Source organism: Podarcis melisellensis (genome assembly GCF_964234715.1).
Source record: "Podarcis melisellensis genome assembly, chromosome: 13".
Lineage (NCBI taxonomy): Eukaryota > Metazoa > Chordata > Lepidosauria > Squamata > Lacertidae > Podarcis > Podarcis melisellensis.
This window is the reverse complement of record NC_138545.1, coordinates 27435247-27555432: the sequence shown is the minus strand read 5'-3', so window position 1 is coordinate 27555432 and position 120186 is coordinate 27435247. Positions and strand designations below refer to the sequence as shown.

The 120186-nt window shown below is 45.7% G+C and overlaps 7 protein-coding genes and 1 long non-coding RNA gene across 17 annotated transcripts; 4 read left to right on the top strand and 4 right to left on the bottom strand.

Annotated features, from left to right (window-relative positions):
- The first annotated feature begins 5556 nt into the window (after positions 1-5556).
- On the top strand, positions 5557-6594 carry LOC309355616. Its single transcript, XR_014162565.1, has 2 exons — positions 5557-5798; positions 6174-6594. It is a non-coding gene; the product is annotated as an uncharacterized lncRNA (long non-coding RNA).
- A 1133-nt stretch (positions 6595-7727) lies between these two features.
- LOC309355568 (uncharacterized protein) lies at positions 7728-10133 on the bottom strand. Of its 3 annotated transcripts, XM_081886524.1 has the most exons (3): positions 9880-10133; positions 9009-9233; positions 7728-8700 (listed from the first exon to the last, which is right to left on the bottom strand). In XM_081886524.1, the coding sequence occupies exon 3, from the start codon at positions 8596-8598 to the stop codon at positions 7987-7989; it is 612 nt and encodes a 203-aa protein (XP_081742650.1). In that variant the 5' UTR covers positions 8599-8700; positions 9009-9233; positions 9880-10133; the 3' UTR covers positions 7728-7986. The 3 variants fall into 3 exon arrangements, with proteins under 3 accessions (XP_081742650.1, XP_081742649.1, XP_081742651.1); XM_081886523.1 differs by lacking the exon at positions 9009-9233; XM_081886525.1 differs by lacking the exons at positions 9009-9233; positions 9880-10133 and adding an exon at positions 9297-9660.
- Positions 10134-13318: 3185 nt separating this feature from the next.
- LOC309355530 (uncharacterized protein) lies at positions 13319-19768 on the bottom strand. 3 transcript variants are annotated; one of them, XM_081886469.1, is made up of 3 exons: positions 19305-19768; positions 18509-18636; positions 13319-17691 (listed from the first exon to the last, which is right to left on the bottom strand). In XM_081886469.1, exons 2-3 carry the CDS (start codon positions 18606-18608, stop codon positions 16853-16855), a joined length of 939 nt encoding a protein of 312 aa, XP_081742595.1. In that variant the 5' UTR covers positions 18609-18636; positions 19305-19768; the 3' UTR covers positions 13319-16852. The 3 variants fall into 3 exon arrangements, with proteins under 3 accessions (XP_081742595.1, XP_081742596.1, XP_081742597.1); XM_081886470.1 differs by lacking the exon at positions 19305-19768 and adding an exon at positions 19049-19194; XM_081886471.1 differs by lacking the exon at positions 18509-18636 and having other exon boundaries at positions 19305-19767.
- A 3362-nt stretch (positions 19769-23130) lies between these two features.
- Positions 23131-31861, bottom strand: LOC309355584 (uncharacterized protein). Of its 3 annotated transcripts, none has more exons than XM_081886545.1 (2): positions 31797-31861; positions 23131-30318 (listed from the first exon to the last, which is right to left on the bottom strand). In XM_081886545.1, exon 2 carries the CDS (start codon positions 30016-30018, stop codon positions 29371-29373), a length of 648 nt encoding a protein of 215 aa, XP_081742671.1. In that variant the 5' UTR covers positions 30019-30318; positions 31797-31861; the 3' UTR covers positions 23131-29370. The 3 variants fall into 3 exon arrangements, with proteins under 3 accessions (XP_081742671.1, XP_081742670.1, XP_081742672.1); XM_081886544.1 differs by lacking the exon at positions 31797-31861 and adding an exon at positions 31618-31787; XM_081886546.1 differs by lacking the exon at positions 31797-31861 and adding an exon at positions 31374-31483.
- Positions 31862-37530: 5669 nt separating this feature from the next.
- On the top strand, positions 37531-71992 carry TRIM28 (tripartite motif containing 28). 3 transcript variants are annotated; one of them, XM_081886245.1, is made up of 18 exons: positions 37531-38139; positions 56700-56812; positions 56980-57112; positions 57868-58003; positions 58768-58884; positions 59086-59200; positions 59644-59790; positions 61319-61433; positions 62577-62707; positions 63029-63166; positions 63429-63459; positions 63828-63870; positions 64857-64965; positions 66174-66481; positions 67247-67367; positions 68468-68542; positions 69278-69412; positions 70709-71992. In XM_081886245.1, exons 1-18 carry the CDS (start codon positions 37854-37856, stop codon positions 70934-70936), a joined length of 2481 nt encoding a protein of 826 aa, XP_081742371.1. In that variant the 5' UTR covers positions 37531-37853; the 3' UTR covers positions 70937-71992. The 3 variants fall into 3 exon arrangements, with proteins under 3 accessions (XP_081742371.1, XP_081742370.1, XP_081742372.1); XM_081886244.1 differs by having other exon boundaries at positions 64857-65076; XM_081886246.1 differs by lacking the exon at positions 63029-63166 and having other exon boundaries at positions 37532-38139; positions 64857-65076.
- A 2333-nt stretch (positions 71993-74325) lies between these two features.
- UBE2M (ubiquitin conjugating enzyme E2 M) lies at positions 74326-87546 on the top strand. The gene is made up of 6 exons (XM_081886553.1): positions 74326-74594; positions 75816-75910; positions 78645-78683; positions 81963-82066; positions 82744-82807; positions 86476-87546. The coding sequence occupies exons 1-6, from the start codon at positions 74486-74488 to the stop codon at positions 86614-86616; spliced, it is 552 nt and encodes a 183-aa protein (XP_081742679.1). The 5' UTR covers positions 74326-74485; the 3' UTR covers positions 86617-87546.
- Positions 87547-92382: 4836 nt separating this feature from the next.
- Positions 92383-101181, top strand: CHMP2A (charged multivesicular body protein 2A). Of its 2 annotated transcripts, none has more exons than XM_081886542.1 (6): positions 92383-92537; positions 96521-96709; positions 96785-96964; positions 97775-97905; positions 98973-99034; positions 100448-101181. In XM_081886542.1, exons 2-6 carry the CDS (start codon positions 96542-96544, stop codon positions 100570-100572), a joined length of 666 nt encoding a protein of 221 aa, XP_081742668.1. In that variant the 5' UTR covers positions 92383-92537; positions 96521-96541; the 3' UTR covers positions 100573-101181. The 2 variants fall into 2 exon arrangements, with proteins under 2 accessions (XP_081742668.1, XP_081742669.1); XM_081886543.1 differs by lacking the exon at positions 92383-92537 and adding an exon at positions 95381-95495.
- A 1827-nt stretch (positions 101182-103008) lies between these two features.
- Positions 103009-119422, bottom strand: LOC309355595 (uncharacterized protein). Its single transcript, XM_081886564.1, has 3 exons — positions 119179-119422; positions 104220-104325; positions 103009-103179 (listed from the first exon to the last, which is right to left on the bottom strand). Exons 1-3 carry the CDS (start codon positions 119280-119282, stop codon positions 103165-103167), a joined length of 225 nt encoding a protein of 74 aa, XP_081742690.1. The 5' UTR covers positions 119283-119422; the 3' UTR covers positions 103009-103164.
- Positions 119423-120186: the final 764 nt, after the last annotated feature.

The window sequence follows — 120186 nt, the reverse complement described above, 5'->3', positions numbered from 1 at the left end:
GACCATTATCAGCTGTTGGTCAGGCAGGACACTCTTGTCTGTTGTCATTTCTGTTGTAGACCGCCTCTTTGTATGATGCTTTGGGGTGGTCTTTGGCTAAGGGGTGGGGCAATTTCTAAAGTCTTTAAAAGCTCTGGCACACCTCCTTGCAAGGGTAGAGGAGGACTCTGTTGCAACAGAATAATAAAGACCATCCATGCTTTCACTAGATCCTGCCTCCACTCAATTTTCTCTGACAGAAAACAGACTCGTGGGGGGACGGGGACAGGACACTGAATTCCTTGGAGAGTTGGGCTGTAAAAGCCAAGCCCAATTTTTTACTATAACAATGTGCAACCTCTGGATAGCAAGTGGATTAACTAACTTGCCATTCTTCCAGAGGAAGAATGCTGTGCAATATAAAAATGTAGCACACACTTACATCTACAAAAATATGTGGGGGTTCTTTTGTGGCTTTGCATTTCCTGGGGTCACCACCATGACAAGAAGTTCATTCAGCCCTGGTTGCAATAGGTCTGGAAGCATGGGCTGTAGTGAGATGGTGACCAACAAGCTATGGCTCCCCCTGGTGGGGGATGAAAGGAACTTTTACAAAGCCGCCTTGATGGTAATTCTAGACTGGAGCAGAGCTGGCAAAACCCTTTTAGGCCTGTGACTCCTTTTGCAAACCAGATAAACTATTATGGGCATCACACAAGCCCAGCCACCAAGCCTAATCTCAGCAGGGGTAGGGGACCCTGGGCAAAACCTCTGGAGGCACATATGCATGCCGGTGACCCCTACACTGAAGGCAAGAATTTCCCTTAAATGACTTCTGTCCATCCCTGATTAAAAGAATAAAGGTAAAGGGACCCCTGACTTTTCGGTCCAGTTGCAGAAGACTCTGAGGTTGCGGCGCTCATCTCGCTTTACTGGCCAAGGGAGCCGGCATTCAGCTTCCGAGTCACGTGGCCAGCATGACTAACCTGCTTCTGGCGAACCAGAGCAGCACACGGAAACGCCGTTTACCTTCCCGCTGGAGCAGTACCTATTTATCTACTTGCGCTGTGACATGCTTTCGAACAGCTAGGTTGGCAGGAGCAGGGACTGAGCAACAGAATCTCACCCCGTCGTGGGGATTTGAACCGCCGACCTTCTGATCGACTACCCCTAGGCTCTGTGGTTTAGACCACAGCGCCACCCGCGTTCAGATTGAAATAATAGGTTGTACCTAAACTGGTAATGAACTGAGCATAGCCCATAGTATTAAGAGGAAAAGAAACACAACACAAGTACTGGAGAGCACCATCACACATTGGACGAGCTATGGGTTAATAGAGCTGTCCCTTGCCAGGTGAGGATTGGATTTACTGGGACCCAGTATCAGGAATTACTGGCTACTGGGGCAAAATACCTCCTGAGATGTGTGGAAATCTGGTACCCACCTACAAGAAACGTCTGACCTCTGTAATTGCCCACAGGGGTTTTGCCACCAAGTACTAAGTCATCTTTTGCAAAGGGATCAAATACTTATTTCACTCATTATAATGGACATCAATCTCTGACTTTTGTCTTCTGGGTTTCTGGGGGTTTTCCTGTTGTTATTCTGTCTCTCACAGCTACAATAAACCTACCATTAAAATTATGGACTCGTCATTTCTTCGTCAGAGGGCAAATGGGCAAATTTAGCAGGGGATCAAATACTTTCCCCCTCCCCTCACTGTATGGTCCTGACATGTGTCTCCCAGAAGGTTGCCTAACCCTGTCCTAAACGGTGCCACAAAACTTACCTTACATCATAGTAGAACCGCCTCCTAACTTCTGGAACTTTTTTTGGCAATGACTGGCAGTGACAGAATACAAAGTTGCCCCTTAACACTTCAGGACCACATGGGCAGCAATGGAAAATGTAGAAGGATGCCGGGAAGAGGGCAAGATAAAGGCCATGCCAAATGGCTGTGGTTTGATAAAGGTGGCATGTAGATCAGCTCAAAGGCTGGCCTTTATATGCCACACCGTTCACCTGTTCAGTGGCCCCATGGCCTCCGTTGAGTTACCTGAGCCACATCTCCACTGTGGGGCCTTTGCAGAGCCACTGCTTCCTTCAGCCTTTGGCCGGAATCCTCTCCCACTAAAGCCAAGAGTTGCAAGTGACACCACTCCCCTCTTTGACATCACACAATGAGGCTATTGTGATGTGGTGGCTTTGCCTGAGACACAGAGAGGGAGGGAGGAGAGCTGTGATTGTGAGGCAACCCTTAGCTTCCCCACTCAAAGCTCACCTTTGAAAATTCCCCCCTCTGCCTACATCCCAGGCCAAGCCTCCTCTTCCAATTATCTTTCTTCCCAAATATTTCAGCGCATACCCCAGATTTCACGATGTGACTCCAAAAGCTATTTTCCATCTTGCCTATTGCCTGTAACTCATGGGTAGGCAAACCAAGGCCTTGGGGTCAGATCCGGCCCAATCGCCTTCAATAATAATAATAATAATAATAATAATAATAATAATAATATTTTTTATACCCTGCCCATCTGGCTGAGTTTCCCCAGCCACTCTGGGCGGCTTCCAATCAAGTGTTAAAAACAATACAGTATTAAGTATTAAAAACTTCCCTAAACAGGGCTGCCTTCAGATGTCTTTTAAAGATAAGATAGCTGCTTATTTCCTTCACATCTGAAGGGAGGGCGTTCCACAGGGCAGGCGCCACTACTGAGAAGGCCCTCTGTCTGGTTCCCTGTAACCTCACTTCTCGCAATGAGGGAACTGCCAGAAGGCCCTCGGCACTGGATCTCAGGCTGAATGATGGGGGACCCGTGGACGGTTCGGGAATCAGCGTGTTTTTACATGAGTAGAAGGTATGCTTTTATTTAAAATACATCTCTGGGTTGTCTGTGGGGCAAAGGAATTCATTCACCCCCCCCTCCAATTTAGTCTGGCCCCCCACAAGGTCTGAAGGACAGTGGACAGGTTTGCTGACCCCTGCTGTAATTTGTGTCTCTTCTATCACAGAGTGGAACTCCCCAGTTGTGTGTGTATGTGTGGAGCAAGGCTACCACACGATGAAGTACTGGCCCACAGACTTGGATGGCTTTCAAAGTGGGTTAGAAAAATTCATGTTGGGAATTACCAATGGGAAGCTGGCTTATGTGAGAACAGGATGCTGTACTAGATGGGCCATTGGCCTGATCCAACAGGTCTCTTCTTTGGTTGATGGAAATGAGGACTCCTGAGATTGAATTGGACTGGGATTGCCTGATTTCATGTTCCTCCTTGGGGGCTTCCCAAAGGCATCTTCTTGATCATTGTGAGTACTAAAAATGTGCTTATAAATCTCTGAAAGTCACAAACTGTTTCATAGAATTCTTCTTAAAGTTATGACCACTGCTCCATAGATATTGTTGTACAATTCCATCCACCATATAGATGGGTTTATGAAGCATTTCTGTATCCTTCTGCTGTGCTGAAGAAGAATTCTACGAAACAGGGGGTATATGCGGAATCACTGTTCCCTACGTCTGTTTGTGGACCACTTTGGCAGCGTTGGATGTCATAAAACAAAGCTTTGCGGCTTGTTTTCATCAGATAAGAATCTGACCCATTGCTTCTTTCAGAGACTTGCATAGTCTACAAAGACTTTCAGAGACTTATAAGACTTACGTTTATTTCATTCTGTTTTCAAGAGAATCCATCAAGAGTGCACATTTTGTGACTTTCAGAGATTTATAAGATTTTTGTTTATTTGGTTTTTCATATTGTTTCATGTTCTGTATAGATTATATAAAGAGTTTATATTGATATTGCATTGTTGTACTTGGTCATCGTGTTGCTTTGGATATTACTGATAATTGTTTGCAACACAGGGGTTTAATTGTTTGATCATTATGAGAACAGGATGGTGGAATAGATGGGACTTTGGTTTGGCCTAATGGTGCTGGGCTCTTTTTATGTTCCTAAAACCCTGATGGTGAGAGTAATATAGACTTTAACACTTAATTTCAAATTCCCTCCCTGCTCCCCATCGTTTTCTCCCCAGCTTCTTTTCACAAGCAAGGTAAAGAGGCCTTCATTATATACAACCACATGGGATGTGCAGTAAAGCCGGCAGCAGAGCTTTCCAAACTTTTCATGTTGGTGACACACTTTTTAGACATGCATCATTTCGTGATACACTAATTCAGTTTTGCATCGTTTCACGACACAGTAATTTAGTTTTACTAGCATACCGGAGGTTAAACTAACCCCTTTCCAGCCCTGGGAGGAACATGGGGAGCATTCGTGCGACACACCTACACATTGCAGCCGACACACTGATGTGTTTCAACACACAGTTTGGAAATCTCTGGCCTACAGGGAGCAGCTATCAGTGAAGGAAGGTGAGGACAGGTGACCCCACCTAGGCCCGAAGTCACACACCCCCCACTCAATAATCACACCAGGCCTCTAAACTGTCCAAAATTCCTTTTGTCTTCTAAAAATCCACAGCTACAGCTTTTCTGTGGATTCTCACAAGAAAAACCGTTACTTTTATCAGCACAAGAAGGCTTCAAAAAGCTAATGAATAGACTCTATCAGAGCAGAACTGAATCTTACCTCATTCGGTTGCAACATCTTGGACATGCTGAACCACCAGGGCTCCTCGACCCCTTGGCTCTCACTCCCCTTTCCTGGGAAGGGTGCCAAGAGTCCAAGAGTCCCAAGACAGCTTTCTGTTCATGCTCAGGGGAACTCAAGGCAGGACTCCTGAGGGAGGAGAAAGGGGAGGGAACTAGAAGGGGAATATATACTCTGTGCACATGACTGTGAACTCGTACATGCTTTTTGTGAGTTATCACACTTGCTCCTTCTACCAGTTCATGGATGGTAGAAATAAAGCTTTTTCTCCGAAACTATTCCTTGAGTGTCTGTTGACTCCCATCTCCCTTTCCCAGGCGCAATATTTTTCCCACCCGAGGGCAAGGCCTCATAAGGCTACATCAGGATGTCAGAAACAATTTTCCATCCCAAAGTAGCAGCCTTGCACAATCCAAGCAGTGTTCCCTTGCACCTTCTATGACATCACAGAGGGTGGCACCACACCTCTCCGCTTTGCTGTGGTGTCCCTTCTAAAACATTCCTATCTCACCATTCCTGAAAGTTAACTACAAATGTATCAGCATAAAGTACCGTACTTTTCCATGTATAAGACTAGGGGTTTTTTTATTAAAAAATTATCTTCAAAATTGTGGGTCGTCCTATACATGGATACAATCTCCCCCCTTTTTGCTGCCTGGGGAAAAATTTGTAAAAAAGTTTTTGTTCCCCTCCCAGGTCTTAATATAGGCTGACTGTAGCGCAACTGAATTATCAAGAGTCAACTGGGATGCTTTTATTCTTATTTTTAATATCCATCACTTCTTTACGTTCCCCTTTTTACAGCTGTGTCCTGGGTGGTTAGATGAGCTCAGATGGCTCCCAGTTTTGTCCCTTAGGACAGTGTCCAATTTTTTTTCAAAGGGGGCCAGATTTGATGAAGTGAAGGGCCGTGAGGGGCCAACCCAAGGGCTGACCAAAGTCATTGACCTTTTTAGGATTGAAGATGTTGACCTTTTTTAAGGGTTGAAGTTGTTGAGGAAATAAACTGTCACGGGGGCCGAATTTAACTGACAGGCAGGCTGGATTAGGCCCCCAAAACGGACTTTGGACATGCCTGTCTTAGGAGAAGGATCAACCCAGGTGATGATCTGCTAATCGTTCTCCAAACGTACAGATGGCAGCTCCACCCACCCACCCAAGGCAGTTAACCATATTTCTGGATATCTAAGCACCATGTTCAGTTGTTGTTATGTACTGAGTGAATAGGATCCAAAATGCAGCAGTCTGATTGGTCCTAGAACAATAGGATCCAAAATGCAGCAGTCTGATTGGTCCTAGAACAATAGGATTCAGAATGCAGCAGTCTGATTGGTCCTAGAACAATGCAGCAGTATGATTGGTCTGCAGGAGCAACCCAATCTGGCTCCAGATGGAAGTGAATCCACAACCTGATTGGCCTATAGGAGAGTTCCGGAATTAGCCAATCAGGTGCAGCACATTGTGTAAATAATGTATATAAGCAGATACTTTGAGGGGACATTCATTCCTCCTCACCACTATGAGCTGAATAAAGAGCATGAAATCACGTTGCGACTCTGAGTATATTTCAGTTGTCTAGCTGCCTGTAGATGTGGAACAACCCTGCTCACAGCAACTGCTGCAGCATTTGCTACAAGGGGTTTGTGTTTCTTTTTTTTCTGCTGCAGATTTCCTGGAGTGCAACAACTGCCTGCAGTGCCTCCTCCCAGCATAGTGTCACAGTGTGCAACGTCGCAGCACCGAGAATTATTTTTTGGTTATGGGTTGTTGTGTTATGTCCTGCACAACCCCAGATGCTCTCCTGATGAAGCTCAGAGGTGGGGAACCTGCGGCCCTTCAGATGTTCATAGACTGCAACTCCCATCAGCCACTGCTGCATGGCCGATGGTAGGGGCCGGATTTAGGTTTGATGAGGCCCTAAGCTACTGAAGGTAATGGGGCCCTTTATATGACCAGCTGTCCTTTGTCAACAGCAAATTGTCACTGTTTTTTGTGTTGAATATATGCTATATGGTAATTTATGGTCCTAATAGGTATCTAAAGCCATTTGCGCATGCAGAATGTAGGCACCCTATATATAGAAATGAGCAAACCAGGGAGCGGGCTAGCAGGCGGGGCCCATTACTTACATCATGGGAGCCTACACAACACAAAACACTGTTGCTGTATGTAGGTTTTATTTTATTTTATTTGTTTTTTATCTTATATTTTGGAAATGTACATCCAGTTTTTTTCCCTTTAGATTTTTTGGGGGCCCCCAAGAGCGTGGAGCCCTAGGCTATAGCTTGTTTAGCTTATAGGTAAATCTGGCACTGCCGATGGTTGCCAAGGAGTTGGGAGTCCAGCATGGGCTTAGCCGGGGGGCAGCTGCTTAACTAAAAGTAGAAACAATCAGAACATTCGAAGTTGAAATGCTCGCTGAGGTCACTTGGATGATGTTGTGGCGTATTCTAGTAATGCAACTGTAATGCAACTGGCAACCCAACCAAGTGATAAGCGTGGCTCCTGTGAACTCGGCAAAGAGCAGTTAAAAGATTCCAGGTTAAAAGAGCTAAACATAGCAGACCTAGTAAAAGAGGTGCAAATCTTTCCCCGCCACAAAAAGGGCTCTGCTCACCTCCCTTGCTCAGCTATGCACCACTTGTGCCACTTGTGCCATACAGCAGTCATTCAGTATCTTGCAGAGAGTAAAGATAATGGCCCACAATTGCAGGGGAGCGACTCAATGGGCTATGCTTACAGAGTGTGCACAGAAAAACCGATTTGGAAAAAAGGAGAAATTTGAGAAGTGCTGAAAAGTGCTTTTAATGCGGCAACCCAGTCAGATGCGCAGCATATTATTATTATTATTATTATTATTATTATTATTATTATTATGGCTTTCAGCAAATCCAAGGAAACTTGTTTTAGTTTGGATTTTTTAAAAAAATAAGATGAAAAAAGGCATGTTCTTTGTAATTTTGCAAAATATACCGGTACTTGAAAGGTACTCCCTGATGTTATTCTTTTCTTTAACGTCATCTTTTTCAAATGACCAAAGATTCTGATGGATTTTTCTGAGCACTTGGGGTCAAAAGAAAGTAATTTAAAACCATGGCTGTTAAGACACTTCATTCCGAATCTGCTAGACAGGTGGGTGGCCTGCCCCCCGACCCCAATAACATAAACCCTGGCTATACCCATGGAGTCCAGCAAGCGTTGCAAGGCCACAAGTTTCCCATTCCTGTTCTAGATTCTCCGAAGCCTAGAAAGATCTGAGCTCCCATTGCAGCCCATGCAGCTAAGCAGGAAGCTGTGCTTGAGGTCATCTCCAGGCCCCTGCTGGGATCCAGAGCTAAAGGCCAACGAGGAATATCCTTCAATGCTGCCACAGTGTTCCAGCACCATATGTTCTAGTTGTGGTGGGCACGATGGTGGCGTCGGAGGAGCGCAGCGCCCTGGCTGCAAGGGAAAGGCTCCTCCTCTGTGCATGAGACAGATGCATGGAGATGCTGGTGGCGGGCAAGGTGGGAGCTGCGGCTGAAGCGTTTGTGGCACTGTGAGCAGGCGTAGGGGCGCTCGCCCGTGTGGGTGCGCTGGTGCTCCAGGAGCCGGGCGCTCTCGCAGAAACGCTTGCCGCACTGGGCGCAAGCGTAGGGCTTCTGGCCGGTGTGGAGGCGCCGGTGCTGCGCCAGGTTGGAGCTCCAGGAGAAGCACTTCCCGCAGCAGTCGCAGGCGTAGGGGCGCTCCCCAGTGTGCATGCGCCGGTGCTGCCGCAGGTTCGACAGCTGCGTGAAGGCCTTGGGGCAGTCCGCGCACCGGTATGGCTTCTCCCCCGAGTGCGTGCCCAGGTGGCGCATAAGGTGCGAGCTTTGGCCGAAGCCTTTCCCGCACTCAGTACACATGTAGGGTTTCTGGCCCTCGCTGGAGGAGATGGGGGCAGGTTTGGTGGGAAGTGCTAGGACAAAGTCTCCCACAGCCAGTCTCCCACGACTTAGTTCCAGGCCAGGCCTCTGGGGCTCCATCCCTCCAGGGATGTCTTCTCTCGACAATGTGCTTTTGGCGACACAGGTTTCCTGCTCACGTCCCCTCCTGGCATCTGCTGGGACAACATCAATGGATCTCAACTTCAAGAAAAAGTAACAAGACGTAAAATTAGATGCAGAGAAACATGGGAAGACTGGTTCACTTAAGTACATGAGAGCCCTGCTGGATCAGGCCCAAGGCCCATCTAGTCCACCATCCTGTTCTCATAGGGGCCAACCAGATGTCTGTAGGGAGCCCACATGCAGGATATGAGAGCAACAGCACTCTCCAGTCTTGCAGTGCCCAGCAAGTAGAATTCAGTGCCACACTGCCTCTTATCTCCCATTTTATTTTACTTTTTTCCCCTGAAATTGCTCCTTGGTGCACAATGACAGCAATACAGTCATACGTCGGGTTACAGACACTTTGAGTTGTGTGATTTCGGGTTGAGCACCACGCCGAACCCGGAAGTACCGGAACGGGTTACTTCTGGGTTTCAGCACTTGTGCATGTGCAGAATCGCCAAATCGCGACCTGCACGTGTGCAGATGCGCCACTGCAGGTTGCAATCGCTGCAGGTTGTGGACGTGTTTCCTGCACGGATCACATTCGCAACCTGAGCATCCACTGTAATCTAGTGCATTAATAAAAGCAAAATAAAAGCCATAAGAGCGCGCGCGCACACACACACCCCTACCTTCAAAAAAAACTAAAAGACAACTGCTAAACACCAAACACAGCTCCTTCAAAATGGCAGGGCAAGCAAGGAAGTCTTAACCTGATATCCAAAAGACTGTAATATGCAAGTCATGTTCCAAAACCAGGGAACTGTTTCAAAAAATGCCCCCTCCTTTGCACAAGCACAAAACACTTAAAGTGATGTTTTATGTTGTGGGGTGGGGGTGGCCAGGACAGCCACTGGTCATCATCTTCTGGCTCTGTCTAGCAGATTCCGAACGAGATGTTTCAACAACCGTTGTTTCAAATCACTTTCTTTTGACCCCAAGTGCTTAGAAAGATCTCAAAATCTTTCTACAATTTCTGCTTTTAGTTCAGTATTTTTATTTTCCCCCTGGCTATGTTCAGTATTTTTATTTTCCCCCTGGCTATGCCCATGCCCCCTACCCCTGCCACATCCTCCCTGAGAGTGCCCAAGCAGCCCCTCGCCCCCAGCCATCTGCAGAAGGGGACGTCTTCCCTTTCCCCGTGTGCCATCAATCCCTCCCTTGGCACTCGCAGCGGGCACCGCTCTCCCCCAGCTTCGCACAGTCCCTGCTGACCTCGCTGCTCAAAGCTGGGCTTGAGCTGGCGCCTCCGTGTTGCAGCAGCAGGGGGAGGCAGGGGGCAGCCCAACCTGCATCTTGCTTGGGGGGGGGGAAGGGGGGCATTGGGGATGACGGCGGGCAGGGAAGCGGAGAAAGGAATTGGACCATCTGCAGCCTAGGACTCAACAGAGGCAGCCGCTCTGGTCACAGGCAGGGATGGCGCCTGCATTGCTCCATGGTTTTAACCCCTGGTTTTCTCCCTAAGTAAGTCTAGGCATGCTATTGGGATTTTTTTTTGGGGGGGGGGAAGGATTTTGAAAGAGGTGCTGCGCTTTAAGCAGCTCAACGACAGCCAGACATTCAACAGGTGTTGTGTGCCTTTCCTGCCCTCCCCCCTTTCCCTCCTGCCCCCAATCAGAGAATTGTAGACTTGGAAGGAACCCCAAGGATCATCTAGTCCACCCCCCGGCAATGCAGGAATTTCAGCTAAAGCATCCATGACAGATGGCCATCCAACCTCTGCTTAAAAGCCTACAAGGAAGGAAAGTCTACTACCACCACCAGAGGGAGACTGTTCCGCTGTTGAACAGCTTACTGTCAGAAAGTTTTTCCGTATGTTCAGTCAAAATCTCCTTCCTTATAACTTGAAGTCGTTGGTTCGAGTCCTACCCTTCAGAGGAGGAGAAAATGAGCTTATTCATTCTTCCATGTGACAGCCCTTGAGATATTTAAAGATGGATGTCCTGTCTCCTCTTCTCCAGGCTAAACATACCCATTCATCATAAGGCTTGGTTTGCATATTGGTTTCCCATATTAATGAAGTATGAGAGCTGTGTTGAATATATGTCAGGCAGGCAGGAACCCTACTAGGGCATAAAAACAAAGGCACTATTTATTTAATTAATAAATAGCCACTATTTATTTAGTAAATAAACACAGCATCCGTGTATGCACCGTACATTTAAAGCACACCACCCTCAAAGAATCACAGAATGGTAAGGTTGGAAGGGACAGCAAATGTCATCTAGTCCAACCCCCTGCAATGCAGGAATCTTTTTGCCCAACATGGTACTCGAACCCACAACCCTGAGATCAAGTCTCATGCTCTACAGACTGAGCTATCCTGGAAGCTGTACCGTAGGGTTTTTTTAATTATTATTTAAGGGCGATGGGAATTGTAGCTTCTGTAGAGGGGGTAAACCATGGTTTTCATTACTTTTTTCCTCTGGGCAGGATGTGTTTTTAATGGGCTTGAAATGTATGACTTGTATGCAGCCACACACACACACAACAGATAGCTCTGTTGGAGGGTATGAGAACAGAATTATATCACAAACCATTCATCTGTCAGAGGAATGCAAATATATTTGCAAGGATTCCATTTTTAAAAGACAAGCTTTTTTTTAAAAAGAACATCTCTTTCCGTTCTTCTAATTTAGATTGGTTAGTTCATGGGTAAGCAAATTAAGTCCCGGGGGCCAGATCCGGCCCAATCAGCACCTAAATCTGGCCCGTGGACAGTCCGGGAATCAGCGTTTTTACATGAGTAGTATGTGTCCTTTTATTTAAAATGCATTTCTGAGTTATTTCTGGGGCATAGGAATTTGTTATTTCCCCCCCCCCCCAAAAAAAAATCTAGTCCGGTCCCCCACAAGGTCTGAGGGACAGTGGACCGACCGGCCCCCTCCTGAAAATGTTTGTTGGCCCCTGAAAATAGTCTCTTCCCCACCCCAAGTGGTGGAGCTTCAGATTCTACCTGTGTGACTCATCCTGGGTTACCCACCCAAAACTCTCCCCGCCTGGGGATAGGTTTCTCCAGGATCAACATTACCCTTGCTGCTTAAGCAAACCTGGACCTCCAGCTGCTTTTCCTGTTTAATGGAGAGAGAAGGGGCAACTAACTTGCAGTCCAATGCTATATATGCCCACTGAGCAGTAGGCCCAAGTTCAATAAGACTTCTTCTTAGCCGAGTATAGAATTGCAGCCTTAGGAAAGTAGTTTATTTAAGGAAGTTACTTACTAATTATAAGTGGGTAAAATATCTGAGCTTAAAATAACTGTTCTTATTCAGTTTGTGCATTTCTAAATGCTAACAAGTCATAGGCCCTAAACAACACACAGGCATTTATTATATGGCTATAGAATGAAGGAAATTGCTGGTCGTTATGAGGAAATCACAGGTTTTCCATTAATCTCCTGGGAGCCTTCTTCCTGGTAAGTGAGGAAGATTGGCTTCTCCCACGTCCACAGTCCTGGATTCAAATTGTCAGCCCACATTATTCTCCAACCTGCCGCTGCTTATAAACTGCAACTATTTTCCCTGCAACTTGTATCATGCAAACTGCAGTTCTGAAACCACCTCTGGTATTGCGTTCTGCCAACAACCTAGAGCCAAGATAGCACCTAGCCTTAGCTTTGCTGATGGCTTTCTTAATGGTCATCACCCTTCCCTTTGCCCTCTTATAATGGCCCATCCCTACAATTTCTTGAACACCGAAAAACTGGTTTGGCCTGTATTTTGATGCTGCTAAATTCTACTGTCTGGCACCCAGGAATTACAATGAAAGGAAATCTCACTGTCACACATAAACCTGCCTGTCTCCATTAGCAGAAGCAGGAAGTGGCTGTTAACTTTTGAAACAAAGGAGCTAATGAGAAGTACCAATCTTTGGAGTGGCGTGAATTCCAAGATATTCCCTGTGGAAAGATGGGAGTATGAAGAATAACTGTACAAAGCCCTAGCCCCCCCCTTTTTTTAAAAAAAAAAATAGATAGCCTCCACGAATGCGTTTGCCTTCCGTTTATCTTGAACAGGTTTATTACAGCCTTTATTACACCCTCTTCACCCCTTGCTTTTTCCTGTAAGACATATTGCAGTCGTTAAGAGTCGTCAACAGGCTCATCACAGCTATCTGCCAATCACCCATTCCCACCACCCTTCTGAGTAATACCCCTCCCCACCTTCTCACTATATAGAAGGGTCTGGTGACTTCTGTTTCAGTGTATCTGAAGAAGTGTGCATGCACACGAAAGCTCATACCAAGAACTAACTTAGTTGGTCTTTAAGGTGCTACTGGAAGGATTTTTTTTTGTTTTGACTATGGCAGACCAACACGGCTACCTATCTGTAACTAGGTTTATTACAGTCAGTGGGCTCGTCCACATTTCCTATAAAGCCTAGGCCCGAGTGGTTTTCTGCTTGCCCCATGCTTTCTAGGAATGAGTCCAAGTGCTTTTGTCCTCGCCCCACCACGTTCCCCTGGAAAATCCGTGGTTTAGCGCTAAATCGGAACCAATGGCAATATGCAGAAAACCCAACTGCTGCTTGTTCCGATTCAGAGCTAAACAGCGGGTTTTCCCTGGGGGCGGAGGAAGTGTGGCTGGACCCTGTGTTAAGTAAAGCAAGACCTTCACCAGCTGATGGGTTAAAAATAACCACACAAAACACTCCTGCAAAATTCTCCGAACTTTTAATATGCCTTGAATGAAGCCATGGAGATTACAGGGTGAGATGTTAGTGAGAGATTTGTGGGTGAAGAAATATAAACGACTGTTGATAATAAGGGGAAGCTACAGATGGAAAGGAAGAGCACCTAAAACGGTTAAAATTCCTGTTAATTGAAGTGTTTTGACTATCTAACAACATCCAGACAATTAGAAATGAAACAAAAACGGGTGTTCTCCTTAGTGCTGTCGCTCTGCTTGCCCCAATCCAGGGACAGAGGCACCAACATGCTGACCCCCACAGAATGAAGGGAGATGATCTGGGCTTTCCAGATCTAGGCTAGAGATTGTGTACGAACTGAAGAGGAGCTCTGCTAGATCCACCCAAAGTCCCATCATAGTCCAGCATCCTGATCTCAGTGCCCAGCCAGATACCTATGAGAAACCGAGTGCAACAGCCTTGCGATTTTCTGCAAGTGGTGTTCAGAGGCCTAATACCTCCAACAGCGTCCCTTTAAAAGCTAAGGAGAGTTGGATCAAACCAAAGACCGATCTAGTCAGGAGTCTTCTTTCAAGCAGCCCTGGCCAGATGCTTCAGGAAAGACCACAAGCACAGAGGCACGAGCATCTCCCCGCTGTCGTCTCCCAGAGACTGGTACTCATGAGCCATGAATGCTGCTTTGGAACATGGATGTTCAAGGCGTCCACTGATAGGCTCTTCCTCCATGTATTTGTCCAATCCCCCTTGAGAGCCCGTGGCAACTGGCATCATGCAACAATGAATTCTGTATGTTAAATGTGAAAGTTATTATTTAAGTCCTGTGTTTCTTCTGCTTTGCATCTTCTACCAATCAGTTTCACCGGATGACCTCAGGTCCTAATGCCGCCAAAAGAGAAATAAAAACCTATCTGCCCACTTTATTTACACCATGCATAATCTTGTAAATATCTACCGGGCCCGCTCTCTTAAGTCTGCTGTAGCATCTTTCCTGTTCTGAAATCTCCCCCATATGAGAGCAGCAACTTGCAAATGATCTCAGAGCCCTCAAACTTCCTATTTCCTTCAGGACGTTCTTGGTGAATCACTGAGATCTCCTGGGGTTACTGGGCAAATTTCCTTCTCTCTTCCCTCCTCCTTCAATACTTCATCCTGTAAATAGTCCTGGCTCACCACCAAATTGTGATCCAGAGTTTCTTCGCTGTTGCTGCTGAATCTTCCACATGGACGTGATACAGTGGTACCTCGGGTTAAGTACTTAATTTGTTCCGGAGGTCCGTTCTTAACTTGAAACTGTTCTTAAGCTGAAGCACCACTTTAGCTAATGGGGCCTCCCGCTGCTGCTGCACCGCCGCTGCATGATTTCTGTTCTCATCCTGAAGCAAAGTTCTTAACCTGAAGTACTATTTCTGGGTTAGCGGAGTCTGTAACCTGAAGCGTATGTAACCTGAAGCGGATGTAACCAGAGGTACCACTGTACTTCCTTTTCTATCTATCTCTGTTCCTTCCAAATTGATGCTGCTCCTGTGGCTGCTCCCCCAACCTTTGACCCTGAACTCCATCTCCCATCAGTCCTAGCAACAATGACCAATAGCCAGGGATGATGGGAATTGTAGTATGGAGGGCTGAACGTTCCCTGCACCTACTTTATATAGAATGCCAAGGAGGAACAGCACATCCCACACAGCTGTGAGGCTCCGTGGAGACAAGGTTCAGTTGCAGCCAGCCTTCACCAGCCATCTTTCTTTCCTGACAGAGCTACATGTGCGATTCCATTCTGTGTATCTGCTAAGGACCCCCTCTGTCTACCCCACTGTTCTCTCCCACTTTCTGCTGGAGTAAAAATAGCATTGCAGTTGCTGAATTGGCTGCAGAAGTTGAAAGAGACTCTGGCAAAGAGACCAAAGGAGTGATGGGATGGGAAGTGATGGTTCTGGCAGTGGTGCAGTCTGGTCATTTTAGCCTTTGGGCTTAATGGTCTCTTGGGAACTCCTCTCTTTAGATATTATAAGGGTAACCAAGTGTTCTTCAGATGTTCCTGGACTCCAACTCCCATCAGCCTCAGCCAGCACAGTCAATGGCCAGGGATGATGGGAGTTGCTGTCCAACATCTGGAGGCCACCACATGGGCTGTCCCATGTGTATTACTTCACTGACTCAAAACTGTGGGAGGAACATCAGAAGTGCCATGCTAGGTCAGACCAAAGGCCTTAATCCCCCACTGTGTTTTCACATAGGAAGCCCATAAGCAAGAAATGACCACAGCAGCACTCTCCTCATTTGAGATTCCGAAAAGCTGGTATTCAGAGGCAGACTGCAATCCTGGAGGTAGCACACAGCCACCATGGTCAAGAAACCACTGTCTGCCCTCTCCTCCATTAATTTGTTTAATCCCCTTTTAAACCACCAAGTGGGCAGCCATCTATACTTCTTCTAGCAAGCCAGCTCTCCTGCTCTATCTGCTGAGAAAAGCTAAGGACTCCTACCCAACACCACTGGCTTTAGGACTTTTAAAAGGACAGAGCAGGGCTCTGTACACACTGTATATTTAAAGCACCTGACCTATCCCCCAAAAATCGTGGGAACTGTAGTTTAAGGGTCCTGGAAATTGTAGTTCTGTGAGGGCTAAAGTACAGTTTCCAGGATTCTTAAGGCAGAAGCCCTGTGCTTCAAACATATTATGTGTACACAGCCTGGATCTCTACGTTGCAACCAGGCAGCCTTGCTGTGCTGGGATATTCTGTTCTTATTCTCATTACTGTCTTTTTAAAACACACAAACACGCACAGGAAATGTGTGCTCTGGTTCTAGCTCTGGACCGCAGGGAAGACACACCTTTCATCAACATCCCATTTGTGACTGATTATGCTCTATGCCACTCCCCAGCCAAAGCCCCCTAAGAAAGCTCACAATTGTACAACATATAAAACCACCACCAATCACTGTATATAAACCATTGAAAACAACAAGCTAGAAAGGAGCAACTAAGCAAAAGAAAACGTTTACAAAAATGGCAGAGCGTTGCTGTGGAGAAGAGAAGTCTACCCAACTCCCTTAACCTCCTCCTTTCCTTTTAAATTGTTACTGGAACATTTTCACACTTGAGGACCACTCAGGGGGAGAAAACCGATCTAAGTTGGCATTGGCGATGTCACGGGAAATATCCGGTTAGTGTCTGTGACAGTTGACACAAATTGCATTTCAGACAGCCCTCCAAATTGCTGGCTTGGGAAAGAAAGCCACGTTCTCCGTACGTAACACTGTGTTGTGGTTTGAAAGAAATATCACTCAAAGCAGAAGTGCTTTTTGGAAGGAACATGTTGGGATCTCATGAATGGCCCTAACTCAACTGTGGCAGGAGGGTGGCACCCCTGAAGTACCTTTTGCATTAACAGTGCCCCCCAGCCCCCCAACGAAGCTCATAAAATGCGGGGTGCCTGCCAACTCTCCCCTCCTTCTATCTGTCTGCAGCCACAGTCTCTTCACTGAGCAAAGCGTCGGGCAAGAAAGGCTGGTGGTTTGCGACCCAAAGCTTGGTTCCCTCTTCAAGGCGGGCACTTGTAAGGTCTCACGAGGACCATGTGGGTTTTCTGGTGTGTGCTGAGGCCGGACCTTTGCCGGAAACTCTTCCCACATTCCGTGCAGTGATAGGGTTTCTCCCCTGTGTGGATTCTCTGGTGGATGGTGAGGTGGGAGCTGACGCTGAAGGTCTTCCCGCACTCGTCGCATTTGTAAGGCCGCTCCCCGGTGTGGATCCGCTGGTGAAGGATGAGGGTGGAGCTCTGGCTGAACCTTTTCCCGCACGCTTGGCATTCGTACGGCTTCTCCCCCGTGTGGACCCTCTGGTGCTTGGTCAGGTGAGAGCTCACAGAGAAGCACTTCCCGCAATCCACACATTTGTAAGGCTTCTCTCCGGTGTGGATGCGGCGGTGGAGAACGAGGGTGGAGCTCTGGCTGAACCTCTTCCCACATTCGTTGCACTCGTAAGGCTTCTCGCCCGTGTGGATCCTCCGGTGGATGGTGAGGTGGGAGCTCACGCCAAAGCTTTTCCCGCAATCGGAGCACGGGTAGAACTTATCGGCAGGGTGGGCGGCTCTCTGGGGCTGGGCGACACTGTGCCGAGTTTGGGCAAGGCTCTCCCCACACTGGACGCACAGGCTTGGGCCAGGCCCCATATAGACCCGGGGCGGGAGACTGGGGTTGCCTTTCGGCAATGGAGGAGGAAGAGGCGGCTTGGCCCATCCTTTCCCCGGATCCTCGCTTTGCTGCCCAGCCTGGTTCTGGCCTGGGTAAAGGGAGCCTTCAGGGCGTCCTGGAACCTGCTTCTGTGTCAGGGCAGCCTCTGCACCTCCAGGCTGGGGATTTGGGTTCATGGTTCCTCCATCTATCAAAGGAAAGAGAGTGAAGCAAGCATGGGAATATTTCCACACCCCTTTTTGCTTTGTTTCAACATTTTATATCTGAATGGTTACCTTACCTTGTTGGTTTGATCATTTGCTGTTTTAAGTGGTTTTACCAACCTGAGATATTTGGACAAGTGGAGGGGGGGCAAGGGGCGGGTCAGGAGTCAAAATATCTAAATAAAACCCATTTGCTGGTGCCGCGGCTTAAAAGCATCGTTCCATACAATAGGTGAACTAGACCAACCCAGACCCAAGAGGCAGTGCTGGCTGACACTAATATTAGCTTCTAATTCCTGACATTCCATAGCTAACCAGCAGAATTCTATGGGAATTCCACCAGAGTTATTGGGTTTGGCCTCCACAACTATCAAAGGCTCCAAATATTTCTGTGATGTAGGACTGCTGACTATACAGGGACAGGAAATTTTCTCATAACTTTCTATCTTCTCTCCATCTACCACAAGATGGAGTAATCCTAATCTTCTGAGGCTTTTCTGTGAGCTTACTAAGGAAGTGTCCTGACATATTTTCATTGGAGAGAGTTTTGCTGGCTTAGCAACACGCAGCCTTCTAGATTCCAAAGAAACTCTCCTGGCCTGGTCAAGAGTTCCCTGTAATTCAAAAGGCTGCATATTCTTAAACCAGCAGAAGTCAATGTCAATGTCGCCATACGTTTTTGGACCTCTGGGATCTCAGGTTTGCAATAGCCATCTTTACTACTTAAAGCTGATTTTATTTGAATTTTTTTTAATATAAAAAAGAAGTAAAAAAGAAAGAAATAAAAAGAAAAGTCCTTACCTAGTGAGAGTAGAGTCCCATAATTGTCCTGCACAATGTCCCTGTAGACAGGTCTCTGGCATGGGTCCAGAAGGGCCCACTGAATCTCAGCAAAATACATCAGTCACTTCTGCAGAAGGCTGTGGCCTCTGAAAAAATAAGTTTCCCCTGCTCAGAATCCATCACCAACCCTGCGGCTTTGGGCCTGTAACGTGGCCTTTGCTGGACAGCATTAGCCCCCCTGAACTCAAAGCTACAGGATTCCTGCGGCCCTCCTCTCTGTCTCTCTCTCTCTCTCCCCCCTGCAATATCAATCCTGCTGCGCCTCCCGTCTCCCTGGCAAGGCTGGTGCACTTTTAACAACTTTGGGCGACGTGCAGAAATTCAACAGGTGAAGAAGACTTTCCTGGGCCGATTTCTGCACGGCGTGCACGGTTCTTAAGAGGCACACGAGTCCTGCCAGGAAGGCGACGGCGGCGGGTGGAGGAGGACGAGGAGGAGGAGGAGGCAAGCTTTCCTACTTCCTCTACCAACCCAGCCCAAGGTCTACGTCATTCTCACGTCTTGAAAGCTCTCTTCTTGTTTATATACGCGTAGGGAAGATCCGGGTGTGTGCCCCCCCACACCTTGTTTGGGGGGGGAGAGCAGTTCGTTCGGAGAGCAGAGGCGCTGATGGAACGGCGGTGCGTTGGCTCCCCGCTGTTTGTGATAGGCTCCCCCTCCCCTCCCCGCCCCCCCCCGTTTTTAATGAGGAAGTTGCCTGGCTACGTTGCTGGACTTTTGGCTGGCTGCCCAAACCCCAGTCGGCGGGAGTTACCTGGAAGTCTCTGGCTTCAGGATCGGGTCCCTGAGAAGCTGCAGAGTTCGCGATCTCTCCTTTAAATGATAATATTAAAAAGGGTGGGGGGGGGGAGAGAGAAAAGAAAGAAGTGGGGGCGGGGGAGAGAAAAGCAACCGAGGCTGATAAAGGTCCCTCTCTCCCTTGAGGATGCGGCTGGAGAACGAGGAGATTTCTTAAAACTGGAGGCTCCCGCAGCCCCGTCGGGGTGGCGCCGGGTCTGGGGCTGCCGCTGCCGCTGCTACGCAAGCAGGAGGAGGAGAAGCAGCAACAACAAGGCTCTCCGGCGCTGACCTGGGAAGTTCAGCCCCCAAAATCGTCAGCGGGAGCAGCAGCAGCAGCGAGAGAGAAAATGAGAACAGTCGCCTCTTTCTCTGCCTCTCCTTTTTTTGACAATGGCCAGAGCCCTCTAGCGGCATCGCTTCTGTTTTGCAACGCGGAGCAGCCGCCCCAAAGAAGAGGCCGGCGCGGAGCCCCCCTTGCCAAGCGCCGCGGCGGGGGCCTAGGACCGAAGCGGAGCCCGGCCGACGCGCAGCGCGGACGGGGGCGCTGGGCGAAGCCGAGGTGGTTTTCCAAGGGCTGAGCGGGATGCAGTGGGAGGGAGGGCCGATTCCAGCGGGACCTTCCAGGTTCACAGAGGGGACATGTCGCCGAGTACAAAATACCTGTGCCTGGACAACGACGAGCGAGCTTCCTGGCCCTCCGGATGCACGTGCCTCTGGGGAGCAGGGTGCAGCACTAGTTAGACGGGCCTCTAGTCTAACTGGCAGTGCATACATTTAATAAATAAAATAAGTAATAAATAATCCAGGCTAAAACGTCATTAGGCCAGAGGGGCATTGTGCACCCAAGACTGGCATGGCATCAGAAGAAGAGAATCCCACTAGCATCTTCTTCAGGGCAGTACCCCCCAATAATAATAAAAATAAGGTATTCCATATTTAACTTCACTCCTATACAGTGATACCTCTGGTTAAGAACCTAATTTGTTCAGGAGGTCCGTTCTTAACCTGAAACTGTTCTTAACCTGAGGCACCACTTTAGCTAATGGGGCCTCAGGCTGCTGCCACACAATTTCTGTTCTCATCCTGAGGTAAAGTTCTTAACCCAAGGTACTATTTCTGGGTTAGCAGAGTCTGTAACCTGAAGCGTCTGTAACTTGAGGTACCACTGTATATCCCTGCCCTGCAGCTGTGCTATCCAGGTGCATTTAATGCTTTTAAAAAAATTTATTTATTAAATTTATGTACCACCCTTTATCCGAAGATCGCAGAGTGATTCGCAGCATTATTTTTTTTAAATGAGAACACAAAATATATAGCATAGCAACAAACCAGAACCTCCGTCTAGTTTAAAAGGCAAGGTATTTTTAATTAGCCAAAGGCCTGTGAAAAGAGGAATGTTTTTGCCTAGTGCCTAAAGATATGTAATGAAGGCACCAGGCGAGCCTCATGTTGCTGCCCTCCACGGAGGAGGCATACAAAGAAGGGCCTCAGAGGATGATCCCAGGGTCTGGGTAGGTTCATACGAAGAGAGGCAGTCCTCGGGGTATTGCGATCCTGGGCTGTTTAAGGCTTTATAGGTCAAAACCAACACTTTGAATCTACCTGGAAATTGACTGGCAGTCAGTACAGTTGTGCCAGGATTGGCATCATATGTTCAAAGCATCTTGTCCCAGAGAGCAACCTGGCCTCTAAATTCTGCACCGGCTAAAGTTTCTGAACTGTCTTCAGAGGCAGCCCTGTGTATAAGGTATTGCAGTAATCTTAACACTGAGGTCCAGGACATCCACTGCCACACCTGCAGATGTTAAGGAGCAGAACATATTGAAGGCTCCATGGAGCCCAAGAGCACATGCCAAGCATCACCTTCTGGAAATGATCATCCAAGTAGGACCTGAACCACCGAAAAGTAGTGCCTCCCACCCCTAACTTGGACATCTGCTCCAGAAGGATACAATGCTTGATATCAGAAGCTAATGAGAGGTTGAGGAGAATTAAAAGGGACACATTTCCCCTCTCTCTCTCCCAACAGAGGTCATCAATACAGGGTGAACAAGGCAGTTTCTGTGTCCCAATCAAGCCTAAATTCTGATTGAAATGGATCTAGAAAATCAGTTTCTTCAAAGAGTGGGTAGATCTGGTCTAGCACTTACGGTAATTTCAATGTGTTGGCTTTGTCCTAGAAATGTGGCTTAGGACCCGTGTTTGCAGAACGCTCTCACCAAGGAACTTTGCCTGGTGCCATCATTATATATTTTCACCTGCCAGACCAAAACCTTCCTTTTTAACCAGGCCTCTGGCTTTTAACTAGGTGGGATGTTTTAATGGATACCCCCCTCACTTTAATGTATGCATGTATGTATTGTTTTTTGTAAGTCATTTTGAGCTTTGAATTGCCATGGCAACTAATAAATGTATTTTGTTACATTATACGTTTTCATTTTGTATTTTTATGCTGTAAACTGCCCTGTGGCCTTTGAATGAAAGATGGTATATAAATTTAATAATAATAATAATAATAATAATAATAATAATAAAATAATAAAAAAAAAACAACAACTAGGCTTTCAGTGATGCAGCTCCAGCCTTTGGGATGTTACCAGCTGAAATTAGACGAGTGTCTACTACCCTAGTACCTTGATGTTTAGGCAGCTTTTTGTTAAGTGAAATTAACTATGCAATTAAAATTATAAAATTAACTATACACTTGTAGACCTGGTTTGATTGCATTTAGTTTCTAGATTCTGTATTTTGTCTCATTCTACATAATTTCTGTAGCTTTGGTTGCAAAATAGTTTACACTGACAGCAGGCAGACACCAACGTTGTGTTCTTTCTGGCATCCGCTTAAATAATTTTTGTTTAGGCAAGTCTATCCAGACATGTAGATGTTGATGTGTTTTAATGGGTTTTTCTTTCTTTTTTTTTGCTGAACACTAGTTTTAATGCTTTCTAATCACTTGTTTTAAACTGTTCTTATTGATAATTTTAATATTTCTTGTAAGCCTAGAGATTTTGTTACAATCAAGCCATATATAAAATTTGTTGAATCAATCAGTCCACAAGTAAACACAACAAATTGTTGCCCTTTCCTGACACCCCTGAGGGTCAAATGACACACTGTGTTTAATGTGGTTCTAGAGTAGAGTCCGAAGACACAGGGGGACACCACCTTGATGAAACTAAGCAGGTCTGTGCCTGATCAGTTGGGAGGAATAGACTACCTCAGAACCACATATACACAGCCTTGGGTTCCATGGTGGAAGGCAGACAGGATTTCTTTATTTCTCTTTACTATTACATTTATAGTCCACCCTTCCTCCAAGGAGCTCCAACCATTCTCCCTCTTCCTATTTTATCCTGACAACAACACTGCGAGGTAGGTAAGGCTAAGGTTAGGCCCAAGGTTGCCCAGTGAGCTTCATGGCCAAGTGGGGATTAAACTCTGGTCTCCCAAGTTTCTAGACCAGACCTGTGGCCACTATGAAACCCTGACTCTTGTGTGGGAAGAATGCCAAGCACAAGTTGTTCTGTATGCTCCAAAGCTAAGCACTTAGGAACACTGAAGGCAAAACAGCTGGGACTCATCTTCTGCAAACCACCCAAAGATCTACCAGCACATCCCAACCTACCTTCTGCCTACCCCCTGCTCTAGCATAGGAGTGTATTTTTGCACGTTGACACAGCAATAGGCAGCTCGCTGCATTTTGCACCCACTCAAATGTCCAGGTAAGTCTCCTAGCCGTGTCAGGTTATTACACCCGAAAATAGTATCCTAGCTACTCAGGATGTCAACAAGGCATCTTGGAATCAGGAAAAGTGTTTATTTCATACAGTGAAGAGACAGACACTGTTAGTACGATAGGGAAATAGATTAAGATACCATGGGCAATACCAGGGAATGTGGGAAGTTGGTGGTGGGCATTTCATAGGGGCGGGAAACCCAGGCTTAAGTTTGGCTACGATACTGCTGCGATGGCATTTACAATTGTTTTGTTAAGGCATACCCATTGGCAGTAATAAAAATCATAGAAAGTACAGACCAAATAATCCAAAACATCCCTGCCCACAAACAATTCTAAAGCAAAGGAAACCTAAACCCCCCACCCCCAGTCCTCAAAAAGCCTAAAGCGTAGAGCTCACAAACACTGAACTGAGCCAGAGTAAAACAAATACCCCAAAACTGGCTCCATAGGTGGCACCAGAGGGGGAAGATGGGGAGAAAGCTATGCCCCCTCCTGCAAACTGATAGCTTGCTCTTTGCTGGAGCCTCCTGTGAAATGGAAAAGGCTTTGTTATTCACTAGTAAGGAGAAAAAAAACACCACATACACTTTTGCCAGACAACACCTAAACAATATAACTAAATCATAAACTAGGAATTAAAAGAAGGCCACAATTCTAATGCATGCTTACTTGAAAGTTAACTCTATCAAAACTAATAGGATTGCAATCGCGTGAGGGGGGGGGCATGGGACATTTACTCCAGGGGAAAAACAGGACGGAAGCATGAAAGTGAAATACACCATTATTTCTCTTTCACAAATCTTAGCATGTGGAGCCATGTTCCCGCCACCCAAAATGCACTTTGCCCCTTCTGCCACCCCACAGAAGTGGTGCTGATGCTCATAAACAAGTTCAGAAGACTCAGCTGCTCTCAGGAACACCCTTAAGAACACGAGAACCCAAGAAGAGCCTTCTGGATCAGGCCAATGACCCATCTAGTCCTGCACTGTTGTCACAGTGGCCAACAAGATGCCTGTGGGAAACCTGTAGGCAGGATTCAAGCACAAGAGCACTCTCCCCGGCTTTGGATTCTGGCAACTGGTTTTCAGAATTATTGCTGCCTCCAACTGTGGAGACAAAGCACAGCCTCATGGCTAGTAGTCATTGATTGCCCCCTCCTCCTCCATGAATTTGTCTAGTCCTCTTTTGAAGCAATCTAGGTTGGTGCCCATCACTGCCTCCTGTGGCGGCGAGTTCCGTAGTTTAACAATGCACTGCGTGGAGAAGTACTTTCTTTTATCTGTCCCGAATCTTCCAACATTCAGCTTCATTAGATGTCCACAAGCGGGTGGACATCTGCTCTTCTGTGGGTAAGAGTTTTAACAAATGTGAAGTAAAGGTTGACCGCACACCAACCCAAGCCCAATGACTGAACCAGCCTTCGCCAACCTGGCACCTTTTAGATGTGTTGGACTATATAGCTCTCGCCAGCAGAGCCGTAGTTTGAAACATCTGGAGGATACCAGGTTGGCAGAGGCTGTGAGTCAAGGAGTTCAAATGCACACTTTTAGGAGGCCCCAGAACCTGGCATCTAGATACTGTTCTTGAAGTACCACAGGATCATTTTCAAAACGTCTGGTTGGAAAAGCCTGATGCAAAGAATGAGACTGGGGGGCGGGTAGCTAAAGGTTCCTGGACCACTGCTATTTTCCACATGGAATTCAATCGCATGCTAACAAGTTCAGGTTGAGCAATTAATAGTGGATTTAGAGCTCTTCTTCATGACACTTAAAAAAGGAGAGCCACTTTTTAGCAGTAAGGAAAGTGATGGGAAAATGCACTGGAAGGTGTGCAATAATAACTGCTTGATGTTACATCCAAAAAGAAAAAGAAAAAAAGAATTAAAATAAATAAAGAAGAAACACTTTCCAGGTTGGGGATGGGAGAGAGAATGGTAATCCATAACATCACATCTATGGCAGCAGAGCTGGTCTGGTCACTACGAGCCATTTCTGCTTTTCTCCAAGTACCGCTACTACAGAAATGACTGATTTCACCAAAGTCCACAATTGTACAGGAGGGGAAATTAAAAGTGTACCACCAGCAATGATAGTTCTACAATACTGCTGCACAACTTGAAAAATTATCTATATACAAGCTGTTGGGAGGTTTTTGTTTTTTTTAAGAAACTGCCATTAGCAAAGTCATAGACCAGGCATAACACAACAACATTATGGGTGCAGCGCAGTGAACTTCAGGCTCTGAAGTCGCACTGAAATCAATAGGCCTTTGGCATCCTTCTATCTGGAGTGCACCCCTCACATGGGAAATGAGACCCTTTCCTGCTCCCCCAGAATCTACCAGTCATAGTTGTACATGAGTCCACAGCAGACATAGGGTATATGCATGCAAAATGTCTAATGAAAGTGACCAATCAAGTGCAAGATCAAAAATACTTTGTTCTCCAGCATAAACCCAGCAGAATCAGCATATTCCTTCCTTCCAAGATCAGGCAGAGGAGGTCTGCAAAAAGAAACACAAACCAGTTCCCTACTACCTGACTCATGGATGGCAGGATTAGAATCAGGCCCTGAGCGGATGGCTCTTCTTTAGAGACCTCTTTATGCCCTACAGGTCTTCCACAATCCAAATAATGGCTGAATTCTGCCTTCAGAATTTTCCATGCATTTGCACTTATGATAGCAAACAGAACCACAATTATTTCCCCTCTGTACACTCTTGTACAATGGATTGGCAACGAAATGACTTGTTCACTTTAGTGTTTGTGCGCTGACTTTATCGCTTAAGCAAACTCCTGCTGTTTATGAGGATAGGTGCAAATACCCATAGGTTTGTGGGGTATTATTGGCAGTGGAGAGTTGACCTCTCTGGTTGGGTTTAGCAGAATAAATCAATGGGCTGCATCCAGCTTAAATAACTTAACACTTTTCATTTTGCTGGAACCGGTGGGACTTAATACAGTCACAACCAACTTGTCTTATTGATTTCAAGGAGCCTACAGCATGACCAAGAGCACCATCCTATCAAATGCTATTCATCTATTCAATAGAACTTTCCGCAAGGTAAGAATATGGCAGACTGCAGCCCAAGAGTCTGGAGTCAACCAATATTATTCTTTTCTTTAACAGTTTGTTGTGTGGCAGAACCTCCACACTTGGGAATGGAGGCTGGTCCATTACAGTGAACAGGGCACTGCCCTACCCATCTCAAGTCTGCCCTCAGCCAGTCCTCTCTGCCTTCTTTCTTTCCATGGTGTGGGGGGAGGGGGGGTTACACCGTCTATCAGCAATCCTTAGTCTCTGTGTTGTCCTTGCCCAAGTCAGCAGGGAGAAAGATGGGAACTGGAATTACTTGGCTCTGCCTGTCATTGGCTGTGGCTCCACATTTTGTTGATCTCACAGCCCCATGGGCAACAGCTGTAACTACACACATCTAGAATGGATGTGTAGGTCCAGATTTTTAAGCCATGGGTCAGAGTTGACATATTCTTAGAAAACTGTCTTCCCCCACTCCACACATCTGAAAGCTTATTGATAGTCAGGAGGAGGACGTGTTTAAGCCTAGGTGTGAGAAGGAATCAGTTTCACTTCCAAACAGGAAAAGCTGCCTTCTGGTTGTGATGTATGACGGAGCAGACCTGAAAACTCTACCTCTGGCCCAAAGCGAACTGACTTAGCTTGTGCTCCTCCCTTGAAGCATCAAGGCTCAAATCAGACTCAGGAGCCTCAGCCCTAGTGGAAGGAACGCCACACAAACTGACCACCCAAGAGGAAGGGAAAGCTATACCAGTCTCAAGTGTGTTGTTGGCAATTACCAGAGATCTCTCCATTCAGAAAGGCAAAAGCCTGACTTTGGGGAGATAAACCCCTAAGGCAATTAAAAGGTTGCAACCATCATTTAGGGCACGGCAGAACATTCCAAGTATTTTTCTAGCAATTGCAGGGTCTTGGGAATCCCAAACAAAAAAAGCCAACCACCACGAGTCTGTATTGTGCAGACTACTGAACAAATAAAGGTTCACCATTTCAGTATTTCCACTGTTTGAGCACTCAAAGAGAAACCAATGTCAGGCTTAGTGCGGTTTCAAATTCATAGGAAGCAGAATAAAATAAGAGTTGACACAGAAGTATGAAACAGCTGCAGTTTTGACCCATCAACCTTAGTAGTCTTTCCAATGATTCTTGTGGTTTTTGTTGTGCTACATCAAGTTGGCCATTGAGATTCTGATGTACAGATGCTGTTTCTCCCATTTTGTATTTAGAAAGAGTTCAGAAAAAGCAGAGGGAAAACAAAATAGTCTCTGCCTGCATCTTGCTGGCAGTTCCCTTTGTTATGACCAACACAGCCTGTCATTAGGCAAACTAGTAAAGGTGTTATAAAGTATTTCTGCTCTTAGCCGAACAAATGGAGAGTTGGCAGGTTGCTGTCGCTCCTTGGCTCCTATTTCTTCTCTCCATTGAGTTTCAATTTATTTCTTTTGTGTGTGTTCATAAACTCAAACCTTTCTAATGAGACGTTTTGCTCCATGCTTGCTGTACTTCTGCACTGCTTCATCACCCTGGATTCCAAAGAGGCCACATCAAAAATGACACATACAGAGGCCAAAGGCCACATAACTCAAGGCAGTCGCATGGGGGAATCCATGTCTTAGGGAGGCCCTGATACAAGACCATGGCTATGCCCTTGTGCTATGCCTCTGAAGAGCCCGAGTGCCCAGTACCTTCAAAAAACCACACATCAGATTAGTTAAGAGCCACAGACAGCAAACTGGGAGACAAGCAAGACAGTATTTCCTAGGAGAACAGGCTTAAGAAGAGAAAGTTTTGGGGACTCCAGCTAAGAAATTTGCTGCCTCCGCATCTCTTTCCATATGATTCAGAGCAGCAAGATACCCAACTTCCTAAAGAATCACCAAATATCCCCTTAAATGTCTTCTATAAAGGAAAATCAGCTATTTTGTGTGGAGACAGCTGACAGTATCATTTATAACTTCCTCCTCCATTTAAAAAAGCACAAGTAGCTACATTAAAAAACCCAACTAATTTAAGGTTAGTTTTTTACCCTATCTCTCAACTACAACAGAGTTACGCTGTGAAATGTATCAGCAGAACTATAGTCTTGTCCAAGGAGAAGAAAACTGTTCCAGATAGGAGATTCAGCCTTACCAGGAGATGCCAGATTGCACCTGGGACACTATGCATACAAGGCAGATGCTCTACCACTGAGCTACAGCCCTTCTGAAGGGCGGAGGAGAAACCAACCCAAACAAACCCCAATGAGAACAGAGCATGCTCAGTGGCCACAGAACACCCAGTATCTGTCAGGTGGGGCAATGGGACAGAAAACTGGGAGATGGGGAACAGGATGGAGTACTCTGAAAAGAGGCATGGCTGGCAGGCAAAAGCACTGTAACATTTTGTTGCAGATCCCACTCGCAAGATAAAAATACTGCAAAACTAGATGCACACACTGCCAAGTGCCATGGAAGAGAAATAGACAAGTTCTGAGAATTGGTTCAGAAGCAAACCAATAGCCTTTCCCCCCAGCTGAAGGATGCTGAAATGCTCAAAACTCAGGCCCAGTGTTCCTGGTGTCATTTCCTGGGTACTGTGGGCAGATGCAAGTATGATATAAACTGCTTTTTCTTGGCCACAATGGCTGAAATGAAAGCTGAGGGAAAGGAGGGTGGAAGAGTCACTCTAACTTCATTCCAAGTGAATCACCAGACTGATGCTTTTTTTACTCCAGATTGTTTACATGCTCACACATCCGCTGAGATGCTGGAGGTGTGCAAGGGGGAGGTGTGCAAACACCTCAAGTCTAAATGTTCATTTAGAGTTTCTTACTTTTGACGCACAGCATATTTCTTGATAGCCAAGTGGAAATTTAAAAAGGGTGGCCTTCATTTGCCATACTGAAGAGAAGGAAAAACACCCACTCCCACATACAGATGGCGTCGGGAAGATTTGAGACTGTCCTTCCCGCTCTGAAAGAAGTAGCAGAACAACCTGCAGTTCCAGCATTTAAAATTATCGTCATTAGGTCTGCAAATGAACTGAGTGTGTGAAGTCTACATTGCTTCGGTCTTTGTGCAGACCAGGGACCAACCACTGCTGAATTTGCTATCCCCAGTTCTCTCTCAAATCACAGCAGCTAAACACTCAGGTTATTTTCTAGCATGGAGGAGAAAAGACGGGGGGGAGGGGGGAAGAGCCATCCTGACATAAAGACAAACGTATGTCCAATACTGGCCATTTCTCACCCCCCGTTTGGATGGATATAGGACCAACCCTGCTGACTAAACTTTATGGGTTCTCTGGTGCCTTACAAGGTGGGAGGCTGCCCCAAACCCTTTCCCGCAGCTGGCACACTTGAAAGGTTTCTCCCCTGAATGTGTGGCACGGTGGCGCTCCAGGTGGGCATTGCGGGTGAAGCCCTTCCCGCAGTCGCCGCAGGAGAAGGGCTTGTCCCCGCTGTGGATGCCTTGGTGGCGTTGGAGGTGTGCGCTGCGGGTGAAGCGCTTGCCGCAGCGTGTGCAGCGGAAAGGCCTCTCCCCGGTATGTGTGCCCTGGTGTCGGGTGACGTGTGCGCTGCGCGTGAAAGCTTTGCCGCAAACGCCGCACTCGTACGGGCGCTCCCCGGTGTGCGTGCTGTGGTGCCGGGTGAGGTGGGAGTTGCGCCCAAAGGCCTTCCCGCAGTAGGTGCACTTGTAGGGCCTCTCCCCCGAATGGGTCTCCTGGTGCCGCGCCAGGTGGGCGCTCTTGGCAAAGCTTTTCCCGCAGTAGCTGCAGCTGAATGGCCGGTCCTCTTCCTGCACCTGCTGCCCAAGGCGCTTCCCGCCCAAGGGGCGCTGGAGCCCAGAATGGGTGGCCATGTGTCGGGTCAGGTGCGAATTGCGCCGGAAGCCTTTCCCGCAGTAGGGGCACGTGTGAGATTTCTCCCCCATGCCAGCGGCTGGTGGTGGTGGTGGTAGTGGTGGTAGTGGCGGCGGTCCAGGGAAGGTTCCTCCGTAGGCAAAGGAAGCTCCTGCCTCAGCACACCTCACCTCGGCCTGGCCTGGCCAGCAGTGGTTGAACAGACCTCCTGCCAGCCCAGAGCAATAGGCCTGGCCTATCTCGGGGCTTCTCCCGCAGTAAGCCGTTTTGATAGTTAGGCTTTTTTCTTTCTTTATAAGCCTTCTTTCAACCACTTCTCACCTTCTCAGCCTTCTCTTGACTAACAGTTTTTGGACCTTTGCCCACACCACCTGCTCGAGAAACAGAGAAAAAGGAGAGAGAGAGAGAGAGAGAGAGAGAGAGAGAAGGAACATATATGAGTTGTGGCCAAAGCTGAGCAATAGGATGAGAAAGAGAGACAACGTACTGTAGGTCAACAAAGTTTATGAATACTTTTCACCTGCTGCACTCGCCACCTTCACCGCCACATGCATTTTTTAAAAAATAGTGGCTCGTGTACTTTTGGGGAAATGTAGTAGATAAAAAGTAGCATTTTACATGTTTTATTACTGCACTATTGATGTGCATTGTGCACACTGTACCTTTAGATCCAGGGCATTTTAGGCTTGCTTGTTAATAACACACTTCCAAAGAAATGGTTTTTTTTTTTTAAAAAAATGTCAAATTATACTTTTCAGGTAAGATCGGCTCCCAAACCAGCTTACATGTAGAATCAGAATTCCATCTTAAAACCATGGCCAGCTCAGACACAGTGGCTTTGACATTAATCCACAGCCACCTTTTTCTTCCCCACTCATTGTTTCGCTTACCATTCAGGCCTGGTGAAGAGTCCCGGAAAACTTGCACACTATGTTGTGAATGTGTATTTAGCTCCCTGCCCCACGTAGCTTATGCTCTATGTTAAATCTTAAATGCTAATCAGAAAAACAAAACAATGGTTCTTGAACCTGTGTGGGTGTGTAGGTGCAGGGCTTTTTTCCAAACTGAGCTCACAGGACCTCAGCTCTGGCACCTCTCAGGTGGGCGCCATTGTCATTCTAAGAGAACAAGGGAGAAGCTCACTGTGAGCTTGTACCTTTTTTCCTAGAAAATTAGCAGTGTGTGTATATTTATTTGTGTGTGTGTGTATACAAAGAGAGAACAAGCCAAACATTTCTATAACACCTCAGATACATCATTAGAAAGCCGCACCCACACAGCCTTTTTCTTTTTTTTTCATTACAAGATAAATCGCACAAATCCGATGGGGCTTCCCCCCTCCCCCCGGTAAGCAGTTACAGGATGACCGCCTTCAATCTGCAGAAAAATGAAAGAATGAAAGAATAACCCACAACGAAAATCCCACCCGAGGTTGGGCCGCGCTTACTCGCGGAAACGGAGCGAGTGGGAGGAAGACAATTAAAGGCAGAAAGCGAGGAGGGAGCAGAGAAGCTCCCTGCTGCAAAAAAAGGGGGGATAAGGAAAGAGAGGGGGGATGTGGGGCACGGAACTGGGAGGCGGGAAGCGCCCTCCGGCGCAGGGAGCGCGCGCCGCCCTCCCCGGCTCCGCATCGTGGGCTCCGCCCTCCTCTCCGTCCAAGGCGCTCTCACCAATGCAGCCCCCGCGCAGGGATCCCGGGGGGGAGAGGGGAGTTCGCGCGCCCTTCGGCAGGCGCGTCCGGACCTCGGGCCCTGGGAGGGAACCAGCCACCCTCGCAGCGTGTGTGGGTGGGTGGGCAGCGGCGGGTCCGGGCACAGGAAAGGACCCCTCGCTGCATCCTGTCCCCCACCCTTCGCTTTGCGCGGCGGCGGCAGCTCCGGCTCGATGGTTTTAACCCTCCTCCAGCCGACGAGGGAGAGAGTTCGCCCGTCTGGGTTGGGAAACAGCAGCGAGCGCAAAGGGAGCGGAGGCACTAAGGATGCGTCAGCATCATTATTAAGAAAAGGCACGACGGCAAGCTCTCGCCGCTCGTTTCCACAGACCCGAGAGGCAGATTTATTTCTTTCCGTTAAAAAAAGAAAACCCGTTCCGAATGCAGAGGTCGCATTCAGCACCGATTTACAAGATTTGCTGCCGTGCGGGTTTCACAGCAACGGCCTCCCTTGAAGGGCTGTGGTCTTGGTGGTGCGCGCACACACCGTATATTTAACGCGCATTGCCCCCTCCCCCGCAAATAATCCTGGGAAACGTAGGTCGTTCAGGGTGCTGGAAGTTACAGCTCTGTGCGGGATAAACTGCAGTTCCCGGGATTCGTGCGTGTGCTTTAAATGCACTGCGTGGTCGTCGCAGCATCCTTATGTGAAGCACTTTGAGCGTAGTAACGTGCATAGTCTTATTAAATAGTTTGATGCGCCCAGTTCGGCTTTAGCAACAGTTTTAAATATTGGCTCGGCTCCGATTTGGAAAAGGGGAAGGTGCTTGATAGCTTCCAATTTTACATTATAATACATTTACGAAAGCCTAAGCTTATCCTTTTTGGTAGCCTCCTTTGTGCCCCTTCTGCCTCCAGGCAAAACACTGCTCCTTTCCTTGATTCACCCTGCAGACTGCTCCCCCACCAAGAGATTTATGTTTGTCCTTCTCCTCCAATACTCCCTTTGTTCTGGTTTATGGCAGGGTTGATAAGACTGTGAGAAGGGAGGACGAATCTCTGTTCCTCCACTGACCAATGCACTTCAGGAGTGTTCTAAAATTGCTTTGAAGCTTCGCTCCTAGAGCTCAGGGAGTGAGCAGCAGGGCCCCAGAGATATTATCTGTAACATTGATTTAGTTCCCTTTCAGCTTCAGCAGCAAACCAGACTGGAGTAAGGGCATGGTTGGCTGCGTTTCTGGAATTTCTGAGTTATAAGTATTTACGGCCTATAAATTAAAATTTCTCCTCTGTCATAAACCCACACAGATGGAATTTGTCCTGTCCCTGAAATTGTCCTATATGTCCAGTTTTCCATTTCTCATATGACCTATGCAACTCCCCCCCACCCCTTCAGCTAGGAGCCAGGCCATTGTCTGCTTATGTTTGTGTTTTCTATCTGTTATTTCTGGTCATTTTGTGTATGATTACTTTTCAGATAACTCTGTATCTTATGGTCTGAAGGTACATGATCCAGTTTTAAACTTAAATATGGGAGAAGGGCAGTCCTCACGTTTAATTAGGATTTTGAAAACATGATATGATGAGGAGGGGGGCAAAGGAAGGAGATGCTGCATCTCCTCCCCACCCCCCGCCTCCCCACCACACTGCAGAGAGCAGAAGGGTTCAATCTGCTGGGTGTTGTTCTGTTAACATGTTCCCTGTAGTGAGCACTATGGCAAAGCAGACCCCTGCAGCCAAAAGGACTCCTGCAGCATTGGTGGGAGGCTCCTGCACTGCTGATGAGCATGCTCATACCTGCTTGCTTTCCCCTGTCTGCCCTCCCAGCCTCCACATTGTTGCCCATGTGTCCTGACATGTGGTTCAGGCCTCAGGCACACCCACTCTGATCACTACCACCACCAGCATCGCCTTCTCCAACTCCCTGGCCACTGCTTATCTGGCTGCCATCATTGCTGCTGCTACCACCACATTGTGCGAAGCATCCACCTGACCTGGACCCAGCTCACTTTTCCTCCCCATCTTCTGAAACTGACTTGTGCATTAGTCATTGCCATGGGGGCCATAACTGATGGTGAGAGACCAACTAACTGACCTGTGGTGGTGGTCCAGTGCAGTAGTCACACTGTATTAGTGACTAAGTGGTTCAGTCCTGTTCAGTTTGACTGTGTGTGTGTGTTCCTTTGCTGGGAATAGACACACACAGCCAAACTGCTGTGTGGGGCTGTTTGAAAGCCCTCTTGAAAACAGCCCCATGCTGGTAGAAGCTGCCTGCCTCACCTTTTCCCCCTATGACAGACCTGGATTACTCCAGGCAACCTGACTTAGGGTGATTTGTAGCTGTCTCAACCCAACTTGGTTGAAGCTCAGATCCAAATTTGGTGCACAGCCATTTTAGTTTACTGCCAAATTTGATTAAAATCACCCCAATTTTGAAAGGTTCAGCCCACTATCTTTATTCAAAATAGCATCCCATGATATCCAAATATAGGCCAAAATGTTACCCTCTATCTCAGGAACCATCATGCCAACTTGGGTGGTGATATCTTCAGAGGTGCAGTTTGGAATGGTTTTGTCTGCCATCTTGATTCAAACAGGGCATGGCAATTTCCAAACACAGACCAACACCCATCTCCATCTCCATCCTGGGAACCATCACAACAAATTGAGCAATGATATCTTCAAAAGTGTCCAAATCAGTAGTGTTTGTAACTGTTTGGTCTTTCGTAAACCACATCCCACTCCTCAATCTTGGGAACTGTCACAGCAAATTGGGTGACAATATCTTCAGAAGTGCCCAAATTGATGCAGTTTGGAATGGTTTGGTTCATTATTCTGATTCAGAATGGCACCTAGTTTCTAAAAGTAGGCAGAAACTAACTCCTCCATCCTGAGAACCATTGTGCCAAGTTGGGTGGGGATATATCAATAGGTGTATGAATGCATAGAGAACAGACAGACAGATGAACTAACTTGGCAAAATACTTGGTAGAGGGGAAAGAAGGAAGAAAAAGCCCTGCTGGATCAGACCAAAGCTCTATCAAGTCCAGCATCTGTTCTCACAGCTGGTATTCAGAGACATACTGCCTTCAACAGTGAACATGGTACACAGCTATCCTGACTAATAACAATTGATAGCATTATATTATATGAATTTTAAAGCCATTCAAGTTCTCTACCATTACTACCTCTTGCAGGAGCAAATTCCACAGCTTAACTATGTACTGTGCAAAGAATTATTTCCTTTTACCTGTCCTGAATCATCAAGCATTCATTGCATGACCCAGGTTCTAATCTAGTATTAGAAGACAGAAAAACCTTTCTCCAATTTTCCCACACCATGCAACTTACCAGGAAGTATTTTAAAAGAGTTTAACAATGGAGTGAAAAGGCAGGGTGACAGTGTTTCTATGGAAAAGAGAAAAGCGCAAGCTAATAATCAGTTGTTCCTGATTGCTCCAGTTTCAGTGTATTAGCATCTAAACGACCTATTATGTCCTGCCTGGAAAGTCAATGCAGGCTTATTTTAAAGGCTATCCAAAAAATGTAAAGGTTAAGTAGGATAGTTCAGGGAATAGATGTAATAAATAAAACTTGGGAAATCCTTCATTTGTTATTCACTGATGAGAGATCAATGGAGCCACTAAAGCACTGAGCTGTGAATGTCTAAGAAAGTATGTACTTGAGAGTCATTGTTCATTGGGGGGGGGGGTCACTTCAGACTCCATTGTATGTTTTCAAAATTTTGGCAGCAGAATCCAAGGCATGTCTACTCAGGAGTAAGTCACCTTTAGTTCAGTAAGGCTAATTCCTATGTAAATGGGAATAGGGTTGCAGCTTTACTGAGTAATTACTTGGGAAGAGTAATGACTGGGAAATGAAATGTAGCGGTAGTTGTATTTTATGATGTCTGAATCAGTTAAACACAAATGCTGTGATCCTCCTCAGGTTTATTCATGCCCCTCAAAACAGATAGCTCCTAAATTATTCCAGAGAGAGGCTCTAGCTTGGATTTTGACAAATCTGTGTGGGGGAAAAATGAGTAACTGTAGGGAAATTGCTGGGACTCTCATGGTGTGTGTCTTTGATAATGGAACCTGGAACAGGGTCATCATGTGAGGATGGTATTATGTTTGAAAGAATATTGGAGTCACCAGACTAGTTACAAAGTAGGACCGAGAGACTCAGATTCAAACAATGGCGCTACTTGGGGGTCAGTCATTATCTGTTAGTTTTGCATACTTTACAATAATAATAATAGTTTCATTATTTGTACTCCACCCATCTGACTGGTTTGCCCTAGCCACAACAGAGTGGCTGTGATCATAAAACGGATGCATGGAAAACCATGTGCTGTACTCTTCTTGGAGGAAAATCAGGATATACTGTAAATGTATTAAACAGGTTAGGTACTCTTAAAAAAAACAAATAACAGATAAAACAATATATTGGAATGTGCCCTTTATTTGAAAGGCTATCTGGTCCAAACCCAGTTTAAAGATTAAAAAACCCATTAAGGACAGTAAAGAGCTTGAGGTTGTCCATCAGAATTTAGCACCTGGGCAGCCAACAAAGGCACACAGGTCACTTGATCTGAGTCTGCCACTATGGTCTCTCCCCTCTCCCCCCCCCAGGTTTTTTCCATCCATGCATATAAATCAGCATAAGCAAATTCTATGCAAATCTTTTTTTTTTCCTGGCAGTGCATTTGCATATTTTTGGTGTTAGATAAGTAGCCACCTTAACGTGGAACCTAGGTGGCTCAAATTAATCATGGCAAACTACCAAAATAATAATAATATTGTGACCAAGCTTCCAGTCACCAGAGTCCCCCCCCCCATCATGAGACACACAAAGTGTTATCTTCATTTCATATATCTAATAAAGTGAGTTCTAGTCTTGAAGGCTTATGCCATTACCTACCACAATATATTTACTAGGCTTCATGGGAAGGGGGGAAGGGAGGGGCAGCTACCCCCATAATTAATAAAAATCAATAGCTAACTGAGGTTCTGCCACGCCCATGCTAGTTTTTAAGGTGCTGCAAGATTTATTTTTTAAAGAAGAACATGTTGCTTGCTTCAAGTGTACAGTATTAGGGCGAGATGTGTGTAGCAATACTTCCCAGCCTTTAGTGGTGGCAAGGGCTGGCTAGTGCTTTATGAGACATTTGTGAATCCGGAGTTACAGTACTCCCCATTATCCTTGAAAAATAAATTATCCAGTTCATTGGGCTGCGAAGGGGTTGGGGTGTGTGATATCGGTGTCACTTCGGAGTCACTCCGAAGCAGCTACTCCAGAATTACCCTGACCTGCTTGCTTCGCTTCAGCCATTTAATGCTTTAAAGGGGAGCCTCTGTTCGGGCTTCAACATGGAGGATGAAAGGGATTCGGTTAAGCAAAGGGGCGGGGAGGCGGAACAAAAAGGACTGGCTGCTCCCAGACTTTGCTTCTTCGCAACTGGCTCTTCCCATGTCAATCCAAAGCCCATCCCCGCCTCTCCCAACCAGCTCCAGAGACTTCACGGTTGCCATGGTTTCAGCCTCTTAAATCTCCCTTCGCCCGCCCCGCTCAGGGAGAGGGCGGGGCCTGAGCCGACAGCATTCCAAGCCTTGATTTATTCGTTCCAATAAAACAGCCCGGTGAAGCTGAGGTGCGCGGGGTGGAGGGGGGTGTACAGTTGTGAAGCGTACCGGATTTTGATTGGACGGCTATTTATTCCCTCCTTGTTTCTTGGAGGAGGAGGAGGCGGGAAGAGGGTGGGCAGTTTACCAGTTGGCCAGTTTTGAGCATCGATCAAAGATTCCGATTGGCCTTGGAAGATGCCTAGCTCCGCCTCCTACAAAAAGAGAAGCCTGGAAGGCGCGCGTAACGGGGCTTCTATCCCTGCCTCCCCCCCCAACTCCTGAAAACTACCCGTCGTTCACTCGGCCGAGTGGGCGGAGCTTCAGGAGGAGGAGGAAGGAGGGAGAGAGAGAGAGCGAAGGCAAGAACGAGCTGTAACGGAGCCAGGCCTCTTGTCTGTCTCTCTGTGCTCGCTGCGCGCGCCGCTCCCCTTGTCTTTTTCTCTCTCTCTCGCAGCGCGTGCGGGGAACAAGCAGGGCCCCAGCGGGTGGCGGAGCGTCTCCCTCTCGAGGCCGCCAGCGCCGCGCCCCCCCCGCCAGCCTCCCACGAGGCCCAGCTTCTTCGCGCGCGGGCGCGTGTGTGCGGCTCTTGCTGCTTCTCCTGCCTGCTGCTCCTCCTCCTCTCGGTGCAATGTCTGCTCCTGCGACGGCCCCTGCCCCTGCGGAAGCTGCTGGCGGAGGCGGCGCCGGCGCCGCTGGGGACAAGCAGCGCTCTTCCACCGCCGCCGCCGCCGCCCCGCTCAACGTGGAAGGCATCGACCTGCTGGAGAAATGCGGCGTGTGCCGGGAGAGGCTGCGCTCCGAGCGGGACCCGCGCCTCCTGCCTTGCCTCCACACCGTCTGCAAGGAGTGCATGAAGGTCGAGCCCGCCGCCGCCGCCGCGGCAGCAGCTGGCGGCAACAACAAGGATGGCCAAGGTGAGGCTGGCGGGGAAGAAGCGGGCGGCGGGTGAGAAAGAGCCCCTCCTGGCAGGGGTGGAGGCGGAGGAAGCTTGCGACGGAAGGGGAGGCGGGTGCAAAAGACGCTGGCTTCCTATCCCATCCCCTTTCTCCCTTTATCGGGGGGGGGGGCTTTGGTGTGGGAGGGAACGTCCTTGTTTTATCCTCGTGCTCGCTAGGTCGAGATATATATATATATTTTGCAAGAAGTGGCCTTGGGAGAGAGCGCGCGGGGGGGGGGGCGTCAGGCGTGCTGGTATAAATGGGAGTAAAAAATGGAGGAGGGGACGTGGGGGGAAAAGGTGCATGAGAGGAGTGCCTTGTTTTGTACACGTTCCCCGCTCAGTTTAAAAAAGAGCATATTTTGGGGTGGGGGTCGTGAGCAGGAGGAGGCGAGGGGGAGTGGAGGAAGGGACGTTGTGGAGAAGGAGGAGGATGCGTGTATGGCGGCGGCGGAGGTGCAGCGAGGGAGGCGTGGCCACGTGCATTCCGACGAGGGGGGCAGCGACGCGTATCGCGAGAAGTGCAGCTGCTGGTCTGCTCTTTTTTTTTGAGGTGGGGGGAAGCGACGAGTCCTTATCTCTCCCCTCCTCGCCATTCCCGCCTTTTCCAGGCCCGCCCTGGTTGCGTTTGAGCATTCCTATAAGGAATCTCTGCCTGCTAATCCTCAAGGATTTGTGGGAGGGAGAGGAATGGAATTGTAACAGATGTTGGAAGCGCAACTTTTTGTTTAATGCATACAGTACTTAAGGTGCCTCGTTACAAGGGGGAAGGTGCTGTTGAGCGGAATTTAATTCCCTGAGTTGAATGGGGTACGCCCACAAAAAAAGCATATGAGACTTCAGTCAAAGTTGGTGAGAAAACATATAGGAAGACATGCATAGGAGGAGTACACTGCAATGGGTTCAGAAACATCTCTAAATGGCTTAATTAAAAAAGCAGCATGTTTGCTGTTGATGTCCCTAAGAAGAGTGTTTGCAGTCCAAAAGCTTGCTACTCAACACTGTCGAGCCAGTACTGTATGGTCATTGTTCCAGAACGTAATTCATGTGATAATTGTTTATTCCACATTAGTGAAAGTAAACCGAAGTTGCATGCCAGTGAAGTAAGCTAAGATGTGCTTTTTCTTGACCCATACTTATATTCCTAGTTCTTGATAGTATCTGCATACCCCAAGTATATTTAGGTCATTTCACACTAGCACTAAATGAAGGTGTCCAGGTATTGGACATGGCTTCTCAGTTCCAAGCAGTCTTAAATGAAGTTTAGTTTCAGGCCTGGATATTGGATTGGAAACAGCCTCAGACACCTGGGAGGAGAAGGGGTGCTAGCTGTTAGTTTTCCTGGACCTATTCATACCACTGACTGGGGTATCCTTCCTGGTCATTTGTCTGAATTAGGCTGGGAGAGGCACTGTTTTACAATAGTGTTATGGTTGTTGTTGTTTTTTAAAAATGTTATAAGCTGCTTTGGGCCTCCCTGTTCCAGAAAAGTGGCACGATTTAAAAAAAATAAATATCTGGCATTGGACTTGGAGAACCTTTGAATCTGCTTTGGCCAATCTAGTCCCCTCCAGATGTTTTGGACTACATCTTGGGCTAGTGAGGACATCAGATTAGCAAAGGCTTCTTTAAAGGCTTGTCTCTGGCTTGAACTTCCTGGGACGGGGAATGTGTTTTGTATCCCTCCATCTAACCTCATTCTGTAACATCAACATAGCCAAGTGTTTATGGTAAGCTGTTTGGTTTATTATTATTTTTTGTTTCCTGTAAATTCTTCTTTTAAAAATACTTTTATTAGTTTCCAAGTACAGTTCAATAATAGCCTCATTATAACAATACCAATTTATAACACAATTATTAATACCAATTGTTCAAATATGTTTTTCTTTCCCCCAGTTGTTGCTGTTATCCATCATGCCTTGGGAGAAGCTGATATCCCATTGTTCCAGAAATTTCTCCCTTGCTCCGTCATTTTGCAACTTTAACAGCTGCAAAAATCACTGTGTCCCAATAAATAACCTGTTTTCACCATTTCCCCTCTCAGCCTGGGAAGAAGAGTGGTCTGTCGAACTGCAGATGACTCAGTAATGAACCCTATCAGTTCCTTGGCAAGTTTGCAGATTTCTTTTATCCTTCCTTTCTACTGAAGATAAATGAGCATTTATACTTCCAATTAAATTCCATGTCCTCTTAGCGTCATTTAGTTCACTCACTAAATAATAAAGGGGAAGGGCCAGCTCTAATTTTCCATCAAAAATCTTTTGCAAAATAGAGCTTTCCCTCTTTTATTAACTCACAAAGTTGTTTAATGTTATATTCCATATCTTTAGTCCTCACTTGTACAAATATAATTTGAACTAAACATTCAGGGGAAGGTTGCCGAATCATAAATGTAGAGAAGAAAACTTTAAATTAAAAAAACATATGCTCCCCTCCCCCCACATCGTCTTTTGCACCAAATGAAGTTTTATATCAAAGTCAAATCTTAAAAGTCCTTGCAGTTGTTTCCGTTCCAGAGTTTGTGATCTCATTTCTTCTAGCACGTGCCTGTACTTTAGTCCAATCAAACACTAATTAACAGGAGAACCTCTGCTTCATAATGGCGGTTTTGGAGGGGTTTTTGCACTCAGCTGCTTGGTCTATCAGGCAGCCTATGCATTCTACTCCTACCTCTTCTGGCGCAAAGAGGGGGGCTTCTGGAAGAGATTGGGGTTTCTTTGAATTGCCTTGTGATGTGGACAAGATGATGTAGGAATTTGTGGTGAAATAAGCCTAAAATGTGCCCCAGTACCTTTCTTCAGGGATCCTACTGCTTGTGAAGATGTGTGTTTCTTCATTCCACAGGAGTTCCACCTGCCAGCTGAACAAGCAAATTAAGATAATGTTAAAGTTTATTAAGTTATGATTACTACATACAAAAGAATAAGCAATATATGCAAAATTACTGGTGTTTATATGTAATGAAGTTTTAGGACAGGTGATTTCCGATAGTGTCTTGGCCCAAATCCAGGTTCACATATGGGTTCAGTTCTTTGTCTTTTCTTCATCTGCTGAAAGCTCTGCCCAATAAATCTGTTCAGATATAAGAGTGCCTTTTCTGAAAGTTTTCTTAAATCAAGTGTTCCTTTCGTGGTAACTATTCATTTCTTTGAAAAGAAAACAATGTCTCTTCCCCTCCTTTGTTCTTCTTTTTTCTTAGACATTTGTCAGACTGCGATGCTAAAAACCTCTTATTTTTTTGCGTCAGCTCTTTATTTAATGGTCTGGCCTAAGCATACTTTTAAGTATGTGCCAAGTGGCTTTTAAGCTATTTATTTGATTTCAGACTGCTTTTAGCTATGATTTTGCCTAGCCCGTAGAGTAACCCTCTGTTTACCCAAAGTTTGATCGGCCTTATTATGTGAGTATGTACATCTTATTCTGGTGCTGGAGTAAGACAAATAATGGAACCTATCTGCTTTGTTTTTTCGCCTTCTCTAGGAGTGAGGAGGATTCCTCTGCCCAGATGTCCTCTGGTGGGAACATGGGAGTGGGCTGGAGCCTTGTCTGCTTACACAAGGGAAGCACCCCCCCCTTAAGCAAACAAACCTCCCTCTGAGAAATCTCAGCCTTTCTTCCAAGTCCTCTGATGGTTCTGGAGGAAAAATGCAAAGACTTCTCTTACTCACAGAACACTTTGGATAACTTGCTTTGCCTCTTTCTTAGGTCCCTCTGGCAAACAAGAGAAACCAGAGTGAGAGGTGAGATCTTTCAGGACGCTTTGGTCAAGGAAAAGAAACATCTAGAGGTTTCTGTCCCCCAAAACTCTCAGCAAACAAAGATTTATTATTCTGGCACATTTTTACTCTGCCATCCTATCTCTGGTGCACAGTGGCAGCCAGACGAGCTTTCTTAGTGGTGGCCCTCCCTGTTGTGCATGCAAATACACGTAAGCAACTTTAGGATTTCATTCCTTCAGGACACATCTTGGAGTGGAAAAGGAAGAATTCAAATCCCCCAAAACCATAAACAACGGTGCAGTAATTTTGATGCTGGGCTTAATGGTCTTAAGGAGTCCTTCACTCATTAGTCAAGTGTATTACTTCATTCACTCTAAAATGTGGTAAGCTAGCTCAGATGCATTTTCGAGTGGGACCCACCATCCGCCCCAGAGTCCTTTCCTGACAGCAATGCTGATCCGCAACACATTTTAATACTTCATATACTTTTTTGGGAGGGGGCAGACTTTCAAAGCAGCAGCTGGATACTCCTAGGAAACTAGGCAATTGAAAATTATTTTACCTTGAGTGCTCTTCTCTTTCTTGACTTGAATGCAGCTTATCTAAATGAAGCGTGGGGGGAGTTAATTGATTTCTGTCTTTTACTGATTCACAAAAGGAAGGGTTTGATCTGCCTTTGATATGATCCTTCTGCCACCAGTGCAGCTTCAGTGAAGATGGAACTGAATTTGAGTAGAATGTTTGCCAAGTTGGCATTGAATTGTGAAAGCAGAAACCACCAGTTACTCCCTCTGATAAGATTCTGCAGACCTCTTTTCTTCTCTCCCACATAGTTACACCCCCCCCCCCCGCCAAAAGAAACCAGCTATTCAATTGCATTTGGTGAAAAATGGCGGGGAAACCTTAGCAAAAGTTAGCATTTTAACTGGTTTACCTTTGGTCTTTATACATTTGTGATCTCTATGCTAATGTTTTCTCTCTCCACATGTGTTTACAAACCTAGCAAACTGGGATAGCATTGCATACATCTAGTCCCTGAAAGCTTTTGGCATAATAAATTTGATAGTCTTTCAAGTACTACAAGTCCTTAGTTTTCTTTTTGCTACAAGAGACTAAAACAGCTACTCCAAAAGCTAGAATGGTATCAGTTTCCTGCTTCTTAATCAAAAGAAGACAAAACAGCAATTTTCAGCTTTGTTTATGAGAGTAAATAACAGTGCTTTCTCTAAATAGGGGCATGTTTATGTTGTGTGGTTAACATTTGTATGTGGCACTGTTTTCTGATTAAGGAAGGAGAGTATATTAGTACTGCTCTGTTTACTATAGAATTGGTAGTCCTTTTAAAGATGGAGAATTCTTAATTTTGTATCTATCCAGGATTCAAATAGTTCAGATGTCTTGTATGGGAGCATAACTTTACTGTTAGCTCCTAAATACCATGCTCATGTTAACAGCTGTGTGCTTCATTAACCTAAATGCTTTTTGGCTTGTATTTGAATCAGCTGTGACTGAAACCCTTTCAGCTTGCTTTGGGAGCTATTGAAAAATTGGTTATTTGGGGAAATGGAGCCAGAGAACTTCCAAATCCAATGCTCCCCATTGGGAAACGATGCTTCTGAGTGTAGTTGGGAGCATCATTCCCACACTAGCAAGATTTTTACCCTTTTGGTTAACACTTTCTGTAGGTTTCTCTCTCTTTTTTAAAAAAAATAATTTTTATTAACAGGCCAATCACATCACATTATCCAAATCACATTAGTACCAAATTATACAGCCAAATTTTAAATTTTGTTGGGGGTACCCATACATCAAGCTCCGCACGAGTCCAAACATCATTTGTATTACTGCTTTAATTAGACGGTTCTATCCAGTTCAATCCAGATAGTCCTTTATTACTTTCTTTCTCTTCTTGTTATCGTATATTCCTTTCTTTGTGATCTCTGATAATTTTCACAAGCAGATTGAAAACAGGCATCCTCTGTGTGGGTTTTGTACTCTTCAAAGATCATATCGCTCAGGGACAGCCTCTGTTCAACGCTTCCATAAAATTTTTTAATCTTCAGTCCTTTACTTTTCTCAGGCTTGCCAAATAAATCAAATGAATCAGGAGGCTCTGTCAGGTCAAGTTTGCGTTCCAACACTCCTTCTCTTTTGAACGATCCTGATTCTCCTCTCCCTGTCCTTCTTTCTCCGGAAAGCCTGTCTTGGTGAGATGCCACTTTTAAACTGCGTCATAAAAATTTTCCTCTTTCTGACCGTTCACCAATCCTCTCTCCTGTTATAATCCATCCCACACAGTTCTTGAATTCCTGCTTGTGATTAATAAAAACGCAACGATCTTATTTCTATCTGGGGTGAAGGGTTATTAATATCACATTGTGCAAAGAAAAAAAAGTTTTTTCCTCCACCCCCCCTTCATTCCAAACAACAGTCTCCTAGTGGTGATACATCAGAAGATTTATTTATCCATCCGTCACTCCCGTCACTGCTGATCCATTAATCAGCAGTCTTATCTCTCGAACATTACTTGATGTATGTGCTTCAGCTTCATTCCAATCATATGTTTCCAATTATAATTCCGAGCTGAAGCTAACCAGCACGCGCTAATTGGAATTCGGTGTCAGGAAGATCTGACTTCACCGAGGGCTCGTGCCAAGTGTTCGGCACCCCATCTCTCGGATCAGGGGGTGCATTGTGAACACCGCTGGCAAGGCAGCACCCCCCGTCTCCTGGGGGGGGGTAGGAAGACTGCATACTTCCCATAGCAGCCCCTTAATTACCTCGTATGGGTCAGAGAGATGTTATTGTCGGTCATCTTCCAACGCGCCACCTTGTGGCCCCCTCCTTCCTGTAGGTTTCTCATTCCTCTGGAAAAGATTTGTGGGGGAATCTGGCTGGGAAGGCCAGGCAGCTATTTGAGAAACAGCTACATTTTGAATTGACCTGAATTCAGAGGTGTCTAGTTCAAAATAGGCTTTTCAAACTGGTGGGACTCAATTTGTGCGCCCCCCTGGCCCCAGTTTGAAGCTAAAGCTGCAACAAACAAGTCTGTATAAGAAAGCCAAGGTTAGAGTGGTCTGTAAAATATTGTCACAGAATCCCTTTTTTGCCATCCTTTGGCCCAGATGCATGCTGGGTGCTTGCCTCTTCATCCTCCAGGCCAGGAATGGGGAACCTGTAACCCTTCATATGTTGTTTGATTCATCTCTCATTGGTCCTACTGTTTGGGGCTGAAGGGAATTGAGATCCTACAAAATTTGGAGGGGCATACGTTTGCCATCGTAGCTCTAGGAGGTAAGAGCTTCTTAAGAAAAGTCTGGACTAGGAGGTACCTTCCACTCTTCCGTCTCTCCCGGTCTCTCTTTTGCCTCCACAATTTATTGTTATAGGGTCCAGGCTTAGTTGAAGGAGAAAACCAAATTTTCCTTTCCTTGAATCCATTTTGTAGCTTAGTGTATGTGCATGAATGTTAGCTAAATGCTTTCAGGAGAAGTATGCTTGTAGACAGTAACTATATAGTAATCAGAGTTCTGATGAACTAGCAGATTTTCTGAACTAGTCCCTAGATGTTGTTGGACTACAGCTCCCACCATTCCTAGCCAGCAGGACCAGTGGTCAAGGATGATGGGGAGTTGTAGTTAAGAACACCTGGGGACCCAAGGTCAAGAAAGGTGAGCTGGAGGAATGCAAGTAATCAGCAGGGTGGAATGACTGCTAATCTCAGAAGAATGGAATCTGTTGCAGAGGAGTTAAGTTAATGAATGAGACATTAATTAAAAGTTAATTAATAAGAATACTGTCTTCTCATACAATGAGCAGTCGTGGAGACTGTGCTCATCACAATAAAGGTCTAGCTTCATTTAAATCCTGCATCTGGCTTTCCTTTGGTGACCCCAGGCAAACTGATTCCTAATCCCCCCCCAAAAAATATCATACTGTGATTTTAGTTCTAAATGGTTTTGTCTTCACAGAAATGTGTGTTTCCCCACCCTTAGAGAACAGCTAATAATTACAGAAAGGTTATTTCTGCATTGCTGCCAATGTAGTAGGATGGTTACAGCACTGGAGTGGGAAGACGTGGGCTCAAATCTCTCTACCTGCCCATGAAGATGATTGAGGGACCTTGAGATGGGTATTCTACTAACCTGCCTCTCAGGGTGGTTGTGAGGATAAAATGAGGGGTTGGCACACACGTACAATAGCATGAGCTTCTTGGAGTAAGATGGGATAAAAATGTAATTTAAGTGAAGCTTTTAAAAGGTACTTTAAAAGGTCTAGGACAGATAGGTTACAAACTTGACTTTCATCTCTCAGAAATGGGGAGCAGCCATTGCCTCTTCATCCCAGAATCCTTGATGGATAACCTGATATGCTGAACACCTGGGAGGGATTTGCTTATCCTGCAATCTTCATCTTGGAAATTAGCCTACAAGCTGACCTCATGGCTACAATAGGCAGTTTAATTTTTGTACCTTACACCCTTGTGCGAATTAATTGAAACAAAGTATGATTTCTATCCTACTCGTAATCCTGTACTCAAAACAAACACGAAAAGTCAGTTTGATCATTTTTTTATGTTTTAATGATGCAGCCATTACATCAGCAGCTACTGTATTGCATCAGGCTGTAGAATTCTGTCCAACCACTGTAGTGTATGATGCAATCATTACGTCAGCAGCTACAGTATTTCAGCTTTTAGAAACCTGACCAGATGTGATTTGACCGCTGTTCGAGATGGATGTGACACCTCGGAAACGTACAAAGATCATAACTCTGCACGAACACACAGCTAAGACGTATCGAGAGATTGCTTCAGTAGTTGGTGTGAGTTTAGCAACTGTCAGCCGTGCCATCAAGTTGAAGCAGGAAACCAGATCGGTTTCTCCTAAACGTAAAGGAAAGTGTGGTCGTAAGAAGAAAACAGCTCCTAGAGATGATGCTTGCTTGCTTTGACAAAGCAAAAAGCATCCCCACAAGACGAGTGATGCATTGAATACGGATTTGAAGGAGAAAGGAATTCAAATCAGTTCCTCTACAGTTCGCAGGTCAAACAAAAAGCCGGAAGACCAGTCAATAAACAGCTTTTTACCAAAAAAATGAAAGAAAAGCAGTATAAACGGGCAAGTAAGTACAATGAATGGATGAAAGACCAGTGGAGAAAAGTCCTCTTCACCGGCGAAAGCCATTTCTTTGTACAGGGTCGGCGAAGTCCGCATGTTCGAAGGTCACAGGGAGAGAAGCTTCATGATTGCCACATTGGACCGAGCCCCTGTCACACATCGAAAGTGGTGAAGAAATTCACAACAGAGTAGCAAATACAGGTGCTTGATTGGCCAGGGAATTCCCCGGATGTAAATCCTACTATATTCATTGTTTGTTTCAATTAATTTGCACAAGGGTATATATCACTTGTTTCTTCCCAGCTCCTGCTTTGTGTAATATTTTGCCAAATGAAGAATTCCAGACAACTCTAGCATTCTGTAGTTTTGTGACATTTTGTAAAGTACTGGTCAGCTGCAGTTTGTAAACATTTCTGAACGTTCCCTAGTGTGATAGTTCCATGAAAACAGGAAACAAGTGCATGGGGGGGGATGGCTAGGCTAGAAATTTGAGTACTAATTTTTATATTTGCAGGCTTTTGGTGTTTTTGTTTTTGCACAAGGCAACATTCAAAAGCAGTATCCCTCACCTACAACCTGAAGTGATAGTTTCTCTTCTGCCTCATTCTGCATGTTTCAGGCGCAGTAGAACATGCTTTTGGGGTTTGTAGTAAAAGTACCCTAAGTGTTCAGGACATTTAACTTTTTATTTACGCTTCATACTGGAGAAATGGAAATATTTTAATATCTTAAGTGCTTTAAGATCAACAAAGTTCTTGTGGCACCTTAATGCCTTAAGAATAGTTTATTATGACATTAAGTTTTCATGGATTTCAGTTGACTTCATCAGACACATGGAGCGTTATCCATAGTTTCTGGTATATAAATATGGTTTGGAGTGGAATTGTAACTGGTGAGTTTAGAGGGGCATTAAATGCAGAAATTCAGAAAACACTCTTTCAAATTGTATGTATAAAGCATGATGTTTCGGACACATGGTGAAATGGACTGTAATCCATAAATGCTTGTGCCACTATTAGTTCATTAATCTTTAAGCTACCAAAAGGTGGTTCTTTCATTTTGCTGCAACAGTATGGCACAGCTATCCCCCAAGGAAAATGCTTTTAGGATAGGCGTGCGGAACTTGGAGCCTTCCAAATGTTATATGGCTACAACTCCATCCCTGACTATTTGCTGAGGTTTACTGTGAGTTGAAGTTGTCCATTGGCTCCATTTAGCATCAGGAGAATGTTTAGTGGTGGTCGTCCAGAGATGATGGTGTAGTTCTGCAACATCTTGTTGGGTAACAAGGTATGTAGAACTCTCTTCAAAAATGAAACAAGACTCTTGTGTATGTCCCTTTGTTCCCTGAGCTTTCTCTGTTCCTAAAGGAAATGCCAAGGTTTTTATGTGGGGGAGTTTCCTTATCACCCAGCCATTCTTTCTCCCTGTAGCTTAAGGGCAAGTTTGTGTTTCTTTAAGTGTGTGAAGATTGATGACTCCCACCTCAACCCCATGAGTTTCCTGAGAAGTGGAGAAAAAGGAGATAAGGGCTTTCCATTAAGGATTGCTGACACCTTGCTTTGTAAAGCAAATGAAGACAAGATGGGGGATTTAGCTGAAGATGAGGATATCTTTAGCCAGGGCTCCCATTCAGCTGGAGTAAAGGATGTGCACAAAAGACTTGGGAATGGTCTTCACTAGCAAAACACAGAACCAGTTAAGTTGAAAAGCAGCCTAGAAGAGGTGTTTCCTTCTAGCAAAAGTAAAAACCAAACCAAACCCCTTCTACTCAATTAGAGAGGGTAATTTGACAAAACCCTGTGTCTTTATAAATGTGTGAACAACTTGTGCTTTAGAGAATGTATTTGGTTCTTTTTGAGTTTGTGGTGTATGGATGGTTATAACCAGCCATAGCAAAACAGAAGTACCAACCTTCTTATTTGGCAGGGCTTTGTGTACAAGACAGGGAAAAGGGGGTAATCTACCATTGGTGGGCTAACATTGTATTTTAGCACATGCCTTCTTAAATAGCTTATTTCTTGTGGGGTGGTTGTGGTGGTGTTGCACATACCATTTGAACAATATTTTTTTTGTCCTGCACTAGCTAATTGACTTACGTGCTATTTGATCACATGGTAGCACCACACAGAATTATAGTCCTGCTGTTGTCCCTTTGTGCATTTTCTGCTCTTTTCTCTCTCTTTTTTGGGGTTGCCCTCAAGCTAAAATAGAGGGCTGCTTTGTCTGCATTTCAGTAAATTAGTCCTTACTGCTTATGAGCCTGAACTAACTTTCCTATTGCCGACTTCTAAGAATATAAAATAAATGTGTAAGATTCGCTCAGCTCAGGAATACTTCCTGTGTTCCACATATTCAGAAAGCAGAATTGAAGCTCAATGTAAATACAGCCTTCTTGTTATCTCAGTGGAAGAATGATGTCATGCTTGGCCCAGGGCCATTGTTTCAAAGCGCCGTTTTTTGGTCTTGTAGTCTAGCCTTCAGAAATAACGGTGAAACAAAATTCATTGAGAGTACAGACTTGCATTTTTTAAAAAAATAATTGAAATGGAAAGATCCATCTCTGCTTACTATATCCATCAGTTGCCATGTACCATAATTTGTCCCCTTGATGCTTTTGAACCCAACTACCCTGTTAGGAAGATCAGGAGGACAGTCTACCCTGGTGGGCAATGGCATCTTCTGGGCCTTTGTGACCCTGGCTGCCGTGATGGGAAGTGCCCAGCCAGCAGATTCCATCTAGGCCCCAGATGGCCCACTGTATCCAGTATAAGTCATGCTTTGAGGAAGCTTATTGAAATGAATAGAAATAGCAATCTTAGGTCTGGGCAGAGTGGGTTTTAGATACAATCCTGATTTCGTCAAAGCTGGTTGTTATAAGGACCTTGTAAACATTTAAGAATTTGTAGCCTGGCCTTGCTTGTCTTCTTCCCTTCCCAATACATCTGTACCTTGGGTTTTGAACAACTTAGTTCTCAAACGTTTTGGCTCCCAAACATTGCAAACCTAGAAGTGAGTGTTCCAGTTTGCGAGCAATTTTTGGAAGCCGAACGTCCGATGTGGCACCCACACCTTCTGATTGAAGCTCCTGAAACCAATCAGAAGCCGTGCTTTGGTTTTGGAAGTCGAACAGACTTTTGGAACGGATTTCGTTAGACTTCCAGGATACAATTGTAACCCCCCCCCCGCTTTGTGTTCTTTTTCTGAGATTGTAAGCCTGAGGGCAGGGACTGTTGCCTTCTTTTGTTTGTCAATCACTCTGGAAACCCACTCTGGCTGAAGAGTGGGCTATAAAATGCTATAAATTATGTATTTAATCCTGAAGATTCAGGATGGGTTGGAGCACTAAATTAAAACAGACGTTTAACAGTGGTAGTCGGTAGACCTTGTGATGGTAGCGAAGGAGCCTGACCTATTCCACTTTAGGCTGTAGTCCTGGGAGCATCTCTGTGTGGATCACAAAACAGGCCAGTGCAGAGAGGTCTACTTTTGAGTAGGCATAAGCAGGATTGTGCTGTGAGGTTTACTACCCAAGGGCACTCCTGGATTATACCTTCGTTTCAAGTTTTGTGTTGCCATGGTGGCTAGGATCATTTCCAACATAGCACATTTAGGGGTGCTTTTGGTCCATCTCCACTAGGGATTGGTGCTCTTCTCCATCTCAGAAGCTATGCCTTTAGTTTTTCTCCCACTTTCCCCTCCATGTTTCCTCACCTCAGCTCTGTAGCCTCATGAATGCTTCCTCCCCTGTTCATATGGTGATTGCACAAATGCGCCTGCTGCTGATCTTTTGGTTTGCAGCAATAAAAGTGATAAATGAGGCTTCCTTTTGTTTCCTCTTGGTGGGTGACACTCAAGTGTTAGAAACTCAGGTATGCAAGCTAATCACAAAATGAAACTTTAAAGCTTGGGTACAGTTGCCACCACAGAATGCTTAGGCACATTTTTTTTGGTGAAATCTATTATGTATTAAGGGACACAGGTGGCGCTGTGGGTTAAAGCCTCAGCGCCTAGGACTTGCTGATCGAAAGGTCGGCGGTTCGAATCCCTGCTGCGGGGTGCGCTCCCGCTGCTCGGTCCCAGCGCCTGCCAACCTAGCAGTTCGAAAGCACCTCCGGGTGCAAGTAGATAAATAGGGACCGCTTACCAGCGGGAAGGTAAACGGCGTTTCCGTGTGCAGCTCTGGCTCGCCAGAGCAGCGATGTCACACTGGCCATGTGACCCGGAAGTGTCTCCGGACAGCGCTGGCCCCTGGCCTCTTAAGTGAGATGGGCGCACAACCCCAGAGTCTGTCAAGACTGGCCCATATGGGCAGGGGTACCTTTACCTTTACCTTATTATGTATTAATGGGATGTGGGTGGCACTGTGGTCTAAACCAGTGTTTCCCAACCGGCGTTCCGCGGCACACTAGTGTGCCGCAAGACGTTGTCTGGTGTGCCGTGGGCGGGAGGCGGGCGAGTCGGGTGGCGGTGGCTTAGAAAACGAGCGGAGCTGCGAGCTGCTTGTAAAACAGGGTCCCAGACGCGGTTAGCCGCGATTAACCAATATCGATCCCAGGCTCCTTAAGAACTCTCTGCAGTGCGTTTAACGCCGGACGGCTGCGGCTCATAAAAGCGCCCTGCAGCCTCCCAAGCAGCCGCGACGGGAGGCGGGTGGCCCGGGCAGGACGGACCATCTGGCAGCAGCAGCGGCGCGGGCGAGTCGGCGTCTCTTTCCTGGCTCTTGAGACGATGGGCTCGCTGGCTTTGCGCTCGCAATGTGGAGCCTGCACAAGCAGCAGCCGCAACAGCAGCCGCGTTTGGGCTCCCGGAGAGCAAACTTTCCCCCCTGGCCCTGGACCCTCCTTGGCCCCCGGCAGGTGCAGCGGGCGCCGCGCTGGGATCTCAGCTCCTGCGAAGGGGCGGCCGGGCGCGGCTCTGGGGGGCGGGGATGGGGAAGTAGATGGTCCCCCCGCCCAGTCGAGACTGAATGGTGCCCTTCCCCGAGGGGAAGAGGGAGGCGGGGAGGGGGGGCTCCTCTGGTATTATTAATTAGCCGTAATTTTCAGGCTTTCGAATGGACGGCTCCTTCCATCAGCGAAGCAGCTTTTGGCGGCTGTCTCAGTGGTCCCGCAAACTTTCCTTTGAGGAAAACCTGGGCGAGAAAAGCCGCCTTCCCCCATCCAAGTTTGTCTGAAAGTGAGCAGGGTGGGTGTCACAAAGGGGTTCTAGTGGGGTTTTTTGTTTTTATTTTTATTTTTTTAAAACCCTCCCCCACCATCAGATAACCAATTTGCAAGGAGCAAAAGGCACTGAACCTTCTTCTTCTTTTTTTTTTTCTAAAAAGGCAACTATTTTATTCACGCTTTTATAAATGGAGGATGGGGGGGTGCAGAAAGAGACGGGGCCGTGGACTAGATCCGGCGGGAAGGAGCCTTTTGGCGGCCAGGTGCTTCAGGGGGTTGGAGGAGGCGACCCTCAGGGTTCCTTCCACCTCCACTGAAAGGTAAATGAAAGAGGTCTTAAAGCTAGCTATCACGTTGCTGAACTTATAGCCAAGTCAAAAAAGTCGCACACTGTGGCAGAGACATTAATACTTCCCGCCTGCAAAGCTATTGTAGAGGAGATACTCGGACCTGAAGCAGCTAAGGAAATAGCCAAAGTCCCTCTCTCAAACAACACAATTACCAGACGTATTAATGACATGTCTGCAGACATTGAAAGTGTGGTTTTGGAAAAGCTCCATAGCAGTGAGAAATTTGCATTACAACTTGACGAGTCTACTGATATCAGTGGACATGCTCAACTCTTGGCCAATGTGCGTCATGTTGATGGTGATGCAATTAGAGAAAACTTCTTTTTCTGCAAGGCATTGCCAGAAAAAGCAACAGGAGAAGAAATTTTTCGGGTCACATCAGAATACCTTGAACAAGGAGGACTTAAGTGGGAAAACTGCACAAGTGTCTACACCGATGGAGCTGCAGCCATGGTTGGGCACACCAAAGGCTTTGTAAGCAGAGTGAAGGAAAGAAATCCAGATGTGATTGTTACGCATTGCTTTTTGCACCGTGAGGCCCTCGTAGCCAAGACTTTACCAGCAGACCTAGTTCATGTGTTGGATGATGTTGTGCGCATGGTAAACTTTGTAAAGTCACGACCCGTGAAAAGTCGCATATTTGCAGCTTTGTGTGAGGAGATGGGAGCGAAGCATAAAACCTTGCTGTTTCATACGGAGGTCCGGTGGTTGTCGCGTGGCAAGGTCTTGGTTCGTGTGTATGAGCTGCGGGAGGAACTTAAAGTGTTTCTGACAAATGAGAGGTCAGATTACGCAAAGCTGCTTGCAAGTGATGAGTGGTGTGCAAGGCTGGCATACCTGGCAGATATATTTCATCATCTGAATGAACTGAACACACGAATGCAAGGCCAAAATGAAAACCTGCTTACAAGTACAGATAAAATAAATGGATTCTGTTCAAAGGTGCAACTCTGGCATCAACACGTGGAAAGTGGCAATCTTGAAATGTTCACACTCACCAAGCAATGGCAAGGTGTTCACACTGCTGCACTGTGTGAGATAATAGGTAAACATTTAAAAACTCTCGAGGGGAAGTTGTCATTTTATTTCTCTTCAGTCTCCACTGAATGCCTTGACTGGGTTAGGGACCCTTATAGCTCAGCATCAGTTGGTGGAAAGGACATGACTTTACAGGAGCAGGAGGAACTAACTGAACAGAGACAAAATCGTGGTTTCAAGCTAAGATTTGCTGATCTACCTTTGGACAGTTTTTGGTTGGAAACTGCCAAGGAGTTCCCCCTTCTGGCAAACAAAGCTATTTTGACATTGCTCCCATTTTCCACTACATATCTCTGTGAGTTGAGCTTTTCAAGCATGATTGCTATAAAAACTAAATACAGAGAGAGACTGAGAGCTGTTGACGAAGAGCTACGTGTGTGTCTTTCTTCGATTCCAGCCAGAATATCAGCTTTGTGTTCAGCCAAACAGGCCCAGGTTGCGCACTGAATAAAGTATTTTATAATTTTTCATATTTCTGTTTACTTACTATTTCATAATAAAGTAATTATAAAATACTTTCTTTGTGTTTATTTGATTCCTATTAAAGAGAGTTACTTTATATATAGTCAATATAGGCACAGAGTTAATTTTAAACATTTTCTAATGGTGGTGTGCCTCGAGTTTTTTTTCATGAAACAAGTGTGCCTTTGCCCAAAAAAGGTTGGGAAACACTGGTCTAAACCACAGAGCCTAGGGCTTGCTGATCAGAAAGTCGGCAGTTCAAATCCCTGCGACAGGGTCTCCACTCAGTCATATAGCTCACTGGGTGACCCTGGATGGGTCACAACCTCTTAACTTACCTCACAGGGTTGTTGTAGGGATTAACTGAGAAGGGTGGGTGGGTGAACCATATACTTAATGAAGAAAAAGGTGGGATATAAATGCAGTGAATTAGCTCTTCTGCATACCTGCTTAAGAAAGCTGAAGAGGCCAGCCAGATGGAGATGTCAGTCGCCAACCTGGCATCGAGAGATCGCCACATGTTCACAATTGGACCTGTGCCATGGGTGTGGCCAAGGGTGGTGGTAGCTGCCCCCCTAAATCCATAAAAACATAGCTAACTGAGGTTCTCCCCCCCTCTAACAAAAATTCTGGCTACGCCCATGACCCGTGCCAATTGGAGAATGTACTTGGCACCTGGCTACTTTCTAAGACCGTGGCGACTTCTGTTCTTGGGCCTGTCTCCTGAACCGAGGAGGGCAGCCTTCAGCGGGGTGGTGAGAGAACGTGGGTTGAGTGGCAAACAATAGTCTGCAGGCATCCTTTCTCTGCAGAACTGAATTCATTCTTGGAATCGGATGCTTCAAAGACGCCCTGAGAAATTACAGCTGATAACTTGCAGGAGAAAGCTATATATTTATGCTCAAATGTATATAGGGCTCCTTGAGGGAGTGCTCCCCTTCATTATGGCCATACTTTTGCTTGGCGCCTCTGCCCCCTCCAGGCAACATGAGCTGCCCACGGTTTGCATCGGCCAGATAACTCTGGGAAGTTGGCCTATTGTATGTTTCTAGAATCTTTTTGGAGGTTTCATTTAAACTGGTGGCTATTGCCCATAGTTGCATCTCATGTTAATGCTAAGCTTTGCAGAACAAAGGTTTCTACAGTAGCTTTCCCTTAAAAGAGAATTGTGTTCAAGTAATATCTGCTATTATAAAACAAAGGCTGTGCTTATTGACGATCTTGTCTGTGATTGTGCTTGGAGAGTACTGAGGTGTATGGTCAGAACTAGCCAAAATATTTTTTCCTTAATATACTAGTTTGCATATTCACACTGTGAATACTTTGATGGTAAAATAAGATGTGGTAAATATATAAGTATTTATTGATTCTAAAATTTTTGCTTTAATGTCGGAATTGTGGTCTGAACTGCTCTGGAAATAACAAAAATCTACACAAATATGTTTCACATTTTTAAAAAATAAGTGCAAACTGGTGTACAGTGGTTACGAACTTAATTCGTTCTGGAGGTCTGTTCTTAATCTGAAACTGTTCTTAACCTGAGGCACGCTTTTGCTAATGGGGCCTCCTGCCACCGCTGGTGCGCGATTTCCGTTCTCATCCTGGGGCAAGGTTCATAACCCGAGGTACTACTTCCAGGTTAGGGTTAGGGTTTGTAACCCGAGGTGTTTGTAACCCCGAGGTTTCACTGTAGTTGGTTATAGGTTGTGGGCGAAGCATGGATTGTGAAATGGGCAGCTTTGGAATCTTGGGCTAGACGGAACCTTGCACACACGTATGTGTAAAATACACACACGGGGAAATGAATGGAAGACTTGACTTGCTTGTTCTAATAACTGTTTGCTTATAATTTCTATAATGTGGTCAGTGCTGTACACAAAACATGACAGTCCCTGCCTACGATGTTAGTCTAAAAGCATGAGATGAAAAGGAAAGTAGGATAGAGGGGCACCAGTTTTTAAAGTTTCTAAGTCGTTAATATGACCAGCGGGAATGGAAGCAGTTGACCTAATCTTTACACGTGAGCTGCTGGTGTGGCTCTTCCATTTCGTGCTCTGTAACCATTTGTAAAACAGGTATATTTGGTTATATCTTTCTGAGATAGAAGGAAATCAAGGCAGCAGGGGATTTGGTGTGTGTGTGTGTTTGAGAGAGAGAGAGTGTGAGTGTGTGTGTGTGTGTGCGCAAGCGAGCACCCTTCCCCCACTTTTCAGGTTGCAGTGATGGCTGCTGAGCTGGCAAGGCAGATGAGTAATGGGAGAACAGTTCAGAAGCATTGACGTGCGTCTTATCATTGCTTCTCTCTTATCTGCAAACCCACCTCGTTCTGAAATGGCTGCACAAATATGGCTAACAGGCTAGACAACGTAGAGGAGAGACTGGTTCTGCTAGGTGCTTCTGTGGGTCTTCCATTTTTATTTCCACAAGGCAGTTTACAAGCATATATCCTTTTGTTTAAAAAATGTAAAAATCATGATAAGCAGTACAAACCGCCAGCCCCCCCCCCCGCAGATAGGCTTATAAGCAATACAAAACGTAGAATCTCCAAGGCAGAGACTTTTTCATCCAGCTGGAAAAGGCTGTTGAAACGAAACAAAAAAAGTCTTAAATTGTTTCCAGAAAATACAGATAAGTGTGTTCCTGTGGGTTGTGCCTGATGTTTCTGTTGTGCTTCTCTTTGCAGTGGTTGACTGCCCAGTGTGCAAGCACCAGTGTTACCTAAAAGATATAGTGGAGAACTACTTCCTGCGGGATGGTGCAACAGAGTCTTTTGGGGATGCCAGAGAAGCTAACCAGGTAATGGGGTCACCCCCCACTTCCCACAACAAGCATCGTATTCCCATGTTTCTTTGCTCAGTCTTTGGATGTTCCTTGGCTGTTTCTGCCTCTCCAATTCGGGTGGTTGGAGGAAAAAGACTCTGTTGTTCTTAATGGTTAATTAACCATGTTCCTTTTCCCATCAGTGCTGCACCAGCTGTGAAGACAATGCCCCGGCCACCAGCTACTGTGTGGAGTGCCAAGAGCCCCTGTGCGAGACTTGCGTGGAGGCTCACCAGAGAGTGAAGTACACTAAGGAACACACTGTCCGGTCCACAGGTAAGTTGGCGGCATAGGGAGAAGGTCTTGTGGGCTGCAAAGGTTCACTGTCATGGGTGTTTGGTGGAAACGCCTGTCAGGCTTTAGGGAATCTGCTTCCTCCCTTCCTTGGCAGCAGATAAGCAGGAAAAAGGAAAAGGAGTCTTCTTACCAGTTAGAAACTTTTAATGATCACAGTGAGAGAACAAAGAACCCATTTCCTATGAATGGGGTGCTCCCAATTAAGAGTTCCACCCCATGACTCCCTAGTCACCCATGTCACTACTGCATCTTGTAACCTGAGCTCACACCCTCTGTGCTTTCTGTTCTGCCACCTTCTGAGCTCTTATTGTTCTTGGCCTGAGCGGAGGAATGCTTTCCAGAGACAGTATATCTGTTAACCCTCTCTCTCCCAGTTTTTCTTCTCCTAGCTGTTCCCCATCCAGTATTTCCCAGCTTCTCCCTTCTGAACTATGTCCCTCTGCCAATCACTGTTCCAAATCTATACTGTCTTACTGCTCCTGGGAAGATTCAGGATCCTGATCAGGAGCAGGGGGAGGCTCCCACCATTCCTCCTCCGTGCGGCCCTCCTCAGCACGGTCCCCGACAACTTCCAAGGGAGTCGAGAGAAACATTAGTTGTCTGAAACTAGTGCTGCTGGCCCTGGCATGGTCGGCGCAAATGCCATGGTTTTCTCTCTCCCACCCACATAATGCTGAATCTGTTGAGGTGTGTGCCTTGCAAGGGTAAATAGGCTGTCCTCTGCTTCTTGCTAGGCTCTTCCAAATCCCAGGAGAGAGAGAAGACAGTGTACTGCTCCGTCCACAAGCATGAGCCACTGGTGCTGTTCTGCGACACTTGCGACACCCTCACCTGCCGGGACTGCCAGCTGAATGTGCACAAGGATCACCAGTAAGCATTCCTGCTGGCTATGTAGAAACATACCTGTCAATCTAGAATGATGCCTTCTGCTGCTGCTGCCTGAGACAAACTGTGGAGTTCATCAGCCGACGCCACCCTTCTCCAACCCAGTGTCCTGCAGATGTTTTGGACTGCCACTCAAATAAGCCATGTCTATTTGGTGCACTGCCTGGGGCTGATGGGGAGTTGGTAGCCCAGAAACATCTGAGGGGCATAAGGTTAGGGAAGGCTGTCTTGGCTGTAAGAATGCCATTCTATGCCCACATGTGGAAGTTCCATCAAGAAAAATTGGCTAATCCTATCTTGAGTTAGGCTTATTTCTTCACCCCTTTCCTCCACCTGCTTCTGCTAAATTGGTCTTGACAATAAGTGGGGAAAGCCAGTGCCATATAGGTGTTGACCCCCTTCCAGCCTGAGATTTTAAGATGCAAAAGGTTTTGATGGTTAATCAGAATATAGAAACGTATAATTGCAGAGGCTCATCCAGTCCAACTCTGTGCTATGCAAGAATCTCAGTATGTTGTTTCTCCACTACTATACACTGCTTTTCCTCCCGTAGGGAGCACAGAAGGATTACTGTAAAAACAAGCAACAATTCTAAAGCAGTAATAAAACAGCTGAATGCTTTTCTTTTCTATAAGTCCTTTTAAATAAATAAAAATAAAAATTGCAAGAGAAAATGCGAGCACACCTTTTATAATAGCTTTTAGAATCCCAGTACTGTCGCCAAATGAGGGCTGTACCCTTCTCTGCAGGTACCAGTTCTTGGAGGATGCAGTTAAGAACCAACGCAAGATGCTGGCCTCATTGGTGAAGCGCCTGGGAGATAAGCATGCCAACCTCCAGAAGTCCACCAAGGAAGTGCGAACCTCGTAAGTGCCTAGTTTACAGAAGACCCAATTCTTGGATGACCACAGTTAGCATCCATTAAGCTTTCAGGGTCATCATGTGGTTTTGGGTCACAGGCTTTTCAAAGGATTATGGGAGAAGAAGCACTGGTAGCAGAATTGTACAGAACTTATTGGCTCTCTGGGGACCACAGCCTTATGCTTCTCCCTGCTTTAAATCCACAGGATCCGGCAGGTGGCAGATGTGCAGAAGCGAGTGCAGGTGGATGTGAAGATGGCCATCCTGCAAATCATGAAGGAGCTCAATAAGCGGGGCAAGGTGTTGGTTAATGATGCGCAGGTGAGAGACTGAAATGACTGCTTCTGATTGCGAATGGGCATGCCATAGCGCCGTGGTTTGGGGGAAAGACGGGAGAGTTTGGGGTGGGGGAAGAAAATTGCAAAAGAAAACTTGAATGCCACCAATCAAAGTAATCTTCATTTACTAGCTTGCAGTCATTTTTCATCTCATCAAGGAGGACCAACCATGCTTTTAAAAAAGCAGAACAAAAACTGACTCTGGGAAGAACTAACTGCTCTTGAGGGGGTGGCCTTATTGCACAGGTCGCCATCACTGCAAATATGCACAATAAAGGCCTTAGCCACAGTTTCTTCATATGTGGCAGCCAAAGCTTAACTTTGACTATTTCACTGCTAATATCTGGTATAGTAAGACTAGATAAAGCTAGTAGTGGCTATGATGATACTGAATCAAGTGTTCCCTTTTTTTCTTTCCCTTTACAGAAAGTCACTGAAGGGCAGCAGGAGAAACTGGAGAGACAACATTGGGCCATGACAAAGCTCCAGCGCCACCAGGAGCATATCCTACGCTTTGCCAATTGGGCCCTGGAGAGCGACAACAACACTGCCTTGCTGCTTTCGAAGAAACTGGTGAGATCTCTTGTGCTCCTTTCCCACATGCCCATGCAGGACTTGTTGAGAGCTTTCAAGCTGTTACTTGGCACTTCTCAAATGTTTGATATTTGCTTCATGTTTGAGGTTAATCCACCTATCGGTTTTTGCATTTTGGTTAAAGGAAAAGATGTATTAAAAAAAACAGAATTCTCTGGGTGCCTAGATCCAGGTTTGGGACAAGTACTCTTTGGTGAGAGAACCCCCAGCAGAGATTTAAAATCTCAAAAGATAAAGCAAAGCAAAGCTAAGTGTGGAATACGCCTGTTAGAGCTTTAAAATAGCCCCTTCTAAGTTACTTCCAAAGTTCCCCACTTCCCTTAGCATAGTAAAAGATGATATATTTTGTAGTTAAATAAGATATACAATGGAAACTTGGAAGCCGAACACCTTTGAACTCGAATATTTCGGCTCCCGAACAATCGAAAAACCGGAAGTGATTGTTCCGGTTTTTGAACGGTTTTCAAAAGCTGAACTTCCACTCCTGCAGCCAATTGGAAGCCGCGCCCGGAACAAATTAAATTCGAAAACCAAGGTTGACTGTAATTACAAACTCTTCAAAGGCCAGAGTCATGTGCTTTTCCACCCAGCTGTTACACAGGCAGTGAAGCTTAGGTTCCATAGTGGTAAGTGTTTCTAAATTATTTGTACAGAAACACAAAGGTGGCTTTGTAAGAAAGCCACGTGGTTTGGGCATGGAGCAACCAGCGCAGACCTCCTTCCCGGTAGGGCTCACATGTTGGAATGGTAGAACAAAGGCACGAAACCCTTCTTTCCAAGGTGAGGGGAAGTGACTTAGCTAAGCCAGGCAGGACAGCCCACTCTCTTAACGCCTTTAATGCATTAATTAAATTCAAGCTGGTTGGTTATATGAAGGTGGCTATCCCATTCAATCAGCTGGGATTAAGTTTTCTGTTTTACAATTTAAAATACTCTTACTGCATCCTTAAGATATCAATGACTTACCTTCTTCTCTTTCCATGGTTCATTTCACATATAAATCCCTCAAAACTTTTTTACCCTGTTGAATTTATCTTAATGCTGCCAGCGTTTTCAGCTGTACAGTTATTTCCCAAATAGTCAATAAATGTTTTCCAATCTTCTTTAAACATATGTTCTCCTTATTCTATATGTTAAGTCTGTGAGCTGTGCACAACACAACCCATGCTGTAAATTGAGCCCTTTTATACATAAAGTTAGGTACCTAAGCTGCTCAGTAGCACTGATAAGGAAGGAGCTCTTTCCTCACTAATGGAATTGACCCATTAACTGCATTCTTTAACAAACCTGCCAGGGTTCTCTGCGGTTTGCATTAAAATCTCTGCCCTTCTTGCCACACCATATGGGTATCCATTCTGGGTACCCAAAGGCAGTGCAGAAGGGTATTGACTGACCAGCTAGACTGTACTATATTGATGGTAGTGAATGAGCTTTTAATGGTTTCCCTTTGGTACAATTAAGCTTGCTTCTCTCTCTCACACACACTCCCCACACCCTTCTGCTTCAGATTTACTTCCAGCTGCACAGGGCTCTCAAAATGATTGTCGATCCTGTGGAGCCCCATGGAGACATGAAATTCCAGTGGGACTTAAATGCTTGGACCAAGAGCGCAGAGACATTTGGTGAGAAACTGACTACTGGAATTATTTCATTAATAAGATTGTAGTTCACGTTTTTGGACATACACTCCACCCATGAAATCAATAAAATACAGCAGAGCAGGGCAACGTGGTGAAACCCCCCCCCAAATGTTGCACCCAGCAGTTGTAGCTCAGAACATCTGGAGTAAGCCATGTTTATTACCCTGCAGTATAACATTCCAAAACTTCTGTAAAAGCAATTAAGAACATGAAAAACTGGCTTTATTTGTTTATGAAAGAACAGTGCTTCCCATTCAAGTAATTCATGCTTTTAAGAGAAGGGATGGAGGCATTAGCATGGGATCCTGCTGTCCTATGCATTCAGTGAAATCTAGGATAACAACTTCTGTTTGAAATAATTTTAGATCTCTATTTTACATTTCAAACAGAGTCTTGGATTTTATTTATGGTAAGCAGTATACAATCAAGTGACTAAAATAAATACTAAACTTCTTTCCCGTTTCAAGGGGGTGACTTGACTGGAAAAGAAAGTAACGCACCGGTTAATTAACCCCCCCCCCCGCTTCCAGGGAACCAGATTTCTGAGACCCCAAACTCGTGGGTGTAGTCAGTAAGCACCCTTTTTGTGCATGGCTTCTCTGAACTGGGACTTCCTGGACTTAGAAGAACTTGCTTCTGTTGTCTGTCCTTCTCTTTAGCTACTCCATAGACTTCCTTCACACTGATGGTACAATGGTAATGCTGGGTGATGTGCAAGAAGGCCACAAAGGAAGGTGGGAAAACCATACAAAGCACAGTGCTGTCCCAAACGTCTTGCAGATATCTGTGTTTTCAAGATAAAAATCTACTAATGAAATGTCTCTCTGTCTGTCAGAGAGACAAGAGAACAGAAAATTCTTAAGTGCCTCTTTGGCATTCAAGAGGTGGTAAGGTTTATGTGGCCTAATGTACAGTGCTACCTACCAACCTGCCCAGGGATAACAACATCTGTGGCACTCTTGAGCTGTTCTGTGCCAGCTGTCCGGCCTCTTTGCTTGCCTGAATCACTGTTCCGGCCCTACCTCATTGTGACAATTTTTACATTTTTGCATCGAGACAAGTGTAACAAATGCCAGCCCTTGAGAGATATAACCTACCTTTTCTACCCCACCGTCCCTCCCCTAGGTCAGATAGTCTCGGAGCGGAGTGGCTTGCTGGCGACCCCTAATGCCCAGACTCCCCAACAGCGGGCCAATGCTACCTCTGCTGCATCTGGAGGAGTGGCAGTCAGGCAGGGCTCTGTTCCTCCTTCTCAGGTACCGGTTCTCCTTTGTACCAGTTCTGTCTCCCCGTGATTGCGTGTCTCTGTAGATCCAGCAACCCTTGGCTGGTTGGTCCACCTGCATCCTGGGAGTGCCTGTCTCAGTGGCGGGGAGGTGCATTTTATGCATGAAGCTGTCACAGTAACAACACACCATGCGTCATCAGTCGTGTGCCTTCTACAAGTAGATAGTACGTTGCTGCATGCCTTGGGCTAGCCTGCCGGGGCCCCCATAGTGGTCGATGGTCCATGAAATGCTCCATATCCATTGGCTTAACGTGCAGTAACAGGCTTCCTGGTCCACCTTTCCATGTAGGGTGTCCAGCAGATGTCTCTGCAGACAAGCATATTGAATAAGGGAGCTCTGCTTCAGCCTGTGCTGCCTTCCAACAGCCAGCGGCAGGCAATCCCCGACTGCTATATCAATGATGCTAGTGCCTCTTCTGCTGGACAGGTGAGCAGGGAAGGATGAGGAAGAAAGGGTCTCTAGAATGGAGGAGGGCGCCTTTCCTGGCACTGCTTACAGGAGATGGAATGTGTCTTTGTGGGTGCTGATTTCCCCCAAGGTGTGCCTTTCAGTTGTAAGCCTGCAGTCGAGGGCCACTGTCTTGCACAGGACCTGTAACAAGTAATGTATCTTGATGGAAAGTGGTGAGGAAGCAGCTTAAGGCTTGTGTTGGGTCTCTCCCTTGACTTTTTGCTCTGTTCTTTTGCAGCCAATGGACATGGGTGACGGCTTTGGCGTAGGTAAGCAGCGTGAAGGGAGCTGAAGGGGTGTTCAGTGGGAGGGCAGGTAAAAGCTTTAAGGGCAGGCTGAGGAGCCTGTGGCCGTCCAGATTTTGCAACCTCCATGAGCTTTGTTCCGTTGTCTGGGATAATGGAGGTTGTGGTTTTAACAGCTTCTGGAGAGCCACAGGTTTCTGATCTCTGCGTTAAGGGGTCCTTTCACTTCTAAGATTTAGAAGGAACATCAGGGTGGGGGTGAGGGGTTAAATTAGGCATTGGGCAGTCCCATGGATTATGACAGATTTGTTCTGCATTTGGGCCAAGGAGGGCTGATGGGATCCAATTTGGGATGACTGTCTTTTGACACTTGTTTTCCCTTACTACAACAGAAGGATCATACTCTGGTGAAGCCAATGTTTCTGGAATGAAGAGGTAAGTGCATTCTTTTTTTATGTGCTGCCATGTCTTCCTGGGGCGCTTGGGCCCCATTCTGCAGTAGTTGACTTCCAAACCACACTCCCATCTTCTCTATTCTCATACACGTGCGCCATTTCAGACTCTGGTGCATTGTTGAGTGCTAAGAATCTGCCTGCTCCAAAGGAAAAAGATCTCGGCCATGGATTTGTAGATTTGTAGGCTACTTTGAAAAAGTGGAGTGGTGACTTACCTAAAATATAGAGATATTCTATTTACTACCCCTTGACAGTAAATGTATGAGATAGGTATTGAAGGGCAGCAGCATGTAGTTGCTGGGTAACTCTTTCCACCCCCCCCCCCCATCGCAAAATGCCTGGAACAAGAATTATTCCTGCATGAAAGTATAACCTTAGGAGGTCTTCAGAATAAGACCTGAATAACCTTTTGTTGTCGAACTAAAACTGAACCAGCAAGATCCTTGTCTGCAAGAGGTAATAGGTATTAAAACTGGTTGTGTTGCTGGACTGGAATTCTTGGTGCAAACGAGAATTTTATTTTGCCCATCCATGTGACACATTCCAATCAATTTTCCAAGCAGATGGAAAGCTTGAGAGTTGCCATGTTCTGGGAGCTCAGATCTGATCATTAGGAAGTGCATTTTGCCTTGAGCTGAACTAGATAGAAGGCTGCTGTCTACTCATTAAGCATATAAAACCAATTCCATCCTAGATAACACTACAACAGCTGAATGGGGTTGTACTCTTGCAGGAGTGTCATTGAATAGGTGTGTTGAAAGGGTGGTATCAGTGGGAGACTTTCTTTTCCTACCAGGTATTGCAGACTTCAGCTAGACCTTTGTAATTTCTGAGGTTTAACATACATGATTTTCAACTTTAAATCTAAGGCAAGAGGGCCTAGGACCTTAAATTTCCTAGACTTTACTGTGTATACATGAAGGCCAGGCCTGCAGTTCCTAACATGAGTTTCCTACTATGCTTCAGGTCCCGCGGCCAAGATGGAGAGGGTGGCACTGTGCGCAAGGTGCCCCGTGTCAGTCTGGAGCGGCTGGATGTGGACCTGACATCGGACAACCAGCCACCTGTCTTCAAGGTGTTTCCTGGTTCTTCCACTGAAGACTTCAATCTCATTGTGATCGAACGTGGGGTTCAGCAAGCTGCAGCTGCCGCCGCCCATTTAGCAGGGCTGCCGGCAGCAGTGAAGGTCAGCGTTGCCCCTTTGGAGTTAGCATAGATCTGGGTGGGGTGGTGAGTATTGCTAGCTGCATGTAGCGATCCTGCTCACCTGTGAATACCACCCACTTTAAAAACCACCACCATCGCCTCCTGTTCAGTCCATAAGGAGTTCCAAGTTTTGTACACAGTCAAGCAAAGTAAGTCTGTCCCGCCCACCACTGCTGAAAGTGTGGGCCAGAGCATGCTGCTGCAGTGCCCAAGGGGTTGAAGTGTGCCTGGATGAATTTGACCAGTGAAGCAGGGATGCCTGCTGCAGATTGCTCAATCTGTATTCATCCTCTCCCTCCAGCCAATATGACAAGGAAATCTACTTGGGCATCTTCAGTCTGCATTAAAGCTGAAAGACGTAGGGAGCTCCTAGAGTATCATCAGTGTCCAGAAAATAGTGCAGTCTTCTGACCCAACTAGGCAGTGGGGAGGCTGGATAATAGGGGGACAGGTTTAACTGGGCTGTCCCTGGCAGCTGCAAGGTGGATACCCGTCCATTGTTCTAGGAGCTGTTCAAGGAAAAACCAGTATGCTTTTTGAGTTGAATAATACTTGTGTGCTCCCCCCAGTTTTAATGAATTCCTGTGCGGTGTTGGTCTAGCCCAGGCATAGACATACTCCGCCCTCCAGATGTTTTGAGACTACAATTCCCATCATCCCTGACCACTGGTCCTGTTAGCTAGGGATGATGGGAGTTGTAGTCCCAAAACATCTGGAGGGCCGAGTTTGCCTATGCCTGGTCTAGCCCAATATTGACCATGTGGACATGATCTCTGGGGTGTTTCCTGCATCTAATAAAATCAGTTTTTTAAAAAAATATATAATCAGTTTCATTTTTTCCATTGTGTCAGTTATACATTTTTTTAGCGGTTCAGAAATATTTCTAAAACATGAGACTATTGCATAATATGCATCACCATAATTCACTAAATTCATCCCAGCTGGTTTGTAGGAGCAGATTTATTTCACCCTGTTCCCTAATAATGAGGGGTGCTCTTTATTCTTTGCACTGCTTTCCCTGTGCATTTTCTCCTTGTGCTTCTGTCCTGACTCCCCTCTTTGTCCTCCTTCCTCCAGGAGGAGCAGATGGAGGCAGCTATTGACCACCCAGCTTCTCTTGACGCTAAAGACACTAAGCCAGTGGTGCTGCCCCAGGATGCTTTGCTTCCAGAAGGCTCCTTAGCGCCCCGGCTCATCTCCCCCAGTGGCAGCACCAGCTCTGCTATGGAAATGCAGTCTGTTCACAGCCATGATGGCACTGCCAACGGGGACGAAGCTGCTTCCTGCAGAGTCTGCATGAAAGCTGGTGCTGTAGTCATGTGTGATGGCTGCAAGAAGTGCTACCACCTGGATTGTCACCTGCCTGCTCTCCTGGAAATCCCCAGGTATGGGCTTCCCTATTCCTGAATGTCATCTCGTGCATCTTGGTGTTCCTCCCGCTGGCTCTGGAGGAGAAGACAGGTCTTGTAAGTCAGGAATGGTGGTAGTGGCACAAGCAGCAAGCCTTATGAAGATAACTGTGCCCAATATTTCTATTCTTGTAGCGCTGCAGAAGGGAAGTCCTTCAGCAAAACACTGAAGACATGGAAATAGATGCTTCCCCCCTTGGAAATCATAAAAATGAATTTTCCTTTCTCTGTGTTATATGATCTGCAGTTAATGCAGACTTAGTGTATCTGGGAACATTCCTTTGCTGGAGGGCCACAGGTTCCCCACCACAATTCTAGGAGGTGTTTGAATAGTAGACTTCTTCCTAAGCCATCCACAGCTAATCTTTGCAAACGGTGGGGAGTGCATGAGGACGATCTAGATGATTGAATGGAACCTTAAATCTCTGCACAGAGATGCTTGTAGAAACTAAAGGGTGAAGCCTGTAGGCAGCTCTGATCTCTTAACTTCTCCACTTCAAAGGTAATGGGTCTGCAGTGACCAGCCAAATGGAAATAAATACCTAGCACCCTTTCAGGATTTAAAAAAAAAAAAAATGGGGGTGGGGAATGGAACCTTCTAAGCCATCTTAAAAGTAGCAAGAATGCAAACGAAATCACAAAATCAAAATTCCAACTGCAAGTTGTCAGGATTTCTCCCTAGCTGTACTGTAGCGGTGGCCAACCTTGGAACAATACCTCTCTCTCACTTTGCCCCTGCAGCCAGGAATGGAAGTGTCTGTTGTGTGAGCAGCCAGTGAGATCCATTGAAGAGGATGGGACCGACTTGACTCCAGTCTCCATAGATGGGGAGGTGAAGATACTGTCAGCTGCTGACCAGCAGGTACTCGTCTGCCCTGTCTAGAGAAGAAAAACAGCTTGCTCTGGCTGATGGTGATGGTATGGGCAGAGCTGACATGGGGCTTTGGAGAGCTGAATGCTTCGTTCGGGGTTGACCTGACCTTTAAAGCAGACAAGGTCTGGAGTACATATAAATTATAACAGCATCCAATCCCAGGAATGGGGTAGGATGTCCAAGTCCCATCGTCCCTGACCATTGGTTTTGCTGGCTCAGACTGGAGTTCATCATCATCTGGAGGGCGTTGCCTTGGCTAACCCTGAGTTAAACCCCTCCTTACCTGGGAGTAAGGCCCACTGAACTCAGTGCGGCTTTCTTTTGAGTAGACAGTTATTTACTAGATGCAAGTCAGCAGCACCAGGTGGCCCTGCTCGACTAGGCGCTGGGGTGGATTGCACCCTGCAGTGTCAGGCCCAGGCTGCCACCGGATCCAGAACTGGCAGCAGCAACAAGCAGCTGTGGCTCGCTCCCAGTCCTACCCAGTGCCATCCCATCACTGCACTCTCTGCTGGTCAAAGGGACCCGCCCTCTTACCCAGTTGTGATTGGCCAAGCGGATAGCCAGCTAATCAGGGTTTTTTTTTTTAATAAAAAAAACCCTTCTCATTTTCCTCTGTGGCCCCCTAAGCTCATAGTGTGCCCCGCCATTTACACATTTTTTACCCGGGAGCCCCAAGGGGGCCATATGGACCATCCTTCCCCAGTATGGCACCTTTTGGCAGCAGCCCCTGTCAGCCTGCATGACCCAATGTTCAGGGGTGATTGTAGAAATACGATCTGAAACATCAGGTTGAGGCCAGCTAGTCCTGGACCCTGCCAGGGCTAGGACTACAGTGAGCTGCATGATTCCACCAGCTGTGTAAGCTTAAAAACCCTAGCAGAAAGGGCAGGCAAAGCAGTACTAGTCTTCCAATATGGACCTGATTTAGCCAGCTGATTCCTGGATGTCACAAAGCACTGAAATGATAACGGAGAGGACTTGACACTAAACCTACACATCCGTGTATCTTGCAGGCTTCTGATTTGCAGCTTAGTCACCTTAACCGCTTTTGCCACTAACCACCTTCTCCGTTTTGTCTCCCACAGAGATGTGAGCAGGTTCTCCTTGAGTTACTGTGTTATGAGCCATGCCGGCCTCTCCACCGACTCTCCAATACCATAGTGAGTCTCATATGTGATGTAAGGGGAATGTTGAATATCTAATCACCTCAATGGTGCTTCATTTAGTTGTAAAATGTTAATACGTTTATGGCAAGTATTATCCCTTCTGCTTTTGTCCTCCCACTCCTAAAGTATTGTAGTGGTTTTATGGATTTAAATGCAAATGGTTTCCTGTTCTTTTTCAGCTCTGATCTTCCCCACACCCACCCCTTTCCTTCCATGGAGAAGGGTATTTTGTAATAGGAGGAGGAGGTCCCCTGGAAGCTGTGGACTGCAATTCCCATCACCCCCAGCCAGCATGGCTAATGATAAGGGAAGATGGGAGTTATAGTTCAGAACAACTGCCAACTTTTCAGTTTGCCTATTTCCATCCTCTTCATAGGCTAGAAGAGAGAACCAGTTAAAAAAAATCCAGAAGCGGTTACTTGCATGGTTTAAAAGGTCTACAAATGCCGTGGCTGTATTGCTTCCCAATTCAGGCAGGGAAAATACAGTATTGCTTTATCTTGGGAGTGTTTGGAGGATCCCTTTGAAAGAGGATGGGGCAGAGGAATTCCCACCTGCTCTTAGGTAGCCATTCACATTACAGCAGGAGCACTCTCCCCAAAATGCATTGCAAGCTTGCTGGATGTCTTGTGGAGTTCTAAAGCCATGTACCTGTGATAACTTGAGAGGCGCTGGAAGCACCTCGTCACGACAGCTTGGTTTTTATTCCTGTCTCCTTCTGTACTGCAGGAGGGGCAGAACACCATTGACTTGACCTTGATCAGAGCCAAGCTGCAGCGGAAGCTCTCGCCACCCTATGGCTCTCCTGATGAGTTTGCAGATGATGTCTGGAAGATGTTCAGGCAGTTTAATAAGCTGACAGAGGTAAGGCTTCCTCTCCGCTCAAAAGGGCCGAAGGACGACAGGTTTAAGGGGGCTAGAATGGTGGCCGGTGTGCGGAAACAGCTGCAACATTTCCAGCCAAACCAACCTGCTACAGGACTATCCCTAGATATGTAGAATGTCTAGATGTGCTGTGTTTGAATCTGGGGTGGTTGTTTTTTTTTTGCTTACCAATGATATTGATTACTGTTTGAATGTTTCTAAATAACTTTGTAATGGCAATTTCATTGTTTTACTATTTTGGTAAACTGCTGTAAAGTTTTTTTAAGTCAAGCAGTATATAAATATTGTGAAATATATAAACTTTGTAAATACTTGACTCTTCTTCCCCACCCCCCTTTCCCTTTTAACAGTTTATATATTTCCGTTGGAAATATATCCCTGGGTCCCCAAACATAGGGTTCCCCAAGCCAAATACAGATGGCCTGTGGTTTATCTGGATTTGTGGTTGAAGATGGGAGTTGGCACATCCACCACTTCTGAATATTTGTACCGCTACTCAGTTATATTTTTATTGCTTTTTTATTGGTTATATTGATGTAACAGCTCCATAGAATTCCAATTGTAATAACAGGCAGGGGGGAAAAAAACAATTAAGGGGTCTGCCAAGACCATCAGCAATTTTCAGGTGGTTGGGGTAGAGTGTTGAATGTTTGGGAATCATTGATATTTACTGAGTATAACAAAGACAAGGGAACCTTTGTAGTTCTCTACTTAATGTTAACACTTCCTGCAAATATTTTGGTTAATATAAAAAACCTGTTTTACAGGTTCATTAGTGCCCCTTATTTAACATAGATAGAATATTTATTAGGTTTCTTATCTGCCCTTCACTATGAGGTATCGGGTTACAGGTGACACCAATTTAATAACGCATTATTTAACACCAGTTAAAACTAACTGCAGTCATTAGAATAGGATGAGTTCTAAATGGGCTAGCTCCTTTCTGCCCGTAACGTAAGTTGAGCACTATTTCTTCTGCACACACACACAGAGGGCCATGCGTGCTTGTGTTCACAGGTTGAATAGAGCCTGTTGGCTGACAACATTGAGCATCTAAATCTGTCAGCAGCACCGAATAGTTCAGGCAACAGCACAGCTGTATGTAATCCTGGGTGGATTCCCTCATGTGGCTTGTACTTGAAGGATAATGAGCACTCTTGCCTGCTGCATTCCCCAGCTAGTGTGTCAAGTGGGCAGTAAATATCCCTGATGTCTCACTTTTGATTGCTCGCTTGCTTTTCCCACACTCTGGGGTTTCTTTTTTTGTCTCATCAGGATAAGGAGGATGTCCAGTCCATCATTGGGCTGCAGCGCTTCTTTGAGGCCAAGCTGAGCGCTGCCTTTGGCGACCGGAAGTTCTCGGCACTCCGCGACCCCATCAATGTGGATGAGCCGCAGGAAAGTGGCCTTCTCCCTGTCCGTGGCTCCCCAGCCACCGACCTTGGTGAGGCCACCTCTTCTAAGCCTGATGGGAGCGGTGAGGACGAGGGAATGGCCACCTAAAAGGAAGTGAAGAAGCTGCTCCTATCAGACGGACCAGCATTCCACGGAAGAGGGGAAATGTGTGGGGGGGGACCCTCTTGAAGCTGCCTTCATTTTGTCTCTGCCCTCCACTCTTCTGGTCTTTCTTGGGCAGCCCTTCTTTGTTCCCTTTTTCTGCACCTCTCTGCCTTTTTTTTTTTGAGAGTTATTGTAGACCTCGACTGCTTAGATAATGGTTATAAATCGTCTGACCTGTTCTCTCTTTTTTTTTTTTTTGCTTGGAAAATTTTATGCCCTTGTTCTGACAGATACACTTTGTGTTTTGTTTTTGTATTGGAATGGAAATTGATTTGGGGAAATCCAGAACCTATAACTTGCTCTCCTCTTGTATTCCTTTCTTGCTCCAAGTGGGAACAAAGTTTTAGTTCCCTTTTTATTATTTTTTAAAATTCTCCCACTCTCCCATTCCTCACCACCGCACACCAAGGAGGGAGGTTCTTGTGGCCCAGAAACAAGTTGGATCTCCTAACAGAAAATCTCTGCCCCTTATAAGATACTTGACTGCTCTTGTAGGGTGTCCAGTAGGCCCCCAACTGCAGTGAGAGTTGAGGGCACAGACTCTCCTCTTTCTTTTCTGTTTTTTAAGTCTATGAATTTTTGAACATAGTGTTTTTTCTCGATTTATATGCGGTCCTAGTGAAAATCAACCTGGACATCTAATAGATGCAACTGTTGTTGGGCCTTCATGACAGCTGTTTTCTGAGGTGGTGGTGGTTTGATTATATATTTTTTTATTCCTGTGTCCAAATAGGACTCCTTGCTTTTTCTGTTGAGTTTGTTGAAGAGGAGAGATGTCTGTTTTCATAAGTCACGGTAGTTGTAGGTTTTTAAATCCAGTTGTCCCCTCCGTGTAGCCGTACTTTTTGGCTGTACGTATCTTCAAAAGCTTTCTGTCCCGGTAGTTTATCCTCACTATCCCAAGAGCCATTCTCATGAAAATGTGCTTTTTTTTTTTGCTTATGTATATTTTAGACTTTGCTTCTTTCCATGTTCGAGAAAAATAAAAGATGTTTGCAACTGGTGTGTCTTGTCAATTTGGTGGTGGTGGGAAAGAGTTAATCTCTGCCCAGTTGGCAGAATTCACACACACATACTCTGGTGTTGTTTAATGCCTACTCTACTCTTGTCCCCATCCTTCCTTTTCAGTTCTACAGGGGTAACACTTAGGCTGAGTTGGGATCTGAAAGGTGGTTCAATCCCCTGGACTGGTGGTGGTGGCAGCCTGAATTTGGTGAGGCAGTGCCTTGCTAGCCCTAATGAGTTGGCCTCCACTGTGCATAATGCAGCTTGAAAGCTGTATTGCCTGGCTCAAAAATTGCTCGCTTCCTGCTGTCCCAAGATAGGTTTTCTAAAAGTGGGGAGTACACAAAACGAACAAAATAGGCAATTCACTTGCATGCACTAAAAGCACCAATCGTAACTAGCAAAAAAATAAGCCACAGTTTATTCCTGATGAAAAAAATGGATGGCTGTTTCTGTGATTAGTGAAAGCCCCCAGTTTCAATTGTAGAGTACCAAACAAATGAGCAGAAACCTGCGATGCGATCCAGATTTGGTCCTACAGGAGATGACTTTGATCCTGTGGAGTCTTAACTTTATATCCAGTTTCTTGGGAAACTGTGGCTTAAGTGCCAAAATGAGATTTCCTGGCAGTTAATGGGTGGTCATAAATATGATCTGAACAAATTTGCATTAAATTTAATGAATGTGGGGAGGGGTTAAGATTAGGAGGGAGTTGAATTTAGTGGGTCTCTAAACAGACTGGTGTGTGCCAGGTTGAAGGTTGAATGGTCCTGGTAAAAAAATAATAGGTCCCTAAATGCACCTTTGGAGTAAAAATGAGTTCTGGGTTTGAAAATAACCTGCTCTGGAACACATCACACTAGTGGATGATTGGTTCCCTAATTGCTTGGATTAATTTTTTGCTTGTTGAAAACAGCTGTTAATGCATACAATATCTTGTACAAACTTGGCGATGGTAATACAAGTAGTTATGTTTCAGAGTTTTGCTTCTGCAAGTCAGGATGGGATCAAAAGAGATTTTTTCATACTTTTTAAAACATATTTTAATTGTTAATATCCTCGCTCTTTTAAGAAGCAGCAGGAAGCTATTTAAAAAGGAGCGGGTCAGGTCAGGTCTCCACCCGCATTAGAAGTATTCCCTTCCCTTTTATTTGCATCAATTAAAACCAATACATGCGAACACGGAGTGGCTTTCCTCAACAATGCAACTGATGGAAAGAAGATTCCGGTTCGTAAAAGGGGGCAGAGAGGCAGCTGCGCGCTCTTAACAGAAAAAACCACCACACTAAGGTACCGATAGTGCAAAGCTGATCCACGCTTGAGTACGTGAAAATAAAGCTTGTGGGTTTCTACGAGGTTTCTTCCCATACAAGCGTGCACAGAATTGTACCCGTGGGGACAGAAGTCCGTTTACGCACAAAGGAGGCGGCGCGGCTTGCAGAGAGCAGCCGCTTTCGCACATGCGGCTCAAAGGGACAAGAACAAGGGAGTTCCACGCTATTCCCTTACTGCCGGTTCTCGTGCGGGTGCCTCCTTTTGCGGGGCAGGGTGCATAGCGCAGAACGGAGCGGGGGAGAGCTCGTTGCTTTGTCCTCGCATTCGCCTCCGGTAAGGTTAAAACCTTAAGGTTAAAAGTACAGAACGGCAGCTTGGACAGTGTCTCGAAGCGGCGGCGTTTCTTCGCACGGCGTTCAACTGGGAGCCGGACGTGTCCATCGAGCTGCCTTTCGGGCTCCAGAATCCTATTGCTCGGAGCCCGAACGCCGGCCGGAAAGCGCCGACGCCGTTTCGTCACACGCACCCCGGCTCGTTGGGATTGGGGAGGGGCCTTCTCTCCCCCCCCCCCCACTACCCTGAGCCGTGTGGTAAAGAGAAGAAGGGGAGGAGCCGGAAATCACCGAGGTCCGCTCCGGAGAGTTCCGAGAGCTTCGAGCGAGCGTCGGGAGGACCCGAGTGCTTCCGGAAAGACGGCGGGCGGAGCTGGAGGGCGTGAGGCGGAAGTTGCCGACAGTCTTCCGGGAAGGGCCGAAGGGGGCTGTCCGTTGCCGTCCGACACACTCACGCACGAACAGAACCCGCAGTAGGGAAAAGCGGCGGCGCTCTGAGGCGGGGCGGCCCCGGTTTCTTGGCCCCTTCGCTCCTTCCTTCTCTTTCTCTCCTTTCTCTTTTCTCCCCCTCGCTCTTTCTCCTTTCCCAGCCCCGCTCCCTCCCTCTCTCCCCCCTCCATCCCCGCCCCGGCCGCCCCGTCCCTCGGCCGACCCCGGCGGGCCAGACCAGGCCAGGCCTCGGGAGGCGCTTCCTCCGCCGCCGGCGCCCCCTCTTCCCCCCTCTCTCTCCTCCCCCCTGGTCCCTCCCTCCCCTCCCTCTCACCCCCCACAAGACGGGCCAGGCCGGGCCTCGGTAGCCGGGTGGGAGAGGCCCCGGCCGGAAGGGCGAGAGACCAGCCAGCCATCCCTACGCCGCCGCCAGCCAGCCAAGCCAGTCAGGATGATCAAGCTTTTCTCGTTAAAGCAGCAGAAGAAGGAAGAGGAATCGGCCGGCGGCACCAAGGGCTCCAGCAAGAAAGCCTCCGCCGCGCAGCTCCGCATCCAGAAAGGTTGGGGAGGGGGGAAAGGAAGGAAGGAAAAGGGGGGGGGAAAGTACCTTGTCCTCCCCATCACTCAAACACCCATAATAATAGGCACTCTGGACTGTAGATCAGTCCTACTACGTGGCCTCTGTGCACACAGCAAGTGAGAATAATGTTTTAAGAGGACGGTGCCCCTCTCTCCTGGGGATATGAGGGGCTTGCAATTTTGGGGGGAAAGAAGAAGAAGCTAAAATAGTTTATGCACTGCTGATAAAGAGGTGCTCACTTGCTTTATTGGTAGGGCAGTATGACTAGTGTTGCAGAACTGGGTGGGCTTTCCAAATGCCTCTTTATCGTTTTTAGAGCATCTGTACCCCCACTGTGCAAACTACGATAAATGCTGCCTAAGGGAGCGGCAGAGGTGAAACTTGGAACTGGAGAGTGCCCACTATTTTAAGTGACTGTGGATGTTGGGGTACATACTCCGGGTTGGAATTCTGAAATTCAAGCCTGAGGAAGTGTTGGATGAGCAGTGCCTCTTTGGCTGATGACAAGGTGGTCTCATGTTCGTTTGAGTCCTGGGGCCCTTGCTCAGACTATATATTTACTTATTTATTACTGCTTTCTCTTCTATCCTGTCTTTCTCCAGGGAACTCAGGGTGGCACCCATTGTGTCTTCACATTTTTACCCCTATGGCAAATCTATGACTTCAAATAGACTTCATAGAGGCCATCTTTAGGGAGCTTAATGGCTGAGCAAGAATTTGAAGCCCCATCTAACAGAGAACTAAGTATATAGTTCTTAAAATAAGCACTTTCCCCTGTTTTGTCTTAGAGTGAGAAATGAAACAAATCTTCAGGTCCCCTTCCGTGTTTGATTACTCATAGGTAGTTGCCAGCTCTTGTACATGCACACCCGTCGCTCTTTTTAATTTTTGCGTACGGTTCCATAGATCTCTATTTCCAACATGCTAGCATGGACTTGTATTCAGATGGAAGCATTTCCTTTTGTTCCTGACTTGTGACCAGGGAGCTGATGGTATGTCTGTGCCCCCTTTTTCTAATTTTTTTAAAAAAGAAATGGCACCTCATTTCAGCAAATCACAAAGCTTGCAAGGCCACTGGGAAAAATGGGATAGGAATAGATTTTGATTTAAAAAGTGGGAGGTTTATTTTGGTTTTGGCCTGATCACCAGTCTCGTGAAGTAGTCTGTCCCTGCAACTGACCACTTCTGCTTTTCCTCCCAGATATTAATGAATTGAATTTGCCGAAAACATGCGAAATAGACTTTTCAGACCAGGATGACCTCCTCAACTTCAAGCTAGTTATCTGCCCTGATGAGGTAAGTGGTAGAGAGAGGAGTCATGTAGCCAGACCACTCTGCTGGGGCTTGCCATTCTATTTGTCACCATAGAAAGGCCTGGTGGGTGTGCCAGGAAACTCCATTGCATAATAGCACAATTCTAAGGTACAGCTAAAGCAGGGAGGAGTCTTGCATCAGTTGACAGGAGATGATATCCACCATCATGAGGTTGACAGAATTCTAAGATCTGGCTGTTTTTCTTTTTATTCTGCCTGTGTAAGAAACCTGTGCAAGGAATCTATTGTTGAACTTTAGATTTCTGTGATTATTTTACTTTTAAAAAATGTTTCTAGTTGGGGCTGTGGTGGCATTTTGAATTGCTTAAGGACTGTGTCTTAAGTGACACCAGTGATCAGGGATGCTCCATCCTTCCCTCCCCCATAGAACTCTCTCATGTTTCCTATTTTTTAATCTATCTTGACCTCTTTCTTACCTATACCTTTTATCCTCATTCCGTACAATGGAGGCTGTAATCTACCTGCCCAGCCTCTGTGCCTGCCAGCTTGTTACTTCTAGGTAAAATAATTGAGATGGTCCCAAAACTTAAAATATCAGGTACAAAATGCATGCCAAGTAAGTGGGTATTTTATTTTATTTTAATTTCACTTTGACATCTTACAAATTTCAGAGGCACAAGTTAGCTTCCTTGATCCAGAATACAAAAGTCCAACAATATTACATGAAGCTACCCACACTTTAAAATATCTTTTTCAGAAGCACTGTCCAGGATCCCTAGGCTGTCTAGGATCCAGAAGAGTCTTGGCTGTGGGAATGCTCTCCAGCAGGGGTGATTAACTTATGGTTCTCCAGAGGGTGATGGATTAAAACTTCCATCATTGTGGCCAGGGATGATGGAAGTTGTAGTCTGACAAAAACTGAAAGGCCACAGGTTAACCACCTCTACCCTGTGGGAAGGTTCCTTCTCTGCCCCTTTGCTCCTCATTCTTCGATTTAAAGCCAAGATCTCTAGAACCCTGTTATATCTGCTAATGTCTGCAAGGAATTACTTAAGTTTCTACTGCTTATTTAATTTGCTGTTTGTTACCTTGTTTTTCGTGTCTTGTAGTTGATTGTGTGTTTTGATTGTTTAATTTTTCACATTGAGCCACCTTGGAGACCTGCTAGGTCAAAAAGAAAGGATAAAATGTTTTAATACATCCATATTAGTGCAATATATATTTTATCAGCAAGAGAGGTAAGATTAACCATACCTTAGCATTTTGTAGTGCTTATTCTTTATCTGCCTTGGCATGCTGTCCCTAAAGAGGAGTTCAGCATGTTTTACACACTTCATGATCAAGGTGCATCTTTATTTTCCTGTCCTAGGTCTTTGCTGCACTCAAGTGTACTCAAGTCTCCTGGTTTAGCTAATTCCATGCAACCAGAACTATCGTATTTTTTGCACCATAACACTCACTTTTTGCCTCCTAGAAACTAAGGGGAAATGTCTGTGCGTGTTATGGAGGGAATGCCTACAGGTGGCATGCCTACGGATTTTCCTCCTCTAAAAACTACGTGCGTGCTATGGTTGGGTGCGTGTTATAGAGCGAAAAATACGGTAATTGGCCATATTCCCTTCTATTCCGTAGCATGTTCATATGAGCATTTTTTTCAGGCAGTACTGCTTGCAATTTCAACTACATACACATACTCTGGCTGCAGTTCTCTCTTATCTTGGGCAGTGGTTTATTTGAGCACAGGTGTACTAAACCTTCAGACAGTGGTGTTTTTCTCTACCTGTGTGTTTGGCATTGTAACCCTCCATGTGGCGGGTTAAAGTGTGAGCTGTGAGATGAAGGAAGGAGATTAATTATGTGTAACTGACTTTGGGCCACAGACCATCAAATCTGGCATTTGATTTGCGCAGATTTCAAGTATTGGCTGATATGATAAACTAGGTACATGGAACATTTTTGGATTGATTCTTATTTTGAGATGGCTGTGGATAGCACTTCATTTCAGGAAACTTCTTTCTGAATGTACCTTTTCCTCATGGTGATATGGCAAACGAACAAGGCCCGGGGTTCCTCAGAGTGGGTGTCACATAGGCGCACATTCGGTTTTCATGCTTTTGTGAAAATTACAGGAGGAAGCTGCCTTGTGTATATTTACTGTTTCAAAAACTGGGGCCCGTGAGTCACCATTCATTGTTGCCTTCCACCATCTGAAGCAAGCACTGAAAGTTGGAGCCCTGCTGGGGTGGCACAATAAGTAGTAATCTGTGATGATTGGTGCTGGCCATTACTGAAAGCCTCAACTTAAAAACCTGAGAATCTTTGTTTGCATTTTCAGACAAAGGGGTTTTTGCAGTCAAGGATACTGATAAGTGTTGGTAGATGGTGGAAAATAGAGAAAAAGCACCTCTGCTAAACACAGTCCTTCTGCTATGGTTCAAAGTCTCTCTTCTGATCTTCTGTGCACATAAACACATTTTAGCGCATCAGAATTTCCACCCACGCCTGTTTTCCCAACTAGTTTACCATTTTGTGTTCTGGTTTGGGAAAATTAGCTGTACATCCAGAATACTGGGTTTGCAAAAGTGCAGAGATTTATGAAGCTGTACACATTCAATTTTGACTGTTTGGATGAGAGATTCTAGATTTGATTAAAATGTTTTATCATTAACCTGCCTTCCCCCACCCAAAAAGGTGAATCTTGTTCTCTTTTATATGGAGCCAAAATTGCTTAAAATGTTTAAATTTTTGCCTTGCAGGGCTTCTATAAAGGTGGGAAATTCGTTTTCAGTTTTAAAGTAAGTAACCTCCCTGTTTTCTCTTGTCCAAGCCCCAGGCTTTTAATGGGGTGGTGTGGTGGAGGTATACGTTTGGTAGTAGGAGTTTGTCTTGGCACACTTATCAAGCTGCCTGCTTTTCACTGCATTTTAGCCACCCTTTTTTACTCGGGCTAGTTATAAGAGGCTATATATTGTGTCAACAGCCATGTAGATGAGTAAAAGTACTAATAATTGGGGCAGAGGGGGCAGGAAAGGAGAGGAAGTAATAGATTGGTTCATTGTGAGGTACAATGTGACTGTGTGCTTCCTTGGGTGTATCCCCAACCCCCAAATCTGACTTTACTTCTGGGAGTACCTGAGCTTTCTTGGGCACACGCAGAACCCTGTGGTTGATTTTATGAACGTAGATCCAGGCATGACTGGGAATGGGGTGGGGCAGCAGGACAGGGTTTGTCCTTATTTTTCTGCCTCAAAGCTGCCTGGTTCAGGGAAAACCATTTGATGGGAAAGAGAGACCTTTTTTAAAATAAATAAACACCCCCCAAAAAACAACAACCAAGGGAGAATGATTGGGGAGGGATTGAAGGCATGTCCTAAATGGGCTGTTGCCTGATGTAAGACTTCCTACTTAGAGAATCTCAAACTGGGGGTTGTCTGTGCTTGAAGACATGGTTGCTGAATGATTTATAAATTGAAGAAATTCTACTTCTTTGTGTAGAATAAATTCCGCAGCTACATGCATTGCTTGGGATTTTGGGGCTGCTTGTTTGTTTTTTACTGTTGTTGCTTTTACCAAACTTAAATATATATATATATATATATATATTAGAGTTTGAAGTGACTTTAGCCAAGGAATGGGCTGGAGTGAGGAGCCCTTGTGGGAATTCTCTTGTTCTGCCTGCTGCCCATTCGAATGTTTTGGACTGCAGCTTGCATCATCCCTGACCATTGGCCATGCTGTCTGGGGCTGACGGAAGTTGCGATCTGAAAACATAGAAGAGAAAGGCTGCCCTGGTTCTGATCATCTAGTAAACATTGTTTTTTTGTTTTCAAACTTGCCAGCCCATCGAAACATGAGGTTTATAAACCAGATTTTTAAAAAAGTGATCTAGGAAGTTCTTCTCACTTTAAAACATACCTGCTTCCAAATTGGGGTATCTCATAGCACCTAGTGTTTAGCCCCATTGGTCTTGAGTTAATCTATCTGGGGTGCACATTCCATTGCTCAGAACCCGGCATCCCTGCAATCTTTGCTTTCATTTAAACTTTCCGTTTCACTTTTAAAAAACACCTAGTTCTGAGAAGATCAGTGAGCACACAGGCTACTAATGAATCAAAACAAAAGGGTAGCTGAAATGTTTCCTGTACAGCTCTGACCCTCTCTATTTATTTACTTTTTTGTTAGAAGTTTTATTTTTTTTAACCCTGCCTTTCCAGTAAAAAGTGCTCAAGGTGGATCTTCTCTCTCCATGTCAGGGCCATTTCTGTGAAAGCCCAGCAGCAGCTGGGCTAAATGATGCAAATGAAGAAAAATGTTGGGTGTGTAGCTTGGCAAGGAACCTGGCTTGTTTTGAACTTGGAGGTGAAAGAGGAAAGAAACTCGGTGCTGTTTAGGTCTCTGCGCTGTCTTGGCAATTCTTAAAATGTACTGAGAACTTGCCCAATGAGCCAGAGCTGTCAGTAGAAATTAGGAGTCTGATGAGGATGTAGAGGAGTTAGGAAAGGGGCTGCCAGCCATGGTGAAGGGTTTATCTGTTCATTATTCATCTTTCTTGACTAGAGGGGGAAAGTGACAAAAGTATGAAATGTAAACAATTAAAATTAACTTTAATCACAGCTATTTAAAGGCAGCATTAATGGGAAGAACCTTGGAAAGTTTCTAGAAATGTAGTGAGGGTGTTCGTAATTGTGAGTGGGCCCCAAGATTTCCCTTCCTTTGTCAGTTGGGCTTGATGCATAAATGTTGGCCGTATTTATATTTTTATCCCACCCTTCAGGGTGTTATGCATGGTTCTTCTTCCTCCCTCACCTGCTGTTTGATTATTGTAACAGCCATGTGGGATAGGCCTGGCTGGGTGCTGGTTACATGTCATAAGGCACCCATGGAGCTGCTTGGTTGCTTGAGGGATTGTTCCTGGGTCTCCCCAATCCATGTCCCAACAACATATTCTCTATATAGCCCATTGGTTCCTGAAGCTTAATCCACAATAAAATCTGTCACCAAGGTGGTGCCTTCTTCTATCAACCTATCAAATTTGATTTTAAAGCTGTTTCTTTCCTGAAGACATTGGAAGCATTTCTCTCAACCTAATTTAAAACAGACATAGATCCCTGTATCTTGAGAGCATGTTGGGCTTCTTTCCTTCACCTTTTCTGTTGGAGCCTCCCAGTGTCTCCACTCACAAAGATCTGGATCTCACCGTTTCAGCAACTCAAGTCACAGCAGTTTCCTTGTTTTTATTTATTTAAAAAGTGTTTATTTATATGATCCTTGAGTCATATCCCCAGGCAATTGACAAAATAAATATACACAATTACTACCTGAAAGGCATTCTGTAGAAGCACCTGTTTGCTTCTGGAACCAGCGTTTCACTGCGCACATGAATAAGAGATGCCAGAGATTTCTAAGAGAAGATGGTGCATTAAGTGCTTCAAGGAATGACTTGATTACAGTCATACCTTGGTTTTCAAACAGCTTAGTTCTCGAACGTTTTGGCTCCTGAACTCCGCAAATCCGCAAGTGAGTGTTCCAGTTGGTGAACTATTTTTGGAAGCCGAACGTCCGACGGGGCTCCCACAGAGCTTCCTGCAGCCCATCAGAAGCTGCACTTTGGTTTCCAAATGTTTTGGAAGTCGAACGGACTTCTGGAACGGATTCTGTTCGACTTCCAAGGTACAACTATATTTGCATGTCTTTGGGACAAACTTACTAGAGGAGAGGTGGGGAACCTATCACTCAGCAAATATTGCTGGACTACACTTCCTATTGTTCCTCACCATTGGGCATTCTGGCTAGGTCTGATGGGAGTTGTAGTCTTAACAAGATAAGGAGTCTAGCACGTTCTACACCCTGTGACCTAGGACAAACAGGTTGCAAAACCTAGAGTGTATGAAGATAAGATACTATGTTAGGAAATTAGTTTGTTGGTATGAGAGAAGTTGATCTGCTAGGTATGGCTTATGTGTGTCCAGGATTTTGTGACTGGTAATCTTAAGGTTTTGTTGTGCATTATGGAATCTCTTATAATGAACCCAAGGAGGCCAACAGCTCTTATTTTTCTTTTATTTCATTTACAGGTGGGACAAGGGTACCCACATGACCCACCCAAGGTGAAGTGTGAGACCATGGTGTATCATCCCAACATAGACCTAGAAGGCAATGTCTGCCTAAATATCCTCAGGTACAGAGGCTGCTCTGCTGTCCTAAGCCCTATATTCCATTCACTTCTATATATTGTTTTTCTGCAGCTGTCTGTGAACTTCTCTAAAATTATAAAGTAACCACATATGCCAAGCATCATCACTATGTCTCCCTATTGATTACCCTAACATTTTTCAATTGGATATGAAAACATTATTTTCATTTTGGTCATCAGTAACATTTCCTGCTTTTGCCTTCGTAATAATAATAATCAGTTGATTTGCTGGACTTTGATAGAACTGCATTGATGTGAACAAACAAATGAGAACCAAGGAGAGTAAAAGTTCGGAACTAGCTTGACAGTACTAAGGCCTGTTCTTGGGCTATTTTTTTATGGAGTTTAAGAATTTTATTCAAATGTGTTTCAGTAATAGAGTTCTACTATATGCCCCTTCAAGCATTAATATTTTAAACATAATGTCCTGGTCCTTAGGGAAATTGCTTCTTCAACCCGTTTGGTGCAGTGTCACACAGTGATCTTATTATTTATGACATTTGTTGTTTGCCTTATACAAAAAACATCTCAATATGACTTAAGATAAAATACAAAATAAATAAATAAATCCTGAATCCTACCCTACATTTCATTCTGCTGTTACTATTCCTTTTGGGAGGTTTTCCTTTCCCTACACTCACTTTTCTCTCTCTCACACACAGAGAGGACTGGAAGCCTGTACTAACAATAAACTCTATAATTTATGGCCTGCAGTATCTCTTCTTGGTGAGTATACGTGAAGTTGAAAGTAGAAAACGCAGAAAGAAACATGTCTTTCCTCACTTGAGCCTGAGCAGAAAGTGTGGGTGTAGGCATGGGAGACACACGGCACAGAAGGTAGAAGAAATGCAGCACTGGCTTGATGATTCTGTGGGTGTTAGTGTGAGACAGGGTGTGCATAAGGTAAAGGCAGTTTTGGCTTTATATAGTTGTGCTTGGGTAGGATGTGTGTATTGTGCTGTCTGTCAGCCTTCAAGAATAGCTTGAGATGGGGATTTGCCTTTGCACAGCAGTGTACTTGACAGATTTGGCAAAGAAGCGTTCTGACAGCCTCTGATCCAGGGTAGCTTGACCTAAACCAGTGTTCTTCATCCTTGTGTCACCACATGCCAGTGGATTGCAGCTCCCATATTCCCCAACCATTTTCGCCAATGACGAAACATAAGAGTTGTAGTTCAGTAACATCTGGGAACCTATGGTTGAAGAGTACTGACTGAAATCTTGTTTTAGCTTCCTAATACATTTATTTCCTAAACAGTTATGCATATTAGTATGTGGTTGTAACAGTGAAAACATACCTGTTTGTAATAAGATGAAGCCCCAGGAGCATAATCTGGAAACCTCTCGTCATCCACCCTCTGATGCATTTTCCACTACAAAATCTATTAGTGCAGTCATGTGCATGTTTACTAAAATGGAAGTCTTGCTATCTTAATAGGGTTTTCTCCTAGGTAAGTATACACAGAATTTCAGTCTCTCCTTAAATCAGGGACAGTTCGTAAAATTAAGTAGTTTTGTTTAGCTTTCTGTATATGTGTAAGGACACACAAATTACTTCCCTGGTGACCAAGTACCACCAACTTTCCGTATGCAGTAGGTGGTAGTTACTGGGCAGAAAGTCTATAAATACTCACTGTTCATACAATAAATACATTCCAGGAGCAGTGAGCCCTGTAATGCTGGTCTGCAAGGTACCCACATTTTTTGCTCTTGGATTATAATTTTACATAGAAAATTAAGCTTTAATTCATTGCTTTTAATCGGGGATCCAGCTTTAAAAGACCTGTTTGTATTACATCAATATTTATTCTATTGTATTCTGAAAAACCAGGTTATTTTAAAGGGGTGCTTAATATAACTTTTTAAAAACTCTGATTTAAAAAGTTTTTGCCGTTTTAAGGCATTTAAATCATTTTTTATACAGCCTGATTTGCGTGGATTTGCAATACAGCTGGTGCTGCTGTTCCTCTGGGTTGTGTCTCTCAACCCTTCTGACAACTGTAGATCTTGTTGTCGTGGTCCCTCCCAGCATAGTTGTCAGAAAGCGAAATGATATACCATAATGTCTCATAACTCCCAACTCAGACTTGCCATGCTTTTTTGTCTATTATGTGCTTTTGGAGCTGAATTGGAGTGTGGTGATCATTTTTTTCTCAAATAGGCTTGGAGCCTATTTGCTTCAGGGAATGGGGAAGCTGAAACTGACCCAGTTATTCAGTTACAACTCTCATTGGCAGGGTGAGAGGCAGAGGAACATTTGAGGTCATGTGCCCTGGTAGTTCTAAAAGCCTTGGTTGACCTTGTGTCCAAAGAGTGTAGAGGAAGAGGGTGTAGCACACTGTCTCCTAGGAGACAGATTCATGGTGAGAGACTGGCAGCTCTCAGGTGGTGTGGGCTGTTTCTAGGCAAATTCAAGCCTCTCCTGGAAACCATCCCTGCGAGTGCTTTCATGAGGTCAGGAGGCAAAGTGCCAACGTAATGGGGAAACACAGCGTGTGGCTATACATCAGTTCCTACATTTGTGATCATTGCTGAGGTTGCTAGAGGTTATTATGCTATTTCTGTAGGCTTGCTGATGTATTCCTGCCCCTCCCCCCCCCAAGTTCATTGCATGAAGCCTTTCAGAGGCTTCTGTGGACTTACTTTGCCCCACTCCTTTTGTATTTCCCTCCCTGCTAAGTGCAAGAGGTGATGCTGGAAGGCGATGCTACATTAGGATAGCCTCAAATGTTCTCTCTGTTTGATGGGGAGGGGAAGGAAAAGGAGGAGGCTTGCTATAATAACAAGAGAACCTCAGCCCCATGGAGCAATGCAAACCCAGAGGTTGGAAACCTCTTCTCATCACTGAAACTGAAGGCCACTTCATGTGATTCACTAGAGACAGAACCCGGAGGACTGTTTGTGCAGTTGGTGGGATGAAGTTGTAAATGGTGGCATGGGAAGGGATTTTGCCACTTGATTATACTGAGTTCTCTATAGGCTGCTAGAGCTGTTGCTGTGTCTTTTCTAGCTGCTTATCCAAGGCATGGTTTTAGGGAATGCCTTCATTTTCCTTTGTATTGGAGGGAAATTGCTTGAGGACATGGAATCCTTCAGGTTAAGTTGGGCATCAGCCACACTGATGAAAATGGTGTGCAGATGATGTTAATAAGATATCAATCAGGGTTTGACTTGCTGTAGGGCATGTAGTGAAACCCTGCTATTAAACTTGCATGGTTTTTCTCTGTAGGTGGGCCTACTCTTGGGTCTGGATTGATCTGCCAACCAATTGATCTTCTTGCTCCTCAATGCAGGAGTTGAATGCTACCTTTTTAGCTAGTTCCAGTTCTGTGGGAATAATTATACTAAAAGTGGCGATGCCCCCAGTTCTTGTGTTATCCCACCAATCTTAAATGTACCTTGGCTTCAATGTTTATTTTTCACTTCTCCAGCTGTCTTCCCTGAAGCCCCTCTTGTTATTCCTAGAACAGGCAAGGGGAATCTCTAGCCTCTGTGCTGGACTAGGTGCTCCAGGGTCCCTAATTCCACTTCAGAGATTGCTTTTCCTCAGCCATATCCACCTGAAGTTGAGTGGCATTAACTGTTGGGTAGTTAAAGCTTGTCTGCAAAGGAACAACCAGGAGCCTTTGATTGCGCCCCTGCTTTTCTCCATTGGCATCATGGTTTGTGCTTGGTGCCTTTTGAATTCAGCACTGAAAGTTAGCTCTGCTGAGATAAGCTCCATTTGGGAGCTCCCAGTAGGAGTTCCTAAGTGGAGCTGATCACTGCCAAGAGCGGGACTTTAGTTCAGCTCTGAATTTAAACACTGCCAAATGCAAGTTCATCTGACAAGCAACAATTGGGAGCGCATGGCTTAGAGCACACTCCCTGTTGTTTCTTTGCAATGGGACTTGGGTGCGGTTCAGATTCAGTGTTCAAGTGCAAGCCTTGCTTCTTCCTGGCAAACACTGGTCCATCTGATGTCATTTGACTGGTGACTGACAGCTGGATGGACTTGCCCACCCCTTAAAAGTGGCCCACGTAGGGATGGCTGCTTTTCCCACCCGTTAAAAGTGGCCTATGTAAGGATGGCTGCTTTTGGATTCACCCTGCCTGCTCAAAGAGATTCTCCACCCCTGCTCTAGAACATCAGCTATTCACCTTGGACCATGAGTAAGGCATCTGCACTCCAGTATGGAAATTGGGATTTGTGATGGGCGGGGGGGGGGGGCGAGTGAGCCCCAGGCAGCTCTGTGAACAGGTAACAGAACAGGAATGTGGGTTGGCATTTAATCTTGCATCTGACGAAGTGGACTCTGCTCCATGAAAGCTTGTGCCATAACAAGTCCATGTCTTTGAAGGTGCTGCAAATCTCTTTGGCATTTAATAATAGAGCTTTTCCTCCCTCCCCACAGGAGCCAAACCCTGAAGACCCCCTGAACAAAGAGGCTGCTGAAGTCCTCCAGAACAACAGACGCCTGTTTGAGCAGAACGTCCAGCGCTCCATGCGGGGCGGCTACATTGGCTCCACCTACTTTGAACGCTGCCTCAAATAGAACTGACCGGCTCCGGGCACAAACCTGCCCTCCCCATGCCCCTTCATCTCCCTTCCAGCTCTCCTAAGGGACTCTGCCAACACCGCTGCCTTCAGCCACCAAGGGGGGCACAGGAGTCAGAAATTGGCAGGAGGCCCCCTCCATCCTCCTTTCCCTGCTTCCTCGCCCCACCTGCCCGCCTTCCTCCCCCCCCAATTGCCATCCTGGGGCCCCAGCAGCTGCCGCCTCACAAAACCCTCGTACCTTTCTCGCCACTCTCCCTGTGTGCTGCTGCGGGGCGAGGGGTGAGGTTACTGCTGCTTCTCTGCCATGCCCCATCGCATTGGGGTAGCCACCTGCCCCATGGGGCTGGGTGTGCGGGACCCCATGATGGTGCCCGTTTGCCTTTCTGGGGGCTGTGGTTTTGCTGCTAAGAACAGAAGGCTCCCTCTGTGCTCTGGTACCCCCTGCCTGCAGTGTGGTATAGCTGCACTGCATGATCCGCAGGCCATTTGCCTCTCCTTTCCTCCTCCCTTGCTGGGCACCACGGCTTCCGAGCGTAACTATTTATTACACAGGGGAGGCTCTCGAGGGCTGGGTGAGTCTGGGAGGCTGAGAGGGGGTGTTGAGCCATCTCCATCCTGCCCCAGGCGCCGTGGCTCTGGGGAGGCTGGGTCAGGCCTGGAATATTCCTTTTAGAATCAACTCACTTGTGTGTCTGGTTTTTAAGGAAAAATAAAAAAACCACAACCAAAACAACCAGTGCTAATAATAATAGTAGTAGTAAAAATGTAATGGGGGGCAGCGCTGTCTCCCAACTGTGTCCACCAGGGCCTGCCCAGCAACAAACACTCTCTGCCTCTCCAGTGACTCCTGCGAGCCCCTGGCCAAAATAAAGCCACTGTACTTCTAGTGTGTCGGGTTATTAAAGGGGAATGTTAGCGCACTCAATTGGCCCCTTGCCTCTCTCTCTCTTGTGTTCTGCTTCCTTCTGCCCTGGTGAGCGTCCAGTGAAGTCCAGTGTCCATAGGAACGCCTTGCATAGGATGCAGTTTTCTTTAGCCCCCCATTTGCCATCCACTGAGACAAGCAGGTCCTGTGTGCTCAAGGAAGGAAGGAAGGGGGGGGGGGGAAGAGTTGGACGTGTGTGCCGAAGAGGGGCTAAAGAAACAATACCTTTTGTGAAAAACTTCACCTCTGAATCTCATTTTATTCCTTTGAAGACTTGGTTCAGTTCTGCGTTAGGACACCTTCAAAAATTAAAAGCAAATCAAGGGTTGGATCTCTATGAGTGAGATTCAGGGTGATGCCTAATTGTGTCAGTCTGCTCAGGCAACAGCCATTCTGCCAGCAAGAGCCTTGCTCTTGGCATAGTGTAACAGCCAAATCCAAATGTCCCACGAAAGATGTGTGATTCCTAGTGCAAACATTTCTACTCTGACAGTTAAGCTATGTGTGGTCTTGCGCTGCTGCTTGCAGAACAATGTCAGTGCTCAAAGCTCCTTGAATTGGATCTGGCTCTCAGTTGTTCCATGATACACAGCTAAGAAGTGTGTGTATGCTTTGCATTTGTCTACATAGAGCGTTGTGACCACAATTCTTTGCATATTTACACAGAAGCAAGTTTTGTATTGAGTGGGGCTTATTACATACTCAAAACTGCTTTGCTATTAACCATTTTGCACAGTGACCATAGTGTTCTCCCAACTTCCCATTTTACAGATACAAACACTTTCCTAAGTATAGGGATGAGTGTCATGAAGTCTGATTTGATTCTGCTATGAGAATTTCAGATCAGCTACTTTGGTGCAGCTATGCAAAGTTCTGTTGCAATGTAACTACTCTTCTTGGTGCTGGTTTCAGTGAAAGATTATGAAGGAATCTGCATGTAAAAAGGAGTTCTGCTCATATTTTCTGTGGAGATTCCTGGAGTAGTTATTCTGAATTCTTGGGTGCTGTTTCCTGCACTGGGATACTTGCAAGCACTACTTTTCGCTTGAACCACTCCCGTTGAAGTGTGGCTGGTATGCTTTGGACATTTTAGAAGCACACATGCTATGGTGAATACAACCAGAGATAAAAACATTTGGCAGTCTTAGGTTGATTCATTCAGAAATTGAGGACGTGAGAATTTTATTTGCAGGTAAAGGAACTGCATGTTCCATCATTCCTGTCAATCAAAAGTCTGGACAGAAATTATAAAGCACCTCCCAAGTGTTGAGACTGAATATGGCCTGAGTGTTTTGTACAGGAATTGGAAATTTGGGGCCCAAATCTCCCCCTCCAAAAGAAAGAATGACAAACAGACTCTAAGCAGTTATCTTTATACTCTTTGTATGCCTTATACTGTTAAAACATCTTGGGTGTGTTGGCAAGAGTTCTAGAATGATAAGTAGCTGTGGTATACCAGAGATGGCAACTCTGATCCCTGACCATTGACCATGCTGCCTTGGACTGATGGGGCGTGTAGCTTAGGCACCCCTTGATAAGGCTAACATTTCTGACGTGGGCAGGCTTAGCCCTCTTCCACCCCACTTGTCCTCCCCCTGAAATCCTAGTTATCAAGCCTAGTTTGTCAGCTCTGGTTTGTGATTGCTTGGATATGGGGAGAAAATAGCCCCATGCTGGCCACCGGCTTTTTGGTGTTCTGTATTTTTGCCTAGCTGATCTCAGTTTCTTACGATCTTGCTGGAGACAGTTCTGGCTGACATGCCCCCCCCATGCACTAACACATGGACAGCTGTGACAGCTGTTGTAGAAATCTCTGCATGTGTTTCTGGACATCTGCATTCACAGCATCATGACCATCTGAGCAAGCCTGACTTGGTGACCACTACTATGGGGACTGAATGAGGAGCTGAAATTTCACCCTAATTAATCCTTGTTTGGTGACATCATTCCCTTTCCACATGATCTTTCTATTTAGGAAGTTTAATTTTTCAGTTTGAGGGAGTTGCCATCTTTATGATGGTTTTAATCCAGGGTTGCTATGCTGTGAAACGTGTGCCTTCTAGGAATACATTAACGGGGTGGATGTCATCTGCTCTGCTGCAATAAGTAAACGCTGGCAGTGCAAGGTGGGTGATGCTGGTTTTTTGCATAAAAATTACAGCCTGCAACCTTGCTGGTTGATTCTAAAAAACACTGAGTTTACAGTGCCGGTAAACTGTTTAGTGGGGAGTTTGTGTATGCTCAAGACGTGTGAAGGTAGAGAAGGAATAAAAGGTGATAAATATTTGAAGAGCCTTTGCGAGTAGGAAATCTTTTCTGCAGTAGCTCTCTGCCTGACTTTCTGATCCTTGTCTTTAAATGCTGCTCTTGGAAACAACAGCAAACCACCGACCAGGTCTGACAACATGCTATTTATGGAATAGAAACTGCAACCCTCTGGGGTCTGCCTAGGTTAGATAGCACCACGAAACATCACTCATCATAGTGGTTCCTGTGCATAGAATAAGCCTGTTAGAAACTTAGTGCTTTGTGGTGCTGATTTTTGTGATTACCTGAGGTCCTCTGAATTTCTCAACTTGCCTTAGACTGTTGATGTTTTTGTTTCAATTGATATAAGTCTCATTTTTGGTGGTAGTGTAATCTTTCATCCTATTTTCTTGGCTGTTGACTGGGAGGTAGTGAGTCTTATCAGTGGAACCTGGGGTCAGCAGCTAGAATTCTTGGCTGCATCTTCTTTCCCCAGTGAGCAGTCTGTCTGAATACTTCCAAGCAGTAATCTAGCCCACAGGAACGAACTGAGACATAACCAATGCACAGCACCATGCAGACTGAAAATGTTAAGAGTTCAAAGGAGCTGAGGGGTGAGGAGAAGAGGGCTTATGAAAATTGGTTTCCCTAGGCTATAACCCTGAAAAAGGATTGTTTGAGGGCTGAAATGTATGCTCAGCTCCATCTGGCACTGAAATTTCAATAGCTACTAGGCAACGTGATAATGGAACACATCTTTTATTATCAAGCTGGCCCAAATTGCTGACATTAAAAGCAACAGTCTGTGGTTAAAATAATGCTCCATAAATTTTTAGGTGCTTTTTGCAGCTGCATCTCAAAAGGGAGTCTTTCTATTACCCTCCCTTTCCTTCCACTGTCATTGGTCCGCTATCCTTTCGTGCTGACTTTAGGACACATGGAGGGGGGTGTACCAGAAGGGAGGGCTGATGCATTTAGGTCCTGCTCTTCCAATAAGCATCTGGCTCAACACTGTGAAATGGTGTTCTCTGCTGGATGGGACCGTTTGTGTGATTTGGCAGGGCAGCTCTTAAATCATCCCTTACACCGAATATTCAGTGTTGTTAATACTATACATACCAACAAAAGCATTTGTTGTGCCTGTATGTAACCTGCCACTGCTTGTGCATATCACGAATCCCTTGAATTAATTCAGTGGCGTTTGTATGATACCAAGGTTGTGCATAGGGAGCTGCCTTCAGGTTTTTTTTGTACCTCTAAAGCACTACTGCCTACTCTGACTGACAGCGGGTCTTGAGGTGTGGTTTGCTAGGACTTTGCTTTCAGACTTCCCCAAACAAGGGCAAAAACATTTGTAGCATTTGTGAAAGCCATACTTCCTCTGGATCCCAGCACACAGTTGCATAGCATGAGTCACATTACAGAAATGACAAACATAATGTGTCGGTCTAGAAAAACAACACCAAAGGGATTCTGCTGGTTTACCTCCCCCCTTGTTGCCCAGCAGTCTCCCTGACAAAGCTGGTTTCAGGTGGTGTTGAGGGCTCCCAGACTGCTGGCTTTGGGGTGGCTCAGGACCTAGTGGCAGTGAAGGCAGCAAAGAAGATTGCATTCTCGCTATACCATCCAGAACTTGCCCAGGTAGTGCGAGGCCTCTTACTGCTTGGCCAGAAGGAGGTGGTGGATCAGCTCACTGTGACTTGTTTGCAAAGCATTATGGAGAGAAAAAATCACTTGCATCCACCAGGATCTTGACTCTGCTATTATAGCAGATTAATCTCAAGGGGTTGGCTTTGTTCTTGTTGCTCTTATTATGAATTTTTCATTTTGTATTTTTTATGTTGTGAACTGCCCTGAGATCAGTGGATGACAGGTGGTATGCACATTTGATAAATAATAATAATGCAGGGAGTTGGGGCACCCTGAGCCATGAATGCTCCATGCAGGCTAGGGCTGATGGGAACTAAAATCCAACAATATCTAGGCTGGAGGGTCTTAGACTCCTCGCCCTTGCAAAGCACGTTTCTGCACGGTAAAACATGTTCCTTTCTTAATCTCTAGAGTCTAAACGCTTGTCCCGAGCATTTCCACGAGGCAATTCCGAGGTCTCTACACGTGAGAGGGAACAATAGATCGACCTTTTTCATTATCTGAATAGGGGATTTCCGAGTAAACACAGAACCCACATTTAACTCCCCTCGCCTCGAAGCTATTCACTGATACCAATGCAGAGATTATTTTTTAAAAAACATCCCCCCCCCCCCAGTGAAAGAGAACGAATTCCAGTATGTGGCGCTATCGCCACATTGTTCCATTGTTCTGCCATATAGACAACCCTCACTTCCGGCCGCACTCCCCCTAAAAATTAGTAAATGTGGGGAATATTTAAATGTGGTTTCTCGATGGGGACCCGGAAAGCATAAAGGAAAATAGTGAGATTGCCTTCTCTACACTTTTCTAACTCTGGCGCGATAACAGGCTCTATTAGAAAACGGCCGGCTGTGTTTGACTCTCTAGCCTTTCCCTTCCCTCTGTGTCTATGGTTCCTCCGCTGTCCTGCTTCCTCTGTGTCTATGGTTCCTCCGCTGTCCGGCTTCCTCTTCCGCCCTCCCTCCGCGTGATCCTGACGTGAGAACCCCGCCCTATGACGTAAACTCGGCCAAGGCGGAAGAAGAAGGGGAAGAAATAACAAGGACTGGAAAGGAGGGGACTGAGGCTGCTGCTGCTTTTGTTGTTGCTGTTGGGTAAGGGGCTGTTTCCCTTTTTCTGGGTTATTATGGGGAGGGGGTGTCCTGTCCTTTTCCGGGAGGGGGATTGGGAAAGCCCGCAGGGGTCGGGGAGAGGGGAGCTGTGCTGATGGTGTCGGGTGTGGGGCAGCTGGTGGATTTAGGATTTAAGTGAGAAGATTGGGTACCTTATGTGGGGCTCTTCTTCCCCGCCCTCGTTTATTTCCTGTTGTATTAACATAGTATATTATAGTATAATTATATGTAATTGTGTGTGTGTGTGTGAGAGAGAGAGAGAGAGAGAGAGAGATTTACGATGGAAAAATAAAATAATAATAATATATTATTTATACCCCTGCCTATCTTGCTAGGTTTCCCCAGCCATTCTGGGCGCCTTCCAACAAAAGATTAAAAATACATTAAAACTTCAGTCATTAAAAACTTCCCTAAACAGGGCTGCCTTCAGATGACTTTTAAATGTCAGATAGTTGTTTATTTCGTTGACATCTGATGGGAGGGTATTCCACAGGGTGGGCGCCACTACCAAGAAGGCCCTTGATATAACTTTTCTGGTTGTCCCAGAGTCACACAAAGTAAAATTTAGCAAATGCCCCTCCTTTCAGGCTGGTAAATCTCACCACATTATCCTATGAGTTGACATTCAGTAATTATTTTACAGTGCTGGCATTTTCCTTTTTACTCTCCTCTCCCTCCCTCGCCAGGAGTTTATCACTTGCCTCGCAATGTAGATTTTCTAGATAACCTGTTGCCCTCTGTTGAGCTGCCTTGGCAGCTTTCTTTGTGGTGGTCAGATAGTCTAATGTAAGCCTTTTATGTATTTTTTTTGGTATTGCATTCTTTGGGTGCCATGGCAGAAGGACAACATATAAATGCAGCAAACAAACAAATAAACAAGTGTGGTATTATAGTAAAGAGTGTGTGGATCAGGGTGCAGAATCCTTTTCAGACGGGAGGGGGGCACATTCCCTTCTGTGCAATCAGTGATGGGTGAGGTCAGAGGCAAAACTGATCAGAGCAACAGAAGTAAAGTTTACCTTTGTACAGTAGGGTATTATCTACACATGCTCCTATCTGTCCTTCATTTTGGCAAGCATGAGGCATTATCAGAGATCAAGGACACATTCCAGTCAGGTAAAAACACTCAAGGGAGGTGTAAAATATGGCCAGGAAAGTTGGTATTTGTGATCTTGGGAGAGGGATGTGTGGCTATGGAGGAGCTGTGGCCTGGTGATGGTCCTTAGGGCCAGCTAGATATGCCCTGGGGGCCACATTTGGGCCTCAGACCTGAGTTCCTTCACCTCTAGTATCGACCAATCTCACTCCAGTCGACAGTATAAAATGCTGAACAGCAGAATTCTGTCAGTTTGTTGATGGTCTCAGTGGAGCTTAATGACAGGAACTCCTTGGCCAGGTTTCATGCCTGTCGGAATCATTGTCTGTTTTTCACTCCTGTTTCTATTCTGGGAGAATCCTTTCTTGGCTAGCTTTTATAAGGAGGTTTAGTTGCTTTTGATCATTGAATGGGAGACACGTTAGTGTATAAATGTACGTGAAAGTGGTAGCAGTTATAAGCTCAACATAAATACTTCAAAATGCCTTCCAGGTCTTGTTTATGGGTTTTCTTTTATATTTTTATATTAGAGGAGTCATTAATAGGGGTTAACCTTCATCCCCTTGTCCCTCTCCTTTAATAATTGAAGAATCACATTCAGAGCCAAAAATGCTTTACAGGGTAATTAATTTTTGTTACTTAAGCAGTCTATATGAATGTGATGCTAATGCAGAAGCTCTGTATGAGTATGAAAGAGATGGAGATCTCCAGGCTGGTTGCCTAGTGACACTCTTCCATGCCTGGCTTGTCTCTTTGGCAGCATCAGTCCTGTGCCCCTGTCATTCTGTTTAGGTATGTATTCATTTTGGATTTGTATCACTCTGATCTGCAGGTAACAGTAGACTGACAGAAAGAAGTCACACACAGAAAGAAGGGAGAAAGAAGTAAGGGAGGGCGTTTTGTGTGTACAGTTTGCCTCTGAGATACCTCGTTTCCATTCCTCTCCAAATCTCTACTGCCGAATTTGCCCTGGGGTTTCCCAAATTGTGGCATATGTCTGTAGATGTTAAGGAAGCCAACCTGTACCTCCCTTGCTCTACCCCTTGATTTACACCTGTTGGTCATACTAGAGAGTGGCAAAGAGACACAATGGAGGGCCATGCTGTGTTGTGTGTGGTAGCCAGTTAAAATAATAAAGTTGAATAATGCATTAAAAGGACAAACTACATTTTAACCTTGCTAAGACTCTGCTCAACTAAAGTTATTTCACAGCTTTCTGCCAAAATATACCATTATTCAGCTACCAGTAAATCTTCAGGGAACAAAATTTTGTAACTAGCTGCGGGTTACAAAAGAAACTTTTGGATAATCATGGAGGTCAGAGGTTTCTTAGATATGTTTGGTACATGAACCATGTTATGGGATTTACTGCCAATAGACTTTTTGTGTATGGCATTTCTGAACATTTGTTATAGACCAGGCTTCCTCAAACTTCCTCAAACATTTGTTATAGACCAGGCTTCCTCAAACTTGGCCCTCGAGATGTTTTTGGCCTACAATTCCTATGATCTCTAGCTAGCTGGACCGGTGGTTAGGAATGATGGGAATTGTAGTCTCAAAACATCTGGAGGGCAGAGTTTGAGGAAGCCTTTTATAGACCCTCCTCTCCCTTTCCTTTTCCTCACATTGCTTGGTGGGCCTCTGGCCCAGCTAACTGCAGCATTGTGATGCTAGCATTGTGATGTCACACAGGCTGTGTCTTGGGCTCTGCCACTAACCTTGTGTTAGTAGTCTACAGCCTATGGCAGACAGAAGTTTGCTCAAAAATATGCCTGTGCTTTACTCCAGAAGTTCAGTATGCTGTCAGTGGCTGTTCAAAACATCAGATTGTGCTTTGGAACCGGGTAAGGCTGGCTGATACTGGGTATTTGCTCATGCCTAGAAGAGTCTTCCCTTTTTATTTTTCTGCTTGTTTTCAAGAAGTTACATTCTGTTTCTTTGGTTCTTTCATTCCACGCCCCTTCACTCAATTCATGCAGTTTCTATTACGTGCGCACAGCAGCAGATAGCTGGTGCTGTGATGCGAGATTTGGAGAATGTTAATATCATTGGTTGATTCAAACTGATATTTATTATTTTATTTTAATTGGAAAATTTCACCTTGTAGGACAATGGCCTGTCTGAGTGGCTTATAAAATTAAAAAATAATTCCACATCGAACTACATAGCAGGTGCTTAGGTGTTTTGTCATTATTATGTTGAGTATTGGTAAACAGTAAATGACAGCAGCACCAAAAACTGAAATGGGTCAAAAACGGGTCAGTAAGCCCCTGTTGACTCAAGCCTGTTAGCAAAGTATGATCAAAGCAAGAGGAGGGGAAAAGTGTATTTGCTCCTTTCAGAAAGGTGTATGGTCAAATCACCCATAGCTTTCTTTCTCTGTGATATTTTCATGGTCAGATATATTTTTCAGCCCTCGCTCTCTGGGCTTTTCTCAGTGCCCAGTATAATATGTTTATCATTAGGCTCTGATAGTCGTTCCCCTTGTAACCCATTACAGTGGTACCTTGTGTTACATATGCTTCAGGTTACATACACTTCAGGTTACAGACTCCGCTAACCCAGAAATATTACCTGTGGTTAAGAACTTTGCTTCAGGATGAGAACAGAAATTGTGCAGTGGTGGCACGGCGGCAGTGGGAGGCCATTAGCTAAAGTGGTACTTCAGGTTAAGAACAGTTTCAGGTTAAGAACAGACCTCCAGAACGAATTAAGTACGTAACCAGAGGTACCACTGTATTCCTCTTTTTAGTGGCCATTTAGTGGTCAGAATTCACTTTCCCTCTTACCACAAAGCACTTAATAAGGATAGATGTATGTATCTGTCTCAAGTCTCTCATCATCTGACTCTCTGCCTTGACAATTGTAGGCTGACTCATCTTCTGCCACAATGGATATGCTGTTTGGACGTCGGAAAACCCCGGAAGAGATGCTCCGGCAAAACCAACGGGCTCTAAACCGTGCCATGCGAGAGCTGGACCGAGAACGGCAGAAGTTGGAAACCCAAGAGAAGAAAATAATTGCTGACATTAAGAAGATGGCTAAACAGGGGCAGATGGTGAGCTTGGAAGTGCAGATGTGCCATCGGAGGGCAACCCTTATCTCCGTCTCTAACTTGTTTCTCTAACCCCAGGATGCAGTGAAGATCATGGCGAAAGACCTGGTGAGGACAAGGCGCTACGTCAAGAAGTTCATCATGATGCGGGCTAATATCCAGGCAGTGTCCCTCAAGATACAGACCCTCAAGTCTAACAACTCCATGGCTCAAGCAATGAAAGGTGTCACCAAAGCCATGGCTACTATGAACAGACAGGTGGGTTGTCTCCAAGCCAGTCCAGCTAGGGGTCTGCAGTGCCAGGAGATAGAGAGAGAAAGTCCACTTGAGGGGACATAGCCTGGTTCTGGAGCACCTTCTTTGCATGCTGTGAAGGAGCCAGGTTCCATCTTTGGTATTTCCAGCATAAAGGATCCCAGGTAGCAGAGGATGGGAAAGGCCTCTCTTCCTGACACCCCGGGGGAGCTGCTGATAGAGTAGACAATATTTGACTATATGGACAAATAGTCTGGCCTGAGAAAAGACAGCTCTCTGTTTCTTGCAACAGGATGTGCAGTAAGACAGGCTTTCTTAAAATGGGGTGTCCTTGGTGGACACACGATGGGAGGATGTCAAGGGTGAGAATCGGCTGTGGGTGCCTAAGCAGAAAACAACAAGAAAACAACAGGCCTTTTTCAAAAGCCCCTGAATCTTCAAAGGATGGGAAAAGATGTTACTAATGACCTAGATGGGGCACAGTTCTTCTTTCCTCAGTTTTGACCTTAGCTTCTCCCAGACAACAACAGCGTCTGGAGCAGCTGACTTGTTTGCACTAAGGGAGGATTCACCAGACTGGATGTAAGGAGTTCTGGGCTGTTCATTCTGTTGTCTCTAATTATTGCTTCTTTAGAAATGAAAATTCAATCTGCCTCTTTCTTGGTAAGAAAGACAGCTTTCCATATTTAGTGATGTGATTGTGGTCCTACAAGTTCTTAAACCTACTACGGCTTCCACCTGTGTGGAAGACAGATGACTGCCTCTGTCTCTTTCTGGGATGCTGTAACAATAGGCTTCATGGGTTTCTTTCAGCTCAAGTTGCCGCAAATCCAGAAGATCATGATGGAGTTTGAGAAACAGTCAGAGATCATGGACATGAAGGAGGAGATGATGAATGATGCCATTGATGATGCCATGGGAGATGAAGAAGATGAAGAAGAAAGGTGTGTATACAATGGGGGACAGTTATGGGTCCACAAGCAAAGACAGTGGGGAGTGGGCGCCTCTGTGTCCCCATTGCTGCTTAGCTCTTAACTTCTGTAGGTAGCTTAGGTTTTGGAATGACGCTTCTCCTTGGTCACATGAAGGCAGCAACTTCCACACCAGAATTCCTGCTAAACTTCTATGAAATCTGGGGTTGCCCACTCTGATTTCTTGATGAGGTTCCTGCAAAGTGTGTGTGTATGTGGTAATTGAGAGAGAGGTTATTGGTGCTGCTTCCACCATCATTGAATGGTGAACATTGAAGGGAACAACAGAATGAGTTTGAGATCATTCAGATCATCTGTGGCATGTTAATCAAATGGAGAAGGAAGTGGGGATGAGCCTACTTGTCTTTCTCCTTCTGTTTCATTTCTGGCCATCATCAGTTAAACTCTGTTTTCTGTTCTAGAAGCTGTGCATTCTAGAACTCTTGTTTTCTATTGTGTAGGTTTCTTATGAGTTCCAGAACCCTGATTTTCCAAGGTTCTGAAATGCATGAGGTGTCTGCATGAGTAGAGAGGGCTCTGTACTAGAGCAGTCACCCTCTAGCTTGTGGAGGACCACTGTGAATGCAACAGAGGGTGGGGTGAGTTGTACCCCTGGTTGCACCCTTGCTTCCTTCTCCACGACATCATCACTTGAAGGGCAAGCTCCTCAATAGGGATATTATCCATGAGAAATATATACTCTTTGCCCATCTGTGCATGCACACAAAAATTTATTGTATGCTTGTATATTTGTGTGCGTAGCTGAGCAATACTCAAATGCAAGGGACATGGGCTGACTGCGGATAAGACATTTGAGGGTGGTTGGGAGCAGCAGAATCCCAGCAGCTGTATCCCTCCTACCTCTGTGCATAGCACAACAAGTGGAGCCCTGTTCACAATGAAACAAAATACGTAAGTTCACCCAAAATTTCGCCAACAGTTGCTCCAGGTGGCAGGGCAGATAGGTGAGCAGGGAGAACAGGATGTGTAGACACAGATGCATCTTGAGGTCTCATGCTGTCTTACTCTTCCATTCACAGTGACGCTGTTGTCTCCCAGGTGCTGGATGAGTTAGGTCTGACGCTGACGGATGAGCTATCCAGTGAGTATCTGCATAGTGAACATAGGAGTGGAAGGAACAGTTTGGCAAAGGCAAGAGGCCACAACTCACATTGCCCTTGCAGACCAGTGCAGTTCCACATGCTGGTAGGCACAAGTTCTGGTAGGCAGGGATGCCAAGTCTGAGCAAGCAGAAACTGGACTCTTGTGAAATTTCTCTTGTTTAGCCCAGTAAGATTTCAAGCCTCATTATCTACCTCTTAAATCATGGATGGGTAACCTCTTGTCCTCCAGATACAGGGATGGTGGGTGTTGTAGTTCAACAACAACAACAGTTTTATTATATACATGCCACCCATCAGACTGCATTGCCCCGGCCACTCTGGGCAGCTCCCAACAAAATATTAAAAACAATAAAACATCACACATTAAAAACTTTGATATACAGGGCTGCAATACCTAGAGGGCTGCAAGTTCCCCATCCCTGGCTTAAAAAAACACCCTGTTAGTGATGTAGAACCCAGAAGGGACACAGACTGAAACATAGTAAGGAAATGAAGCAATGCACATTAGAAATAAAAGAAGGTAAAGGTTAAAGACTTAAGAGTGTTTTGTTGGAATTCTGCCTGGGTCAGAGGAATGTGCCACAGCGTAGGCACCGGCAGATATTCCTTGGCGACCTCCCCGCTGCTCCACTCTGCTGATAAGCAGTCGAGGTCTCGGCGATTCTTCTCAGATGTGTGAGAGGAACACACCGTTCATTCTCTCTCCCCTTTGGTGTCCCCCAGGGAGGGGAAAGAAGCAGACAGAAATCTGCTTTATTTCTGTCTCTTATACCAGTACAGAGAAACATGTCTGCACTCAACAGCAGTTAGAAGAAACTCCACCCATGTACTTCCAGTACAGGTCATATGACACACACACTGAGCTAACATCCGGTGCTCAGTACAGAATTGACTGCCCCTTTGTTCCCATGGCAACAGTCACAAACATCCTGTTTGGCTTTCCAGCCACAAGTAGCTGCCTTAGCTGACAGCTGCTAGAGCCTTTGCTTGCAGCAGCTTTGGTGCTTTATGGTAACATGTTTAACACCCTCCAGGTGTTGTTGAGCTGCACCATAAATTCAAAGCCACTTGTACTACCTTAGCGGTCATGGCTTCCCCCAATGAATCCTGGGAACTGTAGTTTAAGGTTGCCCTGACAACTCTCCATACTTTTATGAACTACAGTTCTTATCTTAGGATCCTTTGGAGGAAGCCATGATTGTTAAAGTGGTAGAACAGGTAATGTACGGAGTGGTTGTGACCTACATCTCTTGCATGCATATATAGTTCTATCCACTGCCCAGGGTCCATACTGGGTGTGGGGTGGGTGCCAAGGGTGTGGCGAGAACTGGGGGAAGGGCGGGGAATGGCATCCCTTCTGCCACCTCAGACTTTCCTCTTCTCCCTTCCAGACCTGCCTTCGACCGGCGGTTCTCTGAGCGTGGCGGCAGGGAAGAAAGCCGAAGCCTCCTCTGCAGCTCTTGCCGATGCAGATGCCGACCTGGAGGAGCGCCTCAAGAACCTGCGGCGGGACTAGCGGGCATGGAGCTTGGCTCTCTTCCCTCCGCCGTTACCTGGCTCTTTGAAACCCTCCTGGTGTTGGGATGACTTCTGCTGCGGCAGGGAGCAGGGCCTCACGGGCTCCTGAGGGGTGTGGCTGTGGGCAGCATGAGGGGTGGGAAAGGGTTCCATGGAGCTGTGTAGTGCTCTTGCTCCCCCTCCCTTTCCTTTTTTTTAAAAAAAGGACTTTAAGCATCACTAGGCGAGGTTGTGGAGGCAAAGGGTTTTCTTTTTCCTGTATCTTGTCAGTGCCTCCATTCCACAAGCCTGGGTGGTTTGGAGACTCGGATGAGCTCTCTTCTGAATGGTGGGGGAAGGTGTGTTTGGCATCCCTTACTGTAACCCCTGCCCAGTCCCTGATAATAATTCCCCCTCCCCGCTCCTTGGTGGTGACGGTGAGACGAGAAGAGAAGCACCAGGCAGCACCTTGGCTGATAACCTCCTGCTCCCGCGAACGGGGCAAGAGACACTCCGGCACTTTTCCTGGCTTAAAAGCTTTATATACAGCCCTGCTCCCTGGCCTCAGGTGGGCGTTGCCATTGCGTCTGTCTGTCTCTTGTAATAAAGGTTGTAGATTTGTATTGAACGTTCCTGTGGCGTTTGCTCTTGCTCCCATGGTGGAGTGTCAGAGCTGGGAGGCCCAATAGTCTCGGTCAGGCATAGGCAAACTCGGCCCTCCAGATGTTTTTGAGACTACAATTCCCATCATCCCTGACCACTGGTCCTGTTAGCTAAGGATGATGGGAGTTGTAGTCCCAAAACATCTGGAGGGCCAAGTTTGCCTATGCCTGATCTCGGCACTGCTGTCGGTGTGTATCTGGCTTTCTGACACAACCCATGACTTTTGGAGAAGTGTACATAGGTGTTGCATGCAGGGGATTATTGTAGGTTTTAGTGCAGGGGTAGAGAGTTTTGGTCCTCCAGGTTTTGTTGAGCCACAGCTCCCATCAGCCCCACCAAGCAGGTCTAGTGGCTGGGGTGAAGGGAGTTGTAGTTTGGCAACATCTGGAAAGTGAAAGGTTCCTTGCCCCTGGTTTAGTGTGTTGACTATGTTTGCTTGCCTCTTAAACATGACCACAGGCGCTGGTTGTGGAGCAGCCGCCAAGTTCCACTCTACCCGGCCACCCCATCACATTGAAATTCTCAAAATGGACAACATGGGTTGAAATGCAGCACTCTTGAATGTTTAGCAGGGCCCTGTGCCACCAACTTCAGCTATGGTGTGACTGGAATATTGTGGCACCCTGATTGTCTTTCGAATTGGAGAGGCTGGAAAGTATTCTGCAAACATGAAAATTTGCAAGAGGCAACTAAGAAGAAAAGCCTGGACGTCACATAAAGCTTTTGGAGCAATCCTGAGAGTGGGTCTGGATCAGATAGGGCAGGTTTCTAACTTGTCTGATTTGTGTTTGTCTTTCTACTTATTTATTCATGTCCTTGTGAATCAGACTTTGCGAGTTCTGTGATGGGATCCAGATTCTGAGGTGCAATAAGTTCTGCTAGTAAGCAAGAGTGCGAACCCAGTTTTGAAATCTTTGTGCCACACTGGTAGAAGGAATGTTGCTAGTATCTTGAGCAACAAATGTAAGAATCTGCATGGGCAAGTCTTACACCCTGAAACACGAATGCCCAAATCCTACACAATCCATTGATCTCTTCCTATCCTTGAGATCAATGTGCAAAGCAGCCATGTGGGCTCAATTGCCTCCCAGACTGGGCCATAGTGAGTGGCCTGGATACAGGCAAGAGAACAATCCCTTCAAAGCTGTGAAATATCCTTTTACGCCCCCTTCCAGGTCAACACATTATTGTGTGCAGCATTGGTGTATGCAATTGTGCCTGATGTTTCCTTGCTAAAATGGCTGGTTGGGGCTGGACTGAAGAACCCCGGAAAGTAAAGGAAACTTAGAGATGGACTGAGTTTCTAATATTTGCACCACCTTTTACTGGAAAAAGAGCTGCCCATTTTCTTGGATTATATGAGCACTTAACTTCTGCAGGCTGCATCAAGCCTGTTGAACCAAGGTCCACAGAGACAGTTCCCCTTTTCTTTTTGTTTTTTTCCTGGGTTGCCACAGAAGTTTAGTTGAAATGTCTTCTGAGATCTGGATGCAAAGCACTGTCTGCATGTGTGATGTCTAGGATTGGTTGTGGCGACAGCAATGAGGAGAAGTAGAAATGGACCTCTTTCGGGGCTGGCTCAGCAGGCACTTGAGGCAAGAAAGGATCATAAAGCGCTTTTTCAAACTTTTCTTTTAAGGTGCTATATATAAATGATACATATTTGAAGCAGATACAGCAAAGGCAGGGTCAATAACCTCCTGGGGGAGGCAAGGATTTCAAGGTGGGCCAGGAGCACCCTGATGTGGGTGGATTAAAGAGCAACGACTCGGTAACTAATGCAGGCCCAGCCTGTGTAAAATAAAAGGGCTTTATTGCACTTGGGAGCCCTTGGTCCAGCGGCTCCAGGGAGCGTCGCTTCCAGCTCTGCGCAGTCTCCGCCCTGGAACTTTGCTTCTTGAGTGCCACGGAGTTTCCGGGAGCCGGAAGACTCAGTCAAGCAGGTCCCTCAGTGACTTGGCGGCTGTAAGAATAAGGAAGGGAAACCATAGGGTGATAAAGTTGGGTGTTCCTCCCCTCGGCATTACAGTCTCCAGCTTCTCTCTCTTTCCCAGCCCTTACCTATTCTATACCTGTCACAATTTCTGTGAAGAATGGATATAGCAAGGTGGCACTGTGGTCTAAACCACTGAGCCTCTTGGGCTTGCTGATTGGAAGGTCAGCAGTTTGAATCCCCACGATGGGGTGAGCTCCCGTTTCTCTGTCCCTGCTCCTGCCAACCTAGCAGTTCGAAAGCATACTAGTGCAAGTAGATAAATGGGTACCGCTGAAGCGGGAAGGGAAATGGCATTTCTGTGCACTCTGGCTTCCATCATGATGTTCCATTCCGCCAGAAGCAGTTTAGTCCTGCTGGCCACATGACCCAGAAAGCTGCGGACAAACGCCGGCTTCCTCCGCTTGAAGTGAGATGAGCGCAGCAACCCCATAATCAAGTTTGACTAGATTTAACCATCCAGGGGTCCTGAACTTTTACCTTTACCTTTACCTTAGTATTGCTGACTGCAAGCCTCCCCCTAGTCTTAGATCTATGGCTGCTCACTCTTGTTTGGCAAGGTTCCTCTGACTAGCAGAAATCCAGCACATGGAGCTTCCTCCCATCTTGTCATCTTGGGAGGAAAAGCCGGGGCTCTTGTGTTAAATGCCCAGGCACCCTTTAGGGTGTGTGTGTCAGTACTAGTCTCCAGGGTGGGCTGATATGTTATTCTTCCCCATTCCTCATACTGCCTCTCATCTATGCTGTATTATCCCTGGTCCACAACTATATGTCCCAGAAGGGTCACTTTTGAAAAAGAGCTAGGAATGGAGAGCCTAGGTCTTGTTGCCACAGCCGCCACTACCTCAGGGACTTCCTTTGGTGGCAGGTAGTCCTGTGTCCCAGGGTGCTGCAGTTAATGCATCCCATTTACTGCTGAATCCAGAGTATTGCTATTGTCTCTATACCTTTTAAATTCAGCACCCACCCCTTCATTTCAACTGTTTGCGCTGTATAGGACAATATCTTACCAAGGGGTTGGCATCTAGATCTTGGTGGGCCATGCCCAGTGCCCGCAGACACGAGTGGTACGCCTCCAGCAGCTCCTTGCATGCCTCTCCTCCCTTTTCTTTAATGCTATAGGAGGTAAATATAAACAGTGAAGAGCCTTTACATTTCCTGCCCTGTAAATAAAGATTTTGACTTGCAAAAAACCCCAAACAAGCATGCACACTTGCAGCAGCTTGGAGTCGTTCAGTGCCTAGATGTTGTGCTTTGGCAACCCTTTTTTATTCTAGGTTTGCAGGACTACTCCATAATGTGCTTGTGAGCCTATTATCTGGATAGATCCAAGGCAGGCATTTGCACCCTCAAAAACCATAACCTGGCAGCTCATACTGGAAGCACCCACCCACCCAGTGGAACGTGATGGAAGGAATTTAGCTTAACAAAGTGCATTTAAACATGCTGGACATTTGGGTTTGTGCAATTAAAGTGGATTAAAACACTCTATTGCCCCGACCCTATTGCAACAACTCCACGTAAACAGCAGTCTTCTTGTGGTTAGGATAGTGAGGGGGAGTGCATGGCAAATGAATGGTTAACAGGAAGTAGTCTATAAACGTGCAGCAAGCACAAAAAACGGGATGGATGCCTGTCATGTAAATCTCCCTGTAACCAAATCGGAAGTATTGCCTAAGAATGACTGGGCATGTTCTAACCTGTGTGAGCTTTGTGCATGCTCAATAAGCAGGTCATCTAGAGGACACCTTCAAGGTTCTAAGGGCTAAACAATAATGTGATTTCTCCTGAAAAGCAATAAAAAAGAAACAACCATCATTTTGCCATAACAAGGTCTTGGGTGTCTGAAGAGAAAGCCAATAAACATTTCCTCATGCAATCAGCACATTGGGCTATAGATCAGGAGTGAAGATTTAAAAAATAGAGGTCACGAGGAATTCAGGACCTTGTCCTTGCTACCATTATAATCTGAGTGCTTTCAATGAGCAGCAACAGCACCTTCCCCTCACTTGTAACTTTCACCTTGCATATTTTGTGCCTTGTGTCAATTAACTTTAGATGGATTGGCCGCCAGGTGGTAGCAGAGGGCCACCCATAGCCAGGAGAGACTCGCTGCCTGCTTGATGCTTGCTGACCTTGCTAAAGGTGTCTTTGTTTCTGTTTTTCCTATTATGTGTTTTGATCAACTGGATGGCTGGCCAAAATAAGGCGGCTGAACTCTTTTCTAACTGCAATGCTGGGCAAAGTGTCACCTATTTTCTCCTTCCTTTAAAAACAACAACAACAACAAAAAGACACATACTATGCAGTTGTTAATGGAAGCACAATAAAACCTCCCAGATAGGTGGTAGCCTGGGACAGGCTCATTCTCAAAAGGCTGCAAACTGCTTGCAGATACTACCTACCACCCTCCAACCAAGAGACCCAAGTGCTGGTGGTTAGGCCTGCGGGCCAGAGATAGCAGCAGCAAAGCTGGCAGAGGGAGGGTCGCTTCTGAGATAAGCATAGAGAAAGGTCCTGCTGGAGCCTGCAGATCTATTTGGAGCAAGCTCTCATAAAATGCCAAGAGAATTGCTGCCTGTTTGCCCTGGCCCCTGTTCTGGTACTCTCACGGAAACGTAGCATATGAAGCCTTTGATGGCAGGGAGAAGAATTGCAAGTTTGGTGGAGATCTCCGTGGCACCAATTGGGAATTTTAGAGACCTAGGTCAGTTCAGTACCTTTTGGAGCTAAAGCGATTAGCAAAGGCTAGTTTCCCTTTCGTCGACTCGTCTACGCCTTAGGTGTTGTAGTATTTCAGTTGTAGTAGCTTGAGGTCACACACACTGTCTCGTAAGTACATAAGTACATCAAGCTTACATCTCCTTTAGCTCACGTAGTCTCTGTTTTTGAGGGTGGCCCCATGCACAGGTTGGTTGTTCTTGATGCCTCTGAACTAGTGACCCTAAGGTAGCAGCATGCAAGGTAAGCCGCTTGCGAGAAAGAGTCTGGGTGTTACTAGACAATGCAAGATATCTCATGGAGGAAGTAGACCAGCCTGAGCTTCACTGGGTTCTGGCAGAAGTGACACTGAATAGAATATTTTTGAATCAAAAAGACTAGAGGGAAGGTCTTTATAAGAACACTTGCTTCAAATTATCAAATAATATTTCCATAATGGCAAGAGACGGGAGTGTATAGCACAGATAAAAACACAATGCAGTTGCACAGTGATAAAAAACATGTTTCAAAAGCCTTTTTAGAAGATTATTAAAATAGTTGTGCCTCTCCATAAAGAATCTTAACCGAAGTTATATTTATGAGTTTTTTTCCTCCAATGGAAAAAGCTCTGCTGAAATGTTAAGGATTATTCCTGCCCTCAAAGCCAGGGAGGTTCTCTTGGAAAGAACCTAATTTACAACATGAATGTATATTTATAGTGGTTTCCGATTGGCTTATGTACAACCAATTTATGTGCGTCCAACTGATTGCGCACGTGTGCATCACAGCAACCCAGAAGTGGCTGGAGAAGGGGTCAGAACAGGGGCATAATGGGCTTATGCACACTCAGCCATCATGTGTGATAACTCAAAATGCAATGCCTGCGTAAATGGGAAGGGGGGGGGCTGTATTGCAGTTAACAAAGAAAGGGACTAAGTTTAGCGTACTTAATTAACAATGAACTATTAATTTTATTATAAGTTTCAGACCTTATCCAGGAATATTTTCCCCAGCATCTTCGAAACGACAGATTTCCTTTAAGTTCCAAAATAAGATACTGTACTTGAATTTCTGGTTATTACTGAGTTCCCTTCCTTTGACTCCTGTGGCATTTCAGCAAGCCTAACTGGTTTCAAGTCCATTCATTCAATAAACCATTCCATATACAACCATTTACATCACATGAGAAGTATCAACAACGCTAACTTTACTAATTATCTGAGTTTCCTCTGAATTCCTGAACTGTACCACTTTTCTAGAGTTTTTGTCCTTCGTGCTTCCCCCACCTCTAAGGATTGTTGGACTTCTGCAGATTTTGAAGTCTGCCTTCCCTGCACAGCTGAATCAACTGAGTCTCCACAGAAGAGAGAGGTCATCATGCAGCAAAAAGTCAATTATGGTCAATCCTCATGTACACTTGGGTGTAAGTAAGGCCCTTTAACTTCAGTGGGGCTTCTCAGTAGTAAAATGCATACCTACCAACATTTCTCCGATGAAAATAGGGACATCCCATTCCATAATGATAAGTTTACTATTTATACTCCCCGCATCTTACTGAGTTGCCCCAGCCACTCTGGGCACCTTCCAACATATATAAAAACACAATAAAACATTAAACACTTCTCTATACAGGATTGCCTTCAGACGCCTCAGGGGTCGGATAACTCCATACCCTCCAACATTTCTCCAATGAAAATAGGGATATCCTAAGTAAAAGTGGGACATTCCGGGATCAAATCAGAAACCGGGATGGTGTTTCTAAATCCGGGACTGTCCCTGGAAAATAGGGACACTTGGAGGGCCTGAAAGTTTGACGGGTTTTCATAAAAGGTAAAGGAAGAACACCCCCACCTTATGAATTGAGAATATTAAGTGAATTATTCTGCTAACAATGAGACCATGATGGCACCTCCATGGTAACTGTCTCTCTTGGCATGGAGGGCATCCAGCCCTTTGTGACCTGATAGGAGAGGGATCCCACTGAGATCAGAATAGTCTTCACTGCTGTTTCTGCCTCTCTCTGCCTGGTTCAGTTGCTCAAATTCCTCCTCACTTGGGCCCCTTTCCTGTCTGCTACAACTGAGCACATTCCAGACAAAAAGAGCCTCAGGGCGACAGCTTTGTCCTTTTGTTGGAAGCCAGTAGGTATGGACCATTCTTGGATGTTAACTTATGGTTACCAGAATTTTTTCAATGAATCTGGGGACACTTTTTTTTTTTTTTTGAAGCTGAGGAGCAACAGGGAGTCAGCAGTGGGGATGGTGAGGCAAAAGACCCTGGGCCCAAGCACACATGCAAATTGTATAAAGGCGCAAAGCCCTTCTTTTGCACCCTGTGAAACATTTTTTTTAAAAAAAAACTGGGTAATGGCTGCCTGCCTGCGGTACCTGAGCCTCCCCCTATCTGTCCTTACAAAGGGGGAAGGGGGCTCGGGAGTCATGGGCAGGTGACGCGTCATTGCCCAGTTTTTTAAAAAACACTGCACATTTATGTTTCACAGGGTGCGAAAGAAGGGCTTTGCACTTTGCCCGGCAGAGAAACCGCGTGCCTTGCACCCCTCCTGGGCAACGGCCGCCTGCCCGCAACTCCCGAGCCTCCCCTATCAGTAAAAACAAAGGGGAAAGGGGGCAGGAGATTTGTACCACTACACGTCCCCAGTTCCCCTTTGGCAGTGGTGGCAGCAGTGAGCAGTGAACAGCTCCTGAAGCCAGCCAGAGCCAACTGCGCTACCAGGCTGGCTCCAGGCTACTGAGGCTGCCACTGCCACGTTTCCCAGGGACAGATTTGCAAATCTGGGGACATTCTGGGGACGGAATTTGTCCGGGGACAGATTTGCAAATCTAGGGACTGTCCCCAGGAACCCTATGTTAACTTCTTGGCATGTGTTTCTAAAGAAGGTGGGCTTAATCCAGCCATGCTCATCCCTGTGTAGCTCATATCAGGCGCAGACAGATGTCAGGTTTGCAGGAACTTCCAGAGTGGCTGGCGCAACCCAGCTGGATGGGTGGGGTACAAGTACTTATTATTATTACTGTGAGGTCCACCAGTCCGAGCCAGGTGCAAAATGGTGTCTTGGAGGGGCCCGAGCTGGATGCAAAATGCTGGTGTGGGTGGAGTTAATTATCTCCTGTATTCCATAAGCCATACTCTGGGGTAAGCTATTTATGCAAGTTTGTATCTTCATTGATATAGCTCAGGGATTCTAACACCTAACTGAGCACAAAGGAGATATACCATTAGATGCAGAGATACCGAAGGATCAGAAAAGGCTGTTTATGACTGCAACAACAGCTGCAAGGATGTTGGTTGTCCAGAGCTGGAAATACGACAAGGTCCCTACCAGAGTGGAATGGCAGAATGAGCTGTTGGACTATGCAGAGATGGCAAAAATGACTGGGAAAATCAGAAACCAGGAGGATCAGAACTTCAACAAAGAATCGGGGAAAATTTATATTATACTTGAGAGACCACTGTAAACACTTGAACTCTTTAGCAGGTCTTAAATAACTCTTGTAATGTTACATAGACTTTGGACACAATGGAAACCTGAAAAACTAGAGTGATTTGTAATATGCAGTTGAAAAAGTTAACTAAAGAACCAATGGAGGGGACGAGGGAAGTCTAGAGATTCGAAAGAATCTTGTGTAATTTTTACTATTTGTGATTTGGAATGTGAATAAATTTGTAAAACCAAATAAAAATTATTTAAAAAACAAAACAAAAAACAAAGGAGATATACCATTGATTCTAATAGCCCCTTGAGGACTGTTAGCCCCTTGTTAGGTCAAGGTTTGGTTTGCTATCTTCTGCCCACCTTGACTTGCATCCCAAAGACTTTCTACATCTGTTTGGTTTGATGTATTGACTGGCAGCTCCTACACAGCGGTTTTAGATAGACTGCAGGAGAATGCTTTGCAGGCCTTAACAGCACACACAAAACACTTCACGTTCTATTTATCCCATTACGTTGAGGCTAGCACAGACATGGCATAAGCTAACAAGGAATGGCCAAGTGTGTTTGTTCTCTAACCTCCCAGTTTTGTCAGACCCTCCTGGTTCAAATTGCATGGAACTAACAACAGTCAATTTTGTGTGTGTTTAATTCGGACGAAGGAGCTTTCTTCATTATTTTTAAAATGTGTGAGTGGAAGTGTGTACAGGGACACTGCGGCAAGTAAAGGGTTACTTGCGCGGGGCTAGACAAGCCACATTATTGCCGCATGGCTGTCCACTCTGTTTGGTCCTAATGAAGCCTGTGCTGAGTCAGCTTCTCTCCTGCTCCCTGCCTCTCTGGTTGCCATGCCATAACACCCTTCTCCATTTTGGACGTTCTGGAGTTAGTGTAGAAAATGGAGGTGTGTTGCCCCATAGGGTGCTATGTGCTGGTTAGACCTGCCGCCTGGCCCCCTTTGTGTTTTGGCAGGAAATGGTGGGCGAGGGAAAACTTAGAAGCTACCTTAAAGCGCTGGGCGTATTTAAGAGTGCCAAAAGATGCAGAACAACTTGTAGGATGGTTGGTGAAACATTCAGCAGAACTCTACCCCCTCCCTGCCGTCCGCCCCACACCTGGCTCTGTTCACTGAACAGCATTAGCAGGCAGCAAATCAACCGCTGACTCTTCTTCCGATAAGGAGACGGGGGAAAGCTTCCTTTGCTGAGCAGTGTGCTGGCACACGGAGTTATCACAGACCATCACACCAATCCCACAGTTCCACGCAGGGCCTGTTGCCAGGGAAACGCAGCAAGAAGAGCCCAATGTGGGTCAGGGATGTGCTGCTGGCAGTGGATTAGTTGGGATCCACGTGGTTGTGCAGGTGCCAGCCATTGGAGACGTTTGCTGCGTAGAGATAGGAGGATCTGGCTGGCTGCCTTTGCCTGTCGTCTCCCATCAGGTCCACAGATTAACAGGATTGAGCATGCAAACATACAGTGCAGAGTTCTTTCTTTCTTTCTTCCTTCCTTCCTTCCTTCCTTCCTTCCTTCCTTCCTTCCTTCCTTCCTTTCTTCCTTTCTTTCTTTTTCTTTGCAAAGTACAATTTTAAGTGTTCATAGATTTAAAAGATTCAGCACCTGCAGTTTTTAACACTGCAATCACAATATGTCAGAAGTAAGATATTTGGTATATGCTCTTTTGGTCCCTTCCAACTCTACAGTTCTATGATTCTTCATTAAAAAAACCCCAAAGTCATTCAACTTGGATTGAATTTGGCCCAAATCCTGCACAGCGATCAGAGATCTTTCCTGTCTCCCCCTCACCATAACTGATAAACTTAAACTGAAACCTACCTACAAAGAGATTTTAAGTAGTAAGATCTCAACTTAAGTTCAAATGACAAGAGATTATTTATTATTATTAAGGACTGAACTATTATCACCATCATCGTCAAAAATCCTAAAACTGAGTACTTTAAAAAAATGCATTTTAAGGTTCTCTTTTGCCTTTTAGTCAGCAAAAGCTATGCTTCAATCCATCTGTAGGATAGATCAAGTTGATAGGACTTCCCCAAGCCAATACAGTCATACCTTGGATCCCAAATGCCTTGGTACTCGGATGTTTTGGCTCCAGAACGCTGCAAACCCAGAAGTGAGTGTTCTGGTTTGCAAACGTTCTTTGGAACCCAAATGTCCGATGGGGCTTCCGTGGCTTCTGATTGGCTGCAGGAGCTTCCTGCAGCCAATTGGAAGTTGTGCTTTGGTTTCTGAATGTTTTGGAAGTCGAACGGACTTCCAGAATGGATTCTGTTCGACTTCCAAGGTACGACTGTATAGTCAAGATCCGTCAGCCTTGTCGGCACCAACATCACAATAACAAACATTGATATTTATACAGTGCTCTCTTTCTCTTGACCACAGCTGCTCTAGGCCCACAGCTTGAGACAGGTTGCTCGCTAGACCAGGCCATGTGACCTACTTTACAGAGGACAGTCCTCTATTTGAAAGGCCATCAGTCCTCTTGCCACAAACCTTTTTTTCTGCTGGAACTTGCCGAAACTCAGTTCCAGCACCTTTCAGGTGGGTGCCATTGCCATAATAAGAGAACAAGGGAGGAGGTGTTCATGGTGAGTTCCGGCACCTCTTTTTCTAGAAAAATAGCACTGGTGACATATACTGCATTTCTATTTGAATTACTATATTATTTCTAAATTTTGCACCTGTAGATATACATTGAGCTGTGCATGTGTTATGTAAACCTGTATCTTCTGTCTTGGCAATTTGTAAGCGGACACATCACTGCTCCGGCTTTCCTCGACAAGGTTCAATGACGGGGACCGCACAACTTCCCTAGGTATCTGAGCACACATTGGATGTGAGTCATGACTTGTATGTACGGAGAGCGCTGCTGGATCAGGCCCATGGCTCATCTAGACCAGCTTCCTGCTCTCCCAGTGGCCAGCCCAGATGCCTATGGGAACCTGCAATCAGGACTTGAGCTCAGCAGCCCTCTCCCCACCCGTGACCCCCAGCGACTGATATTTAGAGACATATGCTGCCATTCCTTGTCCTGCCCCGTTGCTGACCTTGGCAAGTGTGCCGTGTCTCTCTTCCCTCTTCCCTCTTCCCTCTCTTCCCTTCCGCTCCCTGAGTCCAGTTATGTAATTGATTGTCCCCTGCTGATCAAAAATCCCTGCGGCCTCATTAGTGGCAGCTATGTCCCCATCCCCAACACAGCCTGGCAGATGGCAAGTCACAGGGCGTTCTTGTCATCCTGCATTAGTACCAACAGCCAGATCAGAGCTGCTGGGGTCGATCAGAGTGTGTTGCGACATTTTTAATTCACAGATTTATTTACATGAAATGCACCCCATTTTTCCTGTCCAAACATAAACCAGTCAGAGTGACTAATCTTAAAACCACGAAAGCACACACATAAAACACACCTACGCTAGGGCGGCTATGCGTCTGGATTTTCCCCGACGTTGCCAGGATTTCAAAGGCGGAATTGACGTCCAGGGGGTCTTGCCTGAAAGGTGGTGCTTTGTCCTGGATCTTAGACAAGTCAATAAAAACCCCCTGTTTTTTTGGGAGTATTTTTGTAAAAAAAAGAAGCTCAAAAACTTTGAGGGTTTCCTAAAAAAAAAGGTCAATTTTTTTAGGGTGTCCTTGTTGAAATATGACAACCATAACCTACACTCACAAGGTACTCCGAAAAAGTATAACAAAATAGTTACACAAAGGTCTGCTTACACAAAGTCCCTATCTGCGCTATGATGTGGGGTGTGAGACACCCTGAATTCCTGGGTCCAATAAAAGCTAGAATTTAATTGAGGTTTGGAAAGTTACACTGTGCCATGCATTGAACCCTAGGTTAACAAGCGAGGCCTGCCTGGTGATAGCTAGCTGAGTGTGGGTTGCTAAGGGGACAAAGACCAGGGTCACCCATCAAGAAAGTATTTAAGAAGGCAAGGCTATACCAGATAGCTATATCCAAAAGAACTGGATATAGGAGACCACCATCTTTCTCACCAAAGAAAATTGTTCCATCAATAATGAGACATATGTGAAGCCATCTTTTATTGCTTTTGGTTTGTAAGCTGCCTTGGGCACTTTGCTTTAGAAAAGCAGTATAACGAAAAATATCTTAAAATAATAAACAATAATGGTGTATATTTGTTATATGCGTGCAGTATTGCAATACTAGCACCTTTTTTTTTTGCTTGAAGTGTGGTGGCTTTGCTCTGGAATGTATGTATGTATGTATGTATGCATGTGCAAAATGACTGCTTTTCATTAGGTGTCTGCCCTGTCTCTAGAGAGCAGCATGTACCCTGCCAGCTCATCTTTTCTAAGTCTTTTTTAGCTCAAGCCACCTGGTCATTAGCAAAAAAAGAAAAAAGAAAAAAAAAAAGGGGGGGGGACGAGCTTGGTAGTGTATTATTTCTGGTAAATCCAAACTATCATCTTCCAAAAGAAAATCCCCTCCGCAGGCATTTTAGGATTAGCCTGGCAGACGGAAACAAGTGTGTGTGTGTGTGTGTGAGCGAGTGAGCGAGAGATTATAAAATCACAGTGATGTCACAAAAGAAAAAGCAGGGGACAGTAGGGTAGTGGTGAGGGGAGAGGTGCTTAAGGAAAGGAGAGAATATCTCCAAAATTACAAAGGGATGCAGGCTTTGTATTTGAGATTTAAAGCCTAGAGATCTCTAATAGGGTTGCTGTATTTCAAAGTGAAAATCCGGATAGAAAAGGTTATTTTTGCCACCCTTCCAATGTTTTTGAGCTATTTTTAGGGAAAATAACCAAAAGCAACATTGCCAACATGGGTTGTCACATGTCCAGATTTCCCCGGACATTTGTTTTTTAATCGATTTCCGCCTGGTCACTGCTTCCAATTGCAGTATTCTGGATATACCTGGGAAACTCCGGACATATGGCAACCTTGCACTATAGCCGAATTCTCAGCATTCCTCACTGTACACAGAGCATTAGTCACAATCCATATCTATCCTATCATTTATTATGAAATGCTGCATTTATCCCAAACCAGCTTTGACCTGAATTGATAAAAAGAACAACCTAGCCATGTTCTAAGCCAACAATGTCTCTACACATCTTGATTGTGGCTGCCTTGAGAGGGCTGTCGCTCTGGAAGATGGCATCAAAATACAGAAAACAAGCAAACAAAATAATTGTCCAAGATTATTTGCTGAGCAAGAAGTAGGTCTTCTGGGTGCATTTGAAACCAGAGCTGAGAGTAAGTAAGACTATGTTGGAAGATTTCTAAACATAATCTGCTGCCTCTCCCTTCTCTATGGTTTCTAGCTGAAATATAGCCAGGGCAGAGGTGAGGAGTCCGTGTGTATACATAACCCTTTCCCCAATTATGACTCCCTCCAACTACTGTGGTGGAAAAATACAGGTAAAACTTGTGCCTTCTTATTCCTAAAACCACTGATCTAACCCAATAAATAAGGCTGCACACACAGTACACCTTTTAAAACACATTTGAAGCACATTCGTTCACTCAGATAATTCTGGGTATTGTAGTTTGTTAAGCATTGCCGGGAATTGTAATTGTGTGAGGGCTAAACTACAGTGCCCAGAATACTTTGAGGGGGGGAATGTGTTTTGAAGGGACTTTAAAGGTATACACAACTGTTTTGTGTCCTGAAGCTAGAGTGTGAACTTACAAAGGTAAATTTATTTATCCCCACCATACATTTAGAAAGCACATTGCTTTCCCCAAAGAATCCTACAGACTCTAGTTTACCCCCTCAGAGCTACAGTTTCCAGCACGTTTAATGCACAACAGTTCTAAAGATTCTTTGGGAGAACTCCCCCCGCCCCCCCAAATCTGGGATTTAACGTGCTGAAACTTCTTACCTATTAATATTAGGCAGGCACCCTCGCCATACTGTTTTAGGCACTTGCCAAAGCCTTAATTTGGTTCAGCAATCGTATCCAGACACACACTTTAGTTACACATAGTCGTTTTAAACATTTGCTGATTAAATCAGTGTTATATTGATTATTGTTTTATATTCAGTGGCACCTTGGTTTTCTGATGTCTCCATTGTTGAACATTTCACTTTTCAAACGCCGAAAACCCGGAAGTAAATGCTTCCGTTTTCGAACGTGCCTTGGAAGTTGAACAGCTTCCGCTGCGTGTATCTGTTGTTTTTCACAGTTGTCTCTATTGAATTGGCAGACTGCCTTTTGCACCTCGGTTTTCGAATGTTTCGAAAGTCAAATGGTCTTCCAGAACGGATTATGCTTGAAAACCAAGGTACCACTGTTTATTGTGCAGAGGTTTTTTTAAAATGTTTAAGTGGGTGTGTGTATGCACAAAATAAATTAAAGGATAGGCTCGGTTGGAGCCCTGTATTTTAAAAATATGATGCATTTGGCAAAATCCTGTTACCAGGAATGGGTCAGAGTGCTAGTTCCTGTGGGGAGCTTTGTGGGCCAAATGCATCCGTCACAGAATCACCCTGGCCTTTGGCCCAAGAGGAGGATTTACTCCTTACCCTCTAATCCTCCTAGTTGAGCTTTAGCTGCTTGAGTTAATTGAGGCTCAGGGTCTGAATAGTATCACTGCAAAGAGCGGCAGAAGAAATGCAGAGCTGTCATTTCCCCTCCATCAATTCTCTTCCCCCCCCCATAGCACCTTTCATGTGCAAATACAATCTTCTACCTGTCTCCTCACAACCACCCAGCATAAAGTTACTCCCATTTCACAGAGAGGCAACTGAGGCTCCAAGACTGGTCCAAGCCACTCTGGGACTTGAACCTTAGGACAAATGCTGCATGTTGGTCCTCCACCAGACCATACGCAATTGGCTGCTGCGAGACGGTCTTCTACAATTAATAGTTATAACTGGCCACAGTTATGGACAACAGAGTACACACCGGAAAGGCAGTTACAACCAGAAACCTGTTTCTCTGATACGTGTCTTTCTTTTACTCATTCATTATATTTTTAAGCATGCACTTCAAATAAAATTTTAGGTTCACATCTTTTTTCTCTCTTTTAAAGAAAGAGTAATATGTGAATTGGCCCGAGGAAACGCAGGACGGGTACTCCAGTGTCTTATTCAGCCATTATCTGTTGGTGTTTGCAAGCTTTTGGGTGTGGTGTTTTTGTGCTGATGAACTTTTTCAAACTGATAGAGAGAGACCTGTGTAACTTGAAAACTGACATCACTGACGTCGGCCTAGTAAAAGACATTGCCTTATTAGTCTGTATGATTATGATGATGTGTTGTGCTATTTCTTCACAGCTGTGCTAAATAGTGCACACAATGTAAGTGTGAAATGACCCTTACCCGAAAAGTTGGCAGTTTTATTAGAGGAGTCCAGGCCCCATTTGTTTGTTTATATATTTATAATTTACACTTTCATAAAAAAATAATAATCAAGGCGGTATACAACATATAAGAATAAAATCAATAAAAGGCGCCTACAAAAACACCATTAAAAATCAGTAAATGCTGATCCGTTAAAAAGAGAAGAGGCAAACCGGCTGGACTTGGTAAGACGCACTCCTTGCCACAGACTTGGACCTCTGGTGACAGAGAGAGATCAAGGAGTCTGCCTAAAATGTGTCCCTGCTCCTTTTAGAAGGAGTGCAACCCCCTTCCAAACAGGCACTGGGCTTATCTCCGATTTAAATCAAATGTAGGTGCAGAGGTGACAGTCTGGAAAAAAACTGGAAGGAAAACCCAGAAGAAGGTGGGGAAATGGAAAAAAACGCCACAGGAAAAGTAAAAACCACATTTTCCCCCTGGGCTTTCACAACTGCTTCACATGACCAGTATAATGTTTCAAAACTGCTTTGTGTACCCCTGCCTCCATTTCCCTCCCTCCTTGCTCTGTTTTCCCCCTCTTGTGCTAAATTTGAGATGGTAAGCAGGGACACATCCTCCTAGCACTAGAAGCGTACATGACACCTTACTGTCTCCAAATGTTGGCTGCTGACCAGTGACCCCTGGACTGGTTATAAGTAAAAAGGCAGGCAAGTTGGGTGTGGCTGAGGTTCGTTGGGCAATGCCCCACTTGCTTTAATGGGCAACCTCTACTGAATCTCAAGCTTTCTCTCTAGATAGATATACAGTGGTACCTTGGTTCCCGAACGGCTTAGTTGTTGAACAAATCGGCTCCCGAACGCTGCAAACCCGGAAATGTTCTGGTTTGCGAATGTTTTTTGGAAGCCGAATGTCCGAAGTGGCTTCTGTGGTTTCCGATTGAGTACAGGAAGCTCCTGCAGTCAATCGGAAGCCACGCCTTGGTTTTCGAACAGTTTCAGGAGTCAAACGGACTTCTGGAACGGATTAAGTTCAAGAACCAAAGTACTGCTGTAGATAAAAATAAACAAAAGGATGCTCCACATATATATAGTGTGAATACAGCCAGTGAGAAAAACAGACACCACCAGTAACATATATTCAAGGCCAGTCTGCTGCTCTGGAAGTTGCCACTTCTTATCCCTACTACTTCATTTAAATCAGGGAAACTAATAACTATTAACACGTGCTCTTTCAATGTATGCTGGAAGTAAAACATATCCTGTTACTTTTGCAGTTCCTCCTCTCCTCACCTTTTTATCCCAAGTTCTCGTTGAAAGCCGGGACTAAGCCATGGCCTATTTATTATAAATATATACACAGGTTTCTGATCCAGAATACTGACATCTGTGTGGCCTCACAACTGGTAATCCCCAAGCAGTCACTTCCATTCCCTGCAGCCGTTCTTCCCCTACTCTGCTCCATATATACTGTATTTGAATGTGGTTATAGCTGGCTGGCAGCAGAAAGCCTAAGGTATTGCATTCTCGGTTTTTTCCAGGAGCTCCGAGCTAGCTTAACCAGCAGCTCAGGTCTTGCAAAAGTTTTATGTGAGTGATTTAGTCGAGGAGGCAAGGTTTTGCAGAGCGCTCAGCTTTGAGCTAACAAATGAAGCTCTCAAAAAAACGCACCTGCCTGTTAGCTATGCTACACTTGATCTTAGCCAAAAGCCCAAGAAGCAATTTACGTGGTTTAGGAAATCCCATTGAAGCGGAAGCTGATCAGAACCAGAGGTGAAGCCAGGCGATTAGATGTCGAACCAGGTGGGTGGAGGAGGAATCTGTGCTAAAACTGTCCTAAGAGCTGGCAGACCTTTATACACAGCTCTGTGGTTTCAGCCACAAACTATGCCACGACCAGACATAAGCCTGGCCTGCTTAGGGCTGGCCTTTCTTTGAAGCTGAGTGACACAGCTGCCTCTGGTGGCAGATTTTGGCTATCTTGATGGAATGGTGGCACGCTGGCAGTCATCCTTTTAAAAAACGAACCTTGCTTGATCATTTGCAGCCAATGAGGCAAGGACGCCATTTGCATTTTCCACATCAGGTGCCAAAATATGGGTAGCTGCCTCCCTCTAGGCATGTGTGTGAACAGTGGGGCCCTCTAACAGTTTTCTGCTAGGTCAGTTTCCCAACACACATGTCTTTGGACTCTAAGCGTGCTCCTTTCCTTGATTCAGCAGAGGTCGCTTGTATCCCTTCGTTACTCTTCCCAAGCTTTTGCCTCTGGGCATCCAACCCACCCTGTGACTCATCTGACCTAGAATCACCCTAGTGCAGCTTCCCTTGGAAAGACAGATGGGAGTCAGGTTGGGGGGTGGGGGTCTTCCCACTCTTGCCTTCAGCGACCCACCAACCACATCCATTCAGTGCATGAGTGCGCCACACTCCACAGCATCCTTCCTCAACTTCCCGGCGGGCTTTTGAAGCTGACATGTACCTGCCCTCGGGGGCTCTTCACTGCCCACTTCGCCCCTCAGTCCCCTTACCATTTCTCAGAAGCGGCTTTCAGCTCGGCGCAGGGTGGCTCTTCCGTGGTGGGGTCAGGGGCGCCCTGTCCCTCTGCAGTGGCATCGCTGTGGCTCTCTGACATGCTGGGTCTGCTGGTTGTGCGTGCCTGTGTCTTCTGCACTGATCGAGGAGAGCGGTGCTGACAATTCCTCTGGCTAGAGGCAGACGGAGCCCTGCCCAGTCATGCGGGATAGACAGATAGCTGGGCGTGTATTTGTGTGTGTGTGTGTGTGTGTGTGTGTATCTTCTTGGGTATTTGAGATAGGCTGCAGCCGCTGAGGTTTTTTAATTCGCAGAGAGGCTTAGCTGGGACAGAGCACCCTCCCTTCCCCTTCCTGCAACAGGGCTGGGGGCAAGCGAGGAACAGGAATCAAATCGCCTCTCTCGGTGAGATGGTGGACTCTGACCTGGAAGGTGGCCACATAGTCAGGGCCAAGGAGATCAGCCGCAGCAGGGAGTGACAACTGATGGGCACCGTTCTTGCTGCCCACGCAACTTAAGGATAATTGGCTACAGAAGGTGTGAAGCTTGATGAGATCTGTGGCCAGCCAAACCAGCTGAGGGGCTTGGAATCTATTCAGTGGGCCGGGATCAATAGGTCCATCTCTGAGGAAGGAGATGGTTTGGTTTTGTGGAGCTTGTCTCAGGGAGTATGTGTGTGGCAGTAATGCAGTTATGTACACCTGAGTGGCACATGTGAGTGGATTTGGTACAAGTCCCTCTTTGGAGGCTGGAGTGGATTTAGTGTGGCGGAGAGGTGTTGGGGTTCAATCAAGCCCTGCTTCCAGATGTGTGGACACTGGCTGGGACTGCTCAGTGGTCCACTCTGCATGTGCTCAGACGAACTGAAAGTTTGCAACCTAGCACTGAATGCAGAGGCTTAAGCTTCAGAGCAGGTTACGCTCTGGCACCATGGTTGATACGCCTTGATGACAGATGTGGAGCGTTTTCCTGCATGCATAGCACAGCTGGAACTGTTTTGGGGA

What these genes read in the sequence shown, in the direction of transcription:
- LOC309355568 (XM_081886523.1), bottom strand. Translation starts at nt 10,032, where the DNA reads ATGGTCCAATTCCTTTCTCCGCTTCCCTGCCCGCCGTCATCCCCAATG. An exon ending in GCCCAGCTTTGAGCAGCGAG is followed by an intron (nt 8,701 to 9,879) that starts GTCAGCAGGGAC and finishes TTTTTCTTGAAG; the next exon opens with TTGAGATCCATTGATGTTGT.
- LOC309355530 (XM_081886469.1), bottom strand. Translation starts at nt 18,608, where the DNA reads ATGTATTTTGCTGAGATTCAGTGGGCCCTTCTGGACCCATGCCAGAGA. An exon ending in TGGGACTCTACTCTCACTAG is followed by an intron (nt 17,692 to 18,508) that starts GTAAGGACTTTT and finishes TTCCTTTGATAG; the next exon opens with ATGGAGGAACCATGAACCCA.
- LOC309355584 (XM_081886545.1), bottom strand. Translation starts at nt 30,018, where the DNA reads ATGGGGGAGAAATCTCACACGTGCCCCTACTGCGGGAAAGGCTTCCGG.
- TRIM28 (XM_081886244.1), top strand. Translation starts at nt 37,854, where the DNA reads ATGTCTGCTCCTGCGACGGCCCCTGCCCCTGCGGAAGCTGCTGGCGGA. An exon ending in GCTCTGTTCCTCCTTCTCAG is followed by an intron (nt 62,708 to 63,028) that starts GTACCGGTTCTC and finishes CTTTCCATGTAG; the next exon opens with GGTGTCCAGCAGATGTCTCT. An exon ending in TGTCAGCTGCTGACCAGCAG is followed by an intron (nt 67,368 to 68,467) that starts GTACTCGTCTGC and finishes TGTCTCCCACAG; the next exon opens with AGATGTGAGCAGGTTCTCCT.
- UBE2M (XM_081886553.1), top strand. Translation starts at nt 74,486, where the DNA reads ATGATCAAGCTTTTCTCGTTAAAGCAGCAGAAGAAGGAAGAGGAATCG. An exon ending in GTCTGCCTAAATATCCTCAG is followed by an intron (nt 82,067 to 82,743) that starts GTACAGAGGCTG and finishes TCTCACACACAG; the next exon opens with AGAGGACTGGAAGCCTGTAC. An exon ending in GCCTGCAGTATCTCTTCTTG is followed by an intron (nt 82,808 to 86,475) that starts GTGAGTATACGT and finishes CCCTCCCCACAG; the next exon opens with GAGCCAAACCCTGAAGACCC.
- CHMP2A (XM_081886542.1), top strand. Translation starts at nt 96,542, where the DNA reads ATGGATATGCTGTTTGGACGTCGGAAAACCCCGGAAGAGATGCTCCGG. An exon ending in GAAGAAGATGAAGAAGAAAG is followed by an intron (nt 97,906 to 98,972) that starts GTGTGTATACAA and finishes TTCCATTCACAG; the next exon opens with TGACGCTGTTGTCTCCCAGG. An exon ending in GCTGACGGATGAGCTATCCA is followed by an intron (nt 99,035 to 100,447) that starts GTGAGTATCTGC and finishes TCTCCCTTCCAG; the next exon opens with ACCTGCCTTCGACCGGCGGT.
- LOC309355595 (XM_081886564.1), bottom strand. Translation starts at nt 119,282, where the DNA reads ATGTCAGAGAGCCACAGCGATGCCACTGCAGAGGGACAGGGCGCCCCT. An exon ending in AAAGCCGCTTCTGAGAAATG is followed by an intron (nt 104,326 to 119,178) that starts GTAAGGGGACTG and finishes TACCTCCTATAG; the next exon opens with CATTAAAGAAAAGGGAGGAG.